The 130,802-nt window shown below is 43.9% G+C and overlaps 1 protein-coding gene and 1 long non-coding RNA gene across 3 annotated transcripts; both read right to left on the minus strand.

Annotated features, from left to right (window-relative positions):
- Positions 1-37,962: 37,962 nt before the first annotated feature.
- LOC136664155 (uncharacterized) lies at positions 37,963-75,437 on the minus strand. The gene is made up of 4 exons (XR_010795085.1): positions 75,032-75,437; positions 64,873-64,931; positions 48,189-48,264; positions 37,963-40,084 (listed from the first exon to the last, which is right to left on the minus strand). It is a non-coding gene; the product is annotated as an uncharacterized lncRNA (long non-coding RNA).
- Positions 75,438-80,096: 4,659 nt separating this feature from the next.
- fn1a (fibronectin 1a) lies at positions 80,097-120,242 on the minus strand. 2 transcript variants are annotated; one of them, XM_066685993.1, is made up of 66 exons: positions 119,986-120,242; positions 119,274-119,399; positions 118,966-119,103; positions 118,744-118,875; positions 118,399-118,536; positions 117,925-118,083; positions 117,628-117,825; positions 117,299-117,481; positions 117,020-117,196; positions 115,483-115,638; positions 115,268-115,396; positions 114,060-114,203; positions 112,424-112,545; positions 112,166-112,334; positions 111,874-112,056; positions 111,429-111,557; positions 111,212-111,301; positions 110,904-111,104; positions 109,458-109,736; positions 107,941-108,204; positions 107,421-107,515; positions 107,143-107,311; positions 106,945-107,031; positions 106,391-106,582; positions 104,535-104,798; positions 104,032-104,126; positions 103,754-103,922; positions 103,568-103,654; positions 103,074-103,265; positions 101,474-101,737; positions 100,994-101,088; positions 100,716-100,884; positions 100,522-100,608; positions 99,174-99,365; positions 98,052-98,315; positions 97,532-97,626; positions 97,254-97,422; positions 97,060-97,146; positions 96,566-96,757; positions 94,958-95,221; positions 94,476-94,570; positions 94,198-94,366; positions 94,012-94,098; positions 90,708-90,899; positions 89,747-90,019; positions 89,384-89,575; positions 89,207-89,296; positions 88,828-89,094; positions 88,491-88,607; positions 88,163-88,327; positions 87,871-88,026; positions 87,610-87,723; positions 86,520-86,789; positions 86,134-86,324; positions 85,671-85,758; positions 85,396-85,575; positions 85,225-85,314; positions 84,927-85,115; positions 84,589-84,678; positions 83,639-84,087; positions 82,836-82,974; positions 82,516-82,683; positions 81,873-81,998; positions 81,476-81,582; positions 81,118-81,234; positions 80,097-81,001 (listed from the first exon to the last, which is right to left on the minus strand). In XM_066685993.1, the coding sequence occupies exons 1-66, from the start codon at positions 120,113-120,115 to the stop codon at positions 80,933-80,935; spliced, it is 10,665 nt and encodes a 3,554-aa protein (XP_066542090.1). In that variant the 5' UTR covers positions 120,116-120,242; the 3' UTR covers positions 80,097-80,932. The 2 variants fall into 2 exon arrangements, with proteins under 2 accessions (XP_066542090.1, XP_066542089.1); XM_066685992.1 differs by having other exon boundaries at positions 83,639-84,090.
- Positions 120,243-130,802: the final 10,560 nt, after the last annotated feature.

Here is a 130,802-nt window from a genome sequence, read left to right on the forward strand (position 1 = left end):
AACACAGGGATGGACAGACACTACTGGCATTACTGCAAATTTCGTGGTAACTACCATTTTTAGCACAGCACAGGAAGAGACTAAACAGATAAACAACAAACAGATTTGTCACGTTTAACTACCAAGTGTAAATGCATGTGGCTAAAATGTTATCTGGAAACATTCCAGATACTAGCAACCAGGAGCATATGGGATCTTCCATTGAATTCATAGAAAGGTTCAATACAGCTCCCAGCCCAGCACTTCCCAGCACAGGCACAGGGAAGCGAGTAACATGGGAACACACGACATACAGCAACAATGAAGAGTGAGCATGTCTTCAGAGCAAGCTAGGAGCCAGTCTGCAAGGCCACACCCTCCTACACTCTCCATCAACATGTGGAGACTGTGGCAGACACCATACAGCTCCCTCTTCAAGAGTCAACCGTGCTGGTGACCACATTAGTCCACATAAAGTCCCTCAGATATCCCGCAGAGCATCGCTGACGATACGGTCCCCCATCCAGTGCTATCTCTGCCACAAAGCACAGGGTTACTCATCAGTGACTATTTGCTTGTGCAATGGGAAAGTTAAAACTTCTGCATTTCTCCAAAACTATCCACTAAATTGACACACACCTCCAAGCTCTGTCGTCTTCAGCTGTCCACTGAGCACATAGCTCCAGGTCATCGTCTCTGTCCTTAGCCATCCATTGTCACCATCTTTGGCCATCCACTAGGCTGGCCGCTCCTGTCTTTGTCGTAGTCTTTGACCGGCCGCTGGGCTCACGTCTGACTAGCTTCGTCAGGCTGAGAGCAAGCACAATGCTCGTTATCCTTATTCTGTCAGCCCAGTCTGCTGCACAATCCAAGATGGAAATTCATTGCCTTTAATCGCATCACTTGTCTGATGTGTCCTTTATATGATATTTTTCACCACATTTTAACACATATGACAAGCTCTGTTACTGTAAATCATACATAACATTGGCCTTTCACGTCACAGGATGTATGTGATGTACACTGTAAACGTCACAGTTATAATTACAGCGTTCCCAACTAAAACATCTGACATCTTTCTGTGCTCACTTGCTGAAAGTGACAATGTTTTTTGGGCAACTATCACTGTTTTGTTTGCTTCTTTTTACTCTTTTTTCTATATTCGCACTCTTGAGTACGTACTGTCTTTGGCTGCTGGTGAAGTGCACTCTGAACAAGTACAGTGATTGAAAAACAAGCCCTGAGCTCACAAAGATGCTGGAGTGAAGGCTTAGACAGCTTCTCCAAACAGCGTCTGGAGTAGGAGTGACTTTTTATATTTCAGTCTTTTGGCTGCTCCCTGCTGCAGCAGACCTCCACTCAGCGTTTAAAGGAATTGTTCAGTTTACAGAGTTCTCTTAAAAACGTAAGCAGTTGGTGTCTGAAATTCAATTTTGCCCTGGAAATGTGAGGCTACTGTAGCTAAGTGCACTGCTAAATGCAAAGAAATAGTCCTCTTTAATGTGTTAAGCGTAAGGAGACAATTGTTTAGATTAGATTTTTTTTCAGGGATCCATTATTTTAAGTACCACTATATTACATCAGGGAAATCTCCATATTTCACTGGACTCTGTGACCTTCATAACGGCAGGTTTCTTCATAGCAATACAAAAGAGCTAGAGTAATACTACAGCGAATTCTACAGGAGCAATAAAAGAAGCCTATAAAATGTTTACTGCAGGGTTTTGTATAAATATCATATCCATCCATCCATCTACTATCTGTAAGCACTTATCCATTTCAGGGTCGCGGTGGGTCCAGAGCCTACCTGGAAACATTGGGCGCAAGGCGGGAATACACCCTGGAGGGGGCGCCAGTCCTTCACAAGGTGACACACACTCACACCTACGGACAGTTTTGAGTCGTCAATCCACCTACCAATGTGTGTTTTTGGACTGTGGGAGGAAACTGGAGCACCCAGTGGAAACCCACGCAGGCACAGGAAGAACACACCAAACTCCTCACTGACAGTCACCCAGAGGAAACTCACGCAGACACAGAGAGAACACACCACACTCCTCACAGACAGTCGCCCGGAGGAAACCCACGCAGACACAGGGAGAACACCCCACATTCCTCACAGACAGTCACCCAGAGGAAACCCACGCAGACACAGAGAGAACACACCACACTCCTCACAGACAGTCGCCCGGAGGAAACCCACGCAGACACAGAGAGAACACACCACACTCCTCACAGACAGTCACCCAGAGGAAACCCACGCAGACACAGAGAGAACACACCACACTCCTCACAGACAGTCACCCAGAGGAAACCCACGCAGACACAGAGAGAACACACCACACTCCTCACAGACAGTCACCCGGAGGAAACCCAAGCAGACACAGGGTGAACACCCCACACTCCTCACAGACAGTCACCCGGAGGAAACCCACGCATACACAGAGAGAACACACCACACTCCTCACAGACAGTCACCCGGAGGAAACCCACGCAGACACAGAGAGAACACACCACACTCCTCACAGACAGTCACTCGGAGGAAACCCACGCAGACTCAGAGAGAACACACCACACTCCTCACAGACAGTCACCCGGAGGAAACCCACGCAGACACAGGGAGAACACACCACACTCCTCACAGACAGTCACCCGGAGGAAACCCACGCAGACACAGAGAGAACACACCACACTCCTCACAGACAGTCACCCGGAGGAAACCCACGCAAACACAGGGAGAACACACCACACTCCTCACAGACAGTCACCCGGAGGAAACCCACGCAGACACAGGGAGAACACACCACACTCCTCACAGACAGTCACCCGGAGGAAACCCACGCAGACACAGGGAGAACACACCACACTCCTCAGACAGTCACCCAGAGGAAACCCACGCAGACACAGGGAGAACACACCACACTCCTCACAGACAGTCACCCGGAGCGGGAATCGTACCCACAACCTCCAGGTCCTTGGAGCTGTGTGACTGCGACACCATGCCGCCCTTAAATATCATATATTAATGCCAAACAGTAACACAGGAATACAATACTTTTTCTTTTGAAGTTTTGCAGTTTTGAACAATTGATAATTTATTACTCAAGCACTATTCAGCATTGTAAAAAATGTTTAGCTCCTTACAGTATTATTGCAGTATTATTCTTTATTGCCAGCCCTGGAGCCCTCATGCCCTACACATTTTGTTGTGTTCTCTGCCCCCAAAACATCTGACTCAACTCCGCAGCTAATTAAGCCCTTCCTGAGTTGCTCCGAGTGTGCCAAAGCAAGGAAAAGACAGGCCAGTGTTTCCAGGACCATGACCGAGAGCCACTGGGTTGAGTGATGTTCCACATACATCTAAATTAATAGACAATATCATTGGTGCTGTGCCAGCTACTATTGATTTCCCATCATACTCAAAGAGGTCTAATGAAAAACCTTCACCTCAGTAGCCAACAGTGATAAGTGAGTTGATAGTTCAGTGCAATCTGCTTATGCTGGAGTTTCTTTTCTGGGTCACAAAATAAAACCGCCTTTGCTTAAAATTGCTAATTAGACCCTGAAGTGAAAGTGGTGCCGAGTGAATTCATTTTAGGTTGCAGCTGAATAATTGAAAAGTGGCCTATAAAATAATAATTTTGCAATTCTGCTATCAGAGCTGATTTGAGAATGACATTTTAAGGAGCATTAGACTTTTAAAGCGCACCCCTGCAGCTCAAACTATTTGTATTAGGACATTTAAAAAAAGAAGCCCTTAGCTGATTTTTCAGTTCTGAAGAAAGTTAGAACACATTCTTCAGCACATCCCATTGATCCAGTGTAACGCATTGTACTCTTTGTGAGAGTTTTCATTTTAAACGGTCACTCCCAACTTGAGGATATTCCAAAGAAACGTTTTTCTCTGTGTGAACACTCCCCTCTAGTCTTTACTGGAAGAGGCAGTCTCACCCCCTGCCTGTGTCCCGCTGCTGCATCTCGCTGTCCCATTCATCCTCCCTGCTCACCCGCTCCTTTGAGACACACAATTAGAAGAGTCCTGTCCTCTCTATGTTGCTCCACAGACTATTCCTCCTCTTTCTACACACCACAACTGCATATTTCACAGTGAATGCCAGAGAAGGGTGGGGGTTTGTGTAACTTTTCCCATTCAGTCCCAGAAATGTCTGTAATCACTTATGTTTTCTTTGAAAGCCGCAGTCAAGAATAACAGGACAACACAGCTGATCCAGTTTTAGTTCTGCTTTTAAGTACAGAAAGGATATCGTGCGTTTTAGTAGGTAAGCCTTTATCAGAGTCAGCACGGCGGTGCAGCAGGTAGTGTCGCAGTCACACAGCTCCAGGGACCTGGAGGTTATGGGTTCAAGCTCCAGGCGATTGTCTGTGAGGAGGTTGGTGTGTTCTCCGGTTTCCTCCCACCAGCCAAAAACACATGTTGTGTGTCGCCCTTTGAAGGACTGGCGCCCCCTCCAGGATGTGTTTCTGCCTTGTGATTCTGGGTAGGCTCCGGACCCACTGCGACCCTGAACTGGATAAGGGTTACAGACAATGAATGAATGAATGAACTTTGTGGTTGTAATGTGGCAGCTCAACCAGGGGTGGATTGAAACAGGGCAAGCCACCAACAAGACACTAGAGAAATAGGCCTCAAGTGCAGAGACACACAAACAACCCTAACTCTGGATGTTAGGAACACCAAGACAAAATGAAACACGAGAGAAAACTTAAGATGTCAGGGGAAAACTGATCAGCTCAGAATTGAGCAAAAGAAAAAGGCAAGAGAGCTTCCCAAAACAAAAGGGAGGGACAAGATGAGACAAAAGAAATTAAAGATAGAACACAACTTATTTCTAATTATTTATTTATACTAAAAAATGGTAAAGAAAAGATAATATTGAATCCCAGGAAGATAGAGTGACCCAGGAGAAAACTCAAAAGCCTTTACCAAATTACCAGCCAGACTTGCACAGCACTCTGAAAAGAGAAACCCAAGACTGAGCACAGAGGTGTGTGTTGACTTAGGGGTAGCCCAGGTGGAACCAATTGCCCCAAATTAAGAGTGTCTCTGTCTCCCTCTAGTGACTGGGGGTGGCTTAGCAGGCAGCCTTGCCCCAACCCCAGGCAGACCTCTTACAGTGGTTGAGATGCTGTGGCTCCTGAACGCTTCCATCCAGTGGAATATCCAGGAAGGAAGAACACACCACACTCCTCACAGACAGTCACCCGGAGGAAACCCACGCAGACACAGGGAGAACACACCACACTCCTCACAGACAGTCACCCGGAGGAAACCCACGCAGACACAGGGAGAACACACCACACTCCTCACAGACAGTCACCCGGAGAAAACCCACGCAGACACAGGGAGAACACACCACACTCCTCACAGACAGTCACCCGGAGGAAACCCACGCAGACACAGGGAGAACACACCACACTCCTCACAGACAGTCACCCGGAGGAAACCCACGCAGACACAGGGAGAACACACCACACTCCTCACAGACAGTCACCCGGAGGAAACCCACGCAGACACAGGGAGAACACACCACACTCCTCACAGACAGTCACCCGGAGGAAACCCACACAGACACAGGGAGAACACACCACACAGCAGACTTGTTCATAATTTATCACTTGTGTGCATGTCCGTCTTGATAAAACATACAATATCAGTAATTACGATTTATCTTTCATGTATTACATATTTCTATTGAAACCAACATACGGTTCCTTGTGATTTAATACCTGTGACTTTGTTTATTTGTATGGAAAGTAATCATCTGATTGTTTACGTAAGATTACAGCTTCTGTTGTAAGTTTTGACATAATGCGGTATTTCAGTCTTTTCTGTGCTGTATAGTTGCATGATTACATGTTAATTTTCAACAGTGTGAGTTTAGCCATACTTGCCATTGTTTATGCTCATATCTAATAATATTCTATTATCAAGTCAAGTTAAATTTATTTGCATAGCACTTTTTGCAACTTGATGGTGTCATGTAGCAGCTTTACAGAAACTGAGAATTAATAGGAAATACTCCCTCAAAGATGGCGAACCTTGTTAGGAACTAATGGTGTTTTCCTTTTCATGGGTCCGGCTCTATACGACACGACTCGACTCAGCTCGATTAAAGCTTGTCGCTTTTGTACTAGCACAGCTCCTCCTTGAAATGGAGCCAAACCCCAAGCCTCTAACAGGAATTGCTGGCTTTGAAAACCACAACAACGACACACATCAGTTTTCCTTGTTGCATGTTCAGCTTTCATGGGAAATTTCTGTCGGCCATTGGCACAAAGGGCATATAAACCTCTTCAAAACACCTCGAGGTAAAGTTACGAGCTGTCGTTGTGAGTCCAATAAAAACAAATGTGAAAGCTGCGGTAACTTAAGAGATTTTACAAGCGCCGAGTTTGTGCTGGATTTGAATGAGCTCAGCACTTCCGGGTGACATGTCTCTGGCCAATCAGAGCTCTGTAGGGTTTACGTGTCACCATTTAGTACCTACTTTGCACGGTTGGAACCCGGAGTGAGCAGGGACTGAGAAAGTCCCTGGTCCCAAGGACCAGGTACAAGATTTGGTGGAAAAGCAAAAGATCTGTGCCGTGTCGAATCATGTAGGTTCCATGCAGTGGAAAAACACCATAAGACACACAAGGGGCACCCATCCTCCTCTGGTCAAGCAAATTATAAGCAATAGAGTTTTAATTTAAAACTGCAGGTCGAAGCAACCTTGAAGTCTGTATAGATTGTGGAGGTATTTAGTAAAGTTCTGTGCTGAATCAGCCCCGTCAAATATCCAGGAGCTGCTGTATGGTGACAACAGAGGGCACAGATTGGGTGTGAAGCTTCAGTGGATACTGGGAATGAGGGGCAGATAAGTGGTCTCAAGGCAGGTGAGCAGGAACCTCCGGCAGCCAGTCTTCCATCAGTGTTCCCCAGATAGGAGGGCAGTCATTAACTCAAAGGGAGTAGAGTGGTTGAATTTGTTCTGTTTGTATTAATGGATTATAGAGAATATGAATGTTGTCAGAATGTGGCAAGCAGCTCCAGCAGATCTAACAGCCAAACTAAAAGGAGAGAACCAGCCAGTAACACATACCTAAGGGCACCCTAAGGCCCTGGCATCCCCCCATTTCACCATCAACAAACCTAAGTGATTGGGTATGAGGGCGGCACAGTGGTGCAGCAGGTAGTGTCGCAGTCACACAGCTCCAGGGACCTGGAGATTGTGGGTTTGATTCCCGCTCCGGGTGACTGTCTGTGAGGAGTGTGGTGTGTTCTCCCTGTGTCTGCATGGGTTTCCTCCGGGTGACTGTCTGTGAGGAGTGTGGTGTGTTCTCCCTGTGTCTGCGTGGGTTTCCTCCGGGTGACTGTCTGTGAGGAGTGTGATGTGTTCTCCCTGTGTCCGCGTGGGTTTCCTCCTGGCGCCCCCTCCAGGCTGTATTCCTGCCTTGCGCCCAATGATTCCAGGTAGGCTCTGTACCCACCTCGACCCTGAACTGGATAAGGGTTACAGATAATGGATGGATGAATGGATTGGGTATGAGTAGTGAAACTACACTAAACAAGTAAGACTTAAAGACAGAGACTGTGTCTGGGTCTCAAACAATAACTGAAAGATTATTCCAGAGTTTGGGGGGTGGGGTTTATATAAAACAGCCCCCCCCCTTCCCCCCGCTGAAGTGTTCTGAATTCTTGGAACTAGTACAAAGTCAGAGTCCTGTGACCTAAATGGAAGTCAGTGAACGCTGATAGAACTCATCTGATATGATAAAATTTTCTGGTTTTAGTTAGGACCCTGGCTGCAGTTCACTTTTCAGGTTTTTGCTGGAACATCCTGACAACAGAGCATTGCATATTATAGAGCTGCCCAGTGGCAGCATGTATAATGCTGAATAACAATGGTCCTAAAACCGAACCTTCAGAACCCCTTTTGCCAGGTTACATCATTTACCTTTAAAACTGATAATGTTCAGTAAGATAAAAACTGAAACAGGCAAGAGCTGTTCCTGTGATTCCAACAATGCTTTCCAATATTTCCAAGAGAATAGTGTACACCACACTCAAAAGCCACACTTAGGTCTAGTAGAACAGGCAAAGTCACATAGTCTGATCAGAAGCAAGAGCAAGATAATTTGTTGCTTCAGCAAGTTCTGTCTGTGTGTTATGATACGACCTGAATCCAGACTGAACTTTTCCATTGAAGTGATTTCTACGTAAATGTAAACAGAGCTGTTGGACTACAGCTTTTTCTAGGATCTTAGATATGAAGGTTAGAAATATGTCTAAGATTTGACAGTTCACTGCGGTCAAGATTTGGTTTACTATTGCTAGAAGAGGTTTGATTATAACTGGTAGTACTTCTTAAAGTAGGTGCTTTGGAATTGTGTTGAATGCACACGTTGTGGCTGCTTATGTGGGGAGAATTCTTCTAAAATCTCTTCTATAACTATGTTCTGTGCTGTATGAGCCACATCAGATGACAGGCAGGTTGGAATCTCTCCCTGAGACACACAAAACTAACAAATTTCAATGTCAATGGTGGAGAGAGGTTCTCTGTACATGCCACAGTCCAGACAAGAATGAGAGGCCATAGTGATAGGCAGTATTACTGATGCTTATCAAAAGTCTTAAATCTTACCACCAGCTTTTACTGTAGGGTTCTGGTAGGGTGACCAGATCTAAGACGGTGAAAAAGAGGACACGTCTCAGGGGGGTATGGGGTGATGAGCTCTCGCCCTTCGCTGCCGTTGTATTCTTAGCTGAACCTATGTGTGCTTTTAGGTCCTTTACACCTTTCTACACAAAACATGGGAATTTCTTTTTTAATTCATCCGAGAACTTACAATTACGTTTCGGCATAGCTGCTCGAGATGAGTGTAGGTACATGAGCTTTGCCTGACGTAAACAAGGACTACTGACGTGCAGACTGACCAATTAAATGTTTACAGAGAAGGTTATCGACCAATAACGGTAGCTCTAGAGTCAGACCGTCCAATCAGAAGATTTTAGGCTACTTCACCACGCCCCCTTCTCACTCAAACGAACCAATCGGAGTAGGGGAGGGCGGGACTAGTTTGTGAACGAAACTTCTCGAAGTTCTATGTAAGCTCTAGAAAAACAAAATCCCGGACGTTTGTGAAATTCCGCTCGGACATTTTTTAAGTCTAAAAAAGAGGACATGTCCGGGTAAAAGAGGACGTCTGGTCACCCTAGTTCTGGTAAATTGTAGTCTATGCCCTCTTTAGTAATTAACCCTGTGGAAATAATCTGCAGAAGCAATCTATAGATTGTTATTATGTAATAATTACAGAAATAACAAAATAACCAATACAAACAAAAACAGCTTCTTCCAAACAACATCCACAAACAAGAACAGTGCCACCACTGGAAGGGAGGACCTTTTGTAAGTATGGTTTTGAGAAATTCTGTTTGAATTAGTGTCAAAAATATTATAGATTACAGTCACAGTAACTAAACAAAACACACTCCAGAGAGAGGAAAAGCCAAGTTCCTTTGCCAGATTTGAGTCCTGCCTAAGGGGCCCATTTGGCATTAAGCCTGAAACAATTGTATTAAATGTTATAAGAGACCTGTCTATAAACTGGAAATCAAAACACGACTTCTGGTATCTGTATGCCTCTCAGGAAATCTGTCTCTGGCTCACAAGTATTTATTAATAGATACTTTAATTCAGGCTAGGATTCCCTGGTTAGGAGACGGGCCAAAAGAAAAATGCTCCCAAATTTCCAGTGTTGTGTGTCAAATGATATGTTAAAATTAAGGGGGAAACAGATGTAATTGATAGTGATTCTTGAATGTTTAGACACGTATGATTCAAAATATTGTATTCATCCTGTACTATTAAAACGTGGCAGAAAACACCATGTTTTATTTTCATTATGAGAAACATTGACAAAGTGAGCAGTCATTTTTGCGCTATGATGATGGCATATATTAACTATAAACCAATCAGAAATGTTGCCTGGTAAAGTTATAAAGGCTATATGATATATTACAGTTAGATTACATATTAGGTTTGCTGTGTCTAGCTCAGTGAAAAACAGAGTAAGCAGTTTGGGTTTGGGTTTATAGTATTGAACACCGTTTTAAGACTTGCTAGTTCTAACAGTCAGGGTTCTTTTTAAAGCATTGTGCTATCATAGCTCTTAGGCCTATGTGTTCAAAAGGGTGTTCTGAGTAACCTATGCCTGCCGGCTCCATACGGATGCCTGTCTAGACTTGACCCCCGCAGTTCTGCTCTTTGTGTGTTTCACGCACAGTGTTGTGCGAATGCATCCCCACTGTTCGTTAGCCGAAGTGGAGAGCCGAGGAACAAATCGATGTGTCTGTTCAACACGTCCCAGCTGAGGAGTCACGGCAGGGGGCAAGAAGCACTAAAGATGTCCTACGGAAAGATTAGATTTTCCCACTAATTTGCAGTTTCATGCAATTTTCCCCATACCAACATCCATCTTACCTTCAGAATTGCCTATTCAACAGTAAAGAGCTTAATTAAGCACATGGTGGTGAGGAGGTGAGAGATAAACAGATGGACTTGACTACGAGAAGATGGCTGGGGGGGGACTGGATTACTATGGTTGGTTTCCTGGCTGTATTATCTCGTTAAGTTCAGGACAGCTAGTTGATGGGTCTCTCCTCAATCTAAGGACCATGTTAAGAGTGTTCAGAAACCTTGTCTCAGCCAGAAATCAATACTGTCACTCCTTTGGTCTCAGATTTCGATCAGCTATTTGCTGTTGCACTTCTTTGAGCTTATACTGTGACTAAATAAATTCCATCCTCGGTTTCTGTTCCTTTAAATCACACTGTGTTCAGTGGTAAAGGCACCAAGGATCAGCCAGTCTGTGATCAGTAAAAAGTGCAAATGCCAACATCTTTCAACCATAAAGGACTGCATGAGTGCCCACATCATGGGTGACTTGCATATGTGTGAAGCTACAATTAATTAAGTGGTGTTTATTGGGATTTAGGAAAGATATGCTCTCATCAAGGTCATGCTATTTCCTGGGGAGTCCATGGTTATTTCAGCAAAGACAATGCCAATCCTCATTCTGCAAGCTTCATAGACACGCACTGTTCATGCATGAATGACCGGCCTGCAGCGCAGATCTGTTTCCTGTTGTGCACCATGAAGAGAATAATTAGACAACAGTGCCATTGACTGTTGAGGAGCTGGACTCTTGTATAAAGCAAGAATGGGCAAAATTGTCACTTGCTATTCTTCAACAATTTGTATCCTCACTTCCCAAACTATTAAAAATTGTAGTTAAAAAGAAAATAACAGTTGAGGAGAATTTACAATGAATTTTCTGTACTCATGTTTGCTTTATTCACAGAAAACTGCGATTCTAAACTTTTGAACAGTAGTGTGGTACTCTGCAAAGCTTGAAAAACTTGGAACACGAGGCCAGCTTGAGATGGAGGCAACATCAGCTGAAATGTCCACAGGAACCAGCTGCACCTATTCTTTCCTGCACATGTGGCCTAGACTCATTCTGAAACTACTCTAGTACTCTGCCATGCAGCAGAATTCTGAATAATCAATTCCATATTAGGGTGTGAAGGCAAAGTCCAGTAAAACAAAAGAAAGCAATTTGGCAGAGAGTTTCGCTGCTAGGTAATCTCCATCCTGCCGCCCTGAAGGGATTATACTCTAAAGAGCAACAAAAATCCTGCTATCTAACGCAGCATGGGCCTGACGTAAGCTCATGAGTAATATTTCCCAAAGACATCTCTTTGGCTCTGTCACTCACAGCTTCTGAGATCACCTCATTCAGGCTGAAAAGCATGAGAACATTTCCTCTCCTCCATCATTTTTTCCATTATGGCCTTACGTTTCGAGTGGCAGCATTATTTCCCTTTCTTTTCCTGCAGCTGACAACTCTGTATTCCTCTCTGGAGCGCTTGCAAGGTCCTTGAGAAATTCTTCCGGATTCTTAAACGCCTTATAGCAAGACGTACTCTATGCCATCTCTTGTTCACGTGTAAAAAAATGGGCTGAATTTACTGAAATTCACACCCTCAAAGGCCTGGCACCAGCAAGTGTTACTGAGGAGTTCTATTCACTGAGAGAATCACAGGAACACACACGTTTGCACCTGCGCCTAATAGACCAAATTAGCACCTTGTCACATAAGACGACTTTTTTTTTTCTGCTTCTGTGTCTCTGCTGAAGGTAAAATAGAGAGTAATTATAACTATCTGCAGAGGGACCTTTATGAAATTAATTAGGTGCATCATAATAGGCAAAGAAAATTGTTAAATCACCCTCATCTCAGTTTTGGGCCTGTAACCATAGCAGTTTCAATTAAGCACACTGTCTCTTTTCTGATGCAGACGGGTGCGCAGTGATTATAGATCTGAAGCTGATCAATGCATACACAGCTGAGGCTGTTGTTGTAGTCTAAGAAAGACAGACTGAGCTAAAAGTAGACTGAGGCATGTCATCTTTACATACCGGATATTCATGGGTTGCATCTGGGTCATTGTACTCCGCTCTAAAGCGTCTTTTCTGAGATACCGTTGATGCCAGTTAAATAAGGTTCTGAAGCTTTAGAATCAAAAAGTCGATTTCTTTCTAAAATATAAAACTTAAAACTCTAAAATGATCCACATTAAGCTGAGTGTCACGCCTTCGTCCTGTCAGTCTGTTGTCCCGGCCATGTGCTTTATTTGCACATGGCTCTGTTTTGTTTATGTTCAAGTCTCCGCCTTTGTTCCGCCTCCTCGTCCGTGTCATGTGTTAACCCGTCCTCCTTGTTATCTGTCCAGGTGTGTCTCGTTTGTGTCTGTATTTAAGCCCTCTTGTTTCACGTCATGTTTGTCGTACATTTCTCATTTCTCATGTCTAGTCGGTCGTGTTTTCGAGTCTGTCCGTTTGTCTCCAGTTTCTTCGTGTTTGTTTTCTTAGTCGTTGTTTCGTGTCGTAGTTTCTTTTCCTCTCTCGTTCCTTCGTTTACTCTTTAGTCTGTCAGTCCGGTTTACCCTGTTTAGTTTCCCTTGTTTAATTTAGCCTGCCTTGTTTCCCTGTATGTTTTCGTGCTTTGTTTGGTTACCTCCCTTTATTAAAGAACTGTGTTTTAGCGAGTGCGTCCGCCCTCCTTCTATCCGCCCCTCGTTCCTGACAGAATGTACGACCACCAGGACGCAGCTAGCACAGAAAATACGTTTAATAGGGCTGTGGAATGGAGTAGCCGGCTCCGACAGATACATGCCACAGTGGCTCAGCGCCTTCGGGAGGAGTCGATTCATGAGTCGATTCATGAGTCGAGTGATTGCTCCAGCGCGAGTCGTAGGAGTCGGCGAAAGAACCGTGCTGGAGTTCCCCCCTCGCTGGAGGATTACCCCCTCAGGTCCGGGGAAATTTTTGGGGGGGCGTTAAGGGTAGGGGCTGTTAGCCTCACCTCCGTACCTCTGAGGACTGAGGCTAACAGGGGCGCACCTCGAGGTGATCTAATGGGTGCGCCTGTGAAACCCCCTAAACCCTTTACAGCTCCAGCGCGAGCCAGGCGAGCAGCACAAACCCCTGTCTTCGTGAGCGCGAAGCGCGCCTCTCCTGTCTTCAGGGACGACGTCGCAGATTCCTCTGCCTCCGTGGACGTCGTCGCACTGTCTCTAGTCCCCGTGATGGCGGCACCCGCCGCTCCAGTCCCCGTGATGGCGGCACCCGCCGCTCCAGTCCCCGTGATGGCGGCACCCGCCGCTCCAGTCCCCGTGATGGCGGCACCCGCCGCTCCAGTCCCCGTGATGGCGGCACCCGCCGCTCCAGTGTCCGTGATGGCGGCACCCGCCGCTCCAGTGTCCGTGATGGCGGCACCCGCCGCTCCAGTGTCCGTGATGGCGGCACCCGCCGCTCCTGTGTCCGAGACTACGGCGGCACGCGCCGCTCCTGTGTCCGAGACTACGGCGGCACGCGCCGCTCCTGTGTCCGAGACTACGGCGGCACCCGCCGCTCCTGTGTCCGAGACTACGGCGGCACCCGCCGCTCCTGTGTCCGAGACTACGGCGGCACCCGCCGCTCCTGTGTCCGAGACTACGGCGGCACCCGCCGCTCCTGTGTCCGAGACTACGGCGGCACCCGCCGCTCCTGTGTCCGAGACTACGGCGGCACCCGCCGCTCCTGTGTCCGAGACTGTGGCTACGGCCTCCCCTGTCCATGTCCGTAGGTCGGCCCGAAGGACTTCAGGGCCGATTCCCAGAACTGTGCCCAGGCTGGTTCCTCAGACTACCCCACAGACATTAGCCAGTCCTGGGCACCCCCCTGTTATTTTGGTTCCCTTGTCTGTCCCTGTCCTGGTTCCCGTCTCTGTCCTTGTCCCTGTACCCGTGTCTGCCTTTGTGTCTGTCCCGGTCCCGGTCACTGTGTTGGTGTCAGTCCCTGTAAATGTTCTTGTACCTGTTCCCCTACCTAGTCCAGTCCAGTTTCCTGTTAGTCCTGTTCAGTCCTCGTTTCAACCCTCAGTCTCGTCACATGTCCAGTCCCCTGTTAGTCCTGTTCAGTCCTCGTTTCAACCCTCAGTCTCATCACATGTCCAGTCCCCTGTTAGTCCTGTCCAGCCTCCCTTTCAACCCTCTGTTCAGTCTCAAGTCCCGTCTCCTGTTCAGTCCCCGTTCCAACCCTCTGTCCTGTCTCATGTCCAGTCCCCAGTTGGTCATGTCCAGTCTCCGTATCAGTCTAGTGTCATGTCACCTGTCCTGTCTTCTGTCCAGTCTAATGTTCCTATCCTGTCCAGTGTCTTGTCACCAGTCTCTGCTCCTGTTCAGTCTCAGCACTCAGTCCTGTCATCAGTCCCGTCTCCATTCCAGTCCCCTGTCCTGTCACCTGTCCATGTCCAGTCTTCTGTCCCCAAACGTGTCCAGTCTTCTGTCCCCAAACGTGTCCAGTCTCCGTATCCGTCCCACGTTCAGTCCCCTGTCTTGTCTCCAGTCCAGTCTCCCGTCAATTCCCATGTGTCCACTCCTGTCCTGTCCAGTCCGTTCTCGTCTCTTGTGGCTCCCCTTTGTCAGTCTCCTGTCATGTCCCATGTCCCGTCTTGTATATTCGGTCCTGTCGTGTCCCCAGCTCCTGTGTCGGTTCCCGTCCTGTCCTGAGTCCTGTCACCTGTTGGTTTGTTGTCCTGTCATGTTTTTCGTGCCCTCTCCTGCGCCAGCTCCTGGGGGGTTTAGGAGTACGCGCCCGGGAGTTGCGCGTTCTTGGGGGGGGCATCTGTCACGCCTTCGTCCTGTCAGTCTGTTGTCCCGGCCATGTGCTTTATTTGCACATGGCTCTGTTTTGTTTATGTTCAAGTCTCCGCCTTTGTTCCGCCTCCTCGTCCGTGTCATGTGTTAACCCGTCCTCCTTGTTATCTGTCCAGGTGTGTCTCGTTTGTGTCTGTATTTAAGCCCTCTTGTTTCACGTCATGTTTGTCGTACATTTCTCATTTCTCATGTCTAGTCGGTCGTGTTTTCGAGTCTGTCCGTTTGTCTCCAGTTTCTTCGTGTTTGTTTTCTTAGTCGTTGTTTCGTGTCGTAGTTTCTTTTCCTCTCTCGTTCCTTCGTTTACTCTTTAGTCTGTCAGTCCGGTTTACCCTGTTTAGTTTCCCTTGTTTAATTTAGCCTGCCTTGTTTCCCTGTATGTTTTCGTGCTTTGTTTGGTTACCTCCCTTTATTAAAGAACTGTGTTTTAGCGAGTGCGTCCGCCCTCCTTCTATCCGCCCCTCGTTCCTGACACTGAGTGCAACATTAAATAAATGGTGTTTAGTTGTATAATCATTACCTGTCCCCATGTGCTGCGTACAGAAATGTAGAACTAAACAAATATTCGAGATTTCAAGAAATAACAATAGAAAGGGTTTAGTAATGTGGTGAATTCTGATGTCTGAAATCCCATTAGTTTTCCCCCAGGTTTCCCCCAAAGACTGTTTGGTCAGAATAAACCATATTTGGTTCCATGGGTCCAGGGCAGAAAAAATAGTGAGTTAATCTGCGGCACAAAATGAAACACTGACTCCCGGGGTCACCGCGCTTTCACTCCTCAAAAATATAAAACATTCTCATGCATGAGGCAATTTATTCTTTTTTTAAGGCGAAGCAGATGTGGACCAGGCAGGCAGGGAGTCATGTGAACCATTGAGATCTCTCTCTCTCTCACCCCCTCCATAGTCTCTCTCTCCTCTCTCTCCCTTTCTCTCACCCCCTCCACTGTCTCTCTCTCTCTCTCTCTCTCTCTCTTACCCCCTCCACTGTCTCTCTCTCTCTCTCTCTTTCTCTCTCACCCCCTCCACAGTCTCTCTCTCTTTCTCTCTCTCCTCTCTCACTCTCTCTCTTTCTCTCTCTCTCACCCCCTCCACTGTCTGTCACTCTCTCTCTCTCTCTCTCTCTCTCTCTCTCTCTCTCACCCCCTCCACTCTCTCTCTCTCACCCCCTCCTCTCTCTCTCTTTCTCTCTCTCCTCTCTCTCTCTCTCTCTCACCCCCTCCTCTCTCTCTCTTTCTCTCTCTCCTCTCTCTCTCTCTCTCACCCCCTCCACTGTCTGTCACTCTCTCTCTCTCTCTCACCCCCTCCTCTCTCTCTCTCTCACCCCCTCCTCTCTCTCTCTTTCACCCCCTCCACTCTCTCTCTCTCACCCCCTCCACTCTCTCTCTCACCCCCTCCTCTCTCTCTCTTTCTCTCTCTCTCTCACCCCCTCCACTGTCTGTCACTCTCTCTCTCTCTCTCTCTCTCATCCCCTCCACTCTCTCTCTCTCTCTCTCTCACCCCTCCTCTCTCTCTCTCTCTCTCTCTCTCTCTCTCTCACCCCCTCCACTCTCTCTCTCTCACCCCCTCCTCTCTCTCTCACCATCATCTTCACCACATGAGGGTCCCAGTCATGATGGTATTCTATAGTTCGAACACGGACAATTATGTTATGTAAATTTACTAATTGAAAATCGAGAATCATCCGGACACTCCACTTGACCCCATAGCCTTTGGAAAGGAAAACACATTCTGCATGGGCTCTGTGTTATTTCATCCCAATCTCAGAGGAGAAGTCAGCCAGTAGTGACAAAGCAAAGAATTATGAAAAAAAAAAAGTGTCAAAACAAATCACACCGGATACAGACGTGTCCTATTTCAGTGCTGGATGCTCTAATATTCTCAGCAGCCTTCCATTAGATTAAAGTAAACTTTATCTTTTCATTTCTTACTTTATTGGATACTAATATGATAGTAGCAGCCCAACACTGTGTGAAATGATCCCCTAATCACTACTGCGTACACTGATACCAGAAGCACTATACAAAACACACATTACAGGGGACAGAGTTAGTGATTCAGATAAATGATCTCATACATCAGGGGAACTCCCATCCACTAGTCGCCCTGTGAGAGTGGTTCAGTCCACTGCATACTGTAGTAAAAATATTGTGCATTAATATCATTTTGTGTATACTAATATTCATTAATTTATTAAATATATATAGCGCCTTTCCTGATACCCAAGGGCGCTTTACAGTCAACACTGCCATTCAACACTCCATCCACACCCACAGATGAGAAGCGTCCACCTGGAGGACTGCATCGGCCACTAGGGTTTAACATAGGATAGATCACCAATCCATATCTGTGCACACACACATTCACTCACACACACACACTCATTAACTCACACCAGGACAGTTATTACAGAAGCCAACTCACCTAACCGCCATGTTTTTAGACTGTGGAAGGAAACTGGAGATCCCGGAGGAAACCCACGCAGATACAGAGAGAACATGGCAACTCCACTCAGATGGGACTTGAACCCAAGATCCCAGCACTGTGAGGCGAACGTGTTAATCACCAAGCCACCAGTTTTGTTGCACAAATGTGTACTGGTTTTCATCATATACTGTAGTTGTATTCAAAAAGACATTTAACCACATTACAAGTGTGTATAGCATTGTGTTTTCAGTATATGGGATGGATGGATTTTAGTTTTTTCAGACACCACTAAAAAACGCTCCCAAATTTCTATAATCTCCCCCACTTTCTAACCATTATAGGAAATCATACACAGCTTTATGACACAGTGGAACTTCATGAATGAACATCTGTACAGACAAGTGGTGTTTCAGAAACTGTGCCCTATTCACTATATACTACTGTGCACTATTCAGTTGTTCCACCATTTTTAGTGTTGTCCAAAAAACTCAGACAATTCCAGTGTGCACTGCCTTAAGTATTGTAAAACTAATGTACCATAGCAGACAGAAGATATCCATAACAAACTGCAGTTTCTGGTTAAAATCCCACGAGGAAGTGTCCAAAATTGCTCACCCTCCTCAGCTCAGTTCCCTATAATAATGCTGAACAGACTTAGAACTGTAGGGAATAGTAAAGAGGGAGCCATTTCAAACAAAGTGGAATTTATTTATTTATTTTTTCATTCATTCATTCATTCATTGTCTGTAAGCGTTTATCCCGTTCAGGGTCGCGGTGGGTCTGGAGCCTACCAGGAATCATTGGGTGCAAGGTGGGAACACACACTGGAGGGGGTGCCAGTCCTTCACAGGGCAACACACACACACGCATTCCGTCACACACACACACACCTACGGACACTTTTAAGTCGTCAAACCACCTACCAACATGTGTTTTTGGACTGTGGAAGGAAAGACAGTCACCCGGAGGAAACTCGCGCGGACACAGGGAGAACACACCACACTCCTCACAGACAGTCACCCGGAGGAAACCCACGCAGACACAGAGAGAACACACCACACTCCTCACAGACAGTCACCCGGAGGAAACCCACGCAGACACAGGGAGAACACACCACACTCCTCACAGACAGTCACCCGGAGGAAACCCACGCAGACACAGAGAGAACACACCACACTCCTCACAGAAAGTCACCCGGAGGAAACCCACGCAGACACAGAGAGAACACACCACACTCCTCACAGACAGTCACCCGGAGGAAACCCGCGCAGACACAGAGAGAACACACCACACTCCTCACAGACAGTCACCCGGAGGAAACCCACGCAGACACAGAGAGAACACACCACACTCCTCACAGACAGTCACCCAGAGGAAACCCACGCAGACACAGGGAGAACACACCACACTCCTCACAGACAGTCACCCGGAGCGGGATTTTAACTAACAGACTCCAGGGTTTTTTTTGTTTGATTTTTTTTATATACTGTAAAAATCTATAAAAATGTGGATAATACCTCATTTGTTGATCTATCAGCCAGTATCAGCTGATAGATGAAATGATAAAAAAAGTTGTGTTTCAAGCAGAAAAGCTTTTCTTTTCATGCATCCCATGATCCAAATAGTCTCAGATACCTTCAATGACTGTGAGATGTGGGCTCTTGGGAGGCCAGTCCATTGTGAATGAGAACACTAGTAGCTTCTTTGTTTGACTTTGGCTAATTTTCTTCTTTTTCTTAGAAGCAGTTTCTTCCACATCCATTCATACACCTGAGAAGTGCCATCACAGGGGATTTTTTGGAGAAAAATACAATTCCCAGGGCTCCAACAATGTAGTTTGCCGTTAGTGGTTCCACAGTTTTATTTCTGACACCTACCCAGTTTGAAAAAAATAATCCTAACCCTAAGATCTTAGATCTCAGAAGCAGCAGGATGTAAAAGGTCAAATTTATGAGATTGTTATGAGATTACTTTCTCCTTCTTCATCTTATAAGACAATACTATTATGAGAAAATAGCGAGGATTTACATCTCAAACAATATTTACTTAATCTACAGTATGCGAGTACATGATGTAGCCCTCACAAACAGGAATATATCTTTTGTAGCATTTCATCAGAGAAATAACCCTGCACTGACAGCTGCTGCTCTGTGCTCCGCAATCACGAAGACTAAGAGCTGATTTATACGTCTGTCTGTGTGGCATACAGCAGCTCAATGTCTTCTTTAATAGATATTGACCCGCTGAATCCACACTGAGGACGAGGAAACGGGGCCATGTCTGGACATGCCCTCGCTAGCTCATAATCTCCACATCTGGGAATGGTGGACGTGTGGGGTCCAGAGTTTTTCAGGGCTGGTAACGATCGGCCTCAGCAGCAGGCAACAAAAGAGTCCCACTTCTATTATATCTGCCACCTCTGCTTGTTTTGTCATTGTTGGAATGAGTGCGATGTTGCTATGGTTACAGGTTTAATCCTTCCAGCTCGATGTTTGTCTGTATGCTAAGATTAGACGTGGTGGATATTAATGATTTTCTTAAGCTAAGCATAGAACCATGTGGTGTAAGTGCTTGAAGATAGCAGCCTCCAAACAACCTTAAAAAAACAGAATGAATGCAGAAAGCACAAGGACAGTAGGCTCTGCAGTGGAGGGGAGATTAAGTTCTCTTTCCCTGCGTTCCTGTTTTCTGTATCTCTTTATGTTCAAGAAGACAATATGTGCTTCAGAAAAATGTCTTTTTAATGGAGCGCCACTGATCCTCAGCTTTGGCTTATCCTGCTCAAGACAGTGGTGAAGAGTGCCTCCTAAAGGATGATGTGAGAAAAACACGCACAGCGGCCAACGGGCTAAACAGGCAGATTTAACACGTACTGGTGGTGGAGCCCAGAACAGTGCTGTATGTAGTTGTACGGTACACACGGAGGTAGCCATGGTAGAAAGTACAGGTCGCTCATGGAACATGCTGAACTTTCAGTCCTGAGCCCCAGCCGTGTGTCACGCCTGGCTTCCCCTCAAGCTCCGCTGAGCTCCGTAGGCTGAAACCTGTGAAGAGTGAAATGCATGCGGCTGCTCTTCAGTGGACTGAACATGTCATGGAGCTTTCATCCACAGAGTTCTCCCCATTTCCCCTGATGTTAATTAGTGACCCACATGTGGTGCTGAAAAGGCTTGTTGTTCTTCTTAAGGATTCACACGACGTCGACATGAAAGCGCAGAGCTATTTCAAGCACAACTGTTACAGTCATTAAAAGTGCAAATGAAGCCAGAATCTGGAGCTGGATAATTTTTCTGCCTTTTTTCCCCCCCTCCTCTGTTTTCACGTCCTTCAGAGAAGGCCTGTTTTAGATGTCTTTTGATAAGATGTTTGTCATTGAGAGAAACATGAATAAGATGCACAACGTGTTATCTGGTTCATATGAAAACTAGGGAATAGTCCAGGGAATGGCCAGAGGACAAATAACAGCATGAAGCAAAACCTCAAAACAGTGGGCTGTTTTTAACACGCAATTAAATTCCATGCATTTAAAAACAAACAAAAATCCCCTTTAAATATGAACACATTGCATAGAGTTGAAGCTCGTTATCTTTGTTGTTTATGACTTAAAAATGACCACCATTACAATCATGAACACATAGAGGAGTTTATTACTAATTATAATTAATACAAATTATCCTTGGTCGGCTTTTTTAAAAGTTCCAACAGTTCCTGCATCCACTTAAACAGAGTAGATTTTTCCCCTGCTTTCCCCAGTTTAAACCTTTCCACATAATTCAGATTGAGATGTAAACAAAGTAATTCCACGTGAAAGCATTCTAGAGAAACAGCTATCTTTATAACAGTGCTGATAAGAACCAGGGGTCACAATGTGCAAATACAGCCATTTAATGACCTTGACCAGTGAAAGTGAGTGTTTGTTGATGATAGAACAGTGGTGAGTATGGAATCTGAACTATTTTACTTCACAGGGTCTAGCATTGTATTGTCGTTTGCTAAACATTGCATGTAAAACCCTTTTGTACGGATGTGCCGATATGTGAATTCTAGGCCAATATCCTGGATTAACATTACAGACGAATGTAACATTTATTTGCACAAAATTTTAGCTTTCAACCAACTGCATGCTAACTATAAAATCAAAGGTGTCTCATAAGAAAATTGTTAGCCACATTTATTTAACCAACTGGTCCCTACTGAGACTGGTCACTGCTTTAATGTGTTTAATGTGGTTAAATAACAAGTTAAGCAAAATAATGGCTACTCAAATTAATAATAGTAATAAATAGGCGGCACGGTGGTGCAGCAGGTAGTGTCGCAGTCACACAGCTCCATGGACCTGGAGGTTGTGGGTTCGAGTCCCGCTCTGGGTGACTGTCTGTGAGGAGTGTGGTGTGTTCTCCCTGTGTCTGCGTGAGTTTCCTCCGAGTGACTGTCTGTGAGGAGTGTGGTGTGTTCTCCCTGTGTCTGCGTGGGTTTCCTCCGGGTGACTGTCTGTGAGGAGTGTGGTGTGTTCTCCCTGTGTCTGCGTGGGTTTCCTCCGGGTGACTGTCTGTGAGGAGTGTGGTGTGTTCTCCCTGTGTCTGCGTGGGTTTCCTCCGGGTGACTGTCTGTGAGGAGTGTGGTGTGTTCTCCCTGTGTCTGCGTGGGTTTCCTCCGGGTGACTGTCTGTGAGGAGTGTGGTGTGTTCTCCCTGTGTCTGCGTGGGTTTCCTCCGGGTGACTGTCTGTGAGGAGAGTGGTGTGTTCTCCCTGTGTCTGCGTGGGTTTCCTCCGGGTGACTGTCTGTGAGGAGTGTGGTGTGTTCTCCCTGTGTCTGCGTGGGTTTCTTCCGAGTGACTGTCTGTGAGGAGTGTGGTGTGTTCTCCCTGTGTCCGCGTGGGTTTCCTCTGGGTGACTGTCTGTGAGGAGTGTGGTGTGTTCTCCCTGTGTCCGCGTGGATTTCCTCCGGGTGCTCCGGTTTCCTCCCACAGTCCAAAAACCCATGTTGGTAGGTGGATTGGAGACTCAAAGTGTCCGTAGGTGTGAGTGTGTGAGTGTATGTGTGAGTGTGTGTCACCCTGTGAAGGACTGGTGCCCCCTCCAGGGTGTATTCCCGCCTTGCGCCCCATGATTCCACGTAGGCTCTGGACCCACCACGACCATGAACTGGATAAATGCTTACAGATAATGAATGAATGATAATAATGATAACAGAACAACAACATTAATAATAATAATAATAATAATAATAATAAATTAAAGTTAACTTAATGGATTAAATAAAATGAAACACCAGTGTATCTTTAGCAGTGTAACCAAGGTGTCACTAGGCCCAATTTACTGGGTCATGTGCCCAAATAAAATGTTGCTCTGCCTCACTAAATCACAAGGAAAAAAAGTCAGTTTTATCCTATATTTCTGAGCAGAATTACAGGACACACACACACACACATTCTCTACAGGAACTACATTTCCCATGATGCCCCAGTGCCTTTACAAAAGCTTGAGTGGCTAACGCTTTCCGTCACACCCCGTTTATTTCTTTTTGTCTTTTTTGCAGAGTAACAGCCATTCCTAAATATTTAAATGCAAGTCATCCACACAGCAGACAAACTTATAACCAAAACACCTGCCAAAAACACACGATACACCACTACAGCAAACACAGACAGTCCCTACACTCACAAACATGTAGGAGTAGGTAACAGCACACAATATAAACCTCACATGAGCGTGTTCTTCTTAAACCGTCATTTCTAAACTGTTCAATTCTGGAAAATGTCATATTAAATGAGGAGCTGCAGAAGGTTAGCACATAATTCTCTTATACTGTGTGTGTCAGAGGAAACAAAGAGGCAGTTTTGGCAAATGGTACAAATCTGAGGAGACTTTTACTGTGTATGATTTTATTTGTTTGAAAAAGTGCACATAAAAATAATAATAAAAAAACATCTTTAATGTTCATTTGTAATTCATTTCTCATCCAGAGGCACTGCAGGATTATGTCCACTTTTGTGTGAAATCACTTCATCTATTTAGTGTTTAAGAGGCACAACATGCAGTCCTGTGTGTAACTACTGAACAACACAGTAGTGCCGAAATAGAAGTGCCTCAGCGCTGACTTTGTGCTTCTCCACACCGTCAGAGGTGGAAGAATCTGAGAAGAAGAACCTTTTTTTCTGCACATGCATCAGTCTAGTTAATTACTCACATACTAATTAATTCATTCCTTCTTTCCTTACTTACTTACTAGTGTGTCGCCCAGCCTTATTCAAGCATAAAATAAACGTGTCAGCGATAATCAGTAATCGGTAATGCTGATAATGTGAGAATTCCGATATCATCATGCGTCACCATCTGTGAGGAACCTTTTAGAGGCATAACACTTCTCAGAAATCTGGTTCATATCAGTCATACAGTAAAACAACTGTGATACAGTAATTACTTCTAGGGGCGGCACGGTGGCGCAGCAGGTAGTGTTGCAGACACACAGCTCCAGGAACCTGGAGGTTGTGGGTTTTATTCCCGTCTGTGAGGAGTGTGGTGTGTTCTCCCTGTGTCCCCATGGGTTTCCTCCGGGTGACTGTCTGTGAGGAGTGTGGTGTGTTCTCCCTGTGTCTGCGTGGGTTTCCTCCGGGTGACTGTCTGTGAGGAGTGTGGTGTGTTCTCCCTGTGTCTGCGTGGGTTTCCTCCGGGTGACTGTCTGTGAGGAGTGTGGTGTGTTCTCCCTATGTCTGTGTGGGTTTCCTCCGGGTGAATGTCTGTGAGGAGTGTGGTGTGTTCTCTCTGTGTCTGCGTGGGTTTCCTCCGGGTGACTGTCTGTTTGGAGTGTGGTGTGTTCTCCCTGTGTCTGCGTGGGTTTCCTCCGGGTGACTGTCTGTGAGGAGTGTGGTGTGTTCTCTCTGTGTCTGCGTGGGTTTCCTCCGGGTGACTGTCTGTGAGGAGTGTGGTGTGTTCTCACTGTGTCTGCGTGGGTTTCCTCCGGGTGACTGTCTGTGAGGAGTGTGGTGTGTTCTCCCTGTGTCTGCGTGGGTTTCCTCCGGGTGACTGTCTGTGAGGAGTGTGGTGTGTTCTCTCTGTGTCTGCGTGGGTTTCCTCCGGGTGACTGTCTGTGAGGAGTGTGGTGTGTTCTCCCTGTGTCTGCGTGGGTTTCCTCCGGGTGACTGTCTGTGAGGAGTGTGGTGTGTTCTCCCTGTTTCTGTGTGGGTTTCCTCCGGGTGACTGTCTGTGAGGAGTGTGGTGTGTTCTCCCTGTGTCTGCGTGGGTTTCCTCCGGGTGACTGTCTGTGAGGAGTGTGGTGTGTTCTCTCTGTGTCTGCGTGGGTTTCCTCCGGGTGACTGTCTGTGAGGAGTGTGGTGTGTTCTCACTGTGTCTGCGTGGGTTTCCTCCGGGTGACTGTCTGTGAGGAGTGTGGTGTGTTCTCACTGTGTCTGCGTGGGTTTCCTCCGGGTGACTGTCTGTGAGGAGTGTGGTGTGTTCTCCCAGTGTCTGCGTGGGTTTCCTCCGGGTGACTGTCTGTGAGGAGTGTGGTGTGTTCTCTCTGTGTCTGCGTGGGTTTCCTCCGGGTGACTGTCTGTGAGGAGTGTGGTGTGATCTCCCTGTGTCTGTGTGGGTTTCCTCCGGGTGACTGTCTGTGAGGAGTGTGGTGTGTTCTTCCTGTGTCTGCGTGGGTTTCCTCCGGATGACTGTCTGTGAGGAGTGTGGTGTGTTCTCTCTGTGTCTGCGTGGGTTTCCTCCGGGTGACTGTCTGTGAGGAGTGTGGTGTGTTCTCTCTGTGTCTGCGTGGGTTTCCTCCGGGTGACTGTCTGTGAGGAGTGTGGTGTGTTCTCACTGTGTCTGCGTGGGTTTCCTCCGGGTGACTGTCTGTGAGGAGTGTGGTGTGTTCTCCCTGTGTCTGCGTGGGTTTCCTCCGGGTGACTGTCTGTGAGGAGTGTGGTGTGTTCTCCCTGTGTCTGCATGGGTTTCCTCCGGGTGACTGTCTGTGAGGAGTGTGGTGTGTTCTCCCTGTGTCCGCGTGGGTTTCCTCCGGGTGCTCCGGTTTCCTCCCACAGTCCAAAAACACACGTTGGTAGGTGGATTGGCGACTCCGAAGTGTCCGTAGGTGTGAGTGTGTGAGTGAATGTGTGTGTGTCTGTGTTGCCCTGTGAAGGACTGGCGCCCCCTCCAGGGTGTATTCCCGCCTTGCGCCCAATGATTCCGGGTAGACTCTGGACCCACCGCGACCCTGAACTGGATAAGGGTTACAGATAATGAATGAATGAACGAATGTATGCACAGTTCACACTTGGCATTCGACACAAGTACTTTAAGTCCACCTGTGGATGCTTCAAAGTGCCCTGTTCTATTTATAATACTTTTCTTTGAGGACAACCTGTGTGTTCATTATTTCAGAAACGTAACAAATTAAAAGAGTAAGCTATCCATATTTGTGTAAAGTACTTTGCTTCTGTGATGCTTTAAAAAAATGTCCTGATTTTTCAAAGTCTCTCCAGTGAAAGGTCACAACATTCCTGAGTCCGGGAGCAAAATGTGACCTGAATGCTGAGTTAAACAGGCATCCTCTAACTCTGCCGCACCGTGACCCATCAGAGCAGGCCACCAGAAAAATTCAATTGTGCCGTGCCACACTATCTCCCCTTCACTGTCTCAGGTTAAAGAGGGCATTCAGCCCTCACAGCCAAAATGGCCAGATTCAGCCCTTACTGACACTTTATCTAGATGTGTCAAAAAGATGTCCCTGTTGAAAATGTTCTGCTATGAAATGGTTTTCCCTCCCCTGCACTCTGTTTTATTTTTCTCCTGCCACATCCCCAAAGGAGCATTCAGTGGCTTCAAAATCTGATTACTGAAATTCGCTGAGGAAAAAAAAAACAGGAGTAAAAGCAGATGAGCTTTGGCAGTTGTGCAGCAGCTTGGCCCTCACTTGAAGAGGTCAAATCACGCAGGGGTCTCTTAACTCTCTGTTGAACTCTATTAGATATGAGCCGAGGCACATTCGACAATATAAAGAATGCATGTGTAAAGACAGGTAATGGATTGGATTCGAGGGAAAGCGAAGTTTCTGGATAATTACAGGTCTGATGAGAAATTGTCTTATTGCAGAAGTAATTATTCATTCATTCATTCATTCATTCATTATCTGTAACCCTTATCCAGTTCAGGGTCACGGTGGGTCCAGAGCCTACTGGAATCATTGGGCGCAAGGCGGGAATACACCCTGGAGGGGGCGCCAGTCACGGACACTTCTGAGTCGCCAATCCACCTACCAACGTGTTTTTGGACTGTAGGAGGAAACCGGAGCACCCAGAGGAAACCCACGCAGACACAGTGAGAACACACCACACTCCTCACAGACAGTCACCCGGAGGAAACCCATGCAGACACAGGGAGAACACACCACACTCCTCACAGACAGTCACCCGGAGGAAACCCATGCAGACACAGGGAGAACACACCACACTCCTCACAGACAGTCACCCGGAGGAAAAACCCACGCGGACACAGGGAGAACACACCACACTCCTCACAGACAGTCACCCGGAGGAAACCCACGCGGACACAGGGAGAACACACCACACTCCTCACAGACAGTCACCCGGAGCGGGACTCGAACCCACAACCTCCAGGACCCTCGAGCTGTGTGACTGAGACACTACCTGCTGTGCCACCATGTCACCCGCAATGGAGAATAAACTACATATATTGACAATGACTGAGCAAAACCTTCTATCTCAATTTTTTTTGCTTACACCACCTTATTTTACACTGTGAAGAAATGGTACAAGAAAAGGGACAAATGGACCCAAAGTTTGTCTCTGAGTTAGATGTAGAGACCTCATTCTGCCTCCTCGGCTGGAACGGTCTCCTCTTCAACCTGTCAACCTCACTGGAAATGTGAGATGAGTTAGATAAAGACATAGTACATGGCAGAAACAAGAACAAGAGGCAGGCTTACCCAGGGCAAATGGAATTATTTTGTCATTTACTAGCAACAGAACTGATTTCCCAGCACTGTGGCGCATCGGAGAGTGTCTCTGTCACACAGCTCCAGGGACCTTGGGTGGTAGGTTCGAACCCTGCTGCGGGTGTCTGTCTGTGAGGAGTGTGGTGTGTTCTCCCTGTGTCTGCGTGGGTTTCCTCCGGGTGACTGTCTGTGAGGAGTGTGGTGTGTTCTCCCTGTGTCTGCGTGGGTTTCCTCCGGGTGACTGTCTGTGAGGAGTGTGGTGTGTTCTCCCTGTGTCTGCGTGGGTTTCCTCCGGGTGTCTGTCTGTGAGGAGTGTGGTGTGTTCTCCCTGTGTCTGCGTGGGTTTCCTCTGGGTGACTGTCTGTGAGGAGTGTGGTGTGTTCTCCCTGTGCCTGCGTGGGTTTCCTCCGGGTGACTGTCTGTGAGGAGTGTGGTGTGTTCTCCCTGTGTCTGCGTGGGTTTCCTCCGGGTGACTGTCTGTGAGGAGTGTGGTGTGTTCTCCCTGTGTCTGCGTGGGTTTCCTCCGGGTGACTGTCTGTGAGGAGTGTGGTGTGTTCTCCCTGTGTCTGCGTGGGTTTCCTCTGGGTGCTTCGGTTTCCTCCCACAGTCCAAAAACACGTTGGTAGGTGGATTGGCGACACAAAAGTGTCCGTGTGTGTCGCCCTGTGAAGGACTGGTGCCCCCTCCAGGGTGTGTTCCCGCCTTGCGCCCAATGACTCCAGGTAGGCTCTGGACCCACCGCGACCCTGAACTGGATAAGGGTTACAGATAATGAATGAATATTCGACATTGTTCGCCCATTCTCTCTCTCTGAATCTTAACTGAGGCTGACCTTGAATGTGCTGTGTATAAAGAATATTATAACTGATCTATGATCTTTGGCATGTATTAAACTCTCCTGCCTAAATCTATGTTTCCAAAGGCATAAGCAAATGCAATGGGAGCCTAAGCTTTTCTCATTTATTCCAGGAAGACACTTTAGAGAATAAGCAGGGGGACCCAGGACTGACACGGCCAATGAATCTTTCTTCCTCTAGCTTCTTTGAACCAGTTTTCCTCTCATGGCCTTTTGAGCGAGGAAAAAAAAAAACAATAACCCTCCACTGACCTCTCTTCTCATTCATTTTTCTTTCATCTGTGATACAATTACTCTGAAAATAGACTCTTTTTCTTCTCTGTTCTTTTCCATCTTCACTACTATTTTTCACATCACAAGATAGGACAGGGACATAGAGCAACATGTTAAGTTTCTAAGCGCTCAAGGGCTGACGAGCTGAGTTCTAACTGAGCTGAGAAAGTTTATGAGCATACAGAGGCTGCACTTCACCAAAGAAGCTTCAATTACATCCACAGAGGAGCTCGGCTCACCCCAGCTCTTCAGAGCCGAACTCGGTCTGTAGTTAACCCCCATTCAAATGAAGAATTTTAATGTGACATATTCAAATGCGTACAAGAAGTGAATATATCTGACCCTTTGTTAACGTAATGTAAACGACACGGTTCGAAAGGGCACCTTTCAATCATCCTCTCTGAATGCCTAGTACATCTACAGGGCTACTGGTGGTTGCCATGGTTTCGGGATGACACCATCTTGAACTTGGCACAATGTTATCACAGTATGGCTCTTGGAGAGCCCCCAGGAGTGGGAGTAGGTAATTGGCTACAATGGGAAAAGGTAACACCATATTCTAAGATGAGAGCTCCAGCTGAGACTGAAAAATACAGACACTCCAGATGGATGAGAAGTGGGTGTTCCAAATGAAACTGATTTCTCTCTCCCTCGCTTTATGCTTGGATGAACATGAAGGGAGGAAGCCTGGGGTGGGTGGGTTAGAGAAAAGTCTAGTGACCAAACAAATTGGCTTGTCATATAGGGGGAGAGGGTGGGGGGGGGGGGGGGGGGGGGGGGGATTGGGTAACACAAAATCCCTTCAGGCAATTTGGCTGTCAGGGGATTATCCACCATAAGTTGTGGGATTTGTGTTAGGAGAAGAGCAATATCACGGCCATGGTCTGGAGAAAAGGGCTCACAGGGACTCAATTACTGAGCGTCACCTCCCCTACCACTCACTCCACTCTGAACAGCCCACCACTGAGAAACTGCATGAACTCTTAGCTTTAATCAGCACAGTGGGTCACCTGCGGTTTATGGTCTTTGTGTGTGTCTCAGCTGAGTCATTGGTAGATTGAGAGAAGAATGTAGCATTGGGTAACACTTTAAAGTACAGCCCGCTAATTACTGGGTAAGTACAGAGTATGTACCTGTTGAGTAAGTCGTAAGATAAAGTAACTACTGAGTAAGTAAAGGGTATGACACTAGAAATATGTGGTTGTTACTGAGTGTCTAACAAACACTTTACAAATAAGGACGAACAGCAGAAGAGAAACACCCGTTCCATCATTAGTCAGCCGTGTTCATATAATGCTCCAATACATATAAACAAAGCAGTGTAAAACACCTCCTAAATATGTGATGATGAAGAGTATTGTGGTAAATCACATGTCCTTCCTGAACCTAATGAGTACAAAGCACCTTAAAACTCTGCTGGAGCCTGTAATGAAAGTAACTGACCATGTCCTTCTCTGTAGGTGCACTGTAAATAACTTTAAAGGATCTATAATTACATTCAGAAAAACAGTGACTTCAATACAGAAGCTGCATTCTTTATTTATAAAAAACGACAGTGATAGTCACTTGCATAAACTGTCATACTTTTAATTCCAATATGTAATCAATAACTATGCTGTTCTTGAACGTAGGTAAGATGTACCAAGTAATAACCACATATTTCTAGTGTCATACCCGTTACTTACTCAATACTTATTTTATCTTACGACTTACTCAACAGGTACTTTCTCTGTACTTACTCGGTACTTATTTTATCTTACGACTTACTCAACAGGTACTTTCTCTGTACTTACTCAGTACTTATTTTATCGTACGACTTACTCAACAGGTGCTTTCTCTGTACTTACTCAGTACTTATTTTATCGTACGACTTACTCAACAGGTACTTTCTCACGAATCTCTCACGAATCTCTCTTTCTCACGAATTTCTACCAGTTTGTTAACTGCCCTACTCGAAAAAACAGAACAATAGACCTCATGTACGCAAATTTGAGGGATGCATACAGTGCCACGCCACTCCCCCCGCTGGGGAAGTCAGACCACAACCTCATTCATCTACAGCCAATGTACAAGCCCAAAGTACAGAGGCTACCAGCCACCACACGCACCTTCAGGAAATGGACACCTGAAGCAGGTGAGGTTCTGAGAGACTGCTTCGGATCCACAGACTGGAGTGTGTTGCAGAGTGGGGAGGACTTAGAGGAGGTCACACATTGCACTACTGACTACCTGAACTTCTGTATGGACATTGTTGTTCCCACGAGAACTGTACGCTGCTTTCCCAACAACAAGCCTTGGATTACCAGCAATGTCAAGGCCCTTCTCAATAGGAAGAAAAAGGCGTTTAGAGAGGGAGACATGGCAGAGCTGAGGCGCGTACAAGGGGAACTCAAAGTTAAGCTGAAAGAGGCTAAGGAGGACTACAGAAAGAAGGTGGAACAGAAGCTGCAGGAGAACAACATGAGGGAGGTTTGGGATGGTATGAAGACCATCACTGGCCTCAAAAAGAGCAGCAGTTCTGTGGAGGGGGATCTGGACATGGCGAATCAGCTGAACCAGTTCTACTGCAGGTTTGACCGCCCTGATCCGGATCCAGCTCCGATGGCAGTGGTATGCCAGCCACCCCTTACTGACTCGGACACTGCTCTTGTGTGCTTGCCCGACCAACCAACACCTCCTTCACACTCTAGGCGACCCCCATCACATGCTATCACACCTCTCCCCCACACGGTGTCAACGGCTGCAGTCAACAGCCATCAGTCTCCAGCCATCCAACTACCCCCCGAGGCAATCACCTCCCCTGCCCCCATCCCCCTTCCCCCCATCGTCACGGCTGATCAGGTCAGAGGACAGCTGAGGAGACTACAACCTGGTAAGGCTGCCGGGCCAGACAGACTGTGTCCAAGGCTGCTCAAGGCCTGTGCTGCTGAACTGGGTGAGCCACTGAAGCACATCTTCAACCTGAGTCTCCGTCTTGGTCGAGTTCCAACACTGTGGAAGACATCATGTCTCACCCCTGTCCCTAAGAAGCCACACCCGAGTGAATTTAACGACTACAGGCCTGTGGCTCTAACATCACATGTGATGAAGACAATGGAGAGACTGGTCTTATGCATACTGAGACCCCAGGTACGCCATGCACTGGACCCACTACAGTTTGCATACCAGGAGAAAGTGGGCGTGGAGGATGCCATCACTTATCTCCTACACAGGACACATTCACACCTGGACAAGGGGAACAGTGCTGTGAGAATCATGTTCTTTGACTTCTCAAGCGCTTTCAACACCATCCAACCTCTCAGACTGGGAGACAAGCTCCAACAGATGGGTGTGGACGCTCACCTGGTAACCTGGATTACAGATTATCTGTTAGAGCGGCCACAGTACGTGAGATTGAAGAACTGTCTCTCCGACACCATGATCTGCAGCACAGGAGCTCCACAAGGTACTGTGCTCTCACCAGTCCTGTTCACCCTGTACACATCTGACTTCTGCTACAACACTGAGTCGTGCCACATGCAGAAGTTCTCTGATGATACTGCAATTGTGGGGTGTATCAGGAACGAGCAGGAGGAGGAGTACAGGAGCCTGGTGGAGGTCTTTGTGCAATGGTGCAAACTGAACCACCTCCAACTGAACACTTCAAAGACCAAGGAGATGGTGGTGGACTTCCGCAGGTCAAAGCCTGTCCTGCTACCAGTCACCATTGATGGGGTCGACGTGGAGGTGGTGGACACCTATAAGTATCTGGGCTTACACCTAAACAATAAACTGGACTGGTCAGCCAACACTGAAGCACTCTACAAGAAAGGGCAGAGCAGGCTGTACTTCCTGAGGAGGTTGGGGTCCTTCAATGTCTGCAGTAAGCTCCTCAGGATGTTTTACCAGACTGTTGTTGCCAGTGTCCTCTTTTATGCTGTGGTATGCTGGGGAGGAAGCATAAAGAAGAGGGATGCTGGGCGACTAGACAGGCTGGTTAAGAAAGCTGGCTCTGTGGTGGGGGCTGAACTGGAGTGCATCACTTCCATATCAAACAAGAGGACCCTGAACAAACTGATTAGCATCTTGGACAATGAGTGCCATCCACTCCACAGTATCATAACCAAGCAGAAGAGCTTGATCAGCTGGAGACTTCGCTCACTGCCAGGCTCAACTGACAGACTGAGGAAGTCATTTGTCCCCAGGGCTATTGAGCTGTTCAATGCTTCACTAAAGGGGAGAGGAGAGTTGGACTTCTCTGCATAGTCTGTCTGTCCATCCAACACCACCACCACCTCCACCTCCTCCATATTGCACATGTGTACCTAACTGGACAATAGACAGGTCAACCACTGGACAAGTCAACCAACTCATCTACCTCATGTGTACCTTAATCTGACAGCTACAATAGTAGGTGTATACTTAATACAGGTACATTGCACTAAATTGCCTTGCACTATTTTATTTAATATATTTATTTCTAATTCTGAAACTGCACTGTTATTGCACTGTACTTATATTGCACATTCCATACCCATTGCATTATCCACACCTTTTCAAATTTTAAATCATATGCTGCACAAAAGAGATCATCCCCAGCTGCTCACAGTATCACAGATTCTTGCCAGGCTATGTTTGATTACTCTGACGATTGATTGATTGATTGATTATTCTTAAGCACACTGTCAGCTTCTTGGGTATTTGAATTTTTTTTTTTTTTTTTTTTTTTTTTTTTTTTTTTTTTTTAAAACTCTATTAGTCCATTGCTGTTTAGTGATTTGTGTACGTGATGTCTAAGTCTGTAAGCTACTGAGACCTTTAATTTCCCCTGGGGATCAATAAAGTATCTATCTATCTATCTATCTATCTATCTATCTATCTTCTCTGTACTTACTTGGTACTTATTTTATCTTACGACTTACTCAACAGGTACTTTCTCTGTACTTACTCAGTACTTATTTTATCTTACGACTTACTCAACAGGTACTTTCTCTGTACTTACTCGGTACTTATTTTATCTTACGACTTACTCAACAGGTACTTTCTCTGTACTTACTCAGTACTTATTTTATATTACGACTTACTCAACAGGTACTTTCTCTGTACTTACTCAGTACTTATTTTATCTTACGACTTACTCAACAGGTACTTTCTCTGTACTTACTCGGTACTTATATTATCTTATGACTTACTCAACAGGTACTTTCTCTGTACTTACTCGGTACTTATTTTATCTTACGACTTACTCAACAGGTACTTTCTCTGTACTTACTCAGTACTTATTTTATCTTACGACTTACTCAACAGGTACTTTCTCTGTACTTACTCAGTACTTATTTTATCTTACGACTTACTCAACAGGTACTTTCTCTGTACTTACTCAGTACTTATTTTATCTTACGACTTACTCAACAGGTACTTTCTCTGTATTTACCCAGTAATTAGCGGGCTGTAATTTAAAGTGTTACCTAGAATTGTTACATTCAAATTTCATGATAATCTCAAACATTCCAACATTTGCAGATTTTAAAACCAGTGCTGGATACTACATACTGCATATATACGGAGAGAGAGAGAGAGAGAGAGAATACATATCATTAAGGGAGAGAGAGAAAGACTAGAAAGAGAGAGAGAGAGAGAGACGGAGAGAGAGAGAGAGAGAGAGAGAGAGATGGAGAGAGAGAGAAACGGAGAGAGAGGGAGAGAGATGGAGAGAGAGAGAGAGAGAGAGAGAGAGGGAGAGAGAGACGGAGAGAGAGAGAGAGAGAGAGAGACGGAGAGACAGAGAGACAGAGAGAGAGAGAGAGACAGAGAGAGAAATTGAAATTGAAAATTGAAATTGAGAGAGAGAGAGGAAGACAAAAATGTGTCTCTGTTAACATTATGGTTTGGGGCAGTCAGACTGATATTTTTGTCTTAACCCACAATCACTGCAGCTATCTGTTATTTATTTATTTATTTATTTATTCAGTTTTGTAGCAATGCCTTGTTTTAGCTTGTGGATTTAGGTGGGAATGTGTGCCTGGGACACTTGGTTCACTGGCAGAGTGGAATACACTTATTATTTATATGTATTATAACATAAACATATATCTAAATATATAACAAACAACAGTCACCACGTTTTTCCCTTAAACCTACCGATCCACCTTAAAATAACAGAGCTTCTGAACATAAACAAACAAGAGAACATCAAGAGTCATCACCCTCCCCCCCCCCCCCCCCCCCCCCCATCACCCACCCTCCCAATTGTAGATATTCCCTTTAAGGTTGGAAAAGTGAGCTTGAGGCCAAAGGGTCTCTGGTTCAATTCCCAGGACTGGCAGGAAAACAATTTCTCCTTGAGCCCTTGAGCAAATCACCTAACCCCCAAACTGCTCCCTCAGCGCAGAGGTGGTGGGCAGAGCACTGCTTCGGTTGTCTGTGTGTCCACTGCCCATAGTGTGAAGGATTGCTCACTATTGTGTGTTTGTGTGTTCACTAACACGACTGGGTCAAATGTAGAGAATCAATAACCCTAAGGGTGTTAATAAAAGTGACTCTCTTTCTTTACTTCTTCTTCTATCTAAAGAAAACTCAACCATAAGGCCATCAAATAAATTGGACGGAGCTTCAAAATTACATTGAGAGTAGTAGCATTTGGACATTTTTGCTTTCATTTGTCATTATTTATGTATTCGCTTAAGGAGTCCTCGATCCAGTGTTATTAAAAAAATGTTCAGAGTTAAACAGGCAGTTATGCCAATGGTTACGTCTTCCTGAAATGGCCATTAGGGATTCGGTATATCACGAAATTGCTTTGGCTGAATACTGAAATATTGAACCAGAGTATTATGCTTAAAAATATCTCCCCTAGGAAAACTTTGCTAGATTAAGAACCACAGCCTTTATGTGTGAACACCGCACAAATCTCAAACTTGCATCGATTACAAAATCTTTAGTCGGATTTATTGGACTTGACAGATACTGCAAAATCCTGGACACTTAATACGTGTTTAACCTCATACATCCCAAATGCCTGTGTGTTCACCCCCACCTAGTTCCTCATTCTCATGACATCAGTGTCAAAATAAAAGTTTATGTGGGGAGTCCAAAGCATGTTAACATTTTCATACATGGTTACAAAATTATATTCTTGCATGTGGAGCTATCTTTCATGAAGAATCATTCCCTTGGACTAAGAGCAGGTGGGGCTAAACTTTATAAGAAATATAATAATAATAATAATAATAATAATAATAACAATAATAATAGGGGGAGGCACGGTGGCGCAGCAGGTACGTGCTGCTGTCACACAGCTCCAGGGACCTGGAGGTTGTGGGTTCGATTCCCGCTCCGGGTGACTGTCTGTGAGGAGTGTGGTGTGTTCTCCCTGCGTGGGTTTCCTCCGGGTGACTGTCTGTGAGGAGTGTGGTGTGTTCTCTCTGTGTCTGTGTGGGTTTCCTCCGGGTGACTGTCTGTGAGGAGTGTGGTGTGTTCTCCCTGTGTCGGCATGGGTTTCCTCCGGGTGACTGTCTGTGAGGAGTGTGGTGTGTTCTCTCTGTGTCTGTGTGGGTTTCCTCCAGGTGACTGTCTGTGAGGAGTGTGGTGTGTTCTCCCTGTGTCTGCGTGGGTTTTCTCCAGGTGACTGTCTGTGAGGAGTGTGATGTGTTCTCCCTGTGTCTGCGTGGGTTTTCTCCAGGTGACTGTCTGTGAGGAGTGGCTGCGTGGGTTTCCTCCTGGTGACTGTCTGTGAGGAGTGTCTGCGTGGGTTTCCTCCGGGTGACTGTCTGTGAGGAGTGTGGTGTGTTCTCCCTGTGTCTGCGTGGGTTTCCTCCGGGTGACTGTCTGTGAGGAGTGTGGTGTGTTCTCCGTGTCTGCGTGGGTTTCCTCTGGGTGACTGTCTGTGAGGAGTGTGGTATGTTCTCCCTGTGTCTGCGTGGGTTTCCTCCGGGTGACTGTCTGTGAGGAGTGTGGTGTGGTCTCCCTGTGTCTGCGTGGGTTTCCTCCAAGTGACTGCCTGTGAGGAGTGTGGTGTGTTCTCCCTGTGTCTGTGTGGGTTTCCTCCGGGTGCTCTGGTTTCCTCCCACAGTCCAAAAACACATGTTGGTAGGTGAACTGGCGACTCTAAACTGTCCGTAGGTGTGAGTGTGTGTGTTGCCCTGTGAAGGACTGGCGCCCCCTCCAGGGTGTATTCCCGCCTTGCGCCCAATGATTCCAGGTAGGCTCTGGACACACCGCGACCCTGAACTGGATAAGTGGTTACAGATAATGAATGAATGAATGAATAATAATAGGTTTTAGTTTATTGATTTATAAGATTTTAGCAAGACAGCTGTCATCATAGCTTATGTTAGCTTCTGAATCATTTCTAAATAACAAGACAAGCCTTCAAGGAGTTAAGCTGCATTCATAAAATTAAAACGTGAAATATATCACGTCAGGCAACAGGGTCTGATATGGACAAAGCCAGGACGATACTAAACATGGAGAAACAGAACCGATATTCAAGTGAACTTGATAAAGAGATCACCATTGATATGAATTAGTGGATAGATTTTATGGTTGTGCTCAGAGAGTAACTTAACCTGAGTGTTTAGACGCTGCTGTCCATGCTGCTGATGAGACAGCGAGCCTAGTGTGATGATGGAGTGTGATCAAGGCCCATGAGTAAGGTTAGCGTCAGCCACTGAGAGATGCACACATTGCACAACAGCTGCAGCTAATTAAACATTCATGCTTAAGTTCCTGTGAAAATCCTGTTTGGTGGAGAATTCTGGGGGGAGGAGGAACGACACGGAGAAGAGAATTTGAATTATGGGATTGTAACAGCTTGCTTTGGCTTCTCCCCATACGACACTGTGGCAACAAAGTGAACACTTTTTTTATTTATTTATTTTGTGTATGCATTATCAAGGACGTATTGTGTGCACTGTTGCAGACAAACTCTGAGTGCAGAGTGCCACCCTTATAACGGAAAAATAATATTAGGTGCTTAAAAAACATTAAATTCCTCCAACCCACTTAAAACGTTCAAGTTGATATTCAGTGCAATATTTTTTGCCTCGCTAACAAAGACAGATATTTCAGCCTAAACCGTAGGCTTTATCAAACTAATGCCTCCGTGCAGGGTGATGTAGTGCACTGAATATAGAAACTAATAAAAATGTTTAGCTATTCATTGGCAAACCTCTGTTGCGCTTTAATATTATACTCATAGCATCTTAGAGCAAACGTCCAGTGCTGATGTCTGGAATAAATCGTATATAGAGCCTCTATAGATAATATTGGCTGCTGTACTATGTATGTAAACCTAAAAAAACACATCCAAGAACACCCAAGACCTTCTCTTCGGTTGGGTTTTTCACCTCTGTCTTTTGTCATTATTCACTTAGAGTAATGTGGAACAAATACATTTTCTACTAAGCGCTGTGCTCTATTGTGAGCATGTGCTCAGCTCAGCCTGGCCCTGGCATTTCCCCTTTTTCCAGCCCCTCCTGATGACAACTTCCCCTCATTAACACAGGAAACAATACAAATGGAAAGGAGGTCTGGGCAAAGGCCCCCGTGGCGTCTGAATCGAGCTGTTAAATTCATTTCTGGCACAGTTTGAGCCGTTTCATTTGAAAAGGCGTGCAGTTGAAATCTAGTCGCACTCCTCGCCGGCGTCTCAGGGTCTTAACGAAAGAGGGGAAAGTGGAATCAAGCCCATTCTGTGCCCATTCTGGCCGAGGTAAGAGAAAGAGAGGGGGGGGGAGTGAGAGAGAGAGAGAGGCAAAAATAAAAGAAAGAGCTTAATGAGAGAGAGCTCTAAAGCTCAAACATCTCACCACACTCTGAGCTTACACTGTGTAATTACTCCAATGGGAACAATCAATGTGCACTTAAAAATCTTAAAGACCAAATACTGACTTCACAAAGAAAGCGAGCGTTTATTTCAGAACAAAATTAGAAATGGTTTCTTCCTGGTTTTGTTTCTTTAAATGTCAGAATGGTTGTAAAATGGTTGACTTGTGGCTCTACTGTCACTGTTCATTACGCAAACTCGTGTTTTCTCAAGACATAACTGAGAAGTAGTAGGAGACAGATTCACATATTCAGATTATAGTTGCTCCTACGTTTACAGAATGCTGACCCTGTGCGAGAGGAGACAGCAGACTACAGCAGAGAATACGGTATTGACTTCTCAGTTTCTCACTTCCTGTGCTCTCTGCTGTATATATGAATGGCAAACGAATATCTTTTAAACACCCTGCATTCTGTTTTTCGAGTATCCCTTGTATTCGACATTATAAAAAGCTTTCGACTCATTTGCCGCGTGCCCCCGTTTCGATAGGTGATCGGTTCAAATCGATGCTCTAAAACCGAATATGTTCCCATTGCTCATGCTTGGAGAGATCCCAACAACATCTATCAAAGCAAGAGCATATGTGGTTTTTCATATCAAGGAAAAGTGTGCCTGCCTCTAAAAGGGCACAGTTTTACTGTGTAATCAATGGCCTTTTAGTTAATGCACTCAGCCTACAAGAGCGAGAGCTTGGTTCAGACCTTTTCTATGGTCCATTAAATGGGAAACTTCACCAGTACAGATTATCCCAGCGCAAATCCACCTTAATTAATCTAGTGCACACCGCATACATCTTAGCTTTTAAAGCAGCGGACTGCTCATGCGCTCGCACAAAAGGTGCAGACTAATGTGCTGACGAGTCCAGCAATAGCACTCTAATGTATGAAGCCGGTGACAGAAGACAGAAAACACCGATTTGAGTTTAGCCCGTAAAGAACTGCCTCCCTGTAATGGGTTTAGGACAGAAAAAAAGGAGAGCGAGAGAAAGATGAAGAATACGGCTGTTTGGATGAACAAAGAGCTGATTAAATTAGTTCCAAGCTTTTATCTCCTTACATCTAATCAGAATAGAGTAGTGGTAATTAAGCAATGGCGCGTTTCGCACCTTGCTTTTTTCCCGCTCTGATTTGCGTCTCCCGTATTCAGGCTTTACTGTCTAATGGTTAAATGTGCCCCCTCCCTATCCCACTTTTTTTCTTCCATTTCCCCCCTCACCACCCCTCCTTTCTCTCTAGCTTTTTTCCTCTCGGCCCGGCTCATGGTCAGCGTGCGGCAAAGAAGGCTGCAGTAATAGTCCAGGCCTGCAGGAAATTACAAATGCTCCATAATGAAATAGCACAATCCGCACGCGTAAATCAATGGCTCTCGGGAGGCTGAGTCGTCCTCCATCAAAAGGCTGCCGTCTGCATCGTCCCTCGGGAGCAGCTGATGGGTGGCGACGGAGAGGAGTCCTTCTCGTCTTGTTAAGTTCCTTTTCATTCGGCCCTCTTATCAAGCCCAGTGGCTGCTGATAATAGGAGCTGAATCCGCACGCCCATCATCTGATGAAGACAAGGGACAAACCAAGAGGAGCAAGGACAAGTTTCAGTGGCCTTTCGGAAGACTCTTATAGTGGCTGAGAGAAAAACAAACCTTTTACCTTGAGAAGGACAGAGAGCACATTTTGACCCAAATAGAACATGTTTGTCATCATATATATATAAAAAATGCTGAAGGAACAGTTGATTAACTTTGTACAAGGTCCTATGGGAAAAAATGGGTAATAATAATTATATTTCATTCAAAACACAAAGAATGTTGATGAGCATTAGGTTGTGTTCAAGGAGTAAACCTCCTCTCTTTGCCTTCGCCTTTTAACCAACAAAAAGCACCTCACATCACTCCAATTCATGACCGTACAAGGCTGAAAGGGTTTGCGGAGAACCTGCAATCTCACTCTCTGGGACATTGTTGGCTCTCGGTGTGTGAAAGATTGTGTGTGTGTTCGGATGCCATTGAGCAATGAGGAGTAAAAGGGGATATGTAGGAACTCTAATGTAAATGGTACCTACCTTTTAACAAAGATGGCCATGCTGATGTAAAATGGAGGGCAAAACAACAGCTTTCTAGATATAAACTCAGTAGAATCACAACATTAAACAATGAAAACCAATTAAAAAATCATGAGAGTTAAGTTCACTGTAAACATTTCACATTTCCTGTAAAATGTGTTACTCAATACATGCACAGTGTACAACGGGTGTCAAAAGCAGGCAGAAATGATGAGGGAAACTCTATCAGACGATTCATTTATTTATTCATTGATCTCTAATCACTTTTTTAGGGATGCAGTGGGTCCAGAACCTACTCTGAATGTTCCCACAATGAATGGTGTGCCAGACTATCACAGGCCATGACACACTCACACATTTACTGCTATGGACATTTTTGCACGGTGTGTTTTTGGGCTGCTGGAAGAAACTGGAAAAGACACGAGGAGAACACATCACACTCCACAAAGACAGTCACCCAGAGGAAACCCACGCAGACACAGGGAGAACACATCACACTCCTCACAGACAGTCACCCGGAGGAAACCCAAGCAGACACAGGGAGAACACATCACACTCCTCACAGACAGTCACCCGGAGGAAACCCACGCAGACACAGGGAGAATACACCACACTCCTCACAGACAGTCACCCGGAGGAAACCCACGCAGACACAGGGAGAACACATCACACTCCTCACAGACAGTCACCCGGAGGAAACCCAAGCAGACACAGGGAGAACACATCACACTCCTCACAGACAGTCACCTGGAGGAAACCCACGCAGACACAGGGAGAACACACCACACTCCACACAGTCACCCGGAGGAAATTCACGCAGACACAGGGAGAACACACCAAACTCCTCACAGACAGTCACCTGGAGGAAACCCACGCAGACACAGGGAGAACACACCACAATCCACGCAGACACAGGGAGAACACACCACACTCCACACAGACAGTCACCCGGAGGAAACCCACGCAGACACAGGGAGAACACACCACACTCCTCACAGACAGTCACCCCGAGGAAATCCACGCAGACACAGGGAGAACACACCACACTCCTCATAGACAGTCACCCGGAGGAAACCCACGCAGACACAGGGAGAACACACCACACTCCTCACAGACAGTCACCTGGAGGAAACCAACGCAGACACAGGGAGAATACACCACACTCCTCACAGACAGTCAGCTGGAGGAAACCCACGCAGACACAGGGAGAACACACCACACTCCTCACAGACAGTCATCCAAGATGGAGCTCGAACCCATAACCCCAAGGCCCAAAAGCTGTGTGACAGTGACAGTGCCTGTTGACCAGTGATGGCATAGTTACCTTGACAAAGTAGTCTGATTTCTGATTACTCCTTTACAAAGTAACTTGGTTTCTTTAACGATTGCTTGATTTTAAAAGTAACTAAGATAGCTTACAAGTTACTTTATTAGTTACATTCACCCGACCGACTCTCCCCTACTGTCCGGTTTTACACCAAAGTCCAGCTTTTGTTGTTTGGGTGGTGGGGGACCTCCTGCATTAGTCGCAGCTCTCTGCTTCGCACCACCTGGTGGGAGTTGCCCTGTAAGTTTGTCTACGCCGTGCTGCGGCTCCAAAGGTTTCTTAAAATTTGACGTAGTGTTTTTAAAGCTTGCTAGCGACTCTGTCGCCAGCAAAGAGTGCATAACGAACCTTGATATTGTCATGTTTAGCTTACACAAACTAAAAAATGTGCCTGTGTTTCCAGCTAAAAAACATGCTCTCTCCATAGTTTACATTTGCGTCGTTGCGTGGTATCACACGTGAGTTGTCCTCCTGCAGGAAACATGACTTAATTGTCACGTAGCCCAGACGTCACTCCCCAAGACGCAAGAAGAAAGCAAAAAAATATGTTTTTACTAAGAAAAATGACAAAAATAGTAATGCACAGTGACTTGGATAAGTAACTTTATCACTGGATTGGAGACAGTAACTCGTTAATGAAAACGGTGGTTAGATTAGAGTAACGTGTTACTGACATCACTGCTGTTGACGCCACTGTGCTCTGCCCACACACATTAGACCAGAGGAGATCTTTAGTGCTCAGAGATACTCAAAAGTATATAAAAACACCACCCTAATTATGATGATCTCATTCCCTTTACACTTGATTGACGCTGCAGATTTGTCCTTTCAGACCTCTGCCTTCCGCATCCCTGACTAACACCCAACTCCAGGCCACCACCACTTGAAGATAATTTTTTGGAAGGACGAGTCAGCCCTTTAAGATGGTGGTTGTTGAAGAAGTCGGCCTATCTGTAACTCCTACTGAATAAAGCTGACATAATCCTGCTCAGTGCTGGTGGATTAGTTAAAGCACTGGGGCTAATGAACTCTGCATGGCTGCTGCTGTAATAGGCTGCGCTGAGATAACGCAGCCGCAGTTTTATGAGGGAAGCTCACCACGGGCAGCTACCATCCCTCTTTCCCTTCCCATCATTCGTGACCTGGAAGACGGCTGCACTAATCGTGGAGTCCGTAAGCCACTTCTGAGGCCAGGATGAGAATCGGAACGCTGCTGAGAGGGACAAAATGAGCCAGGCCGTCCGACCGAGTGAGGCCGGGAAAATTCAGCTCCGGCATCCACAGGACAGCTGTTTACCTGTTCACCATGAGGCCCTGAGCTTGGCAGGGACAAAGGGACTGAAGCCCAGCCGTAGACGGGACGCAGTGGGGTGGGGATTGCGCCACACCCTGATTGGATGATTGGTGGCAGTGGGGGATCCAATCAGGGCTTTTCAGAGGAGTGCGGTTTGTTTAAGTGGACTGGCAGAAAGCATTTCAGTCAGTCAAGCTCAGCAGGGGCTGCATTTGGGCTTCAAGTCTCTGGCGGGTGAAGGAGGAGGAGGGATAAAGAAAAGGAGGGAGTGTGGGAGGGAGGGAGAGAGGAGAGCAGAGTAGAGTAGAGTAGAGAGTGGCAGCACCAGCAACTCAGCGCCATCGGCTGCCAAGAAAGCCATCATAACCATGGCAACCCAAGAACAGAACATGGCTGTTCTTTCCGTACGTCATTGACACATCGCTGCAACACTTTCGTTATTTTTTTTTTTTTTCCTTTAAGCAAACAGCTGCCTGCTGTAGAGTCTGCGCTAGCTGCTCGTCATTTAATGAGTGGTTTGACAGCCGACGTTTTCCTCACCCAGGGGACTTTTGTGGAGATGCTCACCAAGGGAAAACATGCAGAGACCAGCCCAGCGCCACCCTAACAATTAAATCACAAATTCAATTGCCTTAAACATCTGACAAGGGGATCAAAGAAGGAAAAACGTGCAACGGGTTGGTGATCAGTGTGACGGAGCAAATCCCTTCCTCAGCTCAGCTCCCCAGAACAGCTCACTCTCAGCACACGCTCTTCCCCCATATTTCTGAGGGAAATATTTGTCAGTGTGTCAGATTTCTGATGTGTGTGTAGGTGTTGCTAATAGTGACTGTTGGGAATGTTTTCAGAATCAGATTGGCTCGGTGATCCCTCTAGCAATTTCTCTTCTTTTCTCTGAGGAGTATCATTTTCACAAATCGCTGATTTTTATTGGACAGCGAAAAAAAAACCATTTTGTGATATAAGGCCTCAAATATAACACAGAACAAAGACTGGCATGTGCAAGGAATAGAAACAATAATAAGGTCATTGACTGGCCTAGTCTCTTTGCAGCAGTAATGTCATTTTATTGCTTCTGACCACTGGAAATTAATATTACATGAGAAGGGATTTGCCTTCCAGTCCGTAAAAATACACTACATTCATTAAAGGATTATTCCAAGACACAATGGACACTCACTGCACTCACTCACTCACTCACTCACTCACTAGCTAAAATATATATTTGATTCACTCCACAATCTCCACAATCTCCTCATATTCACAGCATGTGGCTTATGTCTAATAAAGCTAACAAGCTTTAAGTAACTGGAGATGAGAGTGTGCGGGGTATATTGCATTTCAAAGGTGCCGTGCAATAATCTGTATGATAAAATTCATCCTCCGCGTGCACCCCAAATAAACAAACCATGAAATACATCTGCTTGGGAAAATTAGAGGGTAAATGTAAGTGTACACAAGCTCCTTAATGTTTATTCATTGCTCCTTCATCAAAACAGACTGCTGCTGCTGTTGTAGCTGATGGTAATACAGGTGGGGGTCATGCTATTCACAATCCAGAGGCTTGTCTCTGCAATTCAAAGTGCACCTCTCACTAGTGCGCACTTAGAATTCCACGGGCAATTCAGATTGGACACTTGAGTCACACTCCATCAGCCTAAGGCCGGGACGGATCTGTAGGTCATTGTGTTGTGCTGCTGGTTCATTAAGTTTGCTGTACAGAAGGCTGGTTTCAAGCCCAAGCCAAACAAGTTTTGTGGGGGGGAAAGAGCAGCCCCACTCTATTACACAGTGCCATCTAGTGGCAGAGAAGGAGCTCACCGGCGTCTGGGTCTCATCAGCCGGCCTATTGTTTGCATTCCAGAGGTAAGCCATGTAGATCCCACCTCAGTTTTGTATACAGCACAGGATGTAAAAGTCAGCCAAGCACCGCTCTCCCACTAAACACTGTTATACAAGCAGCTTTTCAGCATGTTCTCAACGAGGTCCATTCCCCAGTCAATGCACACACACACGAACACAACACAGAGTTTGGGATTTTGGGCTGAAATTTTTCCTCACTTTTTAACATGGCGGGTGTGTTCAAAGTCTACATGGTCTTAGTGAACTGCAGTTAAGAGGCTTCAAATCAATTTAAATAGTAGAACAACACATTGCAGGGCGGCACGGTAGAGCAGCTGGTAGTGTCACAGTCACACAGCTCCAGGGACCTGGAGGTTGTGGGTTCGAGTCCCGCTCCGGGCGACTTTCTGTGAGGAGTGTGGTGTGTTCTCCCTGTGTCTGCGTGGGTTTCCTCCGGGTGACTGTCTGTGAGGAGTGTGGTGTGTTCTCTCTGTGTCTGCGTGGGTTTCCTCCGGGTGACTGTCTGTGAGGAGTGTGGTGTGTTCTCTCTGTGTCTGCGTGGGTTTCCTCCGGGTGACTGTCTGTGAGGAGTGTGGTGTGTTCTCTCTGTGTCTGCGTGGGTTTCCTCCGGGTGACTGTCTGTGTGGAGTGTGGTGTGTTCTCTCTGTGTCTGCGTGGGTTTCCTCCGGGTGACTGTCTGTGAGGAGTGTGGTGTGTTCTCCCTGTGTCTGCGTGGGTTTCCTCCGGGTGACTGTCTGTGTGGAGTGTGGTGTGTTCTCTCTGTGTCTGCATGGGTTTCCTCTGGGTGCTCCAGTTTCCTCCCACAGTCCAAAAACACACGTTGGTAGGTGGATATGAAGAATGAAGTGTATGCAGGAAATAAAGACATATGGGTAAGTGAGAGAGAGAGAGAGATGAGATAAAGGAAGAAATGCAGAGAGAAAAAAAGGAAAACACAGCGAGGGTGAGGAGAAGGCAGAGAGAGTAGGAAAGAGAGAGACAAAGATTAAAACATGTAAACCAGGCTTGAGCAATACAAATATATTAACATGTGTAATGCCAATATGGCACATTAAACTGATCTGCATTAAAGAGGATAAAAAAGGGCATACAAACAGAATGAGAGGAATGGAGAGAAACAGTCAGAGCGAGTGAGTGAGAAACAGAAAGAGAGAGAGCGAGAATAAAAGTGCAAGCAAAATGGTGACAGACACTGAGAGACTGGCTAAACTATCACTAAACCAAAAGTCATTACACATTCCTCCGTTTCCCTGATGTTATTGCGTTTGTGGAGGTGCACTCTGGGGGGAGTGAGAGGAGGAGGGACTCATCCATCAGGGTCTGATTATGTAATTTCGGGGTAATTGCCCCCCTCCCTGCCAGTGTCCCTCCTCTCTCCTGGCGGTGGGCTGTGTCTGTGATCTCTGCTCTGTGCTAACCGGCAATAATAATTCTGTTTATCTGAACTGGCTGCCATATGCATATCCGCCCTGCTCCTCTGGCAATCAAATTACAGCCACCCCACAATAAATCACTGACAAACTGTTTATTAAACAAAGAGGCTGCGATTGAATTATTAATGACAGAGATTAATTTGGGCTCCGTTGTGTAGCAGCAAGCACAGCCCCCTGGGCCACAGGCTTTATGGGTAATTTGACGCCTGACTTTTATATGTGCATTTGATGCAGTGTTCTGAAAGAGCCCGTAAAAAGAAAACAAGATCACTAACCACCTCAGCGTGGTGTCTATACGTGTTGGGGATCTGCATGTGGAGATGAAGGGAGATATTAAAGTCACAGGGCAGTTAGAGAAAGGTTTCATTACAGCAGGGCACCTGTCCTTTACACACACACCAGCACAATCACATTCTCAAACTGGGTTTCAGTTGGTTTTTTTTTTTACCTGTAGGTGAACTTTTATTAAACCCTTCTGTGTGTTAATATACAGCAGAGACCTACGCTCTCATCCACCTGTTCATCCATCAATGCACAGGACAATGTTCTGGATCAGGTGCTGTTCTTTAATGGGTGTGTGATGTTTGGACTTGTTAGCAACTTGGCTAATGTGAGCACAGTGTGGTCTCTAATAAAACCAAAGAGGAACCACATAACACTATGGAGTCTCCATCTGATATTAATGTATATGGAAAACTACAGTAACTCTTTATTGTTTATGTATTCTTTTTTTTTGGGTTGTTTAAACACTTCAAACATTTTTATATCATACATAGCGTATGTTGAAAATATTTTTAAGAACTGGGCCTTAATTATTTTGAAAAATTACATTTTGAATGCGTGGCGCAGCAGGTTAGTGTCGCAGTCACACAGCTCCAGGGACCTGGAGGTTGTGGGTTTGATTCCCGCTCCGGGTGACTGTCTGAGAGGAGTGTGGTGTGTTCTCCCTGTGTCTGTGTGGGTTTCCTCCGGGTGACTGTCTGTGAGGAGTGTGGTGTGTTCTTCCTGTGTCTGCGTGGGTTTCCTCCGGGTGACTGTCTGTGAGGAGTGTGGTGTGTTCTCCCTGTGTCTGTGTGGGTTTCCTCCGGGTGACTGTCTGTGAGGAATGTGGTGTGTTCTCCCTGTGTCTGAGTGGGTTTCCTCCGGGTGACTGTCTGTGAGGAGTGTGGTGTGTTCTCCCTGTGTCTGTGTGGGTTTCCTCCGGGTGACTGACTGTGAGGAGTGTGGTGTGTTCTCTCTGTGTCTGTGTGGGTTTTCTCCGGGTGACTGTCTGTGAGGAGTGTGGTGTGTTCTCCCCGTGTCCACGTGGGTTTCCTCCCACAGTCCAAAAAAAACACACGTTGGTAGGTGGATTGGCGACTCAAAAGTGTCCGTAGGTGTGAATGTGTGTGAGTGAATGTGTGACTATGTGTGGTGCCCTGTGAAGGACTGGCGCCCCCTCCAGGGTGTTTTCCTGCCTTGTGCCCAATGATTAGGCTCTGGACCCTGAGTTGGATAAGTGGTTACAGATAATGGATGAATGAATGAATGAATGACATTTTGAATGCATTAGTCTATTAATTTGGGAGCAAGTCGGTTTTTTGTGATCAGTCTAAAAATCCGAAAGCATGGCATATAATGAGTCATTCTGATGTGCTGTGTCGTATGCAGAGTGCAGGCATTTTAGAGTTTCCCCACCTTCTCATCTGAATCATCTCCATTCTCCAATCACAGCACTGGACCTGTCTGAGTCTCCAAAATCAGCGTGCTGGACCTGCGTTTATGTGAGAGAGCAAATATGTAGATGTAAGCAAAACATAGCAAACATTGAGATATATGTGTTCTGATTAAAAACTAATAATTAAAAAAAAACAGCACTGTGTTGTTTGGTCCTTGTAGTATTTTCATACTCAAGGGACCTATGGACGTCAAAGTGGTATAAGATGTTAATATAAAACTAACTAACGGTCTGTCCTTGCATTCACACACCCATCAGTCCATTAGACAGATTTCTCAAGAAATAATGAGGAAAAAACCCAAATAAACCCAAAAACAACCAGCTACACATTGTAAACTAACTGTAAATCAAAAACAATAAATTCTTCAGCATAACTCTGCCTTACAGTATCAGGTACAAGTGCCTCTCTACCATTACCACAGAGACTCATGCACACCAGAGCTTATTTTAAAACTGTCAAAAATCTCAGACTTCCAGTAACTGGTACATGACAATTTTGTGCAATAACTTCTACCGAGGCGCATTACAAAAGAAAGTTGATTGAATTTGTTGAAATGCCATCCATGCATTGTCTATTCATCTATCCATCTGTCCGTCCACCCACCCGTCAGTCTGTCGTTCTGTCTGTCCATCCAGTTTGTCGTCCATCTGTCCATTCATCAGTCCATCCACTCATCCATCCATCACATCAACCTCAATTAGATTAAACCCACAAACGATCCGAAAATCTTTATTTTTTAAACACATACCCAGATCACGGAGCGGTTTGTGTCAGAAGCTCTGAGTGATGAGGACCTTGAAAGTCCTCTCACTGAGCAGAGCCCACACACACACTCCCAACAGCTCCACAATCACACATTCTACAGGACACTATATCATTCTGACACCAACAGCAGTAAATATGAGTCTGTCCTGGTACTCATCTCTTTCCCCTCTCTCCTGCTGCTGGCTGGGGGAGTGGGGAATGTTTTGTGAATGTTCAAGAGATTTCGTACGGTTCCTGTCAAAAGCACTTGAGTTGACAGACAAGTCTAAGAGTGGGCTTTAATTTTCATGTACAGACTCTATTACTGATATGTCCACTGTATTATCTACAATCCCGTGCTGATAATAACCCGTTCATTAAAGTGATATTACCTCTGACATGCGTTATTCTGGTCAGCTGTACTCTCCAGCTGTTACAATGCAAAGGAGTCCACACAAACAGTGCTCTAGATCACGCTCGCCCTATTCATTACACTAAAAAATGTCCATGCTGACTTTTACCCTCATAAACGCTTTTGACCACTGGCTATTTTCTCATCTTTTTATGGGCATGACCTTTTTGAGAACATTTATCAGCTCCGTCCATTTTCATGCAGTGTGTGCCCATAGCGATCAAAGCACAGTCATGCGCGCACACACACACACACACACACACTCTGTCTCTCTCTTTTGCTGTGTCTCATTTGTCTCTGTCTTAAACAGATTTGTATAAAAGCATATTCTCATCATGTAGAAGGAAGAAATCACCTGTTTTTTCTTTGGTTTCCTGCAGAATTGTGTCAAAATATGAACTTATTTGGTCCTAATATTGGCTTATAACCAAACAAAGACTTATTTATTTCAGTATGGAATTACAAGCCTCTTTTTTTCAACATACTAATGCTATAAAGACGCTAATATTTTATGTTGACCTGTAAATATACTTCCTTGAGGTTCTCAAAAACACTAAAACATGTAGTGTTCAAAATAGTGTAAATACTTAAAGGTGACGTTCATGATTGTGATCAGAGAACACTTTTTATAAAATTCAGAAGGTGTTTCCTCACCATTGGCTAGATCTCCAGTCGGTTTGTGTGCTAGAAACCGGTCTAATGTTTTTATGACGCACCAGTGTCAGTGAACAAGTAAAAAAACAAAAACAAAGTGGCTCAGTCAGACATGCTAGGCTTGCAACAGAAAAAACAGCAAAGAGCCCACAAAAGGTTGAAAATCATGAAAATAGAGGAGGATATTGCTTTATTCCTGCTCCATAGGCAGGTTATATTTTTGCTGTTTTAAATCATTTAGGTTGGAACTCACTCAAAATTCAGGAGACTGCTAATTGCATTAAAGTAAACACAGACTGAAAGTGCTAAAAAGACAAAACACCTTGTGTTACATTAAAAAATTGAATTCAAACAGTGAATAAAAACTTAATTGTCTGTAAGCACAAACAACAGTCATTTTTTTCATGGTGCTTCTGAACGTAAACAAATCAGAGAGAACTGCAGTTGCCCACAATCGTAGATGCTACCTTTAATTAACATATCATTTTAACACTGTAAGTCAAATTCTGACATACAAACACAGAAAGAGATTTCTCTAACTATCTGTTTGGATTGAACATATCAAACACATTATGCTTTAAAGTACTACATCACTTGCATAACATGGACCTTACACCTTAATCTCTCGCAGGTTTACCACCCAAAGCTACATTGTGTAGAAAGAAGACACTTGTGGAGGGGTGTATCTCTGTGTAGTGGTGGCTGTGCTGATCAGCTCCCTCCACTCTCATTACAGAGACCCAGAGCAGCTGGTGGTGGGGTGTAGTGGGGAGGAGGAGGGGAGCATTCAAGGGGTATTTGCCTGTTATTCTCGTGGCCAGATGGGTGCTGATTATTGGGAAGAGCTGGAGAAACCATCAAGCCAATCTGAAGCCCCCTGGGGGCCCACATTAGAGCCCATAAGCAAAATCCAATTGAAAATGGAGCACAGGAGCCTATTAGAAACATGTTTTTGGCACGCTTAATGCTTTTGCTGTCACACGGGTTAGAGCTATGGAAAAGTGTGCTCAATAAGCAACTGTTAGATTAACATGGAAAAAAACAATGTGTCTTCACTAGCTCTAAATATGGCGTCTCTGCCTCTGAGGCATGTTTTGTGTTTTATTTTTTTTTTTAAAGGAAAGACAGAGCCGAGGGTCTGCTTAAGCTTTTAAGCAAAAAATACCAAAGTTTGAACCAAAGTTTCATCTGTTAGCACTGAACCATTCATCAATTAGTAATGAGAGCTCACTGTTAAATATGGCTTCTCAAAGAGGCCATTTGCATTTGGCAATTGCAAGATTCCAAGGCAACTCTGGTGACCGATTGTAGCTCCTCCAGTACTTTTGTACTCTGATGAAATGGAGAGAACAATGGAAAGCCCAGATGTTACTACGTGGTGAACTTAGCGCTGATTTATTCCAGAATGCTTTACAGATTGTTATAAATGACACAGAGTTAAACTGCAGCAAAGGGATTTCAAACAAAAAAGTGCAACAAAACAGATGCAGCTTCTTGGCTGCTGGTTGACCCACTCGCCCACATTTGAGCTCTACTTAAGTCTACGGATGAGAATAGAACAAGTGCAGGTACATATTACATCCTAATGCATGTGTGCAGTGAATTCAGCTACTTAAAGCCCTCTTATTGTAGGGATAGACATTCAATTAAAGTGGGACACTCTGAAGCAGCTGGCGCATGAATTTAAGTTCACTATGCTCAATGCCCAGTGTGCATTCCAGCACTATGCTGCAGTTGCTGTGGAGATTTGAGATTAGTCAGAGTGGCTTTTGTGATGCAAAACTGATCACAGCAATGTTTCTGTGACTCTACGCCTTTAAATCCAGGTGTCTATATACATTTGGGAAGCACTGTAACCTATCATCCTCCGTTTCTAGTGGATCTCGTGGTCATTTTCAGTTGCTGATCCTTGAGGTGTTATCTAGAGTTCAGGAGGAGATGAGATGGGAAGCAGAAAGACATTACAACAAAGCATGTGTTATATACAAAAATATATTCTGCTTTGTTGTAACCTTCTCCGGCACATTCTCCAGACGTGTTGCATTCGGGGTCCCGGACAGACCACCGCATGCATTGTGCAGATGTGCCCTGTGTATTTTCCCATCATCTGACAGCGTGTTTTGTGAGCTGTAAAATGCAGAGTCGGTGTTGAGTGCTACCTCTCTGAACGTCCCTCAGAGAGAGTCTCACAACTCCCTCTACTTCACTTTCAAAAACCCTGCAACTTTCTGGATATTCTCAGTCTCATTTCTTCAAAGTGCAACTTTAGTCCAGCTGGAGGGATGCTGTAGAGGTTAGTAGTGAATACAGATCTGAGTGTGAACACATATTGGGCTGAATCCCACAGAGATCTTCATGAAAATGTATATAGCATTAAAGGGGACATATTATACCTCCTTTTCCACAAGCGATCACAGTTCCCTGGGGTCTTCATTAAACGTCTGCGACATGTTTTCGCCAAATACACAAGGTTCAAACAACACAGTACCGATCTTACCCTGCCTAAACAGGCCAGTTCAGTTCAGTGTGAGGTGCCCAGGAGTGAGGAGTAGTAGCTCTAGGTTTTAGCCTTTTTTGCTAGGTTCTCTTCCATGTTTGTTTCTCCATGCTCACTGTGTTTGTTCTGATTTGTTTCATCTTGTCTCTGCACTCTCACAAATGTGGGTACAGCGCTGTGATTGGAGAGACTCGAACCAGGAGGCGGGACAAGTCTAAAATCACTGCACTGTACCTAAGAAGCAACAAGAAATCAGACCATCTCTGCAATTCGCTAACAACGACTGGAACGGGAAAACTCAACCAAACTTAACCAAAGCATTCGTGTCACTTTCCACTCACTGAACATTTATCGGTATTAGATAGGCTCTACCCTCTCAGCCTCTAAGCCTCAGACTAGGCTTTATTTGCCCTACAACAAAGCTTAGTTCTGACAGCCATGGACTGTATATCTCAGCAATTCCCATAGTGAGTATCTATGCACTCTTTGGGGCCATTTTATGTTCGCTGTAACATCTCAAATATGTCTTCTGCTCACCGGGTATTTGTCAGGCTGCCCCATGGCTCTTAAATGCCCTTGGTCAAGCAAGCTTTGATCTGTCAGTCACCAGCTCCTCACACAACCAACTCGCTTCAGTATTCACCAAGGGAGACGACCCTTGTTATGGACACTCAGCAATTACGAGCATGCTCACTCAATCACTAATGAACCACCATCAATAACTCTGAGCGGGGCCCTGACACGTGCATTTAATAAACGCAGTCAGCAAGTTTACGTCCATGCTTTTATCCAAGCTCTCTTGGGCCCTTTGTGGAAAGCCAAAGAATCGAGATAGGGGCTCAAATGTTGCTGAGAACTGATCTGGGACCAGGCAGAGAGGTGTACGTCATGCTAATGAACTTGAATTAATCCTGACGTTACTAGTCTGATCACACCGTTCGCTAAGAGATCGCTTGCCTTTAGATCCGAATCACTCCCTTGGGCCATATGCCACAGATCGAAGAGGGTCAATTAGAAGTTTATGTGTCAACCTTTACACTTCACCAGAAAACCAGAAAACATGAGGACATTATATAAAACAGTATGGTGTTAATTCAGTTCAAGATGAGCATTCATTTGTGGGAGAAAACATATAGGTACTGTACATTAATAGATCCCACGTCTTCGTCTGAGAAGATGACTTGAGTGAGGGGTATACAACTTTCCTTCACAACATGAGTGCCTTGCTGTAGTCTCAGGGATAAATAGAGAGCTCTTGAGAATCTATTTTGACTGATATTGAGATGTGTGAGTCGTGATAGCACTCATCTTCAAGGATGTCTGACTCGCTTCAGTATTACGAGGGAGGGGAGAGGAGATATTGCTGTTTTTAATTGGGGATACGTGTGATCGCGTGCTGAACCGCGAGTACTTCAGGCACACCGAATTTACGGAATTCAGTAAAGAGGACACTGCTTTAAGAGTGGCTAGTGAAGAGCAGAGCATTAGCCTGCTTTGATCCCTGCCAGAGTGCTCCTTCATAGCCCTGAGATTGATGTCTGCTCTTTGAGACGATAGAGTGAAATTGCAGGGTCTGATAAACATGTCTCTCTCTTGAAATTAAAGGAAAAAAAAGGCCAACCCAATAACATGAACGCGAGTAAACAAATCCAGCCCTGCCTCCTCCTCTAGCAAGGTGAGAATGAGAATAGACTCTAAGAGCGGGACTGGAATGGCTTTCTGACGTGTAGCCAGAGCTAGCCCCGAGTAGAGGGCGAAGAGAGAATGAGGACTCCCCTGTCTATGTCTAAACGTTTCAGAGACTCAGATGAGTTAGAGAGGGGTTGCCAGGCAGTTTGTATGTCTCATGGAACTCTGTTTGAATCTCTGGGGGCTGGATACTGATGAAACCACATCTTGAGGGCTTCTGGAGGCCTTACGAAGCAATCCACATTGGTTTCAGCTCGCCACCTGACTGCTCTGTGCCCCAGAGATATAAAGTCCCTACTCGACCCCTCCATTCAATACACAGAAGGAAGGATGAAAGGCTAAACAGGGACAAACAGGCTAGGCCCAGAGGGATTGGATAACACAAAAGCACCTCCCTGTTCCGGTCGCTCCCAGTGGATACAGAAGGTAGCAGGGTGTTCTCTTTTCCAAAACATTTCTATGCAAAACGCATCAGCGAGTGGAAGCGGAGTGCCTCTGGTAATATCAGAATTTGATTCACAGACATTCTCAGGGTGAAAGCCCTCCACCTGGACTCAGAGGAATGGTAGAACCATTAAAGGCAGCACACAGGCTAAATCCCCCCTACCTCAGAGCTGTTCTTCCCCAGTGACCTCCATTAAAAATGAGAGTGAAACAGTCTGACTTTTTTTTATGACTGTAAGTCATTCTCCAGCTGTTGAGGGATTCGCTGTGAGCACGGGGAGAAGAGCAGAGGTGAATGGGATGAGGGATATTGTAGGGGGAGGAAAAGTCGGTGCTGAGTTTCATTTTTGCTGCATCTTGTTTCTCCATAGCTTTACTGCAGCAAGTCAAACTTAATCTCATACACGCTTCCCTACTATAGCATTACCACAGCAGCGCTCACACACACACACACACACACACACACACACACACAAGAACATGTCTAAGCACAGCAACAGTAATATCTTCTTAACACACAATAATACAGCTCCATCTCCACACCAGATCACCCACACTCCCGCACACACCCACACACACACACATCACAGCAATGGCACAAACGTAATTGTAGGAAAAAGCCACACATACACATACACCCACCCTCCAACACAAACCTAATCTCAGCTTTAGAGGCCAGGTTGCCAACTGCCAGAAATCAATGTGTGTGTGTGTGAGTGAGGAGATCTCTCAACTATTGCGATTATGGGATGTGTGTGAAGCCTCACAGGCACACAGAGAGCAAGCAAAGCTACAGATATTGTGTGCCAGTCAGCGGAATGGTATCTTCTCATACACTCTGGACAAAGTTCTGGAGGGAAGCGTTTAAAAGTCAGAAATCTTTGAAGCATGAGGTCAGTCTAAAAGTGACATTTTAAATCATTCAGAATAAAAGGTTCACACCAATCATCTCAGGGCTTTGGGGTTCAGATCTTTTTTTTTTCAGATCTCAAGTAACAACACATGAATTGATTATACAGAGTACCAACAAGGGTTCTAACTATTTATATTCGACTATTACAAAGCCGTACGTTTCTCCAAAGCAAGGTCACAGAGGTCATTCTGCTGTAAAGTTGTTAGCTTTGACGAAAGGCTATGAAGGAAGCAGAAATATAGCTTTCCAGTAAAAGAAGAAGAGAAGCACAGCCAGGAGACCTCTCTGGTTTGCTCTGTGTATTGGACCGAAGACTTGTCTCAAAAGCTGCCAGGAGCATCAGCTGGCTAATATGCAGTCTCAGGCTAAAGTGGCTCCTGAACCCACGGTGTGACTGATGTCCGGTAGACAAGACTCCAAAAGACACTGCCTGAGACCCTCTAAGAACTAAGCGATTCACATTTTGTCACAGATGGAACAAGATTTTCTGTCTCCAAGCAAATCCTTTTTACAAGAGACCTTTCTTAAAGCTCAGTGTAAGTTAATAACACTAGAGCAAAAATCTAGAGGTGGGCGATACCGGGAGTTTTGGTATCGATCCGCACAGCACAAAGTGATCACACTGAGCATAAGAATAAACACAGGAGACCGATGGCGCAGCAGGTAGGTGTCGCAGTCACACAGCTCCAGGGACCTGGAGGTTTTGGGTTCGATTCCCGCTCCGGGTCACTGTCTGTGAGGAGTGTTTTGTGTTCTCCCTGTGTCTGTGTGGGTTTTCTCCGGGTGACTGTCTGTGAGGAGTTGGTGTGTTCTCCCTGTGTCTGCGTGGGTTTCCTCCAGGTGCTCCGGTTTTCTCCCACAGTCCAAAAACACACGTTAGTAGGTGGATTGACGACTCAAAAGTGTCCGTAGGTGTGTGTGTGTGTGTTTGTGTTGCCCTGTGAAGGACTGGCGACCCCTCCAGGGTGTATTCCCGCCTTGCGCCCAATGATTCCAGGTAGGCTCTGGACCCACCGCGACCCTGAACTGGATAAGGGTTACAGATAATGAATGAATGAATGAATGATTTACGTATGCAGTTTAAACGTTAATAGATACAGGCTTTGTGTCCGTTAGTTATTAGCTATATTACCTTAATAGCTGTAGCTAAAAACAACAAAAGCATCAAACTTCAGATAAGATGCATGGCTAATCACATATATTTACATTTTTCTCATGTCTAGCTTAATCTCCATCTGCAAAATCAGAGCCCCAGTTGTCTAAGCACATGCAGTATTTAGTCACTAAATCTGCTTCATGGATTTAGGGAACCTTCTACCATGTAATCATTTGCTGAAATGGCAGTATGGAAATGGGGTATGAATCATTATTGAAGAGGTGTGTGTGTGTGTGTGTGTGTGTGTCTACACAAGCCTTTAAGAGGTGTTGAAAAGAAGAATACATGCTCACTCATCTACCTGTATATTATTCATTCATTATCTGTAACCGCTTACCCAGTTCAGGGTTGTGGTGGGTCCGGAGCCTCCCCGGAATCACTGGGTGCAAGGCGGGAACACACCCTGGAGGGGGCGCCATTCCTTCACAGGGCAACACACACACTCACACATACGGACACTTCTGAGAAGTCATTCTAATGACAGACGATTTCTCGCATAATGAAGAAGAATCCTTTTACACCTGTCAGATAGATCAGACAGATTGAGGCTGGGCGGCACGGTGGCGCAGCAGGTTAGTGTCACAGTCACACAGCTCCAGGGACCTGGAGGGTTCGAGTCCCGCTCCGGGTGACTGTCTGTTAGGAGTGTGGTGTGTTCTCCCTGTGTCTGCGTGGGTTTCCTCCGGTTGACTGTCTGTTAGGAGTGTGGTGTGTTCTCCCTGTGTCTGCGTGGGTTTCCTCCGGGTGACTGTCTGTTAGGAGTGTGGTGTGTTCTCCCTGTGTCTGCGTGGGTTTCCTCCGGGTGATTGTCTGTGAGGAGTGTGGTGTGTTCTCCCTGTGTCTGCGTGGGTTTCCTCCGGGTGACTGTCTGTTAGGAGTGTGGTGTGTTCTCCCTGTGTCTGCGTGGGTTTCCTCCGGGTGACTGTCTGTGAGGAGTGTGGTGTGTTCTCCCTGTGTCTGCATGGGTTTCCTCCGGGTGACTGTCTGTTAGGAGTGTGGTGTGTTCTCCCTGTGTCTGCGTGGGTTTCCTCCGGGTGACTGTCTGAGAGGACAGTAGTGTGTTCTCCCTGTGTCTGCGTGGGTTTCCTCCGGGTGACTGTCTGTGAGGAGTGTGGTGTGTTCTCCCTGTGTCTGCGTGGGTTTCCTCTGGGTGACTGTCTGTTAGGAGTGTGGTGTGTTCTCCCTGTGTCTGCGTGGGTTTCCTCCGGGTGACTGTCTGAGAGGACAGTAGTATGTTCTCCCTGTGTCTGCGTGGGTTTCCTCCGGGTGACTGTCTGAGAGGACAGTAGTGTGTTCTCCCTGTGTCTGCGTGGGTTTCCTCCGGGTGACTGTCTGTGAGGAGTGTGGTGTGTTCTCCCTGTGTCTGCGTAGGTTTCCTCTGGGTGACTGTCTGTGAGGAGTGTGGTGTGTTCTCCCTGTGTCTGCGTGGGTTTCCTCCGGGTGACTGTCTGTGAGGAGTGTGGTGTGTTCTCCCTGTGTCTGCGTGGGTTTCCTCCGGGTGACTGTCTGTGAGGAGTGTGGTGTGTTCTCCCTGTGTCTGTGTGGGTTTCCTCCGGGTGACTGTCTGTGAGGAGTGTGGTGTGTTCTCCCTGTGTCTGCGTGGGTTTCCTCCGGGTGACTGTCTGTGAGGAGTGTGGTGTGTTCTCCCTGTGTCTGCGTGGGTTTCCTCCGGGTGACTGTCTGTGAGGAGTGTGGTGTGTTCTCCTTGTGTCTGCGTGGGTTTCCTCCGGGTGACTGTCTGTGAGGAGTGTGGTGTGTTCTCTCTGTGTCTGCGTGGGTTTCCTCCGGGTGACTGTCTGTGAGGAGTGTGGTGTGTTCTCCTTGTGTCTGCGTGGGTTTCCTCCGGGTGACTGTCTGTGAGGAGTGTGGTGTGTTCTCCCTGTGTCTGCGTGGGTTTCCTCCGGGTGACTGTCTGTGAGGAGTGTGGTGTGTTCTCTCTGTGTCTGCGTGGGTTTCCTCCGGGTGACTGTCTGTGAGGAGTGTAGTGTGTTCTCTCTGTGTCTGCGTGGGTTTCCTCCGGGTGACTGTCTGTGAGGAGTGTAGTGTGTTCTCTCTGTGTCTGCGTGGGTTTCCTCCGGGTGACTGTCTGTGAGGAGTGTGGTGTGTTCTCTCTGTGTCTGCGTGGGTTTCCTCCAGGTGTCTGAAGGACATCGTGCTGCAGGGTTTAAAGCCCACTGTATCAGTCCAGTCTCCTCTCACTGACCATCACATTACTCCATCTACACAGCCAAGTCAAAAGCCCTGCTTTTTCTCACTGCTACTGATTACAGGAGAAAGGTTCTCCTTTTCCCTGCTCCTTTAAAAGCACTTACTCTTCTGTACTCACTCTTCTCTGAGGGGGACAGGCTCCGGACTCATGGTAATGTGAGCAGCGTTCGGGGAGTACATGCTGGAGCTCTACAGGTGAAAGAGAGTGATGGCTGAGCTGCAGAGGGTTGGTCAGCCTGCTGCATGTTCCTCATGCTACATTGCTTTCTGACATTCACAGAATGTACTGGTGCTGAAGCAATCCCTGGTGTCGTTTAACATCCATCAAAGAAACAAAAACCTCAGCTGCTCTATTTCATCTGTCTCAAGAGATCTATATGCTCAATAATGAACTATGATATTCTATCAAAATGGAAACAGACGTTACGACTTGAAATTTGTGACTTGATATGTTTTGTGTTTAACAAACAGCACAAGAAATTGAGTTAAAAACAAACAAACAAACAAAAAAGACTACAACTGCGCGTGTAAACGGTTAATAAAACATAGTTAATAAAAGTGCAAGAATAACACAGTGCCTCAAAATGGTCTAATGCTGCAGACAAACAGGACAAAACAATAACAAAAATTAAATTACATGGCCCCTGTTTTGGCCAAAGGGGACCTCATCTTGATCAAAGATGATCAAAGATGACTTCAAAGCAACTTTTTTAAATAATTGAGCATGTGCAGGAGCACAATCCTTCATTCATTCATTCATTATCTGTAACCCTTATCCAGTTCAGGGCCGCGGTGTGTCCAGAGCCTACCTGGAATCATTGGGCGCAAGACGGGAATACAGCCTGGAGGGGGCGCCAGTACTTCACAGGGCAACACACACTCACACATTCACTCACACACTCACACCTACGGACACTTTTGAGTAGCCAATCCACCTACCAACGTGTGTTTTTGGACTGTGGGAGGAAACCGGAGCACCCGCAGGAAACCCACGCAGACACAGGGAGAACACACCAAGGAGCACAATCAAATTTTATTTGATACTAGGTTTTGTGTTTTCTGGCCGTGCAATCTGCTGGAAGACTGGGGCAAACAGAATTAGAGTCATAGCTCCTGCTATTGTTTTACTAATAAGTAATATATTACACGTTACAGTATGCGTATTAATGATTATTCCTTAAACATGTGTGAAATGATATATTTACGTCCAACCGCGAGTTTATACTGTGCAGGTTTAACAAACTAGTTCACAGCCAAATCATAACCGCCCAGTCTTTGGTTTACAATGTGTTCTAATCACAATACACTATTACTGTATAATACACAGAGCTGCATATTACATCTCTGTTATTTACAGAAAACTTAACATTTGAAAACTGAATGAATCTAATGAGAAATGCAGGTCTGGGAGCACTTTTCAATTCACTACTGAAGTGAAGTACTTCACACAATATTTCAAAATCATTTAGTTTCTAATAATGTCCATGTGTGCAGCGACCAGATGGAAAAGCCCAATCCAAACAACTTAAATAACTTCTCAGAAAGTCTACGCATTTCCAGCACAGGACGTAAAAGAGGGCATGTGATTTTGTGAGTGTTACAGATACCGAGTCTTGTGTATAATGTTCTCACAATCAGTTCCACATGTGAGGCAGCCCTGCTGAGATAAACACACACAAACACACGCAAATGCCTTCCTTTATATGAAAAAGGCATACTCCAGATCTTTACAAACACTTTCAAAACAAACAAACTGCACACCAATCACGGTAAAGGGTTGTGTTTTGTTTTTTGAGTCTTCATGCAGGGTCACATGTCCATCTATTTCATGGTTACTTTCCTGCTTTGGGTCACAAGGCTTTGGCACAGTGTGTGGCTGCTTGCTTTTACATTAGCTTTACTGCCTGAGTTGCCCTGTTCTCCCGAGACTGTAAGGCATGTCTACAGAAGTTCATGTCTGTCTGCAGCCCCTGACCCCTGTCAGCGGAGAATGACCTCAGCAGGAGAGCCAGAGACAGGGTCTGACCCCACTCTGTAAGAGACGCTGTGTTTATTACACACTTCACAGTCACACAAACTTCAGAGACACTGGACAGGAACAGAGAATGTAATTTAACAGTTGGGATAAAGTAGATCTGCTGACCATTGGGGTATTACATGCTATAACGTACATGTGAATGGCATGCACCCATCCAGTTGCACTCTAGCTACAATATGTCCAGTATTTAAAGATATATACTGAAGCCCATCGGTTGTAACATACAGCTTGCCATCCGTCCTGTGTCTCATTTGTTATTAGTCAGTTTCTGAACTGATTAGCACTGAGCATTAGCAGGTTGACCATTCTCAACACATCTGTGAAACTGACATGACAGTGTGTCATAAGTTTAGTGTGATTCCCCATTCTAAGTGCAGTTCTCTGATGGGAATTTGACCACTTAAAAATTTAAATTAATGTAATGAATAAAATATGAATTGATTAAATTATTTGAGAATAGTGTGTCACTGATGTAAAACTTCAAACGTTACCTACGTCCAGCCTTTCATTCATTCATTGTCTGAAACGGCTTATCCAGTTCAGGGTCGCGGTGGGTCCGGAGCCTACCCGGAATCACTGGGTGCAAGGCGGGAACACACCCAGAAGGGGGCACCAGTCCTACACAGGGCGACACATATTCACCTTCGAACACTTTTGAATCGTCAATCCACCTATCAGCGTGTTTTTGGACTGTGGGAGGAAACCGGAGTACACAGGGAGAACACACCACACTCTTCACAGACAGTCACCCGGAGGAAACCCATGCAGACACAGGGAGAACACACCACACTCCTCACAGACAGTCACCCGGAGGAAACCCACGCAGACACAGGGAGAACACACCACACTCCTCACAGACAGTCACCCGGAGCGGGACTCGAACCCACAACCTCTGTGTGACTGTGAAACTACCTGCTACGCCAATGTGCCACCCTCCAGCCAATCAATGAAGTGCTTTACATCTACAAACAAATAATATCCATCCATCCATCCATTATCTGTAACCGCTTATCCAATTTAGGGTCGCGGGGAACAAATAATATCACAGTTAAAATCCAGACATAGACAGATTTATCCTATATATATATATATACACAGTTTAGTCACTTAACACTTAACATTACAGCCTTCTCTTTAACTTTCTTTCTTGACTTCACATCCCTGTTATTGTTTGACATGCTTTCCTAGGAAGGCACATCATTTTAATATTCCTAAAACCCAATTACAGCACACCTCTTGGCAAAAATCTGTCACACATGAACAGTTCTCCTCCTGTAGAGAGAGAGAGGAGGATCCTGGCCTACCTGCCTGCAACTGTTAAAAGCCTTCACATGATAGGCATTTTAATTTTTATCTTTTCATTTTAATATCATGCTCTAATTATTTTTGTTGCAGGTGAATCAAAGTTGAGCTGAATGGTGAGCAGATCCAGTGTTGCTTTTAATTGCCTGTCTTTGTTCATTCCTTTCTGGTTTTAATGAATGAGCAGAACGAAATTAAAAACGTGTAACGAGATGTTATCCCAACAGCAGACAGGTAGGGTATACTCTCCTCTCCTCCTGGTGGTATAGGCAGGGTGAAGGTGGGGAGTGTAAAACATGGTAATAATCATCTATCCCCGTAATGCTGAGCGGCACCGAGAGTGATGACTCTCAGTGCCCATCATTAGCGTCGCAGCCAGCCTCTGTCTGACAGAGCGCGCTCGGATTAATAAACTGGCTCCGGAGCCACAACAGTAACGTGACCATTTGTTTCAGCCGGCTCGTTTCTCGGCATGGAGAAAGTCTGTTTATTAGGATTACGCATGGTGTTAGAAATGTCACATGTCTCATCCATAAAGTAGACTGATTTCTGTATTTTTATTCAGGCGTGGGAGGGAGATGAATGTCAGATGGAGAGGCGAGGTTGGAAGAAGCAGACGGTGCCCTAAAGTCACAGCAGTGTCCCCCGCACAGAATTAAAGCAAACTACATCAACCTAACAGCCTGTTTTATAGCCAGGTCCACACAGGAGCCAAACAGCCATTTAGATGCAAGCTAACGAGTGATTCAGCTCAGTCTGGGCCTGCTGGTTTGTCTAAATGCTAATTTATGTTCAAAAGGCAGTTGGATGTTCCAGAGAGCTCATCAGTACTTTGGGAGACTGATTGCAGCAGAAGCATCAAGCTGCTCTCGCAGTGTCAGAGAGCACAGGTCTGAAAGGGAGAGCCCATCGTGGCTTGGAAGGACGTTTCCCCCCAACGGCAAAAGCGAGATTTGATTTTGGTAATGGAGCTATCTAATATTGCTCATTACGCCCATAATCTGGGCGCGGATTTGTTTGGTTATAACACCACGGTTTATGTGTGTAATTAAGATCTTATTTGGCATTTTGTCACCCGAAATTAAAAAAGAAAAAAAAAAGGAAAGGGCACTGAAATGTTTTCGGAAAATGCCATAATAAGGTCACAGCATTGATAAAGTGCAGCAGAGAGAACAGAATATGAGGCTATGAATCAAACAGAACTGGAAGGCAAGGTTCACATGATAGAAGCACTTCAGGATGTTAGGCGTTCACATGCTTGATTACATGTAGGGTATGTGCACTTATGGCCACATATACACGCATACAGTCAGCAGTTCAGAATTTGGGAAAGAGAATAGATTGGATTACATTCTAAAAATGTATTTTATTTATTGTTTATTAAGAAGTGAATGTAAAACCCCGCGTGGGGTTCCTCCGGGTGACTGTCTGTGAGGAGTGTGGTGTGTTCTCCCTGTGTCCGCGTGGGTTTCCTCTGGATGACTGTCTGTGAGGAGTGTGGTGTGTTCTCCCTGTGTCTGCGTGGGTTTCCTCCGGGTGACTGTCTCTGAGGAGTGTGGTGTGTTCTCTCTGTGTCTGTGTGGGTTTCCTCCTGGTGACTGTCTGTGAGGAGTGTGGTGTGTTCTCCCTGTGTCCGCATGGGTTTCCTCTGGATGACTGTCTGTGAGGAGTGTGGTGTGTTCTCCCTGTGTCTGCGTGGGTTTCCTCCAGGTGCTCCGGTTTCCTCCCACAGTCCAAATACACACGTTGGTAGGTGGATTGGCGACTTAAAAGTGTCCGTAGATGTGAGTGTGTGAGTGAATGTGTGTTGCCCTGTGAAGGACTGGCGCCCCCTCCAGGGTGTATTCCCGCCTTGTGCCCAATGATTCCAGGTAGGCTCTGGACCCACCGCGACCCTGAACTGGATAAGCGCTTACAGATAATGAATGAATGAATGAATGAATGTAAAACCTGGGACTATAATTATAGCTCCTACAGTGATGAATATCAATAACAACAATATCAGAAACAACAATAACAGTGGTCGTATTACAGTGCTAACAACGACAATAACAGTCACAATGCTCAACAGGGCATCGGATTTACCTTTACGCAACTCAAGTTTAAGCACCATCCCTCCATCACATGAGTCTTTTTCCTGGAGTGTCTCTGTAAGGTCAGGTGGCCCCAGATGACCCTCACGAGTAGCTCTATGCTAAACAGTCCTGGCACATGACCCTCTAATGATCTCCTTAATGAAATGTGAGCTTCTCTACTAGACTGCTTTTCTACATCTTGCACCTCACAATGGTATTAGTTCTGCATTAGGCGTTGTCGTTTCAAGTTCTTCATCTCATCCCAGTGGGGGCAGTTGTTTCAGTTCAGGGAGATACATTTCAAAGTGGTTTTATAATGGATTATAACACTAAAGAGCTTTCTAAATCTTAATCCAGCATCCAAACACATAGGTTTTATAAACTAGGTCCCCGGGATATAAACTCCCACAGCTAGGGGGCATAAAATGGTACACTGGACTTAAGCATGTCCATGTCTTTGACGTCTAAACACAGGTTTGATGCAGACCTTGAGGTCATAGTTCTTACTTACCTCCTGGCAGCATTCCTTGAACATTTCTTTCAGACACCAAGCTATCAAAGATCCTCAGCCTAAAACAAATGTAAGGGAACATTCAAAACGTTAACATTTTTTCAGGTGAAATATGTACAGACACTGGACTCTTACCAAGAGAGCAGCCACAGTATGAAAAGTCTCTATGAATACGTCCAAAAACCTTGTAAATACATGCTCGTCCAGCTCTTTTTTTTTTTTTGCAATCAAGGGTGTTAAAATGAGTGTGTCCTCAGTTTGCTACAGTAACAGCCTCTACTCTGCTTTTCGCAAGATGTTGGAACATTGCTGTGAGGATTTAATTTCATTCAGCCAAAAGAGCATTAGAGAAGTCTGGTAAAGACTGGCAAGTGTGATGATGGATACTTTGTTTTGGATCACAACCACCCCTCTAAATCACCCCCTTGTGCTCCATCACTCCAGACACAGCTCAAAGCCAGGGGCTTAATACCCCTCTGCTTGATGGTTGGAATTGGACATCTTGTCCTTAGTGTCATGTGTGGCGTGGGTTTCCTCCGGATGACTGTCTGTGAGGAGTGTGGTGTGTTCTCCCTGTGTCTGCGTGGGTTTCCTCCGGGTGACTGTCTGTGAGGAGTGTGGTGTGTTCTCCCTGTGTCTGTGTGGGTTTCCTCCGGGTGACTGTCTGTGAGGAGTGTGGTGTGTTCTCCCTGTGTCTGCGTGGGTTTCCTCCGGATGACTGTTTGTGAGGAGAGTGGTGTGTTCTCCCTGTGTCTGCGTGGGTTTCCTCCAGGTGACTGTCTGTGAGGAGTGTGGTGTGTTCTCCCTGTGTCCGCATGGGTTTCCTCCAGGTGACTGTCTGTGAGGAGTGTGGTGTGTTCTCCCTGTGTCCGCGTGGGTTTCCTCCGGGTGACTGTCCGTGAGGAGTGTGGTGTGTTCTCCCTGTGTCTGCGTGGGTTTCCTCCGGATGGCTGTTTGTGAGGAGAGTGGTGTGTTCTCTCTGTGTCTGTGTGGGTTTCCTCTGGGTGACTGTCTGTGAGGAGTGTGGTGTGTTCTCCCTGTGTCTGCGTGGGTTTCCTCCGGGTGACTGTCTGTGAGGAGTGTGGTGTGTTCTCCCTGTGTCTGCGTGGGTTTCCTCCGGGTGACTGTCTGTGAGGAGTGTGGTGTGTTCTCTCTGTGTCTGCGTGGGTTTCCTCCAGGTGACTGTCTGTGAGGAGTGTGGTGTGTTCTCCCTGTGTCTGCGTGGGTTTCCTCCGGGTGAATGTCTGTGAGGAGTGTGGTGTGTTCTCTCTGTGTCTGCGTGGGTTTCCTCCGGGTGACTGTCTGTGAGGAGTGTGGTGTGTTCTCCCTGTGTCTGCGTGGGTTTCCTCCGGGTGACTGTCTGTGAGGAGTGTGGTGTGTTCTCCCTGTGTCTGCGTGGGTTTCCTCCGGGTGACTGTCTGTGAGGAGTGTGGTGTGTTCTCCCTGTGTCTGCGTGGGTTTCCTCCGGGTGCTCCGGTTTCCTCCCAGAGTCCAAAAACACACATTGGTAGGTGGATTGGCGACTCAAAAGTGTCCGTAGGTGTGAGTGTGTGAGTGTTGCCCTGTGAAGGACTGGCGCCCCCTCCAGGGTGTATTCCCACCTTGCGCCCAATGATTCCAGGTAGTCTCTGGACCCACTGCGACCCTGAACTGGATAAGGGTTACAGATAGTGAATGAATGACAAAAAGGATTTCCAATGGCTGCACAAGTATATAGCTGAATTCACTACTAAAAAGGGTGTCTGGATCATTTTGGACAGTGTATTGAATTTCATTCTTGTTCCAACAACTGCAGCTTTAATGCCGCTTATCTCAGTGCTCAATGATTAATCTGTGTTTTGGGTGGACATTAATGGAGATGAAAGTCTGGGCTTGGTTTCCTCTCTCTCAACTTTAACCTATTTAAACCTAAAGCAGAGTCTGAGTCTATTTTTCAGTTTGTACTGTCCACACTCTATCCATTCCACTGACCACAGGGTCAGGCACAGTTTGAGTTTGTGAGAGTCAGAGCTCTAGCTTCATTTCCTCTTGGCTTGAGTGTCTATGGTGAAGAGGGACTGAGTTAAAGGTTAGAGCTGCAGGATCAGCACATCGCTCACTGTCCAAACATCAGAGAAGAAAAAAAAAAAGATGACAAAAGGGAACGATGGATCCACCCAAAGTGTTTGAGGAAGAAAAAAGAATCCAATTTTCTTGGTGCTAGCTTTCATTATAGAGGAGACTCCTTCAGATAATGTCTTAATACCATGTTTCATTATGGGTTCGAGAAGAGGAATGGAAATGTGGCATAAATATGTTAATGTCTAACAGTCTGTGCTGCAATCTGGGGAGACAGGAGAGAGAGTCAAGAGAGTCCAACTGACACATTTCAGCAGGTGGCCAGTACTCACACACACACACACACACACATATACACGCATGCACATACACACTCATTCAGCTGCCAGCCATGATGTTGTGGAGGAAATGGCTTCCTCACTTTGCCATGCGGCTGTGCAAGTCGAGTCTATGCGTGGTGAGAAAGATTGCAGAGAGCAGTGAATAAATTCACACAGAGACCACGTGTAACTTTATCAGTCCATATTCTACCACATAAATCTCAGAATATGGCAAAACAAGAAAAAAAAATGGCCCGACTAAACCCAAAGGCAGGAGATAGAGGTTTCTATAGACACAGCTATCATTTAAAGGTCTCACATCATGGAAAACCAAGGCTCTGCCATTAAAGGTAAACCTTGATATAGTCTATAAGCACTGCTCAAACTTCAGAATGGATTCTTCACCCTCTCTTTACAGTGTGTTAAAGTGCCACATTGATTGGACCAATAGAAATGGTGTACTCTTGGTTTCTTTCTCTTTTTTTGGCCTAACAGCGGTGGCGATATAAATATTTAAAAATGGCCTTATAAAGAGAGGTCAGAAATGAATCATAATTTTAGTACACACATAAGCAGACGGTATGGGATATGGACTCATTTATTACAAAACTTTAACGCTTATGGGAAGTACTGGGAAGTCAGTTTGACCAATAAGAAAAAAGGAGCAAAGATTAAACAGCTTCTAGAGCACTGAAGGTTTGCTGAACGAATCCACAATGCAATAATCATAAAATAAAACACTGTCAAACAGAAATATTTCATGCCTCTCCCCTTTTACCGCATTCAGTGTGAAATGAAGTCCATTGCAAATCCTTGCTCACAGCCTGCATAAGATGGATGAATGCAATTAAAGCCACCTTAAAAAAAGGCACACAGGCCTGCAGTCTTTCACCTCGTGGCATTGTGGGTAGGTAGAGTTCAGTGTGGTGAGATTACTCAAGAGTATTATACAAAAAGTTGTAACCTAGCTTCCACAGAACATTTTCACGACCACAATAGAGTATTAGTGAACTGTTCGGAGCGTCATGTTGTTATGTGGGAAAGCACTTACGTGCTGTTGAGGAGAACTAAACTACCAATGGTATGGTATCTGTCTCATTAGCACTGTAGCTCCAGTTGTAGCTTTTATGCTAGCAAGGGGTGTGAAATTGTATTCAACTCTAAAGCAGCATAAAGACAAACACACACACAGATTTTGGTCCCCACAACATGAAACCTGGTAGACACAAATGCACATGCACACATACAATTTGTGTGTCTTCTCACACTTTAGTAACACAGAACAAAGAAAGAATCAATGCTAATCAGAATCCTGACCAAATACGCAATTAGCACATGGTCAACATTACCATCTAGTGGTGACAAAAGAAATGACAAACTCAAAAACAAAAGAATTGTAGAGGAAATTCATTAGCAGAGAGCCTTCAGTTCTGGCTGTCAGACACATATTTCCTGTTATGAAATAGCTCATCACACTAAGGGATGATTCCTTATGACATTATTATGATACACAATATGTATCATATTATTTCTAAGGTCTGTATATTGGAAGAAAGCAGGATTGGAAAAAATAGAGAAAGGAAACCTCCCTCGGCAAAACCACACCAACTGGAAATAAAAAAGAGATCTCTGTAGATTCTCCTGTACAACAATGAGAGCAAATGGAGATATTATTCTCACTGTTTGGACGTTCTCAGCCCAGTTTCTCCACTTGAGATTTAGTGGAAATCTCCGTAATGTCTCAGACTGTGCTCAGACTTTTCAAGTTCATGTTTATCTTCAACTAAATTAAACACAAGAATCTAAGAAGAGTAAGATTCTTAATTTTGATGCTGTTATAAATTGTTATATAATAATAATAATATGTTTTACTTATATAGCACCTTTCACAAACCCAAGGACGCTTTACATAGTGTTAGGAGGAAGACAAAATTAACAAGAATAAAGAGAAGAGAAGAGGCAAGTTTTAAGTAGAGATTTAAAGGAACACAATGAAGAACAGAGGCAAAGTGATTGAGGCAAAAGCTGCACTAAAGGATCTGCCACCAATGGTTGAGTGTCTGCTGTGAGGGTCAGTAAGAAGTCCGGTGTTAGTCGATCTAAGTGTGAGAGGGACAGTAGCCGAGCCGGAGCCAAGCCATGTACAGCTTTAAATGTTAGAAGAAGAATTGTATAATTTATCCGAGAAATGGCAGGAAGCCAGTGTAGTTGCTGGAGGACAGGTGTAATATGTGAACTGCGCTTGGTAGCTGCAGAGATGTTTGAGAAAAAATAAAGGCATTGATCAACATTGTAGAGTCAGTATCACGCTATGTATGTATGTGGCGTAATCGTGCAATTTTAAGCAAATGGAAACGCAGTTGTAGTGACAGATATGATACTCGAAGGAGTGTGTGGAATCAACAAAACAACCTGGACCGGCCTGATAGCTGCGCCATCTTTATAAAATAAACTACAAGTTAAATGATCAAAGACTTGAACGCAGGTGGCGAGGCAACAACTGCAGTGATGAATATGTTTCAGCTGGCAACAGTTCTTTCAACCATAAGTGATGCAGTGAGTAGGCTCTCAGACAACCTCCCTGTCTCAGAAGATACATCCTGTTATTGTGGACTAGATGTTACCCTTATCCAGTTCAGGGTCGCGGTGGGTCCAGAGCCTACCTGGAATCATTGGGCGCAAGGCGGGAATACACCCTGGAGGGGGCGCGAGTCCTTCACAGAGCAACACATACATTCACCTACAGACACTTTTGAGTCGCCAATCCACCTACAAATGTGTGTTTTTGGACCATGGGATGAAAACCAGAGCAGCCGGAGGAAACCCACGCAGACACAGGGAGAACACACCACACTCCTCACAGACAGTCACCCGGAGGAAACCCACGCAGACACAGGGAGAACACAACACACTCCTCACAGACAGTCACCCGGAGCATGACTCGAACCCACAACCTCCACGACCCTGGAGCTGTGTGACTGCGACACTAACCTGCTACGTCACCGTGCCGCCCCTAAAGGTGAACTGTAAAACAAAAACAAAAAAAACAAATGACAGCATGAACTTGCAGCTACGTTTAATAGAGTGAGCAACTATTTATAACAGGCTGTGTATGTTGGTCAGTGTTCCAGATAACAAATATTGTCATACTGCAGAACCTTAAATCCAATATAAATATGTGTGTGTGTGTGTATTTAACACACATTTTTTCTCACTTTTTTGTGAAAACATATGAAAGACAGGATTTCTTTGACTGGCCATGGTTTGCTTTGCCAAATTAAATATTTGGCCTTCTATATATCACAGAGTGTGTGACAGTAAGTAGCTGAGTGTGTCACAGTGGGAGGTTGGCGATGACGCTTCACAGATTGATTTACGCAGGCAGGAGGCAGTAAATTGCAGCCAAGAGGGCGGAACTGCCTCACAAGATTCAGGTAAAGGCCACCAGCCTGCCCACTCTCACCACATTCATCAAAAGCCCCCTCCACTGAGAAACCGCAGGGCATACAGTGCATTCAGCATCCTCTGTCTTCTCCTCATTGTCAATGACACTCAGGCATCAGTAAACACACATTCATTGAGAAGAAAGGGAAAGCTGGAATAGTTGAAGACAATAAGATACACAATGGAGACAGAACACTCATTCAATATTAACGTAAATGCTCATCTTAAGTAAAAGTTTCTGTTCTATTAATCATTCACTGATATTGCAGTAGAGCGCCACTGTGGTGCAGCAGGTAGTGTCGCAGTCACACAACTCCAGGGACCTGGAGGTTGTGGGTTCGATTCCCGCTCCGGGTGACTGTCTGTGAGGAGTGTGGTGTGTTTTCTCTGTGTCTGCGTGGGTTTCCTCCGGGTGACTGTCTGTGAGGAGTGTGGTGTGTTCTCCCTGTGTCTGCGTGGGTTTCCTCCGAGTGACTGTCTGTGAGGAGTGTGGTGTGTTCTCCCTGTGTCTGCGTGGGTATCCTCCGGGTGACTGTCTGTGAGGAATGTGGTGTGTTCTCCCTGTGTCTGCGTGGGTTTCCTCCGGGTGACTGTCTGTGAGGAATGTGGTGTGTTCTCCCTGTGTCTGTGTGGGTTTCCTCCGGGTGACTGTTTGTGAGGAGTGTGGTGTGTTCTCCCTGTGTCTGCGTGGGTTTCCTCCGGGTGCTCCGGTTTCCTCCCACAGTCCAAAAACACACGTTGGTAGGTGAATTGCCGACTCAAAAGTGTCAGTAGGTGTGAGTGTGTGAATGAATGTGTGAGTGTGTGTGTTGCCCTGTGAAGGACTGGCGCCCCCTCCAGGGTGTATTCCCGCCTTGCGCCCAATGATTCCAGGAAGGCTCTGGACCCACCGCAACCCTGAACTGGATAAGGGTTACAGATAATGGATGGATGGATGATATTGCAGTTGACTACTGTTTTAAGTCTTAAACTACAAAGGGATGTCTGAAGCCACATACAAAGACAGTTTAGGATTCTCTGGTAACAGTACAACTCTAGACTCAAGTTTCATTCATTCGTTCGTTGTCTGTAAGCGCTTATCCAGTTCAGGGTCACGGTGGGACAGGAGCCTACCTGGAATCACTGGGCACAAGGCAGGAACACACTCTGGATTGTGCACCAGTCCATTAAATAGTCATTTTACTTGAGTACAAATAAAAAAAGTAAAAAAAACCTGTGTAAATGTAACTAGTTAATACTTCTGTCCTTAAGTATGTAGTAATGTAGGGCCTTATACAAACAGGCCACAGCAGTATCAGACATGTTTCATGCATCTGTTTTTTTATTTTTTACCCAGACACTAATGAAGACACATTGTCTCTTTGATCATTTTCATGTAGTTCTCCTACAGCGTAGTGTATCTTACTATTTTTCGCACTTCTAGAGTCCATTCAACTTTATTTAGATGTGACAGAACCGGCTTCACAGAAATGAATGGGATAATTTAATTAAATCTGACAGTTAGGGGCTTCAGACACTCATGAAACAATGCGCTTTTCTCTGTCTTTCTTTGGCACTTGCCTTCACTGAATCTAAGCCATTGTAATGCCTTATAGTAATAACACAGTCATCGCTGAAAAACACACAAGAGCAGCAATTATACACAGCTGAATAGAAGAAACATGCTCAAAGAGTTGTTAATTAACGTGTGCAGAAAAAGACACAGACTTTTGAAACCAAGCATTTGCAGATTTCAAAATGTTCACTAAAATAGAGTAATGTGCTTTAGTCTTCTCTTTTATTTGGTTTTGTGTGAGCTTCTGTAATTCCAGGGATATTAGGAAGAAAACACAATATCACAGCACATGTACATTCATGTGACACACATAAAGATTCACATATTCCACAGAGCTACACTCATAGACACGCGATTTCGATTGGTCTCATCCAAGACAAACAGCAAGAGTCAGTACCTCAAACTCAAAACATAATTTGGAGTATACTGCAAAACAGTAGTGATTTGCCATTCTGAGTCTAGGCTTAGGATCTGGGAAACAGTCCGTAGGAGTTATATCTGAACATCTTGGAGCAGACAAATGGAGTATAATTAACAGGACAAAGCTCTGGACACAGGAGGAGCACCTGCCAAAGAGAAAGTCCCCTCCATTAATCTCCTCTGGAATCGGTTTTAGCCCATTAAGTCGTCCACCGGCTACTGCCAAGAGACACTTATGAAACAAGTTTGCAAATATCAATGCAAATCCTAATGGTAACTAATGCTATCATGTATTTTGGTTAAGGAGACACAGATGTGCTGGGAGGAACAGTGATTTTTAGTTGGCTGCACCTCAGTCAACCTCAGCCATGGTGCACTACAGCTTCAATTAAACTGGACCAGGTCCAATAATGATCAGCACACATTAAATGATTTATTCACAAGACGGAGATAAGAGATATATTAAAGTGCGCCAGACAGACCACTCCCTTATGCTCAGCAAAATGAGAAAATCATTATGATCTAAACATAAATACTTCCATCACATGCAGTAGAGACTGGGTATTTGAATTGCCTTCAAAATGAGGCAATTATGCTCTGTTGAGCTGAGAGAAAAAATACAACTTGAATGCAAGTGCTGGTCGATTGATTACATGGCACACAATAAACAAAGGGTTCCCAACTAAAGCCTGTAGGGGAAAAAAACAACAACTACTCCCAGATCCATTACTTCCAGATGTTTAAAAATGTAAGCAACTAAGTCCCATTTTGCTAGATTATATTATTAGCTAAGATAGTCACCAGGTCCCACACACACCACCACTACTCATCAATATTGAAAAATGAAAACATTTATGTCTCCGGCTCCTGAGCCACCTCACAAAATGTCTGAAGCTGCTTTTCAGGAAGAAGGGATAACAGTGAAATTCATTCTTTCATTGTCTGAAACCACTTATCCAACTCAGGGTCGCGGTGGTTCTGGAGCACAAGTCCTTCGCAGGGCGACACACACAGACACTTTTGAGTCGCCTATCCACCAACCAATGTGTGTTTTTGGCCCGTGGGAGGAAACCGGAGCACCCAGAAGAAACCCATAGTCCTCACAGACAGTCACCCGGAGGAAACCCACACAGACACAGTGAGAACACACCACACTCCTCACAGACAGTCACCCGGAGGAAACCCACACAGACACAGGGAGAACACACCACACTCCTCACAGACAGTCACCAAGAGGAAACCCACTCAGACACAGTGAGAACACACCACACTCCTCACAGACAGTCACCAAGAGGAAACCCACTCAGACACAGTGAGAACACACCACACTCCTCACAGACAGTCACCAAGAGGAAACCCACTCAGACACAGTGAGAACACACCACACTCCTCACAATCACCCGGAGGAAACCCATGCAGACACAGTGAGAACACACCACACTCCTCACAGTCACCCGGAGGAAACCCACACAGACACAGTGAGAACACACCACACTCCTCACAGACAGTCACCAAGAGGAAACCCACTCAGACACAGTGAGAACACACCACACTCCTCACAGACAGTCACCAAGAGGAAACCCACTCAGACACAGTGAGAACACACCACACTCCTCACAATCACCCGGAGGAAACCCATGCAGACACAGTGAGAACACACCACACTCCTCACAGTCACCCGGAGGAAACCCACTCAGACACAGTGAGAACACACCACACTCCTCACAGACAGTCACCCGGAGGAAACCCACACAGACACAGGAAGAACACACCACACTTCTCACAGACAGTCACCCTAGAGCTCTATGACTGTGACACCACCTGTTGTGCAACTGTGTATTTCCACCCTGTGAAATACTCTATGACTGAAATATTTTTTTGTTTTATATTAAAAGAGCTACAACTGTAATTCTAGCTATTACCAAGACCAACAAGGGACATTTAACAGGGGACAACAGGTCTGCAATATTGGTCAGAAAAATAAAACATAGTCCAGCTCTAATCTGGAGTACATTTAAATTCCAGTACATTTAGGTCTGTGCTGTGCAAGAAATGTCAAAAGATCATTATAAGAGGTTTAATGGAGTTATCTGTTACTGTATTTTTTGGAGCACTTGAATTGGTGGTAGTGAATGAATTTACATGAAGTATGCTACAAATCATGTATGACTTTTCTTTGTTGTTACCTTTTAGAAATTCTCTGTGTTTATGCAACACGCTAAAGTAAGATTCCTGACCTACTGCATACACCTAGTTGTTTCATGACCAGTAATTTGCAAAATTATATCTGTGTAGAACCAAATCTCCCACGGTGGGTGATTAAAAACGGCACAAACCTGAAATAAACGGCTTCTCTACTCACTTTCAATCGTCATCTCTTCTATGGTGCTCTGTGAAACACGTAGCTACAGTGCTAACATGCTAGCGGCGTTAGCGGTTAGCACTGAATGCTTCATTGAGGTTGTTGTTCATTTTACTGCACTTTAGCGTAGCTTTACTAGCTAGTTGTGCAGCTGACTTTAGATTTGTATTTATCTTCTGAACTGTTTTCAGACTACTGCAGTTTGAGCCTGGTGTTTCCCAGAAGACCTATCTTTTCAGGTGTTGCCTGCTGTTTTTTATCCTCTGGCTTAGGGGTGTTTCTCACATGAAAATCCGAACAAACATTAAAAGTCAGAAAACAACACAACTCCAAGCTACACCAGAGTTAGGCCCTTTTGTTGTGAGAATGCAGATTTGAGGTGAATTATTGCTGAGGTGTAAGTGGTTCTCCTCAGTGCTGCAAATGTGAAATGACTGGTGTTTAGGCAAAGTAGGATTTATTCATGCTTATTCATTGATTGGAAAGAAAAGATTAGTAAAATAATAATAATAAAAAAATAACTATTTTTGGAAATTCTTAAAGGTTAAAGTCTTGCTCTCTTCCCCACATTCCCACGTTTGTGTAGAAAAAAAAAGCCCTGTTAGGTATCTTACAGGGCCTCTCCAGTCATACACTTTAACTTCCTCATATGTGTGTTCTCAGATCATAAAATCACATAAAAATGTTGCATAAACACATGAATGCAAATATTATTTTATATCTTATCTGAAATAGCACAGTATAATCTGTCCTCCTATCAGTGATTGTACTGAATCTCACTGACTGACTCACACTGAAGCCTAGATTTACTGATGGTCTAATTGTGAAAAACAAATTCAGATTTTTCCCTGTTCATTAATAGACAGGAAAATCTAATAAACACAATAAAACACAATATATATTGTATTTTTTAATCAGACACAAGACAACTGTTTTCTACAATTTGTAGTCTTCAGACAAGTACAAGTCAATCCTGCCCCCTGCTGTAAAATCAAAGTATTTGCATTTTCGACATAAAATCTTTATAATGGGCCCATATTCTATATTTTCACGACATTCCTTTGAAATCCACTTAAATCGTTTGTGAGTTGCTGAGGTGTGCCCCATAAACAAGCTGTATTCACTGTGCCTAGGAGTGAAAGATGTAGTTACCCCAACTTCCGGCCACTTTAATTACAATATTGGAAATCTTAGCTAACTGTAAATAAATACTTTATTCACTCAAATCAACATTTTTCAGAAGCCATATGTGTGTAGATTAATGTCCAAGACTTCCTTGACTTTGAAAGAAAACATGTTTTTAGATAAAAACTCTTTTAAGTAGATGCCAAATACTGCTAAGATTATTAGTAACTTCGGCCACCTCTCCTGCTTGTGACAGTCAAACGAGACCGTTACTACCACATTCAGTGGTTTTGAGAGGTTCACAATGAGATTACGTTTGTCCTGTGTTGGTATCCGTACTCTACATGTAAGGATTAAAATGGCGGTAGATTCCCCTCAGAGAAAAGGAAGCTAACCGCTAAGCTAACTTTTACACTGAGGGAAATATCTGTCACGAAATGGAAATGTGTTGTGTTCTACTTGCAGTTTTGCACACAAAGAATTACAACACTGTTAGAGATACTTAAATGTTGTTTAGATATGTGATTTCTTGCAAGACTTATGTTTAAATGCCCTACTAAGGCTTGAACTTACGTTTTATTGTTTTACCCAATGCGATTGGCGAAGAGAGAGAGCGGAATTGCACCATATATTCCCCGGAGTTAGGGGAAAGACTGATAAATTACCTATTTTCTGGTTGACTTCCATACAGTGCTATAGCATATCCTCTTCAAATGTAGCTTAAGATTATTGCTGTTTATATCTCATTTACGTCTTTAAAAACAACTGGCATTTTGAAACAAGTATTTATAAACAATTATATTTTTTATTCATAAATTTTATCTTAGGTTCAGACTTAAATTTTATACCAAGATTCTCTCTCTCTCTGTTTAAAATTAAATATTTAGCCTCTTGCAAATTAGTGAAAAACATAGACAATATGAGTTATGATGTAATATGTCTACACCAGGAGACGTAGTGATTTAGGAGGTCAGACCTACTGATGCTGCTCCTGAATCTAAGCCGTTAGTGAGGGTTTTACTGGGGATGTAGGTGATGATGTGGCAACTCCTGCATAAGCTTCCTCACATACTGGCTGGATTTGCTGTTCTGGAAGAGCAAAGACAAATTTACCTCTGTCTCTCAGCTCAGATGTGTAGAAGAAGGGGATTCCAACCAGCTGTGCCCAGTCAGGAGAGGATCCAGAGGGCTCATCTAATCATACAGAGAGTGAGAGATGAGAGACAGAATGAGGGGCCAATATGAAGGCCTTGTGGAAACAGTATATCATTGCTGTCAGGACAAAAACATTTTTTAAAAACTGTAATTTTACAGGAAAACAGAACAAATGCTCATAACATTTAGAAGAGGTTGTCTGACACAGGAGAAGAGCCATAGTACGTGTTGTTGCAGTAGTCAGTAGACATCTCAAATGCTGAAAATAAACGTGAATGAACAGTATTATTTGTAGAACCAATGGAAAGCTTAAGATTTGGCAGAATGTGTTTACATAAACATTCATGAGGGGAAACTCACTGCCTGAGTTAGCATTGAAACATTGAAATCGGTGCCAGGGCAAGTACAACCCTCTGGATTTTCTTCACAGTCTGTAAACAGTCAGATTGAAGTCAGCTTTATTGTATTCCTTCTCACCAAAATGTGAGACAAACATTCAGGGAGCTACAACCCAAACATTAAAAACAGTGATTGCTAAATTTATTTTGACTTGTTTTTCACTGCAGACTGTATGAACACAAGACATTTCATGGATTATGGTACGCTTATTTCATTTAGAAATATGAATTCAATTAATTAGTTGAAATATATCCTGCATTATGCATTCCAAAGAACTGAGACGGGGCTCTTTAGGCCGAGTAATGAGATATAATGTTTTGATAAAGATGTGATTTGAGGCAGGTGATTTTAACGTGATTTGGAACAAAAACAGCATTCAGGAAATGTAGAGTCCTTTAGGAAAATAAGTGAGATTAGGATAAATGTGAGGAAAATTATTGAAATGTTCAAAAACATTGTTCCTCAAATAAAGACAGAAAGGGAGTTCGGGGGGTGGGCACTGAGTGAGTGTAGGGTACAGTTAGCAGACAGTTTGTAGTAAATGTTATGAATGGTCAATGTACCTTTTCCGTTCTGTCCTAATTTTTTCTAACAGAAAAGTTTTTCAAACAGTAAATTATACCTCAAAATATCATAACATTAACTGGGCGGCACGGTGGCGCAGCAGGTAGTGTTGCAGTCACACAGTTCTAGGGACCTGGAAGTTGTGGGTTCAAGTCCCACTCCGGGTGACTGTCTGTGAGGAGTGTGGTGTGTTCTCCCTGTGTCCGCGTGGGTTTCCTCCGGGTGACTGTCTGTGAGGAGTGTGGTGTGTTCTCCCTGTGTCTGCGTGGGTTTCCTCCGGGTGACTGTCTGTGAGGAGTGTGGTGTGTTCTCTCTGTGTCTGTGTGGGTTTCCTCTGGGTGACTGTGAGGAGTGTGGTGTGTTCTCTCTGTGTCTGTGTGGGGGTTTCCTCCGGGTGACTGTCTGTGAGGAGTGTGGTGTGTTCTTCCTGTGTCTGCGTGGGTTTCCTCCGGGTGACTGTCTGTGAGGAGTGTGGTGTGTTCTCTCTGTGTCTGTGTGGGTTTCCTCCGGGTGACTGTCTGTGAGGAGTGTGGTGTGTTCTCTCTGTGTCTGTGTGGGTTTCCTCTGGGTGACTGTGAGGAGTGTGGTGTGTTCTCCCTGTGTCTGTGTGGGTTTCCTCCGGGTGACTGTCTGTGAGGAGTGTGGTGTGTTCTTCCTGTGTCTGCGTGGGTTTCCTCCGGGTGACTGTCTGTGAGGAGTGTGGTGTGTTCTCTCTGTGTCTGTGTGGGTTTCCTCCGGGTGACTGTCTGTGAGGAGTGTGGTGAGTTCTCCCTGTGTCTGCATGGGTTTCCTCCGGGTGACTGTCTGTGAGGAGTGTGGTGTGTTCTCCCAGTGTCTGTGTGGGTTTCCTCCGGGTGACTGTCTGTGAGGAGTGTGGTGTGTTCTTCCTGTGTCTGCGTGGGTTTCCTCCGGGTGACTGTCTGTGAGGAGTGTAGTGTGTTCTCTCTGTGTCTGTGTGGGTTTCCTCCGGGTGACTGTGAGGAGTGTGGTGTGTTCTCTCTGTGTCTGTGTGGGGGTTTCCTCCGGGTGACTGTCTGTGAGGAGTGTGGTGTGTTCTTCCTGTGTCTGTGTGGGTTTCCTCCGGGTGACTGTCTGTGAGGAGTGTGGTGTGTTCTTCCTGTGTCTGTGTGGGTTTCCTCCGGGTGACTGTCTGTGAGGAGTGTGATGAGTTCTCCATGTGTCTGCGTGGGTTTCCTCCGGGTGACTGTCTGTGAGGAGTGTGGTGTGTTCTCTGTGTCTGTGTGGGTTTCCTCCGGGTGACTGTGAGGAGTGTGGTGTGTTCTCTCTGTGTCTGTGTGGGTTTCCTCCGGGTGACTGTGAGGAGCGTGGTGTGTTCTCCCTGTGTCTGCGTGGGTTTCCTCCGGGTGACTGTCTGTGAGGAGTGTGATGTGTTCTCTCTGTGTCTGTGTGGGGGTTTCCTCCGGGTGACTGTGAGGAGTGTGGTGTGTTCTCTCTGTGTCTGTGTGGGGGTTTCCTCCGGGTGACTGTGAGGAGTGTGGTGTGTTCTCTCTGTGTCTGTGTGGGGGTTTCCTCCAGGTGCTCCGGTTTCCTCCCACTGTCCAAAAACACATCAGTAGGTGGATTGGCGACTCGAAAAGTGTCCGTAGGTGTGAATAACAGTGTGTGTGTGTGTCACCCTGTGAAGGACTGGCGCCCCCTCCAGGATGTGCTCCCAAACTGGTATCTTGAAAGTAGAAAGTAAACATCCTCTTAAACTGACAGTATTTCTATAAATACCCTGAAATGTGTGGTGGCCCTCAAGTGCAACACAATAACTCCACCCAAATATTTATTTTTTTAAAAAGTTTATTAAAAAGGAATTTTGTCCACAGTAGTTAAGACTTTGGCACCCAAAACAAATAAACTAAAATAAAAACAAAAAGTGTACATCCAAAACCTGCATTCTGTCAAAATGCACTGATAAAAAGGGATAAATTAAAAAAAAAAAAAAAAAAAAAAAACATTAAAATGTGAACATCATTAATACAGTGCTTTCCTTTGTTTCCATATGGAAGCAGAGGCCACAGATGCAAACCAACAAAACAACCGATTCCAAATGGGGTCAAAATTAGATAATAAAGAAAAAGATGCCTACAAGGCATAAAGACATCAATTGTAAGACATTGCTTGCTTTTTTCCTTGAAGAATTTCACTCATTTGTTTTGAAAAATCACTTACAAAAATGAATTCAGGCCATAAAACGGAGTTCAAACTCATTCTAAAGGGTGTCTTACAGACAAGAGGCATCAACGGTAAAAAATAAAATAAAAATAAAAACACATAAGGACATGTAGTCTTTGGTCTCTACTGGTTTCTCTGAGAAGACATTAAAACAATAGAAAAGCAGGACAGAATCTTTTAAAATTCTGTATCTCTCCAATACTAAAACAGTTCTGTCCCGAGTGGAGGTTGGAGTCGATTGACTTTTCGCCAAGTGATGCTGACTAGCATCTTTATTGTGCACATCAAAGGACAGAGAGCAGATTGTGCTGCCGCGTGAACAAGCTGGAGTCAGGAGAGTGGTGAGAACAGGCAAGGAGTGGTGCGGAAGCAGCAGGACTTCAGAATGTAAACTGAGAGGAGAAGTGAAAGGCACTCAGGGGTATGCAGTAAGTACAGTCTCTAGGGTACACTCCTCTGCACAGCTCATAAAGAAATCTATTCTGAAGGGCTTTGGGCATCTGCAAGCAGGTCTGGTCTGAGGCACTCAATGGGACACTGGATGTTCTATGAGAAAGAGAGAGAAAGAACATTACAATTTTGTAACAACCCAAGCTTTGTAACAACTCCAAACAAGTACAGTGAACCGTAGAAACCAACCTGTCTATGCAATTCAGACTTACCAGTTTGCGCAGGGCATTCTCTCTGTAGCGGTCATAAACATCAGTGTGAACTGGAGGCTGGATGAGGTCCACGCTTACGTCGCCTCCAGGACGACGGCAGTTCTCACAACGCCAGCCCTGAAGAAACAGCACTCTTTTAGATTTCATCACAGCCTCAGCCACAGAATCATTTATACACAGTATTCCACTGTGTAACAATGTAGAGACACCGTAATCTTTGTCTGTGATATTTACAAGCCTGAGAGCTGGTCCTGGATCATTATTTGTCTTTTTTACAGTCAGGTCAAAAACTATCCAAAGCTGAACAAGATGAAAAGTTATGTCTTGGATTGCAATGGCCAGGGATGGCAAGCGTTACCTGCTGTCCACCGTAGCAGGTGCATGTGCAGATGGCTCCAAGATACTCCTTCTGCCACTGGTTACCAACCTGGTACATCTTTCCTTCATCATAACACGTGGATTCGTCTGAAAATGAAACATTTGCCACAAATTACTCTTTTAAAAGTCCTAATGCACTCACTTTTTATGGGAAGCGGGGCATAACGCAAATTGGCAAAATAGTGACAACTACAAAAAGCCTCTCTCTGATTTATTATCTGTAGGTTATCCAACATTTCCTATTAATTCCAATAAAATCCCAAAATTTCCATGGAAAGTTTACCAGTAATTTACTGGAAATTTATCAGAAAATTTCCACCCCATCAATTCGTCTTATTACTGTGTGGACTGAGTAAATGTAAAATGCTGGAGCTTACGTGGCTCGCATTTGAATTCTCCTTTTCCATTTCCCAGGCAAGTGCAACTCATCATCTGCCCATTCTCAGCATGGCGGTCCCACTTCTCCCCGATACGGTAGTTATGGCCATTGTCATGACACCACTCTGTTAGTATGAGAGTAGAATATGTGTAAGAGGCTGAGAGAAACAGCACTGACCCAGACCACAATACACAGTTACACAGTCATTTTAGCCTAGTGAAGAACAGTACAGATGTCTAAATGGCCATTGAATGTATTTTAGAGTGAATTCATCCATCATATAAACACACACAGACACACACAAGCATTCATAGGCTCAACTGACCCATGATCTTTGGAGGCAGAGTTAAAGCACACAGTAAGCCAGTCTTTAGAGTTTGGTATTGTCTAGTTACATCTTGACAATACAAACCTGAGGCATGTGTGAAGGCTAGCATGGGCAAAGCTAAGACAATTAGCATTGCTAATCCTTCTTGTAAGTTAAATGTAAAATATTCAGAGGAAATTTCTTCAAATTAACAATAATGTAACTTATAAAAAGGTATACAGCTGAACCAATATATTTATACAAACAAAACAGCTTCCCATGCTAGGAGCAAGTGTGGGATTTAACATGTAAAAGTGCAGAATTAGTCACTCACTGGATGAATCACATCTGAAATGACCACTTCCTAGGCCAAGGCACCTGCACCACAACTTAAATCCTGTCTCAGACATGCGCTCCCATTCTGTGCCCACCTCATGGTAGGTAGCAGTGAACGTGTCATAGCACACGTCCCTGCCTATAGGGATAGCAGAGGGTCCAGGAACTGGAAAATATAAAATAGATTAATATAGAGATACACAGGGCAAACAAAAACAGGTACTGTTATTAAATGTACTGTAAAAATCAGATTTTTTTTACACTTAAGAAAGTGACAAATCAAATGTGATACGTAATGTGGCGTAGGTGATGATTTACCAGTGTTGCCTACAGTCACCACTTCTTCCAGAACTTTCTGCTTGTGGCCTTCGTTGAGTGACTCTACAAGGATGTTATACGAAGCTCCTGAGGTTAGACCAATCAGTGTAGCACTGGTGGAGGAGCCAGGAAGGTGCATCTGAAAGGAAATTTACAAAAAGGCAATATATTTCAAAGGCTATATATCACACACACTATGTTATGGCCAGTCAGACTGGGCAGCACTATTTAAGTCAAGTAGCATACCATGGAGGAAGGAAGGAAGGATTTGGGATGCAGCCTTATATTAAACGTTATGCTGCGTGAACCATACCAAATGTGGCTCGAAATGTTGTGTTAATGCAAAAAATAAATTACTAAATAAATAAATAACATCTCAATAAAATTCCAAGTTCCTCAATGTCAGTTTAAAAATATAGGCAGCTATTAGCTGTAGGCCTCTGTGCTATGCAGTGCTGTGCTATTATAACATCCTGGAAAATTACTGGGCAGGGTCTTTAATGCTTCCCTTATTCTTGGTCACTTTCCACATTGCTGCCAGCTGCAAACACAAACCTATATTCTTAATCCATTTTACCAGATATAATTTCTATAAAAGGGGAAATTACTGGCTGTAGCTCTAGCTCATATGTTGCTGTACACAATTTGTTAGAGGAACAATGCTGATCAAATATTACTCGGGCACTTAACTTTACATAACTTTTGAATGGGATACCACTGCATGAATACAACTCTGTTTTGGCTGCACAGTCGTGTGAATGAATGAGAGTTCACGAATGAGGCTGTGGCTTTCCAAAACTCACCTGGAAGGTCTGCTCGCTGATATCTGTAATGGGACTGCAGGACACCACATACTCAGAACTGTTTGGCACTGGTTGCCAGGTTATGGTGGTCTGTGTCTGGGCTTCCTGTGGCAGGTCGGTTTCGTTGAGAGGGAATTCGAATGGAAAGCCTTTCACTGGGCCTTCGCTCAACTTTACCACGGGTACTCTGTGGCCATCTGGCCCTGGAAGAGGGATGTAGACCAAAGGCTTGCCTTGGTGTGGAGCCAGGGGATGCTGCTGGCCACGACCTCCCAGGCCAAAACTTTGGTACTCAGTGTAGATATGCTGGCCCTGCTGCCCAAGCGTGTCATGTCTGTTGGGGCCAACTATGTGCACCTGATTTCCCCTTATGCCGTCATCTTCTGGCACGTCTAGGATATCCTGTTTGGGCCGGTGGGGAACTGGGAGCTGAGGTGAGATATCTTCCACTTCTAGCAAGAAAAGGGTAAACATTAACAAATAAACTAGAAATGTAGTAGCATGTAGTTGCCAGAAGAGGGAGGCAAAATATCTACCCTTGAGTAGCAGGAAAATCTAAAGAAATCTACAGACTAGCATTAAAATGATGTCCTTTTGTATACGTCTTCAAAAGGTTTTGACACCTGGCATTAACATACATTTTTGGTGATCGGATCATGTTCGGATTTCACCCCCCAGATGCACTGTAACTGGATTGTAATCAGATCACTCAAACCACATTCGGAGGTTGGAGAAGGTGAACAAAATGCATTTTCAATGCAATGATAGTAAAGAGACCAGAAACATGTCGGTCAAAGAGGGACAACACAGGAGTTTCCAGTCTTTTTCACATATAAACTTGATACAAAATGCATGTTAATGCCAGGTGTAATCAAAGTATCTCATCATATGAATGATAAAATTAAACAACAATTTATTTCTCAATAAGTGGAAAACAAAAAGGTTCTTACGAGTTCTGGCCTTCCCCATGAGTGGTGTGCTTCTTTGGGCATTGTTTAAAGCAACGATTCGGATGATGTACTCAGTGCCTGGTTTCAGACCTGCACACAAATAAAAATAAATAAATAAATAAACACTGAAGCTTTAATATTATGACAAAAAAAAAAGTAAGCATTTGTCTGACGAGAAAAAGAACACATGGGAAAAAAACTAAAATGTCGACGGTAAAAATACCACAAATAGGCAGCATTCAAATGAACAAAAGACACATTTCAACGAGTAACAGGACAAAAGACAAAGCCTAGACTAACGAAGAAAACGTTTACGAGAGACAGACAGAGCCCAGTACCTGAGATAGAAGCGCCGCTTTGGCCAGCAAGAGGTCTTGGGAGAAGTTCTCTTGGGATGCTGCCGGCATCCTCATAGGTGATGTAGTATCCTGTGATGGTGCTCCGAGGGGGCTCCCAGATGAAGGAGATGGTGTTGGGAGTCAGGGAAGTAAAACGGATGTTTGTCGGAGGGCTGATCACTGGTTTAGCTGAAGACAGACAAAGATTTAGTATTTATCTGACAAACTACATCATAGAAGAGCAGGAAGATCAGAACATACAGCAGTCATGACCGTAATTTAGTTTTCAGATAGTTACCTGTGGTGGCAGTAAGAGTGAATGGTTCACTACGACCGCCTCCATTCAGGGTGTAAATGTTTATTTTGTACGTAGTACCTGGCTGCAGACCTACGGACAAAGATGGGACAGTCATAACTCAACGAAAAAGATTTTAACATGCAGAAATAAAGAATCAGGAGCGCAGTATACCTGTGATTGTGTGGGTGCGAGAGTCTGAGGGGATGGTCTTCTGGATGGGAGTGTGACCTCCACTGGTAGGTGTGGCCTCAACCAGGAATCCAGAGATGGCCTCAGTCTTTGTGCGCCACGTGAGTGTGACGGAAGAATCTTTCACGTTGGAGATCCGTACACGACGAGGGGGACTGATGTCTATAAACCAGATGTATGAGGGGGAGACAGTTTATAAACAGTCTCAGAGAATTTCCACGCTTTTATTGCAAAAGTAGAGCCGAAGCAGAACTTACTGTCGGGAGTCGTGACTTCACCCTTGACCGGACGGCTTGTGAGAGAATTCTTCACAGCATAAACCTCTACTTCATACTCAGTAGCAGGCTAAAGAGAAAGAGAGAGCGGGAGATAGAGGGATTAAGATCTGCTGCCTCTGCTGTTTGCCCTCTAAAATATTCTAGTGTGGATATTCATTGCCATTTTAGCCACAAGACTAAATCACAAGGTTGGCATTGCACATGTGGTCGTACTAGTCGAGAGTATTACTGGCCTCAGACCACTAGCCAGAGTGGTCGCAGCTGCTGTTAGTACAAGGCTTTCATTAATGCTTAGCAAGGTCAACGCATGTATTAAAACATACATAGCAGATGTTCAAAATGATTTCTGCAAAAAATAGCTTCATAATTTCTAAACCAATCATAGGCATTTACATTTTCCTTAAGATGTGGAAAAGCAATGAAGAACTTAAGTTAAATTCACCATAAGTCCACTGGCGTGGTACTCGGCGGAGTCGGGTGCAACATGGACCTCCTTGGTAGGACCATTCTTGTTCTTAGGAGTGATGGCCACGCGGTAGCCAGTCAGCTGGACATTAGGGGAGGAATACCAAAGCACAGTGAAAGAGGTGGAGCCAACCTGAGAGAACTGTAGATCGGTGGGGCCAGGAATAGCTAGAGAGATAAGACAATAGTGAGTGAAACCACAAAACAGAAGGAAAAACTCGATATATAGGTCTCGATGTATGATACATATTCAAACTGCAGAACTGACGTTTATTTGAGAATGGTTTTACATAGATATATTGTTACTTTTAAAATATCTGTGGTATATTTAAAGGGTAAAACCAACGTATTAATCTGCAGTACCTGTAGTCTGTGTGCCTAGCAGAGGAGGGCTGGGGGTGCGATCGTGCAGGGCGATGACTTTAACTGTGTACTCAGTACCAGGTCGGAGATGACGCAGCACTGCAGACTCATCTTCACCATGAGGAGCAGGGTAAAGCTCACGCTCACCTTCCTCTGGGTTAGAGTACAATACTCTGTATGAGGTCACCTGGCCATCCGGACTCTCCCAAGAGATACGCATGGAAGTGGAATCCACATCCGAGAAGGTCAAGTCTTTGGGTTTGTCCACAGCTGCAAAGAAACGAGAGTTTCAAGAATGTTACTGATGACTACTTATTAAGAAATGAATATTTCTACCAGGCGGCATGGTGGTGCAGCAGGTAGTGTCGCAGTCACACAGCTCCAGGGACCTGGAGGTTGTGGGTTCGATTCCCGCTCCGGGTGACTGTCTGTGAGGAGTTGGTGTGTTCTCCCCGTGCCCGCGTGGGCTTCTTCCGGGTGACTGTCTGTGAGGAGTGTGGTGTGTTCTCCCTGTGTCTGCGTGGGTTTCCTCCGGGTGACTGTCTGTGAGGAGTGTGGTGTGTTCTCCCTGTGTCTGCGTGGGTTTCCTCCGGGTGACTGTCTGTGAGGAGTGTGGTGTGTTCTCCCTGTGTCTGCGTGGGTTTCCTCCGGGTGACTGTCTGTGAGGAGTGTGGTGTGTTCTCCCTGTGTCTGCGTGGGTTTCCTCCAGGTGCTCCAGTTTCCTCCCACAGTCCAAAAACACACGTTGGTAGGTGGATTGGTGACTCAAAAGTGTGAGAGTGAATGTGTGTGTGTGTGTTTCCCTGTGAAGGACTGGCGCCCCCTCCAGGGTGTATTCCCGCTTTGCGCCCAATGATTCCAGGTAGGCTCTGGACCCAACGCGACCCTGAACTGGATAAGCGCTTACAGATAATGGATGGATGGAATATTTCTACCAAAAATATTAAAGAATCACTTAAATAAATAAATAAATATCGTTTTTTAAAGTTCACTCTTAATATTTTATGAGCATTATTATAAACATCATGTATGAAACTGTATAAATGCTTTATATACCAATAGTGTTCTTATAAAGACAGATTCTACTCACTTGTAACTACAGTTTCGACCAGTGGAGGGCTCTCTCCATCCTGTCCCAATGCAAAAACACTCAAAGTGTATTCTGCTGTAGGCATTAGTCCAGAGAATGTCATTTCTGTCTGATCTAAAAAAGTGATTTTAGATTATTTAATACATAAATAAATAAACCACAGCATAAATAAAGCCTTTTGACTTAATCTCTTGTTTAGAGACAAGTCCATGTGTAGCATCTGAACACACAAATGAATCAAATAAGCTGTAGTTTTTTCACCTGGAGCAACCACCTCAGAGAAAGAGGGGCCTTGGCCATTGCGGGGAGTGCCAGTGACCCGATATCCAGTGACTGGGCCCTCTGCTGGGGTCCAGCGCACAGTAATAGTGCTGTCCTTCACATCAGTCACCTCCATTTCCGATGGAGACTCTATATCTACGGAAACACACAAGATAGCTCATGTTTTTATTTTCACAGTCTCACAATCTCATGGTGGCTTTAGTCTTTAATGAGTCCTGATGTCAGATCAATGAACCCATCTAGATTTCACGAGGCTGTAGAGCAGATGTACCTGTTTTATGGGTGACGTGGATGGGTGTGCTAGAGGCAGGACTGTCTCCTCTCCCTGTTACAGCATATACAGTGATTGTGTAATCAGTGCCTGGATTCAGCCCCTGAATGGTTGTACTGGTCTGGGAGCCGGGAACAGTGAACTCAGTAGGATTTCCATGACCACCTGATTGGAAAAAATCCATTTAATGACTATTGAAAACAATGCCACAGGTCTATACTGTATACAGCAAATACCTTATAACAGCAAATCACTTTTTGAGAGGCAAAACCTTTAAATACGAGGGAGTACAAAAGAACACAGTGTCATTAGGATGTAATTCATTTACCTGACTCTCCATGTGCAATTCTGTAGTACCTCACAGTAACAGAGGGGGCATCCCAGCGAACTGTAATACTAGTTGGTGATGAAGAAGTGACCTCCAAATCCGTAGGGGCATCAGAGACTGGCAGTGAGAAAGAGTAACACAAGAATATTTTTGAACAAGAGCAAAGCTAAGCCAACAGACATAGTCATCATATAGTCAGGCTTCTTTGAGTAGTTTCAGTTTACATGTATATATTGCTGCAAGGATGTGGATTAGAATTAGACTCTCCTGCACATATGTCAAGGCAGAAAAATGAACACAGTTACAGCAGTATGCACGGGTAAAAGCTGTAACCTACTTGTGGATTTGGTTCCAGTGAGTGGCTGGCTCTCGCGAGAACCGCTAGCAGCATAGATGTTGATGATGTACTCTGTCTCAGGAGCAAGTCCAGTCAGTGTGAAGTGGCTTCTTGAGGGTGGGAGTCTCTCCTCCTTAGAGCGACCTCCGCTGATCATTTGATAGCGAATACGATAGCCAGAGATTAAGGCCTGAGGAGGCTGCCAGTGCACGGTAAAGGAGTTTGTGCCGACATCCGAGAAACTGAGACCAACTGGGGAATCTAGTACTGCAAGTCGGAAAAAGTCAAAACTCTCATTAAGTAGATGTCACAACACCAAGTCTGTGAGGCAAGCAAGGGTCATTTTTGTCCAAGTCAAGACTCTATCATAAAAGCTTACTCGTTCTTTGAGTGCTGATCACAGGGGAACCTTCTCTTTCTTCATAAACACAGATCACACTCACCAGGTACTCAGTGTTAGGCAGAAGATCTGCAGACACACATGGAGAAAAGGAAAGATCAGTAAGAACCGAAAACAGAGAAAGTAAAACTGCAAAAATGTAAGTAGACAACTTACAGCGAAGAACAACACTGTGGGTGTTTCCATCCACACTGATTTCAGTAGTGTCATCCTCATCATCAACTGGGTGATAGCGTATTAAGTATCTGTTAATTTCGCTGGGCTTACGAACGCTGGGGGCAACCCAAGTCACCATCATACTGTCAGTGCTGATGTTACTAAACGCAAGGCCAGTGGGAGCAGGCACAGCTATTGAAGTTGAATAGAAATAATAAGTCAATAAAGCAAGTAAAAATAGAACTTGAATGTACTCAAAAAGTGGTTATACACTGCATAAAATTAGCAGCCCATCAGAAAGAATACTGATATAAATAACAACTAACAAGATTTATTTTAAAACAATCACAAACACACACTCACTTGTCTGTTGTGTGATGGTGGTGGGCTCACTCTGTCCCTTCTCCGTGACAGTGATGATACTGATGTCGTAGTCTATACCAGGCTCAAGGCCATACACAGTGTAAAAGCCTGTGGTGGACTCCACAAAGTCCTCAATGATAGGCAAACTCTCACCGGCAGCCACCACAGTGATGCGGTAGCCCGTTATAGCAGTGGAGTTAATAGGACTCCAGGTAAGGCCAATCGTAGAGTCAGTGACATTGATAAAATGGAGGTCTGTTAGCTGGGGAACCTCTACAGAATTAACAGAGGAAGAGTAGAAAGCCGGGATAGGGAAAACAATCCAGACACAGAAGAAAGGAGGAAAAAAATTAATAAATCAGCATCTTTCTCATGGTTCACGATGTGCAAATTTACAGTGAACCATGGCGGTAAGCATAAATCAAGTGATATGAAACCAGAACTATCAATAAAAATAGTGATTTCAATACTAACGTTAATCTTTATGCGAGAATGTACTGAGTACAAACGTCAAGACAACAAATGAATTTTAATAAAAGCCAATTGAGTGTAAATATACCCTAAAATATCTGTAATAATTATTAGTTTTTATTACAATTAATAATATTAATAAACATAACAGTAATGTATACACTAATATTATTATTATTATTATTTATAATAAATCTGTAGTTCCATATCACTTATTGTCAGAGAAATAAATTAAATTCTTATTATTCCATTAGTGTTTGGTGACTTTAGTCAAAATAGACAAAGTCATGGGAAAAAGAATGATTAGAATCAAGTGTTTCAGTTTAAAATGTTCACATCTACAACTAGTAAAAATATTTTAAATAGGTCCTGTATCAAATGCATCCATCATCAACAGGTGAAATTTGAAGTAGTCATATCAAGTTTTAAGGCGTCAGGACAAGAAGGCAGTCATCATTCACGGTATTTTGAGTGTGTTTATAAGCCGTACCCGGAGTGATTGTAGAGGAGATGGGCACACTCTCCATATCGTCCTTCACCGTGAACACGCTCACATTATACTCCACTCCAGGGCTGAGGTTATCCAGAGTACATGAAGTCTGTCCTGCCTTAACAAACTCTTCTAGAGAGTTGCCTTGCTGCCCATTGGTGGGAGTGCATGTCACTCTGTAGCCAGTGATATCTGTGGAGTAAGATATAAATGTGTATAAAAAAGGCTCAGACTGAGGGCAGAAGAAGAAAGGGAAGCAATGTTTGCACAGGAATGCATGGTAAATATTAATATGAACGCATGGTAAAAACAATTCACTGCAGCAGTTTCCCTATAAATCTCTTTGCCATTTGTATAAATATCCAGAACTAAGTTTATAATAAGATTTTTTTCCAAACAGCAGTGCAATATGGCGTAGTATGGTTGTTTACTAGCAATCTACACTCAATTTATGCAAGAAGTTAGTAAGAAGGTAGTAATCTGGGTCTGGTGCATTGTGGATTGAGTGGCAGCCGGGGTCGGGGGCCCTGGCGTTCTGATCCACGGTTACTGAAACTGGCTTTTGGAACATGGAATGTAACCTCTCTGGTGGGAAAAGAGCCTGAGGTGGTGTGCAAGGTTGAGAGGTACTGGCAAGATGTTGTTGGGCTCTCCTCGAAACACTATGGGCTCTGGAACCAATCTCCTTGAGAGGGGCTGGATGCTCTTTCACTCTGGAGTTGCCCAGGGTGAGAGGCGTAAGGCAGGAGTGGACTTACTCATAGCCCCCCGGCTTAGCGCCTGTACATTGGGGTTTACCCCAGTGGACGAGAGGGTAATTTCCCTGCGCCTTCGGGTTGGGGAAAGGGCTCTGACTGTTGTTTGTGCTTATGCACCGAACAGCAGTCCAGAGTACCATGCCTTCTTGGGGACCCTAGAGGGGGTGCTGGATAACACTCATTCTGGGGACTCCATTGTTCTGCTGGGGGACTTCAACGCTCACGTGGGTAATGACAGTGAGACCTGGAGGGGCGTGATTGGGAGGAACGGCCCCGCTGATCTGAACCCGAGTGGTGTTCAGTTATTGGATTTCTGTGCCCGTCACAGTTTTTCCATTACGAACACCATGTTCGAGCATAAGGGTGTCCACAAGTACACCTGGCATCAGGATACCCTAGGCCGCATTTCGATGATCGACTTTATAGTCGTATCATCAGACCTGCGGCCATATGTTCTGGACACTCGGGTGAAGAGAGGTGTTGGGCTGTCAACTGATCACCACCTGGTGGTGAGTTGGATCAGATGGCGGGGGAGGATGCCGGACAGACCTGGCAGGCCCAAACGTGTGTTGAGGGTTTGCTGGGAACGTTTGGCAAAGGAACCTGTCAGAAAGATATTCAACTCCCACATCCGGCAGAGCTTCGACTGCATCCTCTTGGGACTCCGGAGGCAGCTGACAGGTACCGAGGAGCCAAGCGGCTCGCGGCTCGCGGCTTCAGCTGTCGCTGAGGCAAAAACTCGGGTGTAGGAGGAGTTCGGTGAGAACATGGAAAATGACTTTCGGTTGGCTCCTAGAGGTTTCTGGCAAACCATCAGGCGACTCAGGAGGGGAAAGCGGTTTTCCACCAACACTGTATATGGTGTGGGTGGGGAACTGTTGATCTCGACTGGGGACGTCATTAGGCGGTGGAAGAAATACTTCGAGGATCTTCTCAATCCCACCAGCACGTCTTCCGCAGAGGGGGGGGGCTCGTCTATCACTGGGGCTGAGGTGGCCGAGATGGTAGGGAAACTCCTTGGCGGTAGGGCCCCGGGTTCCTCAAGGCTCTGGATGTTGTGGGGCGGTTCTGGCTGACACGTCTTTGCAACATCGCATGGACATCAGGGGCAGTGCCTCTGGACCGGCAGACTGGGGTGGTGGTTCCCCTTTTTAAAAAGGGGGATCGGAGGGTGTGTTCAAACTACTGGGGGATCACACTCCTCAGTCTCCCCGGTAAGGTCTATGCGGGGGTACTGGAGAAGAGAGTCCGACTGATAGTTGAACCTCGGATCCAGGAGGAACAATGCGGATTCCGCCCCGGTCGTGGAACACAGGACCAGCTCTTTACCCTCGCTAGGATCCTGGAGGGTGCGTGGGAGTTTGCTCAACCAGTCTACATATGTTTTGTGGATCTGGAGAAAACATTCGACCGTGTCCCTCTGTGTATTCTTTGCTACGAGCCATCCAGTCCCTGTATAAACAGAGCTGGAGTCTGGTTTGTATGGCTGGCAGTAAGTCCGAATGGTTTCCAGTCGGAGTTGGACTCCGTCAGGGCTGCCCATTGTCACCGGTTCTGTTCATAATTTTTATGGACAGAATTTCTCGACGTAGTCAAGTGGCGGAGGGTTTGGTGGTCTCAGGATTCCATGTCTGCTTTTTGCGGATGATGTGGTCTTGTTGGCTTCATCGAGCCGGGACCTCCAGTTGGACCAGTTTGCAGCCGAGTGTGAAGAGGTAGAGATGAGGATCAGCACCTCCAAATCCGAGTCCATGGTACTCAGTCGGAAAAGGGTGGTGTGCTCTCTCCAGGTTGGAAGTGAGATCCTGCCTCAAATGGAGGAGTTTAAATACCTCGAGGTCTTGTTCACGAGTGAGGGAAAGATGGAGAGGGAGATTGACAGGCGGATCGGTGCAGCATCAGCAGTAATGCGGGCTCTGTACAGGTCCATTGTGGTGAAGAGAGAGCTGAGCAGAAAAGCAAATCTCTCGATTTACCGTTCAATCTACGTCCCAACCCTCACCTATGGTCACGAGCTTTGGGTAGTGACCGAAAGAACAAGATCACGGGTACAAGAGGCTGAAATGAGTTTTCTCCGCAGGGCGTCTGGACTCTCCCTTAGAGACAGGGTTAGGAGCTTGGACATCTGGGAGAGACTCGGAGTGGAGCCGCTGCTCCTCCACGTCGAGAGGAGCCAGTTGAGGTGGTTCGGGCGTCTGGTACATGTGCCTCCTGGACGCCTTCCTGGTGAGGGGTTCCGGGCATGTCCAATGAGGAGGAGGCCCTGGGGCAGACCAAGAACTTGCTGGAGAGACTACATGTCTCGACTGGCCAGGGAACGCCTCGGTATACCCCCAGAAAAGCTGCAGGCGGTGGCTGGGGAGAGGGAGGTCTGGGTTTCTTTGCTCCGACTGCTTCCCCCGCGACACGGACCCGGATAAGCAGTGGATAATGGATGGATGGATGGATGAAATACTATATTTCAGAAGTAGTAAATCATAGTTTTACTCTGCTAAAGCCCTCAGTGAAATAAAACATGGAGAAATGATAAAGAACACAGTGCTAACCTGGGGTTTTGGCTTCATTCCACTGGACAGTCAGCTCTCCAGTGTTTGGGTTGGTCTCCAAGCTGAGATCAGTGGGTGGAGACAGAGCTAAAAAGAGAGAGAGAGACACTGCATGTTACAACAGCACAGAATGTGTGACATGTCAATAAATCTCTGACATAAGACATGATGTCGCTGAAGTCTTACGTGTGGTGACACGACGTGTGATGGGGACACCGTGCCCATGGCCATTGATAACTGGCTGGACGCTGTAGGTGTACTCTACTCCAGGGGTCAGGCCTGAGACATAGACGCTGCCGGACTCAGATGTCACCTCCCTGGGAGCTTCCCCACCTTGACTTGGCCTCACAGTCAACTGAGATAGAGAGAAGGGTATGTGAGAGTGCATGCCTTAAGATAGATTCTCAAAATGTAGTGTGCAATGTAAACAGTTCCCAAAACAATACCGAGATGTACTCAATTACCTTATATCCAATTTTCGGCACAGGACTCCAGGAGATGATAATGGAGGTGTCGGTAACATCGGTGCTGAATCGTGGAGCACTTCCCATTGGCAGAGCTGCAAACAGAACACTTCCATTATTAAAAGATAAGCGTAATCTATAAGATGTAGATCACACAACAAGTTTTAGCCCCTGGTCATTTCATGAGTTGTATCTAGATTATATATTTATAATGTTGCTGTTTTTAAGGTTGGCAAGCAGTCTGATAAAAAGGTTATGCATCTTCTTCTTGGTTTATCTCAGTGTCTAAACTGGGGAGCACTGACAGACTGGGATTTCACTTGTCAAATATTTCATAGTATTAATAATAATTAAATAATCCAAGACCACCTCCTAAAACATTCTGAATGAGTAGATTCAACTCTGCCGTAACTGCATTTGTGCACACACCCCTAGAAACATATTCCTGATACTAATAATAAAAGAGTAAACCTCAAACTCACAGGTCTTAAAGGTTACTACAGATCCTTCACTGATCACATTGTTTTTTTCGGAGTACAGTGTGGCTGTGTACGTCGTGTCTGGCTGCAGGTTCAGCAGGGTGTACTGGGTCAGACGAGCAGGGATACGCAGCTGTTTGGAATGTGAGCCTTCCACAGTTAGGAGAAGTCTATAACCGGTGACCGGCGCTCTGGGAGGTGACCAGATTATCAGGGCACTGTCCTCAGTTACATTGGATAAACGAATGTTTGTAGGAGCATCAGGTCCTGTGTAGACAACAGGAGAGTATATCATTAAAAAATTGAAAGAATACTGTAAAACGCCAACATGACTAAGCTATTTTTGTAAACTTGATTAAAGACGATATTAACTTAAATAATTCTACATTTTATTTTATGACATGATTAATTTATATATGTATACAAATTATACACAGAAACACACACACACAAGTTAATAACTGCCCCACAATTTTTTCAAAGATGTGTGTATGTCGGGACATTTAAAAATATAAACTAGAATCTGAGGTTCTGAGGTTAGTTTACACCTTTAAACAGTAACAAAGACAAAAGGTGCCTTGTACCAAACTTCGCAGGAGAACTGTTTCACATTTCAGAAAGATCATTCCCCAGTGTAAGATTGCAAAGAATCCAGGTCTTTCACCATGTACCACACATAATATTGTGAAAGGTTTGAGGGAATTTGGAGAAATCTCTGTCCATAAACGGGAAAGCCACATCTCACTGTTTAATGTGTGACATTCAAACACTTAGGTGGCATTGCATGAGAAACCATCATACTATTGTGTAAAATAATAATAATAATAATAAGAAGAAGAAGAAGAAGAAGAAGAAGAAAAACATGCCGACATGGATTTGGGGGTACTAAAGAAAACCCATGTCTCCTTTGGAAATTGTATGTCACATCATAAAGAGGAGAATCTGACAATGTCCACCACAGACCCTCGACAAGCTTAAAGTGGACGTTCACAAGTTCATAAGATGTTTCCTCATCATTTGCTGGCTCTCCAATTTGTTTGTGCCTTGAAAACCAGTCTAATGTGTTACGAAGCCCCAGAGTCAGTAAAAAAAAAAAAACAATGGGTGATATTGACTTGCTTTTGCTGTCTCAGATGATTTAAGGTGGAAATGTCTCCAAACTCGGGAGATGGATAACTGCAATACCGAAGGTGCTACAGAACTAAACGTCTCATACTACAAATGAGTTTCTGTGGTAATTTAAACAGTGTGGACTGGTTAGGAGGCAACGCCATGGCGGTAAGTACATATGTCAGGAGATATGAAACCTGAACTATCAATAAAAAGTGATTTCAATGCTAACTTTGTATCCAGTACATTCTCGTAAAAAGATTAAACATCAAGAATCAGAAACTACGAATTATAATAAAAGCCAATTCAGTGTAAATTTACCCTAAAATATCTGTAATAATTATTATTATTACAATTGATTACATTAATAGTAATAGTAACAATGTTGTTTTTATGGTTATTATTATTATTAATTATAATAAATCTCATATCAAGTTTTAAGGCGTCATGACAAGAAGGCAGTCAGCTCTCAAGCCGTTTTCAGTGTGTTATAAGCCATACCCGGAGTGATTGTAGAGGAGATGGGCACACTCTCCATATCGTCCTTCACCGTGAACACGCTCACATTATACTCCACTCCAGGGCTGAGGTTATCCAGAGTACATGAAGTCTGTCCTGCCTTAACAAACTCTTCTAGAGAGTTGCCTCGCTGTCCATTGGTGGGAGTGCATGTCACTCTGTAGCCAGTGATATCTGTGGAGTAAGATATAAATGTGTATTAAAAAGGCTCAGACTGAGGGCGGAAGAAGAAAGGGAAGCAATGTTTGCACAGGAATGCATGGTAAATATTAATATAAATGCATATGGAACTTAGTTTATAATAAGATTTGTTTCCAAACAGCAGTGCAATATGGCGTCGTATGGTTGTTTACTAACAATCTACACTCAATTTTTGCAAGAATACTATATTTCAGAAGTAGTAACTCGTAGTCTTACTCTGCTAAAGCCCTCAGTGAAATAAAACATGGAGAAATGATACAGAACATAGTGCTAACCTGGGGTTTTGGCTTCATTCCACTGGACAGTCAGCTCTCCAGTGTTTGGGTTGGTCTCCAAGCTGAGATCAGTGGGTGGAGACAGAGCTAAAGAGAGAGAGACACTGCATGTTACAACAGCACAGTTTGACCTCATGAATGTGTGAGATGTCAATAAACCTCTGACATAAGACATGATGTCGCTGAAGTCTTACGTGTGGTGACACGACGTGTGATGGGGACACCGTGCCCATGGCCATTGATAACTGGCTGGACGCTGTAGGTGTACTCTACTCCAGGGGTCAGGCCTGAGACATAGACGCTGCCGGACTCAGATGTCACCTCCCTGGGAGCTTCCCCACCTTGACTTGGCCTCACAGTCAACTGAGATAGAGAGAAGGGTATGTGAGAGTGCATGCCTTAAGATAGATTCTCAAAATGTAGTGTGCAATGTAAACATTTCCCAAAACAATACAGAGATGTACTCAAATACCTTATATCCAATTTTCGGCACAGGACTCCAGGAGATGATAATGGAGGTGTCGGTAACATCGGTGCTGAATCGTGGAGCACTTCCCATTGGCAGAGCTGCAAACAGAACACTTCCATTATTAAAAGGTAAGCGTAATCTATAAGATGTAGATCACACAACAACTTTTAGCCCCTGGTCATTTCATGAGTTGTATCTAAGGTTGGTTTGTATCTAGATTATATATTTATTGTTGCTGTTCTTAAGGTTGGTAAGCAGTCTGACAAAAAGGCTATGCATCTTCTTCTCGGTTTATCTCAGTGTCTAAACTAGGGAGCACTGACAGACTTGTTAATGACAAAGGTACAGACTGGAATTTCACTTGTCAACTACTTCATAGTATTTATAATAATTAAATAATCCAAGGCCACCTCCTTAAACATTCTGAATGAGTAGATTCTACTCTGCCGTGACTACATTTGTGCACACACCCCTAGAAACATATTCCTGATACTAATAATAAAAGAGTAAACCTCAAACTCACAGGTCTTAAAGGTTACTACAGATCCTTCACTCATCACATTGTTTTTTTCGGAGTACAGTGTGGCTGTGTACGTCGTGTCTGGCTGCAGGTTCAACAGGGTGTACTGGGTCAGACGAGCAGGGATACGCAGCTGTTTGGAATGTAAGCCTCCCACTATTAGGACGAGTATGTAACCGGTGACCGGCGCTCTGGGAGGTGTCCAGATTATCAGGGCACTGTCCTCAGTTACATTGGATAAACGAATGTTTGTAGGAGCGTCAGGTCCTGTGTAGACAACAGGAGTGTATATCATTAAAAAAATTGAAAGAATACTGTAAAACGCCAACATGACTAAGCTGTTTTTGTAAACTTGATTAAAGACGATATTAACTTAAATACTTCTGCATTTAATTTTATGACATGATTAATTTATATATGTATACAAATTATACACTAACACCGACAGAGACACACATCTTTGAAAAAAATTGTGGGGTAATTATAAACTTGTAAGTCAGGACATTTAAAAATATAATCTAGAATTTGAGGTTCTGAGGTTAGTTTACACCTTTAAACAGCAACAAGAACAAATGGTGCCTTGTACCAAACTTCACAGGAGAACTGTTCAACATTTCAGAAAGATCATTCCCCAGTGTAAGATTGCAAAGAATACAGGTCTTTCACCATGTACCACACATAATATTGTGAAAGGTTTCAGTGAATTTGGAGAAATCTCTGTCCATAAACGGGAAAGCCACATCTCACTGTTTAATGTGTGACATTCAAACCCTTAGGTGGCACTTACCATGGCGGTAAGTACATATGTCAGGAGATATAAAACCTGAACTATCAATAAAAAGAGATTTCAATGCTAACTTTGTATCCAGTACTTTCTCGCAAAAAGATTAAACGCCAAGTATCAGAAACTAAGAATTATAATAAAAGCCAATTCAGTGTAAATTTACCCTAAAATATCTGTAATAATTATTATTATTACAATTGATTACATTAATAGTAACAATGTTGTTTTTATGGTTATTATTATTAATAATTATTATAATAAATGTCATATTAAATTTTAAGGCCTCAAAACAAGAAGGCAGTCATCATTCACGGTATTTTGAGTGTGTTTATAAGCCATACCCGGAGTGATTGTAGAAGAGATGGGCACACTCTCCATATCGTCCTTCACCGTAAACACGCTCACATTATACTCCACTCCAGGGCTGAGGTTATCCAGAGTACATGAAGTCTGTCCTGCCTTAACAAACTCTTCTAGAGAGTTGCCTTGCTGCCCATTGGTGGGAGTGCATGTCACTCTGTAGCCAGTGATATCTGTGGAGTAAGATATAAATGTGTATAAAAAAGGCTCAGACTGAGGGCGGAAGAAGAAAGGGAACAATGTTTGCACAGGAATGCATGGTAAATATCACTAGAGGTCTGCATTTCCACGAGGAAACGCGAGATGTTGCGCCGCTGAAACCCCTGTCCCCCGATCCGCGTCTTTCCCGCTTAAAGTGAGGTCGTCGGTATGGAAAACCCGCGTGGGTCACTAGACAACGGTATGGTGAAGGAGTTGACTGCTAAGCTGTTGGTAGTGGGATGTTAAGAGAGCACTCTCCCACAGCAGTTTACATTGGACTCTATGGAGCTCCGTAGGGCGTGAATGGAAAACGATACATTTTGAATTCCACCTTAAGAAACCCAGAATTGTATTGAGATGTCCACATCACAGGCCAAAAGAGTCTTAAAAGCAAAAAAAGATGGCCAAAACATTTTAAATACCACCTTAAGAAAAATTCCACCTTAAGAAACCCACAATTGTATTGAGACGTCCACCTTTAAAAATGACCACGTGAAATAAAGCTTAAAATGTTGAAAAGACAGTCAGTATATTGTGAATGAGGTATTCTTAAAAAATTCCACCTTAAGAAACCCTGGATAATTAAGACGTCCCCCTTAAAAATGACCTTTAAAGTGTTACAGAGTGCCTATGTCCTTCACAGCTCTCCCCCTCAGTCTCTGCCTCTACCCCTCCCCCTCCTCCCTCCCCCCTCTCTCTCTCTCACCCAAGCTCACAGAATACAACTGACAGACTCACGATTCAATGAATTTCTAAGGGGGGGGGGACCCTCCAAAAAATCGCCCGTAGCTCGAAAACTTTTCCCAACCAAAAATGAACGAAACATACTGTAGCGACAAGGAGAGTCTGGCGCTCGAGATGGGGTAAAACAAATCGGATAACAATATATTGCGCGCTGCTGCTTAAAGCAGCAGGCGCAACATAAATATGAATGCATATGGAACTTAGTTTGTAATAAGATTTTTTCCAAACAGCAGTGCAATATGGCGTCGTATGGTTGTTTACAAGCAATCTACACTCAATTTTTGCAAGAATACTATATTTCAGAAGTAGTAACTCGTAGTCTTACTCTGCTAAAGCCCTCAGTGAAATAAAACATGAAGAAATGATAAAGAACACAGTGCTAACCTGGGGTTTTGGCTTCATTCCACTGGACAGTCAGCTCTCCAGTGTTTGGGTTGGTCTCCAAGCTGAGATCAGTGGGTGGGGACAGAGCTAAAAAGAGAGAAACACTGCATGTTACAACAGCACAGTTTGACCTCATGGATGTGTGAGATGTCAATAAACCTCTGACATAAGACATGATGTGGCTGCAGTCTTACGTGTGGTGACACGACGTGTGATGGGGACACCATGCCCATGGCCATTGATAACTGGCTGGACGCTGTAGGTGTACTCTACTCCAGGGGTCAGGCCTGAGACATAGACGCTGCCGGACTCAGATGTCACCTCCCTGGGAGCTTCCCCACCTTGACTTGGCCTCACAGTCAACTGAGATAGAGAGAAGGGTATGTGAGAGTGCATGTCTTAAGATAGATTCTCAAAATGTAGTGTGCAATGTAAACATTTCCCAAAAAAATACCGAGATGTACTCAAATACCTTATATCCAATTTTCGGCACAGGACTCCAGGAGATGATAATGGAGGTGTCGGTAACATCGGTGCGGAATCGTGGAGCACTTCCCATTGGCAGAGCTGCAAACAGAACACTTCCATTATTAAAAGGTAAGTGTAATCTATAAGATGTAGATCACACAACAAGTTTTAGCCCCTGGTCATTTCATGAGTTGTATCTAGATTATATATTTATTGTTGCTGTTTTTAAGGTTGGTAAGCAGTCTGACAAAAAGGCTATGCATCTTCTTCTCGTTTTATCTCAGTGTCTAAACTGGGGAGCACTGACAGACTTGAATTTCACTTGTCAACTACTTCATAGTATTTATAATAATTAAATAATCTAAGGCCACTTCCTAAAACATTCTGAATGAGTAGATTCAACTCTGCTGTAACTACATTTGTGCACACACCCCTAGAAACATATTCCTGATACTAATAATAAAAGAGTAAACCTCAAACTCACAGGTCTTAAAGGTCACTACAGATCCTTCACTGATCACATTGTTTTTTTCAGAGTGCAATGTGGCTGTGTACGTCGTGTCTGGCTGCAGGTTCAACAGGGTGTACTGGGTCAGACGAGCAGGGATACGCAGCTGTTTGGAATGTGAGCCTTCCACAGTTAGGAGAAGTCTATAACCAGTAACCGGCGCTCTGGGAGGTGTCCAGATTATCAGGGCACTGTCCTCAGTTACATTGGATAAACGAATGTTTGTAGGAGCATCAGGTCCTGTGTAGACAACAGGAGTGTATATCATTAAAAAAATTGAAAGAATACTGTAAAAAGCCAACATGACTAAGCTGTTTTTGTAAACTTGATTAAAGACGATACTAACTTAAATAATTCTACATTTAATTTTATGACATGATTAATTTATATATGTATACAAATTATACACTAACACCGAGACACACATCTTTGAAAGAAATTGTGGGGTAATTATAAACTTGGGACATTTAAAAATATAAACTAGAATCTGAGGTTCTGAGGTTAGTTTACACTTTTAAACAACAAAAAGTACAAAAGGTGCCTTGTACCAAACTTCACAGGAGAATTGTTCAACATTTCAGAAAGATCATTCCCCAGTGTAAGATTGCAAAGAATCCAGGTCTTTCACCATGTACCACACATAATATTGAGAAAGGTTTGAGGGAATTTGGAGAAATCTCTGTCCATAAACGAAAAAAGCCAAATCTCACTGTTTAATGTGTGACATTCAAACCCTTAGGTGGCATTGCATGAGAAACCATCATACTATTGTGTAAAATAATAATAATAATAATAAGAAGAAGAAGAAGAAGAAGAAGAATAAAAACATGCCGACATGGATTTGGGGGTACTAAAGAAAACCCATGTCTCCTTTGGAAATTGTATGTTGCATAATAAAGAGGAGAATCTGACAATGTCCACCACAGACCCTCGACAAGCTTAAAGTGGACGTTCATAAAGTTCATAAGATGTTTCCTCATCATTTGCTGGCTCTCCAATTTGTTTGTGCCTTGAAAACCAGTCTAATGTGTTACGAAGCCCCAGAGTCAGTAAAAAAAAAAAACAGTGGGTGATATTGACTTGCTTTTGCTGTCTCAGATGATTTAAGGTGGAAATGTCTCCAAACTCGGGAGATGGATAACTGCAATACCGAAGGTGCTACAGAACTAAACGTCTCATACTACAAATGAGTTTCTGTGGTAATTTAAACAGTGTGGACTGGTTAGGAGGCAACGCCATGGCGGTAAGTACATATGTCAGGAGATATGAAACCTGAACTATCAATAAAAAGTGATTTCAATGCTAACTTTGTATCCAGTACATTCTCGTAAAAAGATTAAACATCAAGAATCAGAAACTACGAATTATAATAAAAGCCAATTCAGTGTAAATTTACCCTAAAATATCTGTAATAATTATTATTATTACAATTGATTACATTAATAGTAATAGTAACAATGTTGTTTTTATGGTTATTATTATTATTAATTATAATAAATCTCATATCAAGTTTTAAGGCGTCATGACAAGAAGGCAGTCAGCTCTCAAGCCGTTTTCAGTGTGTTATAAGCCATACCCGGAGTGATTGTAGAGGAGATGGGCACACTCTCCATATCGTCCTTCACCGTGAACACGCTCACATTATACTCCACTCCAGGGCTGAGGTTATCCAGAGTACATGAAGTCTGTCCTGCCTTAACAAACTCTTCTAGAGAGTTGCCTCGCTGTCCATTGGTGGGAGTGCATGTCACTCTGTAGCCAGTGATATCTGTGGAGTAAGATATAAATGTGTATTAAAAAGGCTCAGACTGAGGGCGGAAGAAGAAAGGGAAGCAATGTTTGCACAGGAATGCATGGTAAATATTAATATAAATGCATATGGAACTTAGTTTATAATAAGATTTGTTTCCAAACAGCAGTGCAATATGGCGTCGTATGGTTGTTTACTAACAATCTACACTCAATTTTTGCAAGAATACTATATTTCAGAAGTAGTAACTCGTAGTCTTACTCTGCTAAAGCCCTCAGTGAAATAAAACATGGAGAAATGATAAAGAACACAGTGCTAACCTGGGGTTTTGGCTTCATTCCACTGGACAGTCAGCTCTCCAGTGTTTGGGTTGGTCTCCAAGCTGAGATCAGTGGGTGGAGACAGAGCTAAAGAGAGAGAGAGAGACACTGCATGTTACAACAGCACAGAATGTGTGACATGTCAATAAATCTCTGACATAAGACATGATGTCGCTGAAGTCTTACGTGTGGTGACACGACGTGTGATGGGGACACCGTGCCCATGGCCATTGATAACTGGCTGGACGCTGTAGGTGTACTCTACTCCAGGGGTCAGGCCTGAGACATAGACGCTGCCGGACTCAGATGTCACCTCCCTGGGAGCTTCCCCACCTTGACTTGGCCTCACAGTCAACTGAGATAGAGAGAAGGGTATGTGAGAGTGCATGCCTTAAGATAGATTCTCAAAATGTAGTGTGCAATGTAAACAGTTCCCAAAACAATACCGAGATGTACTCAAATACCTTATATCCAATTTTCGGCACAGGACTCCAGGAGATGATAATGGAGGTGTCGGTAACATCGGTGCTGAATCGTGGACCACTTCCCATTGGCAGAGCTGCAAACAGAACACTTCCATTATTAAAAGGTAAGTGTAATCTATAAGATGTAGATCACACAACAAGTTTTAGCCCCTGGTCATTTCATGAGTTGTATCTAGATTATATATTTATTGTTGCTGTTCTTAAGGTTGGTAAGCAGTCTGACAAAAAGGCTATGCATCTTCTTCTAGGTTTATCTCAGTGTCTAAACTGGGGAGCACTGACAGACTTGTTAATGACAAAGGTACAGACTGGGATTTCACTTGTCAACTACTTCATAGTATTTATAATAATTAAATAATCTAAGGTCACCTCCTAAAACATTCTGAATGAGTAGATTCTACTCTGCCGTAACTACATTTGTGCACACACCCCTAGAAACATATTCCTGATACTAATAATAAAAGAGTAAACCTCAAACTCACAGGTCTTAAAGGTTACTACAGATCCTTCACTCATCACATTGTTTTTTTCGGAGTACAGTGTGGCTGTGTACGTCGTGTCTGGCTGCAGGTTCAACAGGGTGTACTGGGTCAGACGAGCAGGGATACGCAGCTGTTTGGAATGTGAGCCTTCTACAGTTAGGAAGAGTATATAACCAGTGACCGGCGCTCTGGGAGGTGACCAGATTATCAGGGCACTGTCCTCAGTTACATCGGATAAACGAATGTTTGTAGGAGCATCAGGTCCTGTGTAGACAACAGGAGAGTATATCATTAAAAAATTGAAAGAATAATGTAAAAAGCCAACATGACTAAGCTGTTTTTGTAAACTTGATTAAAGACGATACTAACTTAAATAATTCTGCATTTAATTTTATGACATGATTAATTTATATATGTATACAAATTATACACAGAAACACACACACAAGTTAATAACTGCCCCACAATTTTTTCAAAGATGTGTGTAAGTCGGGACATTTAAAAATATAAACTAGAATCTGAGGTTCTGAGGTTAGTTTACTCTTTTAAACAGTAACAAGTACAAAAGATGCCTTGTACCAAACTTTGCAAGAGAACTGTTCAACATTTCAGAAAGATCATTCCCCAGTGTAAGATTGCAAAGAATCCAGGTCTTTCACCATGTACCACACATAATATTGTGAAAGGTTTCAGAGAATTTGGAGAAATCTCTGTCCATAAACGGGAAAGCCAAATCTCACTGTTTAATGTGTGACATTCAAACCCTTAGGTGGCATTGCACGAGAAACCATCATACAATTATAATTTAAATAAATAAATCTGACAATGGCCACCACAGACCCTCGACGAGCTTAAAGTGGACGTTCACAATTGTGAAAAGAAAACAAAAACGTTCATAAAGTTCATAAGATGTTTCCTCATCATTTGCTGGCTCTCCATTTTGTTTGTGCCTTGAAAACCAGTCTAATGTGTTACAAAGCCCCAGTGTCACTAAAAAACAAACAGTCTCAGCCCGTTATGCTAGGCTTTCTCTCCGTCTTCTGATGCCAGAAACATCTGGAGTATTTTAGACAACGAATATTGAAAAGCATGACCCGAGATGAGGATATTGCTCTATTCCTGCTCCAGTGGGTGATATTGACTTGCTTTTGCTGTTTTGGATGATTTAAGGTGGAAATGTCTCCAAACTCTGGAGATGGATAACTGCAATACCGAAGGTGCTACAAAACTAAACGTCTCAAACTACAAATGAGTTTCTGTGGTAATTTAAACAGTGTGGACTGGTTAGGAGACAACATCATGGCGGTAAGTACATATGTCAGGAGATATGAAACCCAAAATATCAATAAATAGTGATTTCAATGCTAACTTTAATCGTTTTGCGAGAATGTACTGGATACAAATGTCAAGAATCAGAAACTAAGAATTATAATAAAAGCCAATTCAGTGTAAATTTACCCTAAAATATCTGTAATAATTATTATTACAATTGATTACATTAATAGTAACAATGTTATTATTATTATTATTATTATTATTATTATTAATTATTAATTATAAGAAATCTGTTGTTCCATATCACTTTTTGTCAGAGAAATAAATTTAATTCTTATTATTTCATCAGTGTTTGGTGACTTTAGGAAAAAGTATGATTAGAATCAAGTGTTACAGTTTACGAGTTTCACATCCACAACTAGTAAAAATATTTTAAATAGGTCCTGTATCAATTGAAACAACTTCACTGCTGCATCCATCAACAACAGGTGAAATTTGAAGTAGTCATATTAAGTTTTAAGGCGTCAGGACAAGAAGGCAGTCATCATTCACGGTATTTTGAGTGTGTTTATAAGCCATACCCGGAGTGATTGTAGAGGAGATGGGCACACTCTCCATATCGTCCTTCACCGTGAACACGCTCACATTATACTCCACTCCAGGGCTGAGGTTATCCAGAGTACATGAAGTCTGTCCTGCCTTAACAAACTCTTCTAGAGAGTTGCCTCGCTGTCCATTGGTGGGAGTGCATGTCACTCTGTAGCCAGTGATATCTGTGGAGTAAGATATAAATGTGTATAAAAAAGGCTCAGACTGAGGGCGGAAGAAGAAAGGGAAGCAATGTTTACACAGGAATGCATGGTAAATATTAATATGAACGCATGGTAAAAACAATTCACTGCAGCAGTTTCCCTATAAATCTCTTTGCCATTTGTATAAATATCCAGAACTAAGTTTATAATAAGATTTTTTTCCAAACAGCAGTGCAATATGGCGTCGTATGGTTGTTTACTAGCAATCTACACTCAATTTTTGCAAGAATACTATATTTCAGAAGTAGTAACTCGTAGTTTTACTCTGCTAGAGCCCTCAGGGAAGTAAAACATGGAGAAATGATAAAGAACACAGTGCTAACCTGGGGTTTTGGCTTCATTCCACTGGACAGTCAGCTCTCCAGTGTTTGGGTTGGTCTCCAAGCTGAGATCAGTGGGTGGAGACAGAGCTAAAAAGAGAGAGAGAGACACTGCATGTTACAACAGCACAGTTTGACCTCATGAATGTATGAGATGTCAATAAATCTCTGACATAAGACATGATGTGGCTGCAGTCTTACGTGTGGTGACACGACGTGTGATGGGGACACCGTGCCCATGGCCATTGATAACTGGCTGGACGCTGTAGGTGTACTCTACTCCAGGGGTCAGGCCTGAGACATAGACGCTGCCGGACTCAGATGTCACCTCCCTGGGAGCTTCCCCACCTTGACTTGGCCTCACAGTCAACTGAGACAGAGAGAAGGGTATGTGAGAGTGCATGCCTTAAGATAGATTCTCAAAATGTAGTGTGCAATGTAAACAGTTCCCAAAACAATACCGAGATGTACTCAAATACCTTATATCCAATTTTCGGCACAGGACTCCAGGAGATGATAATGGAGGTGTCGGTAACATCGGTGCTGAATCGTGGAGCACTTCCCATTGGCAGAGCTGCAAACAGAACACTTCCATTATTCAAAGGTAAGCGTAATCTATAAGATGTAGATCACACAACAAGTTTTAGCCCTTGGTCATTTCATGAGTTGTATCTAAGGTTGGTTTGTATCTAGATTATATATTTATTGTTGCTGTTCTTAAGGTTGGTAAGCAGTCTGACAAAAAGGCTATGCATCTTCTTCTAGGTTTATCTCAGTGTCTAAACTGGGGAGCACTGACAGACTTGTTAATGACAAAGGTACAGACTGGGATTTCTCTTGTCAACTACTTCATAGTATTTATAATAATTAAATAATCTAAGGCCACCTCCTAAAACATTCTGAATGATTAGGTTCTACTCTGCTGTAACTACATTTGTGCACACACCCCTAGAAACATATTCCTGATACTAATAATAAAAGAGTAAACCTCAAACTCACAGGTCTTAAAGGTCACTACAGATCCTTCACTGATCACATTGTTTTTTTCAGAGTGCAGTGTGGCTGTGTACGCCGTGTCTGGCTGCAGGTTCAGCAGGGTGTACTGGGTCAGACGAGCAGGGATACGCAGCTGTTTGGAATGTGAGCCTTCCACAGTTAGGAAGAGCCTGTAACCGGTGACCGGCGCTCTGGGAGGTGTCCAGATTATCAGGGCACTGTCCTCAGTTACATTGGATAAACGAATGTTTGTAGGAGTGTCAGGTCCTGTGTAGACAACAGAAGAATATGTCATAAAATAAAAATTGAAAGAATACTGCAATGGCTTTGGGGGAGGAGAAAAATGATGACTAATCTGATTTTGTAAACTTGATATTAACTTACATATTTCTACATTTAATTTTATGACATGATAAAGTATACACACACACACACATCTTTGAAAAAATTGTGGGACAGTTATGAACTTGTAAGTCGGGACATTTAAAAATATAAACTAGAATCTGAGGTTCTGAGGATAGTTTACTCTTTTAAACAGCAACAAGAACAAAAGGTGCCTTGTACCAAACTTCGTAGGAGAACTGTTCCACATTTCAGAAAGATCATTCCCCAGTGTAAGATTGCAAAGAATCCAGGTCTTTCACCATGTACCGCACATAATATTGTGAAAGGTTTCAGGGAATTTGGAGAAATCTCTGTCCATAAACGGGAAAGCCACATCTCACTGTTTAATGTGTGACATTCAAACCCTTAGGTGGCACTGCATGAGAAACCATCATACTATTGTGTAAAATAATAATAATAATAATAATAATTTTAAAATGCTGACATGGATTTGGGTGTACTTCAGAAAACCCATGTCTCCTTTGGAAATTGTATGTTACGTCATAAAGTGGAAAATCTGACAATGGACGCCACAGACCCTCGATGAGCTTAAAGTGGACGTTCACAATTGTGAAAAAAAAAAAAAAACAGTTTCGGCCCGTTATGCTAGGCTTTCTCTCCGTCTTCTGATGACAGAACTCATCTGGAGTATTGTAGACAACGTATAGACCTCCAAATATTGAAAACCAACATGAGGATATTGCTCTATTCCTGCTCCAGTGGGCAATATTGACTTGCTTTTGCTGTTTCGGATCATTTAATGTGGAAATCTCTCCATCTCAAATTACAAATGAGTTTTTGTGGTAATTCAAACAGTGAACAAACATTTACAGACAAGTTCGACTTCAGCCACACACACAAACACCATTTGGGTTTTTTCCATCAAACATACAGTTCCACCTTAAAAGTCACTGAGCTTCTGAATGTAAACAAACCAGAGTGAACTGTGTTTCCTCACAATCGTAGAGATTCCCTTTACGTTTTGTAATAAGCCAAATGGGCAAAAAGTTCCACTTGTAATTGACAACAATTAGTATCCTCAGTTCCCAGATGATTTAAAATTGTAACACACTTCAAAATCTACATCTGCATGTGTACTTTTACTTAACCAGCATATTAATGTGTAGTATACTCACTGGTTGCCTGCTCTCCAACCAGAGGTTCGCTTTCTTCTCCTCCCTTCAGGGCAAAGATAAAGAAGCGGTACAGTGTTCCTGGCTGCAGTGAAGTGACTTCAGCATAGGCATTTTGTGTGATGGGGAGCTGCCTCTCTCTCTCAGTAAGTCCATCAGTTCCCACTTGTGCCACAGAAACACGGAACCCTGACACCTCTGCTGGAGGACCAGTCCAGGTGATGGTAATCTTAGAGTCAGAAACTTCAAAGAACTGCAGGTCGGTTGGAGATGGGATTTCCTCTGCAGGTAGACACAATGACAGTGTAGTTAGATGGAGATGATATCAAACTGAACACTAAAAACTATCTATTTTTTAAAACATTGCTTTGAACCTTTCAGAACCTCAGTCTCTGCATATACATCAAACTACATTACACTTGATCCAAACAAAGTCTTTATAAAATAAAACTCAATACAACTTTCCAGACCAAAGAGAACACTTCAGACACCATGCTGATGTACCAGTCACACCTTAAAAGAAAGAATAATAGATTTCCAGAGGAGAGACATGTTTAGTTTGTTTTAGTTCCACCATAAATTTGAGGAGCCATCAAAAAGCTTCACTGCCATAAGATGCTACTACATATCAAAAGGTCTTTGAAGGGCGGTGTGGCAAAAAGACAAGTTGTGAAAAGCTGTATTGTATTGTGCCCTGTGAAGGACTGGCGCCCCCTCCAGGGTGTATTCCCGCCTTGCGCCCAATGATTCCAGGTAGGCTCTGGACCCACCGCGACCCTGAACTGGATAAGGGTTACAGATAATGAATGAATGAATGAATGAATATATTGTATTGTTTGTCATAAAACCCTGGGGTTTCTATAAAACGAAAACAACACTACTAACAAAACCTTCTACAAATGCCACAAATCCTCTGCAAAAAGATAATGCAAACTTAATTTAGATTCAAAATAAATAATTCAACACTTCACAAACTTGTAGAGAGTTTATTCCTATGGTTTCTGAAGTTTAGTGGTATTTTCTGTGTGTTCACATGGCTCATGCTCCAAATCACTATTTAAAACAACTCTGAAGAAAATGCAAACGTAACTGGTTCAGAGAATATCCAATTAAAATTAACAATAGCTGAATTTTTCTTCCTCTGTGCTTTATATGCGAAACACTGCATGGAAGTTAGATGGTTTTTAATTAAACTCTACACATAACTGGTGTTGTTTTCTCAGAAAAAAACTATTTATATATATATATATATATCAAATGTCATGGATTTTGAAACTCCATCAAATATGTGCTCACCAATCACGTTCATCCATCCTGTTATCTCCTAACCAATAGCATTCCTATGTCCTCAAAAACAGCGCTGCCTTCAGAACCATTCTGAGCACTGATTCCGGACACAAACGTTTAAATGTCAAGCAAGATTCATGTTGGCCTCTGTTGATCACATACCTGGCTGTGGTTCTCCAGCAGTGTTAACTTGTACAAACACTGGCTCACTCTCCAAATTCTCTTCCACAGCATAGATGCTAATGTTGTACAGCAGGCCAGGGCGAAGGTCACTTAAGGTCACAGAAGTTGCTGTGTCAGGCAAAGTAAGTTCAGTGCTGCCAGAGCTTCCTTCAATGGATGGAGTGTAAACCACACGATATCCTACAAAATAATAAAAATAAATAAAACGATAATAATAATTCACTACATTCACCCTCTATTCTGGGGCATTAAGCATATTTTTTACATGTGAGAAACACATGGCAGACCTGTGATGGGAGCCAGAGGCTTAGACCAGCTGATTCTCATGGAGGTCTCACCCACATCCTCTACTTCGTGTTCTGTGGGAGCATCCGGAGCTGCAATGACAAAAGAGAGAAGATAAGTCTAGAAACTACACCACTGCATGCAGCTCGAATATTGGGATACTTTACAGTAATTGAAGTTAATCTGACACATATATAAAAAAGGAAACCCATAACACACCGGTTGTCTGGGAGGTAGTCAGGATCAAGGTGGGTTCTCCTTCTTCAGTGACTTCATACACGTTAACTGTGTACTTCCTGCCCGGCAGCAGCTCGTTGATATTCACAGACGTGGCTGAACGTGGCAGGTCTGTAAAATGTGCATTTTAACAGTCGATTACAGTTATTCCCAGTAACTATATAGAAGCATGATCTCCATGACTCACACCATTAAAACAAAAGACGCCACTACAAAATCTCTTTAAATAAAATATACAATTAAACAGAATTCTTTAAATACTGGTTATATCCATGTTATGCTCAGTAAAATATAGTAATAATAATTATTATTTCTACCACTTTACAGTCTTGTAATTAGTAATTCGTGTGTTCTAAAGGCTAAAAAGCATGAACATACTGTCTAATAATTATTTCAACATCTGTATTTCAAAGATGAAGTAACTGACCCAAGATGATGGGTCCTTGCTGGCTTCCGTCCTCGCTGAGCTCATATTCCACTCTGAAGCCAGATACAGTGTCAGAGGCAGACACCCATGATATAACGAAGCTACTGGAGGTGATTTCAGTTACAGATTCTGAGGTGTCCACCACTGGAGGTGGAGGAGTTGTTTCACCCTCAGATGTAGCCACTGGAAGAAGAACAGAAATGTTCAATGTAGGACATCTGGCTATGGGATGAGGTGAATTATAACAATTACCGGAATTCACTTATTCTCCTGAATGTGGGCAAATACTCACAGGAGCCATAGGTGGTAGTGAAGTCAAAGCGAGTGACCTCTCTGCGTCCAAAGCGTAGGATACTGATGAGTTGACCCTCATAGGTAATGCCTGGCTTGAGTCCAGCAATGGTGTATGAGTTCAGATGACCTGGAAGTGTTACTTCCCTCCATGGAGTACTGGTGTCTTTCTGTTGCAAAACAAGATCAATGCTGACACAAAAATCCAAATGGTAGAGACACCTCACACGTAACCCTTCAACAAATAACACTGACTGACCTGTCTCCACTTGAGGATGTACTGGGTGATGTGAGCAGATGGTGGAGGACTCCATTGGATGGGGTGGGAGTTGGGCTGGTTGCCTGCCTCTGTGATAATAACCTGAACAGGACGATTACCACCTGCAAAAGGAGGTGAAAAGAAACGATCAGTACCAAGATACACATACATTATATCCGTCAGAATTATCAGTGTCAACAATGACAAAGAAAAAATAACAATTTCTTAAGGTCAAAAGTCACTGAAGGAAAATAAAAGCACGGTTAAAATGTTGCTGTGCTTTGCGACTGGTTTTAGTGTAAAACTGAAGCCAGAATCTTAACACAGTTCTGCAAGATTCTTACCAAGGTTTTAGCACTCACCCACAACTGGCACATGTTTGAGGTCTGTGTATACAGATTTCAAGGTTTCAAAATCCAGCAAACAAAGCTCTTATAAATGTGCTCAACCAATCATTTAAGAAAATAAACAAAGAAACACACTTATTTTTCCAACTCCAGTTTTAACAATTACAAATCTTTACAAACCCCTATCTCTTTGAGGTTTTAAAGTCCTCATAGTGTTTTAATAACCAAGTCCTCCACTCAGACACACTTCTTATATCAACCGTGTGTGTACGTATGTAGATATATATATTTTGCAGCATTGCTCCATGCTAATTTGGCCAATCTGGTCTCAATTTCACAGAGATAGTGCTGCGAATGCCCACTGGCTTGACTAAAGAGTCTAAGATGAATTCCAGAGTCTAAGATGAATTCCACCAGGCTAGCCTGCCCTGTTCCCAGACTTCAACAGCTGTATGTGGTTAAAACAGTTATTGTTCTGGGGTCCCCTGTACTTAGACAGGTCTGTAATGAACTCCTCTGACCCTTTACAGGTCACTGAAGCATTCTTGGCATAACTAACATGTAGTTCCTTGGCGAAGAGTTCACTAGTGATATTTAAGGACTTTGCAGTAGATGTATACATATAGCAAAACCTACATTTGGCAAAGTGGATTTGGATTAAGACAAGGGCAGATTCTACTGCATAACTGATTCACCAATAAAACTCAAGTCATCTGATATTAATGGAAACTGCTTGATAGGAAATGTCTTCAGAGATGCTGAGGTTGTGCAACTAGGGATTTGAAGTCTCCCAAAGTCTCCCACAAATAAACTTACTGAAGCAAAGCCAAGGAAGCAAACAGAAAGTGGGTAAACAAATGAGACAGCAGTCGACTGGACGCGTGTCTGTTTCTATCAATCCAACTTCAAAGTCCAAGAAGCAAACACAGTTACAGCCACAAACAAATGGAGACACGGACAAGCGCAAGTAAAAGCCCAATGTGTCGTTTTCAAACAACACCTCCAAAACACGAACATTTGTTCAAAGCAGTAAAGGAATCACGTGCAGGCTTTAAGAAAAGGCAAATGCTGACATAGCAGAAGATCTGAAGATCCCTAGCCAACACCTGAGAGGAAATAAGCAGTTCCTATATCTCTGTTCTTTTGTAAACATCTGGAACCCTTTGAATTTCAATGTTCTCCTCCCCAAAGCCCCCACGACTACATAATAAACTCAGCATGACTTATATAGTCTGTGTGTAGGTACACATGCTTCATTTAAGCCTCTTTAGGAGATGTGTTCCACTCACCAGGGAAAGACTGCTGGGGTTCACAGCTCAATTCACCAATCCCATTGCCGTAGCAATAACACCTGTAGTGGATTCCATGGATGACCTTGTCCCAGGACTCTCCAATCTGATAGAACACTCTGGTTTCTGGCTCCTGGCACTGGTCTACAAGAGGAAATTGGTTCAGGGTCATTACCCGATCATTAAATTAGCCATTTTGGAGAATCTTGTGTAAATCTAAGGTCTGTAGGCTAGGAAGCTGAAAGGAAATTAAGTACTGTACCTCCAAAATTGAGAAGATTTTGATAACACATTAATCATAAATACTTAACCCTTTAATCATGAAAACACAGGAGAAAATCTCAAGCTAATTTTTTGCCACAATGAAGCAACTCCAGGTTTGATTTGTATGATGTTACTTGTAGTAAAACTAAGTATTTTTGTTCCATTTCATAGTTGTAGTGTATTCTACCAGTCAAATGCTAATTAAGATAAATATTCAGAAAATTCAATCTGTCCTTTACAGCAGCAAAATGCATTTAGACAATTTTACAAAGTATTTTTTATGAAACAAAAAGCCTTTGTGTGGAAATTTGTTGGCTCAGTCGTCGACATAGATTTTGTGAGACGGGTTCAGAAGATGATGATGATGAAAGAGAGGAGTGTGGGAGGTCTGTTGAATGACCTCAGACCTCAAGCCAAGGTTCAGACAGTAACAGAAACAACTGTAGTTTTTCTAAATATGGAAACATAGCTGTGCAGAGAAACAAAAAAGAGCCTTTGTGGTTTTGGTGTTTTATTACCCACCAGAATATGAAAAGTTAAAAGGTCAGAGAGAAGAACAGAGTGTGCTAATAGATCAAGAACCTCTGGGGCAGTGTTTCTCAACGGCTATGTTACGTTATCCTGAGAAGTTCTGAAGAACAGAGACAATCATTTGCTATTCATTGTTTAATTGAAATCAATCAAAATTAAGAAAATATTGTAAAGAAGTTTGAAGAACAGTTTTAACTGATGCAGTGAACTGAATGAAAGACCAATTGAAGAAAAAAATGCATTGGTAAATGCCTAAATATGATGCATTCACAAATAAATGATGTAAAAATGTAAAAAATAACCACATTTAGGGCCACATAATCTGTTTTATTGTATAATTATTACCTGTGTCAGGCTTTAAAGGGTTAAAGGAGGTTAGATGTTGGGGTTAAAACTCAAACACTTAAACTCACCAATGGCGTCGCACTTCCAGCGTCCACGGCCCTGGCCAAAGCAGGTGCAGTTCATCATGTAACCCTCATCGTGTCGCTTAGTGAAAGTTTGGTTCACCTCATAAGTCAAGCCATCTACAATGCACTGGTCTGGAGAATTTAACAGAAATAAATAAATAAACAAATAAAAACCACCCATGGTAGTGTTCTATAGGACAAGAGAGGCCAGTGGTTACCTTTGAGCTGTGAGTAGGCAATGCAGCTCCATTCCCCGCGACCATTTCCTACGCATGTGCAGCGCATCATGTGGCCCAAAACATCATGCTGTTTGTCCCACTGATCACCCACACGATACATCACTCCCTCACTGGTGGTGCATACTTCCTCATGAGCTGAAAGAGCGAGAGGACATTGGGTGATAAGGATTCGCTCCAGAGAATACTGCATGCAGTGTTATAAAGTGGTGAATCGGAGGGGTGGATCAAGCACTGTGTTCCAGCAAAATTAAAAACATAACAAATGCCAACAAAACCCCAGTTTCTATTTACATGTACCATTAACAAAAAGCAACTGTCTAATTTACGAGTGAAGACGTCTAAAACCGAGAACAGTAATTAAAGAGAAAACACTCAGTGACTACAATGTGGTTTCAAAAATGGCCTCATTGTTGTGAGTTAGAATAGCAGTTTGACCTTTTGGGGGTAATGAAAATGAGTTCATGATGAGAACTGGATGAGGATGCCAAGGCTGAGAGAGGGAGAGGGAGCTAAAGGAGGAGCCCACTAATCTAAGAGCAGCTGTCCTGGACTCCAGCCAGCACCGTAATGCTTCACTGCCAGCCAGACCCTAGGCCGGAGCCAGGTTCTTTTCGTCTGCACAGCATACAGCTGTGGGGCCACAACTTACTCAGACGCTCTTAAAGTACTCCAGCCAGAGAGCCTTTGTTATTTGGCCAAAGATTTTAATCACTCTTCTAATTAAATTTAAGGAAATTAGTTTCAATCGTATTCACATCAATCTCCTGCGTTGAGCATTTCATTTGAGTAATTGCTGTTTCCCATTTATTAAGCAATATTTATAAATAAAAATGGCATCTACTCTGCAGCAAAGACTCCCACATGCAGAAAACCACACCCACCAATGACCTAAAGCACCAAATGGGATCCTATCAATAAATCTAATAACAAAGATCTGCAAGATCCTGGGCTGGTCACACCTAATTAGCACTTAGATGTCAAAAAGACCATTCAATGGCTCTTAAAGGTATGTTAATGTGGCTGGATAGGTGAAAACTCATGCTTTGTTCCCCTCTTTGGCATCCCCTTCTTAACTTTTACTTGGTGTCCTTCCATTCATAACCGCATTCGAGACAAACAATTTGAAGCTGTGTAGTAGATTGTGTTATTAATAAGCTCTAATCAGTCTCTAGTAAATAGGTTTAATTTAGAGGAGGTGCACAAACGAGCTCTCAATACCAGTGAGAAAAGTAACTAGTGGAAATACTCATTTAGTATTTGATTAAATTACATACTGAAATACTGAATAGTTGCCGGTATCAGCTGAGGAATTAGCTGAAGTAATAATGTGATATCTGGGACATTTGGAAAACCAACCTTATCTCAACCTCCTATGAAATAGTCATATTTTGCTTGTTGTTAGAAGAATATTAGGATCAGGGAAAACAGCCTAAAACTAACAGGATTTTGAAAAAAATACACTTTAGTTATACTTTTCTACGCAAATATTGTAAACAAATTTTTTTTTGGGACTTACCAGCCATGGGGCAGAAACCAAACCTCTGCTCTCCATCAAAGTTATAGGTGGTACCACACCACTTCATGCCATCCCTGCGTCCATCAGCAGTACAGTCCGTGTAGTTACGGCCGTTGTATAAAAATGGGAACTGGCAAAGGGCACCGTTAGAGTTTCCTCCTCTTGTTGTGACCAAAACTGTAAAATAAATCATGGACAACGGGATGACAACCTGTTTAAATCTGCTCAAAACTGTAGGTTATTAGTAACTCCAAGGTTCTTTTCAGAATGAGATCTCACCATTCTTCTCTGTGCAGAAGGAGTACTTGTGATCTTTTTCAAAGTCTGAGGTAGTGCTGCACCAGAGCTGCCCATCACTACGTCCCTCCGAAGTGCAGGAGTAGAACGTTTTACCCATGGATACAAATGGGAACACACAAGGCTGGCCATTTGTGTTTCCACCATAAACACGAGCGTGGCCCTCTATGCACCCAACAGACAAAAGACAACCAAAACACACCATAAAACAACAGCCATTTTGTTTGAACAGAAATAGACAACATTTCCTTGGGATCTTAAACAGCCAAAACGACCAAATTTCTCGACAGCGCTTAGGTGATGAAACTGACCCCACACTTCACAACTGACTCCAATGCCGAGGCAGGTACACAGCATCTGCTTGCTGCCCTGGGTCTTGATCCAGCGCATTCCCAGAGTATAGGAAACACCTGCATCCGTGAGACAGGTGCCCTCAACAGGGGCCACTGGGAGAGGTAAGGGCTGGAACACAGAGGGCTGCACATTGGTGACCACCCGAGAACCAGTGCCTGCACAAGCAATCAAATGCACGATATTAAATATTAATCACCATCAATTAAACAAGAAGGTACGCAGTTTCAAATTCTTTTTTTTCTGTGGACAACTACCTAGGCCAGTAGTGTGTAAGGAGGCATGTCTTTCACACTTCCACTCTCCTCTGCCATTTCCAGTGCACAAACACTGCAAGACATGCCCGCGAGCATCTGTCTTAGTCCATGTATCTCCAATGCGGTAAGACATGCGTGTGTCCTGGTCGTTACAGCGGTCTGTGAACACCAAATACAAAAGGAGGTTTAACAATAGTCAAAGGCGGCCAACGACTCGCATTAATGCTCTTTAAGTAAATACGAGCCTAGAATTAAAATGTTACAGGGCTGAATGTTTTTCCTTCATCATCACACTGCTGAAAGTATGCCTATACCCCTCTCTCCCAAAAACCCAGACCTGATGCCAGTGGGTTTCAGCTGTAATGGCTTTTAGTGGGTAATTAAAGTTAGATCCAGCTGGATAGAGGCTGGCAACAGGAATGTGCAGTTCAGATAGTTAGAAACACATTTTAGGCCTTGGAGAGATTTCCTTACTTCTAGATGTGCAAGTGATGCGTCCACTTCCTTCCCCTAGACAAGTGCAGTCCACAATCATCCAGCCCTGGTAGGGTTTCTCCCAGGTCTCGCCCACCACATAAGATGTGCCGGCTGCATTGTCGTAGCAACGCTCCGCTAACAGACAAATAGGAAAGAGATTGTTTTAAACATAGTGTTAAAAATGGCCAGTTTGCGGTTTCCATATGTATTTCTTAGACTAGAAATAATCAGATTTATTCATTATATTCAAAATTCCTATGAAAAATAACATAGAAAAGTGCATCAATGTCAACTCATGGACTGTTATCAATCTCTATTGTCTAAATTCTTGGAACATCTTACCGACAGGTTTACAAGTCCATTCCCCTTTCCCATTGCCCAAACACACACACTCCAGCATGTAGTCTCCAGTGTCATGGGGTCTCCTCCAAGTGTCTCCGATCTTATAAGAGTTTCCTCCTTCGTGACAGCGGTCTACAGAAAGAAATAAAAACAGGTAAACCAACTGCTCTGCAACTAAATTTCAATCTGTCACTGTACGTCATAAGGATATTTCAGTCATACTTGCAATGGTGCAACTGATTTTTCCTCTCCCAGAGCCAATGCATGTGCAGTCCCAGATCATCCCATCTTTTGGTCTTTCATAGGTCTCTCCCACCCGGTATGAGCGAGCAATCACTTTATCATAACAAGTCTCCTCAGCTAGGGCAGATGCACACAACGTTCAAATATTTGGACACACGTGCTACCGATTCAACATTTATGAATTTCAGAAATGCTTATTGAAGTTCACATATGCCATATCCTCAGAGTAAATTACATTATTTGGAAATTAAGGAAGCAACTACCAAAAAACAGCAACAACAACTCACCCTCTGGTTTTGTTTTACACTTAATACCAGCAACTCCATGACATGTGCAGAGTAGTATACTGCCGAGATATGTGCGCTCCCACTGCTGACCAACTGCATAAAATTGCCCATTTTCTATACAGCCATCTGTAGGAGCATAAAGCCAGATTAACTCGACCCATAATATACGGCCTAGCTTTAAAATCTACCTCATGCTAAAAAAAGAACTTCCAAAAGTAAATAAACAACAGCAATTGGGACGTGAAGGCGAGAGTCTACAATGGAAAAGAAAGAGGTAATATCTTCCTTCCCTAGAGCAGAGCACTGTAGTTGGTGTGGTACGGTGGTAACATCATTGACTCCCAAGTGAGAGACCTGGGTTCGATTCCAGGTCTGTGGTACACCAATAAGAGTACATGGGCAAGACTCCTAACATTACGTTGGCCTACTTGTAAATACCAGTAACCTCGTATCTGGATAAGAGTGTCTGCCAAAATGCCATAAATGTAAATAACACTTGTACCTATCATGTCCAGTGTTAAAGTGCTGAGCAGGTACTAAACAATAAAAGAAAAATAAATAAATAAATAAATAAATAAATAAGCCTACTGGCTATCTATCTGGGCTTAAAGCTTGCCTGCTGGAAACTACCAGCTCAACGGCTGTAACTTGAGCTGAATGAAACAGTGAGTCAACCAGTCTGGAAATGGTACAGCAGCAAAGATTTACCCACCTTGAGACACAGAAGACGGGGTGTGCTCCAGAGCTTGTCTCCTGCTTTTCCCCACGGCTTTAGGCATACAGTTCACAGCCACGGTCAGCAGAGCCAGCGCCAGCGCCGTGGCCAAACCGCTCCTGGACATATTCACAGGTAAAGACGAACTACAAATTGCACACCAGCAGGAGGATCACCTTCTTTCTGGCTATATGAGACTTGAAGAATCCAGACGAAGCTCCGGGAGAGCCGCTGCTGCACTGTCTCAGAAGCGCCTTCAACTCGCCGCCCCACTCCTCTGCGCGCTCAGGACACGCCCTCTCTCACACCTCGAGCGCCTGCCCGCACTACTTTTATTCGAGCCCAAATTTCAGCGGGAGGAGCTAAACAGGGGCGCGCGCGCGCACACGCACGCCCCATGCCTCAGAGGCAAGCTTCTTCTTTTCTCTCTCTCTCTGTAGTCTCAGTGTACTTGTGAGGACATGAATTCCCTGCTGTTTTACTAATAAGTATACTCACGTATTTCTAAGCAGATCCGGAATATCGTCACCTGTACAATGCCTTTCCGTGGCAGCAGGCAACACACCAAAACACACACAGAACTTGTAATTTTCAAAAAAAAATGGAGACCTGCCATGTCCTTACAACATCACAAAGTCCATGTTTTCCATCTTCCAGAGTCATTAATCGCAACACACGTTGTAGAACACTTCAGGGTCATTCAGGGTGGTTTGAGGTGAGGTGCTCAGTTCTCCGTAAATATTGGTGGCAAGGGATTAGACATCTCAAGATTTCCATGAGTTCCATCTGAAAGACTTTGTTAACATCTCAAACATTTGATGATGGAGGAGTAAACACGAATGGTGGAATTCCCCATGAAAAATGACTGCAGAATTTAGCCCTTTATGTAAAGGTAATGGATGAATCAATGAAGCTGAAACAACTGCAACAGAACATGGTATAATTCTTTTCCCTCATTAAAAAGACTGAATGGGCATTAAAGTTCATATTGAGATGGTATTTCTCTGTCCAACACTGTGACCATAATCACCTTAAACATGATTTGTATTTTGTGAATTCTAAATAGTACATGTTTTCATTTAGCGAATGTGGCTAAAGTACGCTAGGCTAGCTTCTACTACAGAATAGCTGAAGGCACAAGTCTGATAGGCTGGAATGGACAGGAGGGCTGTGTGAGTGTTCATATTCAACTTAATAATACTCTAAAAAATGGTAGCTTGGATGTTACTTAGAGAAACCAGGTGTTCAGGCTTATGGTGAATGTACTGCAGGTATACACACTGCACAGCAAAGCTTTGGCTGTGCTAAAGCTAGACTAATCCCTTAGTGCTCTAGGCCTCTGTTCTTTATGCCCATCTGAAACCAATTAGGCCAAGCAAGAGTTGAAACCGAATATGCCTGGCCTGCTAAGTGGCTAGATAAGTCAAACTGAGGTTGACTTTTCATCTACTGAAAAGAAAGGAGACCCAGGGTAAGAGACAGTTCCAAAAAAACACAAGTAAACAAAGGATTTGCATATGGAAATGTCTGCTTTTGTAGTGATGTTGGTTAATATAAAAATATATGTTTAAATCATTACAACAAAGAATGAAAAAACAAGATTTTGTGTAATAACTGAAGTGCATTCAAACTGTCCTGGGGATCTATGAAAGACCTGAAGGGCCTTCATTTAGGTGCATTTTTCCTGCCTCTGTGTGTCTCTTATCTCTCAATTTATCTGCTGGGGCAGCCAGCAGAGACCAACTCTGATATCAGCACCCTTTCATTTTAGAACTGAGCCACTCTGTCTCGCTCAGTGGGGAATATTTTGCTGAAGCGTGTACCTTGTGTTTAATTAAAATGACAAAAACATGTTAGCATGTTAGCTTTCAGACCCTGACGCATTTAGAAGGATTAGATATGAGATACATGACAACCAGCTCTTGATGATGACATCACACATATTGCCCTTTAACACATGATTCACAGACCCTCTGTCTCTGGACCAGCTGTTTAGCTTGAGTCAGGACTTAGCTTAGATGTCTCCTTCAACAACCCCCATCCGTCTGTTGACTCTCCTACACCTTTCACAGGGGGGGTTGCAAATGAGGGGGTTAATCCATTTAGGTGCTAATATATTTAAGATATCTTTCTATTCATTTGCGGTTGTTGTTTTCTCAAAGTGATTTTGTAAGTTTACACTTCAGGCCACTTTTAATGAAACAAATATTTGCTCTCGGCTCCAACAATATGATGAACCCCATTTAATTACCGCATTTTCTCAGCAAATGCTGGCAATCATTTAGATGGTGAATCAGATGTTTCTTGGTGGTTTTTGAAGCCTGCTCTCCCAACCACATATGATATCCGCTTAATGAATCAGTTGTGCTTTGACTAAACTGATTTATCCTCAGTGATGGGTTCAGTCTCAGAATATTACTCAGTCATTACATCCAGTGTTTAAATCTACTTAGGAAATACATGGCACAAAATCTCATTATCACATTCCTGGAGGGGCAGTTTAGTGACAGGGGAAAAGGCATGGCAGGATTACATCCAGAAGGATTCACACTGGAGAGTTTGGTCAAGATGTAGGTGCAGGAGTAGAGGAGGATTCCTGGAAACCAACTCAGGAAATCTCAGACCTCTTTGGCAGATAGCTAAATATGGAGGTTCCTTCACATAGGCCATGAGTAATCACCTGTGTTTTTTTCTCTGCATGACTGACTTAACATTTCCATATTTAAGAAAGAGTACAACAGTAAAAAAAAAGTTAACTCCTAAAACTGAAGGTGCTGGAAGAGGTCTTTAAAGCAATGCCATAGAAAACTGCATTATCTAAGTAACATTACAATGGGTCTTTAAATGATCCTTTTTTAAAATGAGATATGCAAAAACCAACTTTTGAAAGATGGCAGAACATCCAAATTACGTTTATATTCTAAAACAATTTAATTATTATGATTTTTTTCAACTTAAACTGCAGTTAAAAGCAGAAAAAAGAGTTGAACTCTTCTGACTATGCAAAGCAGTGAAGTGAGCAACTGTTAGTTTCAGCTTACTGTAATCTCTACATCTCTGCTCCAGACCATGACATCATCCTCTCAGGGGAGTGAAGCAGCATACAGCTGCAACCCCCATCAGCCTCAGACAAGACTTCACTGAGTATTGAAACTCAGCACAAACACTTTGTGCAGTCGTTCGCATTGTAGGACAATCATGGTCATAACATCCACACACTCTATAAAGTAATTAAAGTTCTTTTTGTCTATAAAAACATTGGGAATTAATGTTATTTGAACTACGTAAGTACACAAGACTTTGTATGAATTCTTATGGTTGCAGGGTTCTTTGTTTTAGAGCATCAGCACAGCTTTAGTTTGTTGTTCTGTTCATTTAAACTCCACAGAGAGGGCCCTGCTGGGTTTACATGTCTCAGTATGAGATAGTTAGTCGGGTCAGTTTTTTGCCGTTGAGAGTGACATCTGAACAAACATTCCTCAAAATCAAAATGATATGTTATGGCAATCTGGTGTGTGTTAGTGTATCTTTGTGTACTTGTATACGAGTATGGTTGTGACTATTAAAAAGTCAGGAGGTGGGGGAGCACTGACCAGTGCTAACGGACATTCACCAGATGATGAAATCTCGGTCAGACATCTCCCTCGCTCACTTGGTAAATAACTTCATTAGGTTCACACGCTGAACCACTGTGGGCGAATAGATCCAACAATGACTTCTATATCATTCTGCTTCATTTGTTGAAGGTTAGTCAAGACACATTCGATTACTGACTGATATTGATCTGAACAAAAGGCTGTTTGGAGTGATGTCATATCGGTTTTGTATCCAATAAAAACTTGGTTCATTTGGGAATCAAGAGTGTACTTCATACAGGAATAATTTCTTATTCATTTATTTTATACACTCCCAAAGTTCAGTTTAGAAGTGGGTTACAGTTTCAAAGGAACTTTCAAGGAACTCCAAATGCATTAATGGATGCAGAGGTCTTGATAAAACAGCAACAAAACCACAGTTTATACTCAGAACTTCTGCATCAGGTTAGTCAGACTATGTCAGTCTATTCCACCTTCCCCCACTTCCTTCAACACTGTTTTAAGTCATTCTTCAGAATTAAAATTTCCATAATACAACTGCTTTGGATGGGGGAGGATGGTTGCCATAGTTACCCCAAAACACACTCAGGGAATTCCAGAGATGTGAGTTTGTAGCGGCCAGCTTGAAAGTTGTTGAGTCACTGGAGTGCTTTTTCATTTGCGGTTTGACTGTTGTGGACACACTCACAGGAGAGACTTAGTGATGAAGGCATGAAAGCTTCCCCTATAATACACACTCTCACAAACACACACAGGCGACACTGTTACTTGTACTTTGGTGTGTACATATTCATGGAAATGCAGACGGTCTCTGTGTTGTACCACTTTATCATTGATACTTTAGAGTAGAAGGCAACTGCAACTGCAATATACTGTAAAGAGCTTGATTTTCAAGTATTTCTGGACCATTTCTATTGGCTCATTTATTATGAAACTTGCTTAAAATGATGTAGAGTACCATTGTAGTGTTAACAGGATGAGGAAACATGAAAAAAGATTAAACGGAAATATATGGAAATACATTTTACCCTTTCTACACCACACTTTTGGACATTTTATGCCCTTTGTATAACCATTATCAGGGGCGATCATCAGTGCCGTAATTCAGAAAACAAAACTTCAGAGAAAGCTTTGTAGTACAGAAGAATTAAATTAAATAACCAAAAGATCCCACTTGTTTTGTTGAATTTTACGGTGAAATGAGATGTATGCACTCTCAATTTCACACTTACTTTGCTTTCTTTGTATCCCTTTTTGTATTGTTGCTCAAGCTTGATTCTCTGTCAGGGGTGGGGTGGACAAACCACAGATATGATGTGTTGCAACAATGGAAATGTGTGTGAGGAAGGGGGAGATTGGGCGTAGAGGAAAAGCAGTCCAACTGTAGTCAGGGTTAATCCAGCAGAGCCCCTGCTGAGGTGATAAGGGGAGCCCTTATCGTCATGGAGAGGGGCTCTAAATACTGATTTATATCTTTTTAATGCCTCCCAACACCCACCCATCACTGCATCCTTCTCCATCTGTTGACCTACAGTAAACTCTAAAAGCAGTTTCCAGGTACCAACGGCATATTTGAAGCAGGGAGTCTTCAATTAATGTTAAAATCACACAAGCTTCTGATTTTGGAATTGACTGTATTTCATCATTTTAAATGCATAATAACTCCATGTGTGTCTGTGTGTGTGTTTTAGGGCCCCAGTGCTCCTTGAAAAAAGGGCAGTCTTCTTTCCTGGCATTCCCCTATGGAGACGTTTCTAATTTGTTGTTGTTTCCCAGACGTTTTAAAATGCATGCTGCTTCGTCCTTCTTTGTCCTAATGACAGGATGAGTAAGACACATTTTAAGAAAGCTGGTAGAATCTAAAAATGTGCTTGGGAAAGGTATGTATTCACCGCTCACTCATGCACACAAACACACCACCACTGCCAGGAACATGATAAATACACACACCGAGTATATGAGTGGAACCAATACAGAGATGGCAGTAAGCTAACAGGCCTTGTGCCATAATATAGTGAGTAAGAGTGAAGCTGTGAGTGGAAAGGTTTAGACACAGACACAGAATTTTCCAGATGTGTGATCCTACAGTGCCTCTACTTAGGCAGGGAGGGGAAGATTTTGTGCTTTAAATCCATCGATGTAGACTTACAGGTCTGGAAAGTGGTGGAAAAGCAGTGGGCATGATTTGGTGAGGTTAATGAAAAATCACTAGAACTAGAATGAAGGGAAATTAGGCCATCCATAGTTTGAGAGCTTCAGGGCACATATAGACATTTTTGTGATGCTTCTAAAGCCATACAGTGAGCTTGGACATACATACAGTTGTGTATCCCTTCAGTATTAACCCCCAAAAAGGATCAGTATCATTCAGATATTTTGTCCAGACGAATGCGCTAGTCGTGCCAGGAGTTAATGTGGGAAAACCAATCTTCCCTTCATACTAGACCACTTAAGCAACACTGAAACAGCAATAATGAGCTCAGTAAATGTACACTCACAGCTCTCTCAGTTCCGGTGGCTTTCCACTTGCAAAAACTTTGGTTTTCAGAAATGTTTGTGCTCTTTGCAATTCACTCCAGGGCACAGTGACTGTGCAACAAAGAGCAGTTTCTGGAAAAAAGGGAAATCCTACTGTTTTTCTCCACCCTCCTTCCAAACATTCACACAGCTCTATTTTTACAGCTCTGCTGACCCCTCAAATGAGACTGCATTAGTGCAAGGGCATGAACACATGATCATACAGACCAGCTAAAGATAAGCTGTATCTGGTGGGCTTAGTTGAGTTTAAAGGGTTCAGGCTCGTTTGGTTCATTTCATTTTCAGCATGTCCAGTCTGCTGAGAAGCACTTTGTTACTGTGTGAAAGATGTAGTGTGGTGTAGATGTTGGCTGTGTAAGGGGCAAAGATATCTCACACAAGGCTTCTGAAGCCTCAAAGCAACCAAATGCCTTGGGAAAATCTGAGAACATTTGATGCCAACCACATTGGCAGTGCTCTGTTTAAGAATATTTATAAAATGAATGATATGTGAGCTCCTGAATCTCACATACACTAAAAGCCAGATGCTCAGATAGCACTTTTTCACCAATTCATTTTATGGTGTTCTGCACAAATATGCCAGAATGTTTCAGGTGCACTAAAAAAAAAAGATATGAACAAGACAGAACGAAATATAGCCTATAACATGTTACATACATACATTTTACAAAGTGTAAACGCAGAAGGGTCCCCAAAGCATGTTAATGGATTTATTACTATTCACACTGCCGGTGAATTCACTACAAATCAAGACAAGTTTATTTATATTGCACCTTTCATACACAAAGGTCAAATTATTCATTCATTCATTCATTATCTGTTAGCGCTTATCCAGTTCAGGGTCGCGGTGGGTCCAGAGACTACCTGGAATCATTGGGCACAAGGCGGGAATACACCCTGGAGGGGACACCAGTCCTTCACAGGGCAACACACACATTCACTCACACACTCACACCTACTGACACTTTTGAGTCGCCAATCCACCTACCAACGTGTGTTTTTGGACTGTGGGAGGAAACCGGAGGACCCGGAGGAAACCCACGCAGACACAGGGAGAACACACCACACTCCTCACAGACAGTCACCCGGAGGAAACCCACGCAGACACAGGGAGAACACACCACACTCCTCAAAGACAGTCACCCGGAGGAAACCCTCGCAGACACAGGGAGAACACACCACACTCCTCACAGACAGTCACCCGGAGGAAACCCACGCAGACACAGGGAGAACACACCACACTCCTCACAGACAGTCACCCGGAGGAAAGCCACGCAGACACAGGGAGAACACACCACACTCCTCACAGACAGTCACCCGGAGGAAAGCCACGCAGACACGGGGAGAACACACCACACTCCTCACAGACAGTCACCCGGAGGAAACCCGCACAGACACAGAGAGAACACACCACACTCCTCACAGACAGTCACCCGGAGGAAACCCTCGCAGACACAGGGAGAACACACCACACTCCTCACAGACAGTCACCCGGAGGAAACCCACACAGACACAAGGAGAACACACCACACTCCTCAAAGATAGTCACCCGGAGGAAACCCTCACAGACAGAGAGTACACACCACACTCCTCACAGACAGTCACCCTGAGGAAACCCACACATGTTCTCTTTAAACTTAATGTATTTAAAAGCAGAATAGGAGCTGAACGCTGCTTCACCTTGCATACACTTTCTGAACAATTAAGCATTTTTATAGCAATAATATTTTAAAATCATTCATTCATTCATTATCTGTAACCGCTTATTCAATTCAGGGTCGCGGTGGGTCCAGAGCCTACCTGGAATCATTGGATTCCTGTGTGACTGCGACACTACCTGCTGCGCCACCGTGCCGCCCATTTTAAAATCAGTTCTATTACATACTGATACAAGCCAGTGTGATGATTTAAGGGTGGGTGTAATGTGTTCTCATCTTTTACTCCTGTGGAAAAGGGCTACTAGTGAGAACATGGCTGCTGCATTCTGAATCAATTGAAGCTAATTGAATTTCATTATACGAAGGTCAGTTAGAAGCCTATTTCAGTAATCAATCCTACTACAAATAAAGGCATGAAAGACCTTAGCAGCCAGAACCTTCTTAAGTTGCGAGTGCTCTCAGACAGTGAGTACTCAGACAAGTATTCAGAGCTCTCAGATAAAATGCCTTTTTTACTTTGGTTTTATTCAACTGCAGAATGTTTTGGGCCATCCCAGGAGAAGTAAAATTAAATAATAATAGCAGCCAAAGTATCAAACCCTGAGGGACACCAAAGGTCACTGAAATGTTCTCAGAAATCATGTGTTCAGTTTTAACAAAGTAAGTCCTGCCTTGTAGGTACGAGCTACACCTCTGTAGGACTGTTCTAGAGAGTTCAACTCAGTACACCTAGTTATATTTATTATACAGTAATCTCATGCACAATATAATTGTCCGTCACATTCTCACTCATTTAATAAATGTAAGAAAAAAAGACGTAATTAAAAGTAAAAGGAAATCAATGAAAAAGAACAAAGAGAACCCCTTAAGAACTTCTAAAGAGTTGGTAGACCATCCATATTGTCAACATCAGAAAGAAATGGAGAAAATCCAGCCCTAGATTTTAATCTTTAAATGTGTGTTGTCTTCAGAGGAGGTGTACTTGTTTCCACAAAACAGTTATTTGCCGTTATGAGCAATAAGGAAAGTATGGAGAGACTTGTGTATAGTGTTTCCTCTTATCCATCACCCATGTTAAGTTGTGAATATGATGTTATGTCATCAAATAGGTGATCCTTCTGGCACGTTTAAGAATTCATTCAGCTCTCAGTCAGATTTGTTTCTTAATAATGATGGTATATACAATTAGTATGAAATAATATATAAATATAAACAGAGTGGAAAGAGATTTATTACTGTAAGAAAACAAGCCTTTTGTCCTCACCCTACCCTTTTCTTTTCCCCCTTATTTATTTGTTATTGAGCTGCTGCTGGTTTGCAAGATAGCTAGATAGCTAGCTAGCTAGCTAGCTTTTGTAAGCGACCCACCACATCCACAGTGGCTCGTGCCTACTACATGACAAGCCCTATTTAAACTGCCTTTCTCTTTAATGTGGAACCTGTTATAGAGTGTTTCTGCTGAGACAAGCCCATTATAGTTTGGCACCATGCAGCGTGTATGTGTTCTTCAAAGTGTTTTTAAATATATATCACCAGAGACTTAAGAGAGGCCCATCTTCCAGTTACCACCCAGAGCGCTGTGTTATTGTGACACGGTCATCATGTCTTGTGAAGTGATATAGACTGACCTTTGCATAACTGGTCAGCTTTAAAATGAATCTACATAATGACACACACACAGCTGTGAAAGAGAGGGAAGAAGCTGCTTTTCCATGACACCATGTTTACTGGAAAAATCAAGAAAACAGTGTTGTTATAGTTATAGATAACCCTCGCATTGTCAACTTGAGCATTTAAAACTTTTAAAAGAGTGCTCCCAGTACCTTGAATATCCCCTTACATCTGCTTCTGTGGTCTGTTCTGTAGATTCATTTATACAGCGGATTGCTTTCACTAAACTGAGCGTTGTTGAAAACATTATGATGAAGCCACTAAATAAGAGAGAAAAGAACAATTATTGAATTTGAATATTATGTATGAGTGTATTCTTTTAAGAAAAAATGGACAAAAAGAACAAGTCAGCCATGAGATATTTATGTAGAAATTCAATTCAGTTTAACCATCTTAATAAGGAAGAAGAAAGCAACAGTAAAAGTAAATCAATGAAAAAGAACAAAGAGAACCCCCCTAACAACTTTTAAAGATTTGGTAGACCATCCGTATTGTCAACATCAGAAAGAGATTCAAGATTTTCTGGCCATTTTTCATGGTCCGGAGACAGCTCAACACTAAGGAAGTTCATGAAAGCAGATAAGGAACTAGACAAAAAAATCTCTAAATCAACAAAAGTTTTGTTCTTTTGTTTCCAGAACAATGGACTATTCATTCATTCATTGTCCATCCATCCATTATCTGTAACCGCTTATCCAATTTAGGGTCGCGGGGGGTCCAGAGCCTACCTGGAATCATCGGGCGCAAGGCGGGAATACACCCTGGAGGGTGCATCGGTCCTTCACAGGGTGACACACACTCACACATTCACTCACATGTATGGACAATTTTGAGTTGCCAATCCACCTACACCAGTGCGTTTTTGGACTGTGGTAAGAAACGGGAGCACCCAGAGGAAACCCACGCAGACACAGGGAGAACACACCACACTCCTCACAGACAGTCATCTGGAGGAAACCCATGCAGACACAGGGAGAACACACCAACTCCTCACAGACAGTCACCCGGAGGAAACCCATGCAGACACAGGGAGAACACACCACACTCCTCACAGACAGTCACCCGGAGGAAACCCACGCAGACACAGGGAGAACACACCACACTCCTCACAGACAGTCACCCGGAGGAAACCCACGCAACGCAGACACAGGGAGAACACACCAACTCCTCACAGACAGTCACCCGGAGGAAACCCACGCAGACACAGGGAGAACACACCACACTCCTCACAGACAGTCACCCGGAGGAAACCCACGCAGACACAGGGAGAACACACCACACTCCTCACAGACAGTCACCCGGAGGAAACCCATGCGGACACAGGGAGAACACACCACACTCCTCACAGACA

The sequence above is a fragment of the Hoplias malabaricus genome, chromosome 12 (genome assembly GCF_029633855.1).
Source record: "Hoplias malabaricus isolate fHopMal1 chromosome 12, fHopMal1.hap1, whole genome shotgun sequence".
Taxonomy (NCBI): Eukaryota; Metazoa; Chordata; class Actinopteri; order Characiformes; family Erythrinidae; genus Hoplias; species Hoplias malabaricus.

Coding starts and splice junctions, on each gene's coding strand:
- fn1a (XM_066685992.1), bottom strand. CDS start 120,115: ATGTCCAGGAGCGGTTTGGCCACGGCGCTGGCGCTGGCTCTGCTGACC. Junction 107,312..107,420: donor TGCCGAAAATTGGATATAAG/GTATTTGAGTAC, acceptor TCTCTGTCTCAG/TTGACTGTGAGGCCAAGTCA. Junction 94,099..94,197: donor CACACGTCGTGTCACCACAC/GTAAGACTTCAG, acceptor CTCTCTTTTTAG/CTCTGTCTCCACCCACTGAT.